This window comes from Somniosus microcephalus, chromosome 26 (genome assembly GCF_052327205.1).
Source record: "Somniosus microcephalus isolate GS21.2 chromosome 26, FLI_Smic_1.0, whole genome shotgun sequence".
In the NCBI taxonomy this organism is placed as follows: domain Eukaryota; kingdom Metazoa; phylum Chordata; class Chondrichthyes; order Squaliformes; family Somniosidae; genus Somniosus; species Somniosus microcephalus.
Window position 1 is genome coordinate 2,992,961 of NC_141012.1, and position 128,987 is coordinate 3,121,947.

The 128,987-nt window shown below is 48.5% G+C and overlaps 4 protein-coding genes across 9 annotated transcripts; all 4 read right to left on the reverse strand.

The window, feature by feature from the left end:
• Positions 1 to 2,186: 2,186 nt before the first annotated feature.
• Positions 2,187 to 21,615, reverse strand: LOC147100219 (hepatic and glial cell adhesion molecule-like). Its single transcript, XM_085967674.1, has 7 exons — positions 21,468 to 21,615; positions 13,514 to 13,825; positions 11,938 to 12,204; positions 10,420 to 10,557; positions 7,299 to 7,346; positions 3,475 to 3,509; positions 2,187 to 3,257 (listed from the first exon to the last, which is right to left on the reverse strand). Exons 1-7 carry the CDS (start codon positions 21,529 to 21,531, stop codon positions 3,132 to 3,134), a joined length of 990 nt encoding a protein of 329 aa, XP_085823800.1. The 5' UTR covers positions 21,532 to 21,615; the 3' UTR covers positions 2,187 to 3,131.
• A 15,485-nt stretch (positions 21,616 to 37,100) lies between these two features.
• ift46 (intraflagellar transport 46 homolog (Chlamydomonas)) lies at positions 37,101 to 56,766 on the reverse strand. Of its 5 annotated transcripts, none has more exons than XM_085967675.1 (12): positions 56,658 to 56,765; positions 54,369 to 54,465; positions 52,490 to 52,584; positions 50,507 to 50,631; positions 48,558 to 48,632; positions 46,580 to 46,673; positions 46,071 to 46,199; positions 43,986 to 44,104; positions 43,089 to 43,155; positions 42,926 to 42,986; positions 38,611 to 38,696; positions 37,101 to 37,321 (listed from the first exon to the last, which is right to left on the reverse strand). In XM_085967675.1, exons 1-12 carry the CDS (start codon positions 56,679 to 56,681, stop codon positions 37,229 to 37,231), a joined length of 1,065 nt encoding a protein of 354 aa, XP_085823801.1. In that variant the 5' UTR covers positions 56,682 to 56,765; the 3' UTR covers positions 37,101 to 37,228. The 5 variants fall into 5 exon arrangements, 4 of the variants coding, with proteins under 4 accessions (XP_085823801.1, XP_085823802.1, XP_085823803.1 ...); XM_085967676.1 differs by lacking the exon at positions 56,658 to 56,765 and adding an exon at positions 56,526 to 56,647; XM_085967677.1 differs by lacking the exon at positions 56,658 to 56,765 and adding an exon at positions 56,547 to 56,631.
• Positions 56,767 to 58,704: 1,938 nt separating this feature from the next.
• On the reverse strand, positions 58,705 to 85,458 carry vps11 (VPS11 core subunit of CORVET and HOPS complexes). The gene is made up of 16 exons (XM_085967679.1): positions 85,274 to 85,458; positions 84,320 to 84,468; positions 83,200 to 83,338; positions 82,592 to 82,755; positions 80,704 to 80,948; positions 78,924 to 79,125; positions 77,857 to 78,008; positions 73,523 to 73,709; positions 70,324 to 70,467; positions 68,347 to 68,544; positions 67,522 to 67,683; positions 65,780 to 65,919; positions 64,151 to 64,353; positions 62,599 to 62,770; positions 61,859 to 62,081; positions 58,705 to 61,508 (listed from the first exon to the last, which is right to left on the reverse strand). Exons 1-16 carry the CDS (start codon positions 85,419 to 85,421, stop codon positions 61,341 to 61,343), a joined length of 2,796 nt encoding a protein of 931 aa, XP_085823805.1. The 5' UTR covers positions 85,422 to 85,458; the 3' UTR covers positions 58,705 to 61,340.
• Positions 85,459 to 92,868: 7,410 nt separating this feature from the next.
• hyou1 (hypoxia up-regulated 1) lies at positions 92,869 to 120,920 on the reverse strand. 2 transcript variants are annotated; one of them, XM_085967681.1, is made up of 24 exons: positions 120,129 to 120,920; positions 117,897 to 117,990; positions 117,725 to 117,803; positions 117,071 to 117,225; positions 116,571 to 116,647; positions 115,260 to 115,441; positions 114,668 to 114,783; positions 112,618 to 112,804; positions 112,039 to 112,173; positions 111,288 to 111,370; positions 109,827 to 109,959; positions 108,937 to 109,121; positions 107,807 to 107,945; positions 106,578 to 106,638; positions 105,215 to 105,297; positions 104,171 to 104,365; positions 103,524 to 103,702; positions 100,405 to 100,492; positions 98,330 to 98,452; positions 97,095 to 97,228; positions 96,453 to 96,537; positions 94,807 to 95,074; positions 93,928 to 94,061; positions 92,869 to 93,286 (listed from the first exon to the last, which is right to left on the reverse strand). In XM_085967681.1, the coding sequence occupies exons 1-23, from the start codon at positions 120,196 to 120,198 to the stop codon at positions 93,928 to 93,930; spliced, it is 2,985 nt and encodes a 994-aa protein (XP_085823807.1). In that variant the 5' UTR covers positions 120,199 to 120,920; the 3' UTR covers positions 92,869 to 93,286. The 2 variants fall into 2 exon arrangements, with proteins under 2 accessions (XP_085823807.1, XP_085823806.1); XM_085967680.1 differs by having other exon boundaries at positions 93,942 to 94,061; positions 120,129 to 120,918.
• Between the last annotated feature and the right edge of the window lie 8,067 nt (positions 120,921 to 128,987).

A 128,987-nucleotide genomic window follows, 5' to 3' on the forward strand; every position in this document is an offset into this window, starting at 1 on the left:
TTCCATTAGTTTACTTTGTTTAGATTTAAGACCCTAGTTTCAGATTTAACGAAGTCACTTTCAAACTCAATATAAAATTCTATCATATTATGGTCACTCTTCCCTAAAGGCCCCTTTACTACAAGATTATTAATTAACCCTTTCTCATTGCACAATACTAGATCTAAAATAGCCTGTTCCCTAGTTGGTTCCTCAACATACTGATCTAGAAAACTATCTTGCTTACATTCCATGAATTGGTCCTCCACACTATTACTGCAAATTTGGTTTGCCCAGTCTATATGTAGATTAAAGTCCCCCATGATTACTGTATTACCCTTGTTACATGCACCTCTAATTTCCTGATTTATATTCTGCCCTACATTACAACTACTGTTTGGGGCCTATAAACAACTCCCACCAATGTTTTCTGCAAAGCCATAAAACAGGCTGACTGGGAATTGAATATTGAATTGAAAAGGAAGAATATAAAAGGATACAGGAAAAGGGCAAGGAAAATGAGACTAGAGTGGAAGTTAGCACTGACATAGGTACGATGGCTGAATGGCCTCCCTCTGTGCTGTGATTTCTATGGTGCTGTGTAGGGTACAATGGTAGATTGTAGTGTATCTGATAGGAACAGGAGGAGCTCATTCAGCCTCTCGAGCCTGTTCCGCCATTCATGGCTGCTCTCCGAACTCCATCCACTCGCCTTGGCTCCATATCCCTTAATACCCTTGGCTAGCAAAAATCTATCGATCTCAGATTTAAAATTATTAAATGAGCTGACATCTACTGCTTTTTGTGAGAGTTCCACACTTTGTGTGAAGAAGTGTTTCCTAACTTCTTTCCTAACTGGCCTGGGTCAAGGAGTGATTTCACATGCTCCGGAGTCCTCCCCTCCCTCAGGAGTCTCTGTAAGTTGGGAAGTCCCTGACAGCGCACACCTTGCATGCACTGCTGGTAAAAGTCGGCCTTTCCTCACTCCGTATACTCACTCCACTCGTGCGTCGTGCTGGAGAGTGCAGCAGCAGGCTGGGCCTGTGTTGATCAGGTAGGCTCTTCAAACCTGTCCCTCAAAAAGCTAGGTGTTGTCATCTCTGGCTGGTCATATTTCTGGAGGTTTCATCACATGACCTCCATCCGCCAACCACCCCGCCCACAACCTCCCTCCATTGGTCGCCCGACATGTCCATCTTTACAGGGCCACGTCCCACAGCCAATTGGGAAGTGAACAGACTCTTCGTTACCTGATTGGATGATTCTTGACTCTCAGTCAAACAGCATTTTTCCCATGTCCAATATTTTTATAATGAATAAATAAAAGTATTGAAAAAAACCCACATTTTTGTTTTAGTGCCCCTATGATTTTTCTCCCAAGTTGCTCACAGCAGATTAAACTTTAATTATTGGAGACTCCAGGGCAATTCTGACGGGTTGGCAACCCTAGAAAAAGGGTCTTTCTCTGTGGAGGAAAGTAGAGCCAGGCTCCATTTAGATTTGTCCCAGTGACCCACTGGACGCAGCCATTTTGTGAACAATAAGTAGGCAGAGTGATTCGTTCTCACTCAGATTGTCATTCCCTTTTAGGCTTTTGGTGAAAAACTGTGAGTTAATTGGCAGCAATCAGTCCAGGTGCGGTAACTGTAGAGGTTAGTGGAGTCTATCACAGGATGTGGTGTCTTATCAATCACCTCCCCAACCAGTAACATCACTGGGGTCGGGCAGTGTTAGGGCACTGCACATCTGTAATACAACACCGAGACTGCAGAGATCGCTGAATGTTTAACATCTTCAGGACATGGCTAGGTTTATACCATGTTCAATTAAGTTTTATTTATATTTTTTACACATCCAGTGGTGAGATCTTTTTTATTAATACATGGGATGTGGGCGTTGCTGGCAAGGCCAGCATTTATTGCCCGTCCCTAATTGCCCTTGAGAAGGTCACCACCGGTGCGCCACCTTCTTGAACCGCTGCAGTCCGTGTGGTGAAGGTACTCCCACAGTGCTGTTAGGGAGGGAGCTCCAGGATTTTGACCCAGCGACGATGAAGGAACGGCGATATATTCCCAAGTCAGGCTGGTGTGTACTGACAGTGGCCCCAGCGATTAACCGGCAAAGTTTACTCAAACATTATCAATATCGCAACTCCTCCTCCCCTTCCCCCCCCCCCCCCATCCCTGCCCCAATAAACCACTGAGTGTTTGAATCAGAGAGAACCCAGCGCCACCCCCACCACCCCCCCGGCCCCTGGGGGAGGGTACAGCGTGCTAAAGGGGGTGGGAGAAAAGGGGCAGGAATCCATTACCTAGAGTACTCTGGGGTTTATGTTCAATCTCTGTCTCTGGCCATGGGCTAGAGATATTCACAGCCCCTTCTCCCTCCCTCTAAATTACGGAAGGTCCTGAGGAACTGATGTGATTCTCATTTCAAACAACTGAAAGATTCGATCTCCCCCCACTGCAGCATCCTGAGGGGTGGGGACAACAGACCAGGATCTCCCCCCACTGCAGCATCCTGAGGGGTGGGGACAACAGACCAGGATCTCCCCCCATTGCAGCATCCTGAGGGGTGGGGACAATAGACCAGGATCTCCCCCCATTGCAGCATCCTGAGGGGCGGGGACAACAGACCAGGATCTCCCCCCACTGCAGCATCCTGAGGGGTGGGGACAACAGACCAGGATCTCCCCCCACTGCAGCATCCTGAGGGGTGGGGACAACAGACCAGGATCTCCCCCCACTGCAGCATCCTGAGGGGTGGGGACAACAGACCAGGATCTCCCCCCCCCCATTGCAGCATCCTGAGGGGTGGGGACAATAGACCAGGATCTCCCCCCACTGCAGCATCCTGAGGGGTGGGGACAATAGACCAGGATCTGCTGCTCCCGGACCAAGTTTCACACAGGTAGCCTCGGCCTGGTTTGAGAGACCTGTGTCTGTGCGGCCAGAGCTCTCCGTACTGTCTCCTGATCCCCTGGATTCCTGCAGTTTCCTGCCCCCACAGCCTGTCTTAAGTTCCAGAAGATGTGTGTGTCTTTTTAAACCTTATTTCAAGCCCTCTGCTGGCCTGTAACTCCTTGCCACTCTGCAGTGCCGTGTATTGGGTTCAAAGATGAGGTAAAGAACGTTCTGCGATTTAAACAGGGCTCACAGTCGGGGCCCAATGGTGGAATATCCAGATTGATCCTCCTCCACCTCTTGATTCGCACTGCTGGGGATGAATTGCAGGTAGGTGTACTGGGCACTGTGCGACCCCTCCCCCGAGTCAGACATCTGAAAAACAGCAGCGGAGAACATCAGTGACTGACCCTGACTGCCCCTCCGATCCCCGAGAACCAACACAGCACCCAGAGATATAAACACTCATTTTAAACACCCAGCGCTGATTTAAACACCCGTTGTGCATTTGATCAGTACACAAACATGTAAATTTATCTCTACGGGAAAGTTTGAAAATTTCTCTCTACAACACTGGTTTATTGCTACTCACGTTAGTTTGGACGTGTTCGTTTAGGATCTCGTCCTCTGCAATGAGAAGGGACGACATTAACTTTCATTCATAAATGGTAAATATTTTGATCACTTAAAACTTCCCATGGAATAAACAATATTACTAAAACACAATACAGGTTTGAGTCTCGCTCCCACCCGGAGTCAAAAAGTATCAGCTGTGGCTCATTGGGTCACACTCTCGCCTCCGGGGCAGAAGGTCGTGGGTTCAAGCCCCACTCCAGAAACTTGAGTACAAAATCCAGGCTGACACTCCCAGTGCTAGTACTGAGGGAGCACCGCACTGTCGGAGGGGCAGTACTGAGGGAGCACCGCACTGTCAGAGGGGCAGTACTGAGGGAGCGCCGCACTGTCGGACGGGCAGTACTGAGGGGGCGCAGTACTGAGGGAGTACCGCACTGTCGGAGGGGCAGTGCTGAGGGAGCGCCGCACTGTCGGACGGGCAGTACTGAGAGGGCGCAGTACTGAGGGAGTACCGCACTGTCAGAGGGGCAGTGCTGAGGGAGCGTTGCACTGTCGGAGGGGCAGTGCTGAGGGAGAACTATACTGTTGGAGGTGCCATCTTTCAGATGAGACGATGGGGGAGGGTGAACAGCCAGAGGTCCTGGTCCATATCGGTACCAACAACATAGGTAGAAAGAGGAATGAGGTTCTGCAGGCAGGTTTTAGGGAGCTAGGAAAGAGATTAAAAAGCAGAACCTCAAAGGTAGTAATATCCGGTGCCACGAGCTAGTGAGTATAGAACTAGGAGGTTAGAGCAGATGAATGCGGTGCAGGAGGGAAGTCTTTAGATTTATGGGACATTAGGACTGGTTCTGGGGGAGGTGGGACCTGTACAGATCGGACGGGTTGCACCTCAACAGAGCCCAATGTCCTCATGCTGGTGCTGTTGGGGAGGGTTTAAACTAATTTGGATGGGGGATGGGTACCAGGATGTAACATTCGAAAGGAGAAACAAGGTACACAAAGGATTGGGAGGGACAGATAGCACTAGAGTAAGAAATAGTACGGTATTAGGTGGGGGTCAGACGAAGACAGAATACAAGAAGGTCTAAGATAGGTTTACAGGGCATGTGTGTAAACGCATGAAGTGTGGTAAATAAGTTTGATGAGCTGCAGATGCAAGTAGACACACGGGAATAGGATTGTGGCGATAACGGAGACCTGGCTCAAAATAAGGCAGGATTGGATTTTAAATATTCCTGGATATAAGGTGTTCAGGAAAGAAAGGGAAGGAAAGAAAGAAGGTGGGGTGGCAGTATTGATTAAGGAGAATGTTACAGTGCTGGAGAGAGAGGATGTCCTGGAGGGGTCAAGGACAGAATCTATTTGGTTAGAGTTAAGAAATAATAGAGGTGCCATTACACTATTAGGTGTATTCTATAGGCCACCAACTAGTGGGAAGGATATGGAGGAGCAAAATTACAGAGAGTTGCAAGAACTATAGAGTAGTGGTAGTGATAATGGGGGACTTCAATTATCCTAATATAGGCTGGGATAGCAATATTGTAAAGGACAAGAGAGGGGGAAGAATTTCTGAATTGTGTTCAGGGGAACTTTCTTGATCAGTATGTTTCTGGCCCAACGAGGAAGGAGGCATTGCTGGATCTGGTTCTGGGGAATGAGGTAGGTCAAGTGGAGCAAGTGTCAGTAGGTGAACATTTAGGGAACAGTGATCATAGTATCATAAAGTTTAGATTAGCTAAGGAAAAGGACAGGGAGCAATCTAGAGTAAAAATACTTAACTGGAGGAAGGCAAATGTCAGTGGGTTGAGAACGGATCTGGCCCGGGTAAATTGGAATCAAAGATTGGCAGACAAAACTGTAATCAAACAATGGGCTGCCTTTAAAGAGAAGATGGTTTGGGTACAGTCGAGGTACATTCTCACAAGGGGAAAGGTAGGGCAAAGGCCAGAGCTCCCTGGATGACGAAAGAGATAGAGAGTAAGATGAAGCAGAAAAAGAGCGCGTATGACAGATGTCAGGTTGAGAATAATAGCGAGAACCAGGCTGAATATAGAAAGTTCAGAGGGAAGTGAAAAAGAAAATAAGAGGGGCAAAGAGAGAGTATGAGAATAGATTGGCAGCTAACATAAAAGGGAATCCAAAAGTCTTCTATCAGCATATAAAAATAGTAAACAGGTAGTAAGGGGAGGGGTGGGGCCGATTAGGAACCAAAAAGGAGACCTACACATGGAGGCAGAGGGTATGGCTGAGGTACTAAATGAGTTCTTTGCATCTGTCTTCACCAAGGAGGAAGATGGTGCCATAGACATAGTGAAGGAGGAGGTAGTGGAGATACTGGATGAGATAAAAATTGATAAAGAGGAGATACTAGAAAGGCTGTCTGTACTTAAAGTAGATAAGTCACCAGGACCGGATGGGATGCATCCTAGGACGCTGAAGGAAGTATTTGTTCCCATTTCTTTGCTCAGCTGCAGTCGAGGGGAGTTGTGTGAATGATGATCCCGTCTGCCGTGAATTGCCCCAGTCACCGGGGCCACCCGGGGTGATCACCCCGCTAATCACCCCGCAAAGCCAAAAATATTCTGATGGGTTACAGTTTTAGGTTGAGCACCATCCTGGAACTGGCACCATTACAGTGAGCTGCAGAGAGTCAGAATCTGATAGGGCAGCAGGAGGTCCGTTTCCAAACCATAGGGTCGACCAGAAACCTTTGGTCAGCTAACTGGCTGGGTTCAGATCAGAGCAGGACCCGAAACGCAGGAAATGCACAGGGAGATAAGAAAAGGTTATCGACAAGAAAAGGCTGTTCAGCCCATCAGAGCTCATCCCTCCAGTACCCAGCCCACGCCAGACACAGACAGACAGAAACATATACAGAGACAGACACACAACATTAAGCTGAATGGAATCAGCTGGTGTCTAACACACCAAATTACTGAAAGTGAGAGAGACACAGGAAGATCACAGTGCCGTACCGAGGAATCCCCCTGCCTCCGGTGACTGTCCTCTGATGCCTCTGGTCTCTACTACATGAAAACAGAAGAAACACCTTATTTTAATAGACTCGAGTGGCCCACAACGATGGTTAATGCAGAGTCTGAGGTCCGTCTACAGCACCCACACTATGGGCTGGATCACGGGGCAGATTGCAGACCCAAGGACAGGCCGGTGAGCAGCTCACGGCCGATCAATCTCCAACTCGTCCCGCCCCCCCCCCCCCTCCTTGCTGGGAAGCTGCCTGGGGTCCCGGTCTGTGTCCCAATGGCCCGCTCAAGGGCAAGGTCCCAATCTCAGCTGTGCGGCTGAGTGCGAATCGCTGGCGGTCTTCTCTCTCACATCCTCACGGTGGGGGGGTGGGATGGAAATGTGCAAAAATATCCCAAACCGTCTGACCCCCCATCCCTGGATACCTGCACAAGATGGGTGAGTCACGATCTCATTGAATGGCGCAACAGATTGGAGGGGTTTAATGGCCTCCTCCTGTTCCTATGTTCCTATCCCCCTGCCAAATCCAGATTTGCCCCTGTAGAGTGAGGGGGGAGGAGCACTGGTACGAGAGAGAAATTGGAGTGCCCCCCTGCATATTCTGAGGCTCCACAAGAATAGCAACCTAACCCAGCAACACCCCCAGACAGGGCATCAGACTGTGCTCCACCCCTACTAACCGATCCTAAAGCGTTCGACACTATACCCAGTACAACTGCACCGACACACTGGGCATATCTGCGCACACTCTGTATCTGCGCACACTCCTGCAGATACTGTCTGAACAAAATGTGCAATTGCACCAACAGCGAAACCACAGCAAAATTCAATAAATAAATGAAAATTCCTTGCCTCTGAGTAGATCTACTTCCCCGCTGAGCTGCTCCCTGAGCATCAGACCTGGGCACAAAAATCAACACCATAAACTGAAAGATACACTCTGATCATCCAGTCCCACAGGGCAGGACACCAGGGGAAGGGCCCAGTCCCACAGGACACCAGGGGATGGGCCCAGTCCCACAGGGCACCAGGGGAAGGGCCCAGTCCCACAGGGCACCAGGGGAAGGGCCCAGTCCCACAGGACACTGGGGGAAGGGCCCAGTCCCACAGGGCACCAGGGGAAGGGCCCAGTCCCACAGGGCACCAGGGGAAGGGCCCAGTCCCACAGGGCACCAGGGGAAGGGCCCAGTCCCACAGGGCACCGGGGGAAGGGCCCAGCCCCACAGGGCAGGACACCAGGGGAAGGGCCCAGTCCCACAGGACAGGACACCAGGGGAAGGGCCCAGTCCCACAGGGCACCAGGGGAAGGGCCCAGTCCCACAGGGCAGGACACCAGGGGAAGGGCCCTGTCCCACAGGGCACCAGGGGAAGGGCCCAGTCCCACAGGGCACCAGGGGAATGGCCCAGTCCCACAGGACACCGGGGGAAGGACCCAGTCCCACAGGGCACCAGGGGAAGGGCCCAGTCCCACAGATCAGGACACCAGGGGAAGGGCCCAGTCCCACAGGGCAGGACACCAGGGGAAGGGCCCAGTCCCACAGGGCAGGGTACCAGGGGAACGGCCCAGTCCCACAGATCAGGACACCAGGGGAAGGGCCCAGTCCCACAGGGCAGGACACCAGGGGAAGGGCCCAGTCCCACAGGGCAGGACACCAGGGGAAGGGCCCAGTCCCACAGGACACCAGGGGAAGGGCCCAGTCCCACAGGGCAGGGTACCAGGGGAACGGCCCAGTCCCACAGGGCAGGGTACCAGGGGAAGGGCCCAGTCCCACAGGGCAGGACACCAGGGGAATGGCCCAGTCCCACAGGGCAGGGCACATGGGGAAGGGCCCAGTCCCACAGGGTTGAATAGATGAGACTCTATCAAATAATTTGTCAAATAGTGGTCAGTTGATGCCATGCTTGAATAGTAAATGCCTATAGCTGGGCAGCCGGACTAATTTCCCCCTCCATGACCAAGTGGTTTTGTGCCAATTGCCACCAGATACCTGCCCCAGTGTGAGTCAATACCTGCCCCAGTGAGAGTCAGTACCTGCCCCAGTGTGAGTCAGTACCAGCCCAGTGTGAGTCAGTACCCACCCCAGTGAGAGTCAGTACCAGCCCAGTGTGACTCTACCTGCCCCAGTGTGAGTCAGTACCCGCCCCAGTGTGAGTCTACCTGCCCCAGTGTGAGTCAGTACCCGCCCCAGTGTGAGTCAGTACCCGCCCCAGTGTGAGTCAGTACCAACCCAGTGTGACTCTACCTGCCCTAGTGTGAGTCAGTACCTGCCCCAGTGTGAGTCAGCGTCTTCAGGAGATGAGTGGGGAAGTTATATAAGATAGACAGCCCTGGAAGGACTGATGTGCCAGTGAAATAAATGAGACTGAGACTGCCTGGTCTCTCTTACCTTTGAGCAACCGCGTGCGTCCTACCTTTGCAAAAAGAAAAACACAATGAGGGATACTGCATGCATGCTCCACAGTACATACCCCTGCCCCCTCACTCTCCTCCACACACCCACCCCCAACGCCCGCCCACCCACACCCACCCCAACGCCCGCCCACCCACCCCCACCCCCAACGCCCGCCCACCCACTCCCACCCCCAACGCCCGCCCACCCACTCCCACCCCCAACGCCCGCCCACCCACCCCCACCCCCAACGCCCGCCCACCCACCCCCACCCCCAACGCCCGCCCACCCACTCCCTCCCACCCCCAATGCCCGCCCACCCACAAGCAGGCAGACAGACAGAAGCAGAGTTACTGACCTATGCTAAATGAGGGAAATTACTATTATACATTTTTATATGATTTAGATATACAGGGTAAACCTGCAATAAACGTTCAGAACCCGTTTTCCTCTCCAGATCCTCAAACTGGCATCACTTATCTGAGCTTTTCCCCTCCTCATCTCCCCTGATTTGGACCCTGTCAGTCAGTGCAGTGTCCTCCTGAAAGGGGCAATAATCTGCACCATGTATGATGGGTGGGAGCGTGTGATCTCATTACAAAAACAACTGGTGCTGCAAACTTCATGTAATCAATTGCAGTCAGCATAGTCAATTTTTTCCATTATAAATTCCTATGTCAACAGCTAGAATGGAAACTGCCTTTGTCAACATGTCACGCTGCAGTTATACCCGACTCCCAGTGAAGGTGCTGCAGTGCTACCACTGGAAAGAGGGTGTAATTACAACGTGACAAGTTTATATAGACAATTTCCATTATAGATATGGACATAGGAATTTATAATGGTAATACATAAAAATAAGGACACAATGTATGAATGGGGACTGAATTATGTCTGTGGGCTCTGGTTCAACTATCCCTGAACCTTGAGCCCCACTTCTCCTTGGCCTCAACTCCCTGTGTGCAACACCACATGAGATCAACTTCATTGGGCCAAATGGCCTCCTTCTGTGCTGTACTACTCTATGATTCTCTGACAAAAGCACGAGTTTTATTTGACCGAGGTACTGATCAGTTTTATGATGTGCTCGTTACTGCCACCAGGCAGCTTTTTCTGTGTTTAATATTTCAGTGATGTATTTCCTGTGATAAGCAGACCCTTCGCCAGATGTGGCCAGTTGTGCAAACAGAAATGAGCAGCTTAACGTTAAGGAATCACTCTGTAGCAGCAGAGAACCTAACTGGCCTTCGAGTCCCCAATTGGAGCAGATGTGGTCCGAGAAATCACCGGTGAGAGACCCCCCTCATTAGCACTTGTTTTGCGTGGGATTTGAATGTATAATGAAGCCCCCGTACATCCTGTGTGGAAACCCGAACCGCCGACAGGTAACCACGTCTGGAAATTATCATGTGGGTGGAGGGACCCCCCACTTAGAGGGTCCGTCCCCTCCCCCAGGAAAGAAACCTCCTGCCTCCCACCTCCCAGTCTCATCACGCCCGCCCATAGCGCTCTGAACCACCTCCTGCAGCCCCGCCTCTCTGGGAGACTCCCACCGACAAGCTCGGGACATTTAACGACCTTACCCCTTTGCCTCCCGTTGTATTTTTTGATTGCGAGGAAAACCACGAGGAATCCAACCGCACAAAGCACGGCTACAGTGATGCTCAGAACCTGTCCCGATCCCAGAGTGGGCGGATTCAAACATTCCCGGAAATGTTCATCTGGGGAAACATGAAATAAACAAAACTACAAACTGCTCCCACTCACAAATCATGGCAATCTTTTTCTTCCTTTTTATAAAAAATAAATTCAGTCTGTTTTTTCCTCCCCTCCTCAAGGTGTTCCGTGCCTTTGTTACCTCTAGACTCGACTATTCCAACACTCTCCTGGCCAGCCTCCCATGTTCTACCCTCCGTAAACTTGAGGTCATCCAAAACTCTGCTGCCCGTGTCCTAACTCGCACCAAGTCCCGTTCACCCATCACCCCTTTGCTCGCTGACCTACATTGGTTCCCGGTCTGGCAATGCCTCAATTTTAAAATTCTCATCCTTGTTTTCAAATCCCTCCATGGCCTTGCCCCTCCCTATCTCAGTAATCTCCTCCAGCCTTACAACCCTCCGAGATCTCTGCGCTCATCCAATTCTGGCCTCTTGCGCATCCCCGACTTCCATCGCTCCACCATTGGCGGCCGTGCCTTCGGCTGCCTGGGCCCCAAGCTCTGGAATTCCCTCCCTAAACCTCTCCGCCTCTCTCTCCTCCTTTAAGATGCCCCTTAAAACCGACCTCTTTGACCAAGCTTTTGGTCACCTGCCCTAATATCTCCTTATGTGGCGCGGTGTCACATTTAGTCTGATTACGCTCCTGTGAAGCGCCTTGGGACGTTTTACTACATTAAATGTGCTATATAAATACAAGTTGTTGTTGTGTTGACTCCCCTTTTGGGATACGGTCCCACAGTAAACAGCTCTCCCTGGGCTTGGACTGGGAAATGTACCCAGTGAAACAGCCTTGAGCTCCATGCAGGTTCAGACACAACACAATGCACTTTCTGTATTCCACAGACAGTTAGAGGATTTTGCCCTGCTCAGCTCAGGGACACAGATGGTAAGCGACCCCAGCGATAATCCCAGCTGAGATTAACTAAGTGCAGGCGATGCATTTAAACACTGACCCGCCAGGGAGATTATACAGTTCACTTGTGAAAAGTGTTTGCCAGAAACTTGAGCACATAATCCAGGTTGACACTCCAGTGCAGTGCTGAGAGAGTGCTGCACTGTCGGAGGTGCCGTCTTTCAATGAGACATTAAACCTCTCAGGTGGACTTAAAAGATCCCACAGCACTATACGAAAAAGAGCAGGGGACTTCTCCCCGGTGTCCCGGAGCCAATATTTATCCCATAATCAACTTCACTAAAATCAGATTATCTGGTCATTATCTCATTGCTGTTTGTGGGAGCTTGCTGTGCGCAAATTGGATGCCGTGTTTCCCACATTACAACAGTGACTACACTTCAAAAGTACTTCATTGGCTGTAAAGCGCTCTGTCCCAAGCTTGTGAAAGGCGCTATAGAAATGCAAATTCTTTCTTTCTTTCTCCTGACCTGTGATCAGCTGTCGAGCCTCGACCCTGTTGACAGGGTTTTGGACGATGCAGATGTAAGCGCCACAGTCTGAGCTGGTCACGTTGGCTGCTCCTAAACTGCGGTGGTTGATTGACAGCCGGAACTGTTGGTCACCCAGGAGGATTTTGTTGTCTTTCATCCAGGAGAATTGGGGGTCGGAGCCATTCTCGACTGTGCAGTTCATGATCAGCGTTGGGTGGGGAGAGTCTTCTGTCTGCACTGTAATCCTGGGCTCTGAAACTGGAACTAAATCAGAGGGATAGTCCGAGTGAGGCGGAGTCCACCAGAACCGTGGAAGTGGAGGCAATGTTAAAGGCACTAACTGGTGCATTACTGAACCACACAGGCCAGGGGGAGCCCACTCCAAAGCTCGTCTGTGCTGATCGCAGCTGCTAGCTGTTGGAGCTATGCAGTTAGCCTCAGTACCCTGGGCCATGGATAAGGACGAAATTAGCAATGGTTCCTTCTCCTAATCCCAAGCGGTGACCCTGATGGTAAGTCACAGGATCGCAGACCAGTGTCTCATCACTGGGTGGGGAATCGCAGACCCCCGTCCCATCACTGGGTGGGGAAATCACAGACCCCCATCCCGTCACTGGGTGGGGAATCACAGACCCTTGTCCCATCACTGGGTGGGGAATCACAGACCCTTGTCCCATCACTGGGTGGGGAATCGCAGACCCCTGTCCCGTCACTGGGTGGGGAATCACAGACCCCCGTCCCGTCACTGGGTGGGGAATCACAGACCCCTGTCCCATCACTGGGTGGGGAATCACAGACTACCATCCCGTCACTGGGTGGGGAATCACAGACTACCATCCCGTCACTGGGTGGGGAATCACAGACTACCATCCCGTCACTGGGTGGGGAATCACAGACCCCTGTCCCATCACTGGGTGGGGAATCACAGACTACCATCCCGTCACTGGGTGGGGAATCACAGACTACCATCCCGTCACTGGGTGGGGAATCACAGACTACCATCCCGTCACTGGGTGGGGAATCACAGACCCCTGTCCCATCACTGGGTGGGGAATCACAGACTACCATCCCGTCACTGGGTGGGGAATCACAGACCCCTGTCCCGTCACTGGGTGGGGAATCACTGACCCCTGTCCCGTCACTGGGTGGGGAATCACAGACCCCTGTCCCGTCACTGGGTGGGGAATCGCAGACCTCTGTCCCGTCACTGGGTGGGGAATCACAGACTACTGTCCCGTCACTGGGTGGTGCAATGTGTTGCAGCTTTACTGAGAGGTGCTCTTGAGCAGGGCAACTCCCCTTTCACCAGCTACGAGGATTCTGAGTGAGAAGGTTTTATAGGTCAAAGTCCACCACATAAAGGGCAAAAAAACTAGCCTGCTCATGGAGGAATCAATGGCTGACTCGGGCTGGATGTTCTGAGGGTGAACATGGGATGCAATGTTGGAGGCAGGGGAGGGGGAGCTTTGACCTGTGTGGTTTTTTAAAATCTGGGAGTGCTAAAAGTTGACGCTAGCTGACCTCCCTCAGTTTTAATGCGCTAAAGTTGTTTACGAAAATGTTAGAAACTAACCCAGCACTGTCAGGTTGATGAATGAATAAAATTCCAGCCCAGAATGAAGTGTGGTGATTATCGTGTAGTGACCCTCATCCTGGAGGCTCAGTTGGTGGATGACGAGTGAGTTGTTTTCTGTGATGTAGGTCACCCGTCCCTCGTACTTGGGAAAGACCTTTGAGTGTGATCTGTTCTGGGATTGGACGATTAACCGGTTCTCTCTCTGCCAGCTAATGGTTTGTACCAGCCTCGAGTCATTCATGTTCTCCTCCATCGCAAGCAGGACAGGTCGATGCAGGAATCCAGTCACTAGCTTTGTATGTGCAGACGCTGAAAGGGAATTATACACACATTAAAATAACGGGAAGCCGTTTTGTTCAGGACCTGGGTGGTGCGATAGGTCCTGACACCAGCCTTTCACCACAGGGAATGTTTTGTTTAGTTGGCTGTCTGACACGTGCAGAAACCCATCCCCATACAGCAGAGTCTACGAACCCGGCTTCTGAGAAATCCGCACCGTACTTTCTGTTTGACCCATATGGAGTGCAGCTTCTTGCCCTACAGAGACCCATCCAGAGAACATCGGTGCAGGTTGGAAACATAAGAATATAAGAAATAGGAGTTGGAGTCGGCCATTCAGCCCCTCGAGCCTGCTCCGTCATTCAATACGATCATGGCTGATCTTCTACCTCATCTCCACTATTCCCATATCCCTCGATTCCCTTAATATCCAAAAATCTATCAATCTCTGTCTTGAACATACTCAACGACTGAGCCTCCACAGCCCTCTGGTATAGTGCATTCCAAAGATTCACCACCCTCTGAGTGAAGAAATTTCTCCTCATCTCAGTCCTAAATGGCCGACCCCTTATTCGGAGACTGTGACCTCTGGTTCTAGACTCCCCAGCCAAGGGGAAACATCCTCCCTGCATCTACCCTGTCAAGTCCAGTAAGAATTTTGAATGTTTCAATGAGATTAAAAAATTTTTTTTTTTTATTCGTTTATGGGATGTGGGCGTTGCTGGCAAGGCCAGCATTTATTGCCCATCCCTAATTGCCCTTGAGAAGGTGGTGGTGAGCCGCCTTCTTGAACTGCTGCAGTGCTGTTAGGTAGGGAGTTCCAGGATTTTGACCCAGCAACGATGAAGGATCGGCGATATACTTCTAAGTCAGGATGGTGTGTGACTTGGAGGGGAACTTGGAGGTGGTGGTGTTCCCATGCACCTGCTGCCCTTGTCCTTCTAGGTGGAAGAGGTCGCTGGTTTGGGAGGTGCTGCCGAAGAAGCCTTGGCGAGTTACTGCAGTGCATCTTGTAGATGGTACACACTGCAGCCGCGGTACGCCGGTGGTGGAGGGAGTGAATGTTTAAGGTGGTGAATGCTGTGCCAATCAAGTGGGCTGCTTTGTCCTGGATGGTGTCGATCTTCTTGAGTGTTGTTGGAGCTGCACTCATCCAGGCAAGTGGAGAGTATTCCATCACACTCCTTACTTGTGCCTTGTAGATGGTGGAAAGGCTTTGGGGAGTCAGGAGGTGAGACACTCGCCGCAGAATACCCAGCCTCTGACCTGCTCTTGTTGCCACAGTATTTATGCAGTTAAGTTTCTGGTCAATGGTGACCCCCCAGGATGTTGATGGTGAGAGATTTGGCGATGGTAATACCGTTGAATGTCAAGGGGAGGTGGTCAGACTCTCGCTTGTTGGAGATAGTCATTGCCTGGCACTTGTGTGGCACAAATGTTACCTGCCACTTATCAGCCCAAGCCTGAACGTCGTCCAGGTCTTGTTGCATGCGGGCATGGACTGCTTCATTATCTGAGGAGTTGTGAATGGCGCTGAACACTGTACAGTCATCAGCGAACATCCCCATTTCTGACCTTATGTTGTAGGGAAGGTCATTGATGAAGCAGCTGAAGATGGTTGGGCCCAGGACACTGCCCTGAGGAACTCCTGCAGCGATGTCCTGGGGCTGTGATGATTGACTTTCAACCACCACAACCATTTTCCTTTGTGCTAGATCTGACTCCAGCCAGTGGAGCATTTTCCCCCCGATTCCCATTGACAGTTTTACTATAGGGCTCCTTGATGCCACACTTGGTCAAATGCTGCCTTGATGTCAAGGGCAGTTACTCTCACCTCACCTCTGGAATTCAGCTCCTTTGTCTATGTTTGGACCAAGGCTGTAATGAGGTCAGGAGCCAAGTGGTCTTGGCGGAACCCAAGCTGGGCATCAGTGAGCAGGTTATTGGTGAGTAAGTGCCACTTGATAGCACTGTCGATGACACCTTCCATCACTTTGCTGATGATTGAGAGCAGACTGATGGGGCAGTAATTGGCCGGGTTGGATTTGTCCTGCTTTTTGTGGACAGGACATACCTGGGCACTTTTCCACATTGTCGGATAGATGCCAGTGTTGTAGCTGTACTGGAACAGCTTGGCTAGAGGTGTGGCTAGTTCTGGAGCACAAGTCTTCAGCACGATAGCCGGGATGTTGTCAGGGCCCACAGCCTTTGCTGTATTCAGTGCCATTTCTTGATATCATGTGGAGTGAATCGAATTGGCTGAAGACTGGCTTCTGTGATGGTGGGGACCTCAGGAGTAGTCCGATATGGATCATCCACTCGGCACTTCTGGCTGAAGATGGTTGCAAACGCTTCAGCCTTGTCTTTTGCACTCACGTCCTGGGCTCCACCATCATTGAGGATGGGGATATTCATGGAGCCTCCTCCTCCCGTTAGTTGTTTAATCGTCCACCACCATTCACGACTGGATGTGGCAGGACTGCAGAGCTTTGATCTGATCCGTTGATTGTGGGATTGCTTAGCCCTGTCTATAGCATGCTGCATCCGCTTTTTAGCATGCATGTAGTCCTGTGTTGCAGCTTCCCCAGGTTGGCACCTCATTTTTAGGTACACCTGGTGCTGCTCCTGGCACGCTCTTCTACACTCCTTATTGAACCAGGGTTGGTCCCCTGGCTTGATGGTAATGGTAGAGTGAGGGATATGCCAGGCCATGAGGTTACAGATTGTGGTGGAATACAATTCTGCTGCTGCTGATGGCCCACAGCACCTCATGGATGCCCAGTTTTGAGCTGCTAGATCTGTTCTGAACCTATCCCATTTAGCACGGTGGTAGTGCGACACAGCACGATGGAGGGTGTCCTCAGTGTGAAGACAGGACTTCATCTGCACAATATGCGGTGGTCCCTGCTACCAATACTGTCATGGACAGATGAGTAGGTTTTCCCCTCGTGTTGGTTCTCTCAGCACCTGTCACAGGCCCAGACATGTCCTTCAGGACTCGGTCAGCTCGGTCAGTAGTGGTGCTACCGAGCCACTCTTGGTGATGGGCATTGAAGTCCCCCACCCAGAGTACATTCTGTGCCCTTGCTACTCTCAGTGCTTCTTCCAAGTGGTGTTCAACATGGAGGAGCACTGATACATCAGCTGAGGGAGGGCGGTAGGTGGTAATCACCAGGAGGTTTCCTTGCCTATGCTTGACCTGAAGCCTTGAGACTTCATGGGGTCCGGAGTCAATGTTGAGGAATCCCAGGGCCACTCCTTCCCGACTGTATACCACTGGGTCTGTCCTGCCGGTGGGATGGTGATGGAGGAGTTTGGGGCATTGGCTGAAAGGTATGATTCTGTGAGTATGATTATGTCAGGCTGTTGCTTGACTAGTCTGTGGGACAGCTCTCCCAATTTTGGCACAAGTCCCCAGATGTTGGTGAGGAGGACTTTGCAGGGTCGACTGGGCTGGGTGTGCCGTTGCCGTGTCTGTAGCCGGTGCCGAGGTCGATGCCGGGTGGTCCGTCCGGTTTCATTCTTATTATTGTTTTTCGTAGCGGTTTGTTACAATTGAGTGGCCTGCTAGGCCATTTCAGAGGGCAGTTAAGAGACAACCACATTGCTGATGGGTCTGGTGTCACATATAGGCCAGACCAGGTAAGAACGGCAGATTTCCTTCCCTAAAGGACATTAGTGAACCAGATGGGTTTTTACAACAATCTGATAGTTTCATGATACTCGTAATTATTCAAGATTTATTTAATTAACTGAATTTAAGTTCCCCAGCTGCCATGGTGGGATTTGAACTCACGTTTCTGAATCATTAGTCCAGGCCTCTGGATTATTAGCCCAGTGACATCACCACTATGCTACCAATCACCTCTCATTCTTCTAAACTCTAGAGAATATAGGTCAAGTCTACTCAATCTCTCCCCACAGTACAATCCCCCATCCCAGGAACCAGTCTGGTGAACCTTTGTTGCACTCCCTCTATGGCAAGTATATCCTTCCTTAGGTAAGGAGACCAAAACTATACACAATACTCCAGGTGTGGTCTCACCAGGGCCCTATATAATTACAGTAAGATGTCTTTACTCTTATACACAAATCCTCCTGTAATACGAACATATATGAATTAGGAGCCGGAGTCGGCCATTCGGCCCCTCGAGCCCGCTCCGCCTTTCAACAAGACCATGGCTGATCTGATTACTCCACATTCCCGCCTACCCCCGATAACCTTTCACCCCTTGCTTATCAAGAATCTATCTACCTCTGCCTTAAAAATATTCAAAGACTCTGCTTCCACCGCCCTCTGAGGAAGAGAGTTCCAAAGACTCACGATCCTCTGTGAGAAAAAATTTCTCCTCATCTCTGTATTAAATGGGCGACCCCTAGTTCTAGATTCTCCCACAAGAGGAAACATCCTCTCCACATCCACCCTGTCCAGACCCCTCAGGATCTTATATGTTTCAATCAAGTCACCTCTTACTCTTCTAAACTCCAGCGGATACAAGCCTAGCCTGTCCAACCTTTCCTCATAAGACGACCCGCCCATTCCAGGTATTAGTCTAGTAAACCTTCTCTGAACTGCTTCCAATGCATTTACATCCTTCCTTAAATAAGGAGACCAATACTGTACCCAGTACTCCAGATGTGGTCTCACCAATGCCCTGTATAACTGTAGCATAACCTCCCTACTTTTGTATTCAATTCCCCTCGCAATAAACAATAACATTCTATTAGCTTTCCTAATTACTTGCTGTACCTGCATACTAACCTTTTGCGATTCATGCACTAGGACACCCAAATCCCTCTGCATCTCAGAGCTCTGCAATCTCTCACCATTTAGATAATATGCTTCCTTTTATATTCTTCCTGCCAAAATGGACAATTTCACATTTTCCCACATTATACTCCATTTGCCAGATCTTTGCCCACTCACTTAACCTATCTGTATCCCTTTGTAGCCTCCTTATGTCCTCTTCACAATTTACTTTCCTACCTATCTTTGTGTCATCAGCAAATTTAGCAACCATACCTTCAGTCCCTTCATCCAAGTCATTTATATAAATTGTAAAAAGTTGAGGCCCCAGCACTGATCCCTGTGGCACACCACTCATTACATGTTGCCAATCAGAAAATGACCCATTTATGCCTACTCTCTGTTTCCTGTTAGCTAGCCAATCTTCTATCCATGCCAATATGTTACCCCCTATGCCATGAGCTTTTATTTTCCGCAATAACCTTTGATATGGCACCTTATCAAATGCCTTCTGGAAATCTAAGTACTGTACTTCCACCGGTTCCCCTTTATCCACAGCACATGTTATTTCCTCAAAGAACTCCGATAAATTGGTTAAACATGATTTCCCTTTCACAAAACCATGTTGACTCTGCCTGATTACTTTGAACTTTTCTAAGTGCCCTGCTATAACGTCTTTAATAATAGCTTCTAACATCTTCCCTATGACAGATGTTAAGCTAACTGGCCTGTAGTTTCCTGCTTTCTGTCTCCCTCCCTTTTTGAATAAAGGAGTTACATTCATTATTTTCCAATCTAATGGAACCTTCCCCGAATCTAGGGAATTTTGGAAAATTAAAACCAACGCATCAACTATCTCACTAGCCACTTCTTTTAAGACCCTAGGATGAAGTCCATCAGGACCCGGGTACTTGTCAGCCCGCAGCTCCAACAATTTGCTCAGTACCACTTCCCTGGTGATTGTAATTTTCTTGAGTTCCTCCCTCCCTTCCATTTCCTGATTTACAGCTATTTCTGGGATGTTACTTGTATCCTCTATAGTGAAGACCGATGCAAAATACCTGTTCAATTCAACTGCCATCTCCTTATTTTCCATTATTAATTCCCCAGACTCACTTTTTATAGGACCAACGCTCACTTTGTTAACTCTTTTCTTTTTAAAATATCTATAGAAACTCTTACTATCTGTTTTTATATTTCTAGCTAGCTTTCTCTCGTACTCTAATTTTTCTCTCCTTATTAATCGTTTAGTCATTCTTTGCTGTTTTTTATATTCTGTCCAATCTTCTGACCTGCCACCCATCTTTGCGCAATTGTATGCTTTTTCTTTAAGTTTGATACTATCTTTAACTTTTTTAGTTAACCACGGATGGTGAGTCCTCCCCTTGGAATTTTTCTTTCTCTTTGGAATGTATATATTCTGTGTATTCTGAAATATCCCCTTAAATGTCTGCCACTGTTGACCTATCCCTTAACCTAATTTGCCAGTTCACTTTAGCTAGCTCTACTTTCATGCCCTCATAATTGCCCTTATTTAAGTTTAAAATACTAGTCTTGGACCCACTCTTCTCTCCCTCAAACTGAATGTAAAATTCAATCATATTATGATCGCTGCTACCTAGGGGCGCCTTCACTATGAGGTCATTAATTAATCCTATCTCGTTGCACAATACCAGGTCAAGTATAGCCTGCTCTCTGGTTGGCTCCATAACGTGCTGTTCTAAAAAAACTATCCCGAAAACATTCTATGAACTCCTCATCTAGGCTACTTTTGCCCGTCTGATTTTTCCAGTCTATATGTAGATCAGGTCCAGGGGATTTATCGGCTTTCAGTCGCATTAATTTCTCCAGTACTAATTTTTTACTAATACTAATTTCTTTCAGTTCCTCATTCTCACTAGACCCAGACACAAAGTATTTATTTAATTTCTCAGCCATTTCCTTATTCCCCATTATAATTTCTCTTGTCTCAGCCTGTAAGAGACCCATGTTTACTTCCGCTAATCTTTCCCTTTTTACATACCTATAGAAGCTTTTACAGTCTGTTTTTACGTCTCAAAAAACCAAAGCATTCAGGACCACAGGGTTACTCCTGGAGTTTACCCAGGGAAAGCTGTAAAGCTCATCATCAGAGCTCTGAAAGCTTCTTGCTGCGTGTCTATTGGATTTTTGTCTATTTGGATTTCTGTTAACCAAAGCTATTCAGGTATATGGAGTTAGGTCACAGATCAGCCATGATCTCAGTGAATGGCGGAACAGGTTCGAGGCGCTAAATGGCCTCCTTCTGATCCTATGTTCCTAAGCGCTTGGGACGTTTTCACACATTAAAGGTGCTATATAAATGCAAGTTGTTGTTGTCCAGCCAGGGCCACCTTGCCCATAACTGACTTGCAGCGTTAGCTGGGGCTGAGTGGGAATCATCGATTCTGACAGCACAGAAGGAGGCTATTTGGCCCATCGTGCCTGTGCTGTCTCTTTGAAAGAGCTATCCAATTATTTCCACTCCCCAGCTCTTTCCCCACAGCCCTGCAAATTTCCCCTTCAAGTATTTATCCAATTCCATTTTGAAAGCTACTATTGAATCTGCTTCCACTGCCCTATCAGGCAGCGCGTTCCAGATCACAACAACTCGCTGCTTATTTTTTTTCTCCTATTCAGCCACTTTGATGTTCCAATTGGCTCTTGACCCCATTTCCACCATGCACATCAACACCCTTCCCTGCTAACTTATTTCACAGCTCGATTATCCTCAGATTTAAACCCTTGGGCAAAAGTGATACACTTTCCAACCTTAAAAGTCTACCTCCTCCACCCCACCCTGTCATTTTTTCCTAGTTATGCCCTGATATCACTGAACAAAACAGAGAATGACTGACTTCCACAAGGCTTTTGAACGCACTGTTGTGAAGTAACATTCACACTTACCTCCCTGCAGCAGTCCAAAGAGCAGGATTACGAATGATGTTAAATATCCTTGTGAACACAGCATGGCTCCGATGATTTCAGAAACACGTCGCAGGAACGTGCCTCCGGTCGACTGCGGAGAATTCCAAATCAAACTGAGCCAACATGCCAGAATGGTACAAAAAAAACACATAAGTTAGCAGCAGTAGTTTATCCCAGAGTAGATATTCTATCACAAATCAGCATAAGAAAAGATTTTTTTCACGGTGCATTACGCTCTTTATTAAACCAGTTTGTGAGTCCACATCGTTTCCGGTCCATATACACCACCAGGAAAGAAATGGAGATGGAAATAAGACTAAACCACAGTGCAGATGATGTCTACCGAGCAGCCCCATAATCAGCAGGATCTCTGCCTACACCAGCAGCCTTTCAAACTCACCTGGGCCAAGGGTAAATCATCGGTTGACATCGCGGACTTTTAATTTATTTTGCTCACCTCCTTTCTGGGTCCCAGGTGTCACACATTGTATCCTGGCCAACAGATCAGGCAGACAAGAGGCTTGCTTACAGGTTCTGCCAGTGACTTTCAATATACCACAAGAACACTCTGCACCTTGGCTCACAGAAGTATGACGGTGAAACTCTAGTCACACATCTCTACATCCTGTCTCAGTGTTTTGATCTTATCAGGTTCACTCTCTGTGCTGTCCGAGGTCCCATCGTGTCGCTTAAAACAGTCACATCTTTTACAAAAATCAGGTATTACACAGTATGAAGTTGTATGATGCATAGAAAGAAAAGAATGTCCAGGACCATGAAAAGGCCATTAGGCTCAGCAAGGCCATCCCTTTTGATAGATCAACCCCACCTACCCACCATATCCCTCAACCCCACCTACCCACCATATCCCTCAACCCCACCTACCCACCATATCCCTCAACCCTCCTACCCACATATCCCTCAACCCCACCTACCCACCATATCCCTCAACCCCACCTACCCACCATATCCCTCAACCCCACCTACCCACCATATCCCTCAACCCCACCTACCCACCATATCCCTCAACCCTCCTACCCACATATCCCTCAACCCACCATATCCCTCAACCCACCTACCTACCATATCCCTCAACCCAACATATCCCTCAGCCCCACCTACCCACCATATCCCTCAACCCACCATATCCCTCAGCCCCACCTACATGCCATATCCCTCAGCCCCACCTACCCACCATATCCCTCAACCCCCCTACCCACCATATCCTTCAACTCCACCTACCCACCATATCCCTCAACCCCACCTACCCACCATATCCCTCAACCCCACCTACCCACCATATCCCTCAATCCCCCTACCCACCATATCCCTCAACCCCACCTACCCACCATATCCCTCAAACTCACCTACCACCTTCTCCCTCGTGTTTCTGAGAGATAAAGTGCAATATACATATACTTTTTAATTATCTCTACTAATTCTTTCTGTGTAAATGGCAGCTTAAAAGTGACTTTCCTGCTCGAGATTGAGAGATGGACAGAGATTGCATTGTGTTGTTTTTCTGGTGCATGGCTGAGATCCTACTTATTGCCTGTGGTTTCTTATCTCTCATCAATAGAAGAGTTCAATGCAAACGCTTTTCATTAGAGCCTGAGCCTTCTCACTATCTGATTGTGCTTAACTTTCTCACACAGTCCTCGCAACTGCTAGCTTTGGGCAATAACTGATTGGCCCATGGAGTTTTTCAGAAGACTTTTTTCTATCCTCATACGTTTTACAAGATCTTCAACCAAGTGGGTATGAAAATGTTTTATACCATACATGAGAAGATTCTGTGCATTAAGACAGTGTTGTCTATCTAATATGTTAGCCACTAGCCACATGTGGCTAATTGCATTTCTGATTAATAAATAAAAAGTGAGTAAGAGACAGAGTTGTGGGGCCTGTGATCTCAACACGCACAATCACACCATGTGTGTGTGAACTTTAACCTTTTTGTGCGTCTGTTGGTAAAAGGGTAAGACAAAAAGCAGAGTGTGTGAGTGCTTCACTTTCTTGGTTTCTTGGTTACTGAATGGTGGTAGATGTTTGTTAAGTAAATATACACGTGTGTGTAAGGCCTCTTCTACTAAAATTAGTGCAACTGGCTCACACGGTGTCACTGTAACACCTGTGGCTAGGGGTCACAGTCTCAGAATAAGGGGTCGGCCATTTAGGACTGAGATGAGGTGAATCTTTGGAATTCTCTGCCCCAGAGGGCTGTGGAGGCTCAGTCGTTGAGTATATTCAAGACAGATCGATAGATTTTTGGACACTAAGGGAATCGAGGGATATGGGGATCGGGCGAGAAAGTGGAGTTGAGGTAGAAGATCAGCCATGATTGTTGTGTCTCCTTGTGTTCTTTATACTATAAATAATACAGACACTTTTAGCTCATTTTAGTTACTGCTTTTACTTAGCTGTATTCTTGCCTTGTTTCTGTGCTGCCGCATGGTGCGGAGTGATACAAGATGTCCGACGCTGTACTGTGCACTGCCCGTGCACAGTGTGCCACATAGCAATATAACTACACCATACCAAAGTAGTTCCATACCAAAGTAGTTCCATTTAACGATGTGATACTATAACAATGTAACATCCCTCTTTCTCAAAAAACGAAAACATGAAATTTAACAATTTAAATTAACAAATATTAACAACTATTATTATCAACTACAAAGAATCGTGAGTTTTTTTTAATTCGCAATATCGCTCAGGTGGTTGGATGTTGTCCCTCCATCTTGTGGATTTGGTGGTGACCATTCCTCTCTGCGGTGTTTTGGTGTGTTCCGCTCTCGTTGTTGTTGCTGTCGCCTTTGGGGTTGGAGTGTGCATGCTCGTGGTTGTTTGATTTGTAGCGCTTGTTTCTGGTGTTGTACTGCTTGTGGTAGCTGGTGTTGTCAATGTTGCTGATGTTGTCTGCTGCTTATCCAGTTCAGGTGAAGGTCTGATGTGGAGTCTGTTCCGTCTGTATTGGTTACCAGGTTCAGTCTCTACGAAGTAGGATCTTGGAGTATCAGCTTTTCCAATGACCTTGGCTGGATTCCAGGTTTTCAACACCGGGTCTTGCACATGCACTGATTGTCCATTCAGCAATTCTGGAAGCGTCTTTGCATGTTTATCATAATGTTTGCTTCCTACGATTTGTGCTTCTGCCAGCTTTTGTCTGAAGTCCTCCTGGTCCTGGGGAGGATGTATTTTTGCTGGGAGTGTAGTCTTAAACTTCCTCCCATTCAGCAATTCCGCAGGTGATTTCATGTCTGCTTTCAGTGGTGTTGATCTGAGTGATAGGAGGGCAAGGTCTTGGTCTTCCCCCATCTCACTACTTTTGATGAGAGTTCTCTTGACAGTCTGGATCTGTCTTTCGATGAACCCGTGTCCCCTTGGGAAATGTGGGGATGAGGTTACTATTTTGAACCCATACTTATCTGCCAGAGCTCTGAATTCACTCGATGTGAACTGGGTTCCATTGTCACAGATTACCTTTTCCGGGATTCCTTGTTCAGCAAACAAGCTCTTTGCAATCCTGGTGGTAGTTGTGGCTCTCAAGTCTTTCAGCCTTTTCACAAAAGGAAACTTGGAATAGTAATCTGCCACTATGAGATACCATTCTTGATTGCACATGAAGAGATCTGCCCCAACAGTGTGCCATGGTCTTGACGATATTTCACTAGGTATCATCTCCTCTTTCTGTTGTGCATTTCTGTACAGCTGATCTGGCTCTCAGCTTGCATTTCTTCATTCCCATGTGGCCTTCATGTATGAGATGGAGAAGTTGTGTCTGCATCGTCTTTGGCATGATGATCCTCGATCCAGCAAGGATAATACCGTCTTCTACTGCAATATCGTCTTTAATCGTCCAGTATTGACGAATTGCCGCCTGTACCTGCTGGATTCTCTCCGGCCACCCCTGTATTACTTGTTGTGTGAGTAGTTGCAACTCCTCATCTTTGCTAGTCTCATCTCTGATTTGACTGAGCTTTGTAGGGGTAACATTCACTAGGTGGTGGATTTTTACTGTTAGGCCCTAAACCTCGTGTTTCTCATATGGTGACAATCGAGACAACGCATCTGCTAGCACCATTTCCTTTCCTAGCTTATATTTAAGGGTGAAGTCATAGCTTTGGATCCTTAGAAGTAGTCTTTGCAGTCTTGCGGGCGCTTTGCACAGATTCTTCTTATAGATCTGTTCTAGTGAACGATGGTCACTCTCTATTGTAAATCGCCTGCCATATAGGTATGTATGGAATTTCTCGCATCCGTACACTACTGCTAGTAGTTCTCTTTCTATGTTGGCGTATCTCGTCTCGGCTGACGTCAAGGCCTTTGATGCAAAAGCTATTGGCTTTCCTTCCTGCACCAGAGCTGCCCCTAGTCCTCTGGTAGAAGCGTCTACTTGCAGAGTGACTGGTTTTCTTCTGTCATAATATGACAGACTTGTTTCTTTGCACAACAGTTCTTTAAGTTGTTTGAAATTCCTTTCGTGTGATTCAGACCACTGGTATTCGGCGTCTTCTTTCAATAGCTCTCTGAGATTTGTTGTATGATATGACATGTGTGGGATGAAAGAACTCATGTATTGGACCAAGCCGAGGTAACTCCTCAGCTCTTTCTTGTCTTTGGGTGGTTTCATTTCAGCAATCGCCGCAACCTTCTCTGGATTTGGCTTGACTCCCTCTGGTGTATAAATCATACCGAAGAATTGGCATTCCTTGACTTTAACTATGCACTTATCTGCATTTAACTTGATGCCAGCCTTCCTGGTACTCTCCATGGCCTCATGTAGGTGCATGTCATGGTCTCTTTCATCTGCTCCATAGATCTGAATATCATCAGCTATTCCTATAGCTCCTTCACAGCCTCTGTATGTCTCGTCTATTTTCTGTTGAAAGATATCTTGACTGACCTTTAGCCCGAATGGTAGCCGCAGGAATTTGTAACGCCCAAATGGTGTGTTGAATGTTGTCAGTGTTGTTGATTCCTCATCCAACTTCACGTTCCAATATCCATTTCTGGCATCTAGTTTTGAGAAAACCTTGGCTCCTGCCAGTGATGGCGTAATCTCCTCTAGCGTTGGGGTGGGATAGTGGTCCCTCTTTATCGCCTGGTTTAGATCTTTGGGGTCCAAACATATTCTGAGACGCCCATTTGGCTTTTCTCGTACCACAATTGAGTTTACCCAGTCTGTGGGTTCAGTGACCTTTACGAGCACTCCCTTTTCTTCCACCTCCTTTAGCTCTCTTTCAAGCTTTGTCTTCAGCTCGATGGGTACTTTTCGTGGAGCATGGATAACGGGCTTTACCTCTGGATTGATGGTAATGTGGTATTGGAAATCTCCGAAACATCCCACTGTATCATCGAAACATTCCGGATACATGTCTATCAAGTCTTTTTTACTCTTGATTTGTGGGCGGTTCTCCAGTGGGGTGTTGCTGTCTATCTTCAGTGGCGTTTCCGTCAGCTCGTGATGCACTGAGATCAATCTCAACTTCTCGCAGCTGTTTAATCCCAGGATCGCTGGCCCCTCAGTGTCGGTGACATAGAACATGCTGTTGATGTTCTTTCTTTTATGTGTCCCTTTGATAAAGGTTATTCTGAGTTGTTTAATCTCACTCCCCCCGTATGCTGTCAGTGTGACATTACTTGCCTTTAAACAACCATTTTTCGGGTAGCCATCTTCTCTCAGGTTTTTGGGAAAGATCTGCTGGTACAGTCTCAATGGGAGAATGTTGCTCTGAGCCCCTGTGTCCAGCTTCATAAGAACATAAGAAATAGGAGCAGGAGTAGGCCAATCGGCCCCTCGAGCCTGCTCCACCATTCAATAAGATCATGGCTGATCTGATCCTAACCTCAAATCTTCTATCACTCTCCATCCCACCCGAACCCATGTGATCTCCCGGGAGAGGCGAAAAACCAGATAAAGACCCAATGGCCAATTTGGGAGAAAAAAATCTGGGAAATTCCTCTCCGACCCATCTAGGCGATCGAAATTCTTCCAGGAGATCACTCTGTCCCTATATTTTCTACAGTACTTACCTTCTGTAAAGGCGATCTCCACCCCAGCCAGGAACAGGAATAAAACCATCTCCTGAAATCTAACACAGAATTAGGACACAGTAGGAGCAGAACAAGGCTACACAGCCCCTGGGCCCACTCCACTACCCACAGGGCCATGACCATTCCAAACCTAGACTCATGTCCAATTTCCTGCCCGCTCCCCGTAACCCTTAATTCCCTTTACTTCTAGGAAACTATCTATTTCTGTTTTAAATTTATTTAATGATGTAGCTTCCACAGCTTTCTGGGGCAGCAAATTCCACAAACCTACCACCCTCTGAGTGAAGAAGTTTCTCCTCATCTCAGTTTTGAATGAGCAGCCCCTTATTTTAAGATTATGCCCCCTAGTTCTAGTTTCACTCATCATTGGGAACATCCTCACCGCATCCACCCGATCAAGCCCCTTCACAATCTTATATGTTTCAATAAGATCGCCTCTCATTCTTCTGAACTCCAATGAGTAGAGTCCCAATCTACTCAACCTCTCCTCATATGACCACCCCCTCATCCCCGGGATTAACCGAGTGAACCTTCTTTGTACTGACTCGAGAGCAAGTATGTCTTTTCTTAAGTATGGACACCAAAACTGTATGCAGTATTCCAGGTGCGGTCTCACCAATACCTTGTACAACTGCAGCAATACCTCCCTGTTTTTATATTCCATCCCCCTAGCAATAAAAGCCAACATTCCATTGGCCTTCTTAATCACTTGCTGCACCTGCATACTAACTTTTTGAGTTTCGTGCACCAGGACCCCCAGATCCCTTTGTACTACAGTACTTTCCAGTTTCTTGCCATTAAGATAATAACTTGCTCTATGATTTTTCCTGCCAAAGTGCATAACCTCACACTTTCCAGTATTGTATTCCATCTGCCAAATCTCTGCCCACTTACTTAGCCTGTCTATGTCCCTTTGCAGGTTTTTTATGTCCTCCTCACTCACTACTTTCCGTCCCATCTTTGCATCATCTGCAAGCTTTGATATGTTACACTCGGTCCCCTCCTCCAAATCGTTAATATAGATTGTAAAGAGTTGGGGACCCAGCACTGACCCCTGCGGAACACCACTAGTTACTGGTTGCCAATCTGAGAACGAACCATTTATCCCAACTCTCTGCTTTCTGTTAGAGAGCCAATCCTCCACCCACGCCAGAATATTACCCCCAATCCTGTGATTTTTTATCTTGAGCAATAATCTTTTGTGTGGCACCTTGTCAAATGCCTTTTGGAAGTCTAAATACACTACGTCCACTGGTTCCCCTTTATCCACCCTGTATGTTACTTCCTCAAAAAACTCAAGCAAATTTGTCAAACATGACTTCCCCTTCATGAAACCATGCTGAGTTTGTCCTATTAAATTATGTTTATCCAAATGTCCCGTTACTGTCTCCTTAATAATGGACTCTAACATTTTACCAACCACAGATGTTAGGCTAACAGGTCTATAGTTTCCAGCCTTCTGCCTACTACCCTTTTTAAATAAGGGTGTTACATTAGCAGTTTTCCAATCTGCCGGGACCTTTGCTGAGTCCAGTGAGTTTTAGAAAATTATTACCAATGCATCCACAATCCCTACCGCTACTTCCCTCAAGACCCTAGGATGCAAGCCATCAGGTCCAGGGGATTTATCCGCCTTGAGTCCCATTATTTTACCAAGTACCACTTCCTTAGTGATTTTAATCATATTTAGTTCCTCCCCCCCCTAGAGCCCCCTGTTTGTCCAGTGTTGGGATATTCTTAGTGTCCTCTACTGTAAAGACTGATACAAAATAATTGTAAGTTGATGGTTTTGGGTCGACCTTTGACCTTTTTTTTTATTTGGATGATGGTGTGCAATTCTCTCCTTGGAGTATTTTCCGCTCTGGACATCTCGTGAAGCTGTATCTTTATGGTTTCGGTGTTTAGTGCATTGTCGTGATCATCATCATCATCCTGCTCATCCATGGCATGGATATTGTGTTTCTTTCTCTGGTTCTGCTGTCCGCCTTTGTTTTTGATGTATGTTCCTTCTTTCTTCGTTCTACACCTCTTTTCCCAGTGGTTTAGTTTGCCGCATGCATTGCAGCTTGTTCCATATGCTGGGCATTTCCTCTTGTCTGTGTAATCATGCGGTCTTCCACAATTTCTGCACGTTTCCCCCGTTGTCATGTGCATGTCTTTGTGTGTTGTACTTTTCTCTCACTGCATCCACTCTGTTGTCCATCTCAGAAGCCGTCCGCATGTCAGCCGTTTGAGAAATCAGCATTTTCATTTGCTGCTTCATGGCTTCATGAGCTCTCGCAGTATCTACAGCCTCTGTTATTCAGAACTTTTCTTTTCCTATCAGGGTTTTTTGTACCTCTACATGCGCTGACCCCCATATTAGCTGGTCCACAAGCCTTTCTTCCATTTCCTTAAATTTACACTTGCTGGCTTCATTTCTCAGCCTTGTCAGGAAATTGTCAGCTGTTTCACCGGGTTCCTGTCTTAGACTCTGGAATTTGTATCTGTGTATACGGTGATTGGATTTAGGCTCTAGATGGTTGCTGAATTTATCAAAAAATGTCGCAGGGTTTTCCTTTTCCTCTTCAGTCAAACTCCAGCTATTATACGAATCTAGACATTTTTCTCCTGTCCACAACAGAATGTAACTAACCTTTTCCTCGTTGGTAGCGCCCTTCAGGAAGCTTTTGAATGTAAGCTTACATTTCTGTTTGAACTTACGGAATGCTTCTACTATATTGTCGGCTTCCCAGTTCATGAGGGGTTGCATTTGCACAGTCGTCATTTTAGTTTCCCATACGATTCACTCTCAAATCACCGCAGACATCGGCACTCACAATCAGCTCATAAAATCACTTTTCGTCTTATTCGTAGTTCGTATAGCACAATTTTGTACTCACTTATACCACTGCCACCATGTTGTGTCTCCTTGTGTTCTTATACTATAAATAATAGACACTTTTAGCTCATTTTAGTTACTGCTTTTACTAGCTGTATTCTTGCCTTGTTTCTGTGCTGCCGCATGGTGAGGAGTGATACAAGATGTCCGACGCTGCACTGTGCACTGCCCGTGCACAGTGTGCCACATAGCAATATAACTACACCATACCAAAGTAGTTCCATACCAAAGTAGTTCCATTTAACAATGTGATACTATAACAATGTAACAATGATCTTATTGAATGGCGGAGCAGGCTTGAGGGGTCGAATGGCCGAGTCCTGCTCTTAATTCTTGTTATGTCCAATATCTCAGCGTTTGATGGCAGAGTCTTCAGCCACTTGCCTCTTGCTCTCTGGAAATCTCTCCCTAAACCTCTGCTCTTCTCTCCATCTTTAAAAATGCTCTCAAAGCCAATATTTCTGACCAGTTTTCAGTCCCACATCCATTATTGCTCACTTGGTGTCCTTTCCTCTCTCGTAGAATCATAGAATGGTTACAGCACAGAAGGAAGCCATTCGGCCTGTGCCGTCTTTCTGCAAGAGCACTTCAGCTAGTCCCACTCCCCTGTCCTTTCCCTGTAGCCCTGCACATTTTTTTCCTTCAGGTACTTATCCAATTCCCTTTTGAAAGCTGTGATTGAATCTGCCTCCACCACCCTCTCAGGCAGTTCATTTCAGATCCTAACCACTTGCTGTGTAAAAAAGTTTTTCCTCATGTCGCCTTTGGTTCTTCTGCCAATCACCTTAAATCTGTGTCTTCTGGTTCTCAATCCTTCCGCCAATGGGAACAGTTTCTCTCTATCTACTCTGTCTAGACCCCGTCTAGACCCCTCATGATTTTGAACACCTTTATCAAATCTCCTCTCAACCTTCTCTGCTCTAAGGAGAACAACCCCAGCTTCTCCAGCCTATCCACGTAACTGAAATCCCTCATCCCTGGAATCATTCTCGTAAATCTTTTCTGCACCCTCTCTAAAGTCTTCGCATCCTTCCTAAAGTGCGGTGCCCAGAATTGGACACATTTATCACAGTCTGAAGCCCTAGAGTAATTGTGTCTTTTATCTCCACGGATGTTGAATGACCCGCCGTGTGTTTCCAGTATTTTTATTGTTGTTTAAAGCTCGGTGTTTGGGATGAGCCGATAAAAGTCAAAACCTGCTTGGATGGAGGTCGGGTTGTTTTTCTGGAAGGAGCAAATCAACTGGGCCGAAAATAACATTCCGACCAATTCACAGAAGTAGGTCCGTAAGTAAGTTAAAATCACGACTGGATTTCAGAGTGGAATCTGAACCCTCGGCTCCGGAGGAGGCTGCACCTGAACGCAGCGTCTTAGACCCACTCGGCCATCCTGACTCCCAGAGTTGCTGCTGATTTCCACACTGAAGTCAAAAGAAAGTTTCACTCACTCCGATTCCTCGATTCGTTTGTCCATTGGTATGGAAGAAGAAAGCCGAAAAATCAGCTTATTCAGAGCAGTGAGTTCTTTGCTGATTGATGAGACCTATTTCTGCTCGAATGAGCGTCCACAGATTGAACAGTAGATAGAATCATAGAATGGTTACAGCACAGAAGGCCATTTGGCCCATCGAGCCCGTGCCAACTCTCTGCAAGAGCACTTCAGCTAGTCCCACACCCCGCCCTTTCCCCATAGCCCTGCACATTTTTTCCCTTCAGGTACTTATCCAATTCCCTTTTGAAAGCCATGATTGAATCTGCCTCCAACACCCTCCACCCTCTTGTTCCTATTTGTTTTCCTTCTCTCTTGGTGCATAAATGCAAGTTGTTGTTTGTTGACCCTGTCCACACAATGTCCATGCACACACACACACGTTCCAGCAAATCACTGGATAGAGGTCAGGAGTGGGAACCCTGGCTGATTTTTCTCCTCCTTAACCCTGCTCAAGTAAATGATACTGCCCCTACCTGCACTCTGACTGAGATCAGCATAGAATAGCGATCAACAGTGGGAACACTCCCGGTTGTGTGGTTGAATTACTCACCGCCTTAAACAGCTGAGCTTTTACTAAAAAAATAGAATACATTTTAAAACAAAACACAAATATATTAAAAAGGTATCATGATCATTGTGTGTTGAATTTTAAACCCTCCAATATAAACCAGTATACTCTAATCCTCTGATTACAGATTACACAGCCTCTGATTACTCCTGGCGCCCTGAAGCAGATCTACGATTCATGTAATCAGTGATTCTTCCTAGAATGCCAGTTTAATTAAATTATCTTTGATTCCTTCTGAATGCCTCTCTGTTTGTTGTTACTTTGCTGTAATCTTAATTACTTTAATAAAGTCACTGATTGCCCAAAGACTCCTGTGTGTGATTTGTCAATGAAGAGGCTGCTGAACCACCTGTTCAGTTAAAGGAATGTTACAATTGGTTATGGTAGTGTAATGGCAATGTTACTGGCTAGTGATCCATGAGACTTGACCGAATAATCTGGAGAATGCGAGTTCAAATCCCACCGTGGCAATCAGAGGCAATAACTACAGGTTTGTGAGGACACAAAGATGTGCAGCTGCAGGGACTGTAGATTGCAGACAGATATGATGGAGATTGAGTCCATGTCTGGATATCTCTTAATATAGATAAATGTAGTGTGATGCATTTGTTTAGGGGCAACACCAAGCACATGCAGGGTTACGTACTCAAGTTCGCTGAGTGGGAGAAGGGTCTGGGGATTATTGTGCATGAGTCATTAAATGACCATGAATAGTGTTGTGAGGTTATTGTGAAAGGGAATCGGGTGTTAGGATGTATTTAGAGGGCAATTAAATAAAGGACAAGAAATACTATCCTTTCTGTGTATAGTCAGGCCTCATCTGGAATACTGTTGCCAGTTTTGGTCCCTCACAGGGTGGGGATATAGAGGCCTTGGAAAACATTTCAGAGGAGGGCCACTAGATTAATATCTAGTTTAAAGGTGATCAGTTATCAGGACATGCTGAGAGCACTGGGGGCTTTTTACTTTTTAAAAAGCATAGGCTGCGATTTTAATTACTGAGTCGGGTTGCGTGGCGGGTTCAGGAGCCGCTTCCGGTGGGATCATCTGTGGATGTCCGATTTTAATTAAATCAGCTTGTTGACTTCATTGGGGTACGCTGGCCGATCTAATGAGTGTGATCGGGTCGGCTAGCCGCCTCTGATGACGTCATCATAGCAGCTGCTTTTAAAGCTCCCATTCAGCCTCAGCCTTTCTCTTCTGCATTCTGATGGTCTGTGAATTTGTGACAACTACAATGAGTTCTTCCAGAGGCAAGGCAGCTCCACGTTTTAATGATGAGTCCCGACATGCTCTTGTCGATGTAAGAGGACGCAGTGAGATTCTCTTCCCTCCGGATGGCCGGAGGAAGCCTCCTCAGCAGACCAAGGCAGCCTGGCTACGCATTGCTCAGGAGGTCAGCGCAAGGTCCATTTGTTCACACACCTGGATCCAGTGCAGGAAACGGTTTAATGATCTTGTGTGAACATCAAAAGTGAGTATCCCATCACACTTACCTTCAATCTGCTTCCCTTCTCATCACCAGCACTCTGTGTTGTAAGCCTGCTCCACCACATACCACCTTACCCTTACTTCCCTTGCACCCTTACCTATCCATCTCTGTCTCTGTACTGAATCACTTCAGCATCCTGCCTATGCATTCCTTAGACTTGCTCTCACTGTTATGCAGTGACAACATCTAACAATGCACAGGGAGCTAGCTTCCTCTTGGCACCTCACTCCATCTTTGTCTCCCTCAAAGCTTCTATGGTAGGGATTCTTCACACTCACTCCATCACAGTGATTGAAACTCCGCTTGTGTCCCTCCTTGCAGGAAAAGATAGCCCACAATAAGAGGGACAGAGCACTGACTGGAGGAGGTACACCAACCCTAGCAACCTCGACAAGTGCTGACGAGGATCTGGAAGTGGGCGATGGAGAGACGGGCACACTAGAGAAAGCTGGTGACATAATAGTTTAATCCCTCTCATTGACATTTAGTGATTGACTGCACTGGCATTTGATGTTCATAGAGAATCGCTTTGTATCATCTGCACAAAAGGATGTGTCTGCTACATCAATATCAGATGTCTAAATCATGCCCTTACACTCCCACAGGACCATCGAGCGCCCCCCCCCCTCCCCAAGATCCAGGACAAAAAGCCAGACAACTCCTCTGGGGAACCTGAAGCCTCTGAGGGAGCAGTGTCATCAGGACTCAGCACACCCAGCGCAGCAACACACACCTCGGTGGGGCCATCGCGAGTTAGAGTAGTGTTGCCACTGGTCTATCACAGTGCGCAAGTGAGCATCAGTAGATGGTGGAGACAGCGACAGCAGTGGAGAGCGCTCGGTGGAGGTCGCAGTAATCTCCTAGCTCTGCTGAGCTGCATACAGACGCTGTGCCTCTGGGGCCATCCAGAATGAGAGCATCTCGGGAAATACAGGAACAAGTGCAGGAATCTCTGGAAGGGTTTGCCTCCAGGGTTAGTGCGAGTGTGGAAAGAATGGAGGAGTCCATCTGTAACATCAGCACTGCCATGGTGGAGGCAATGACGCATGAACGCACTTCCATGGATAGGATGGCAACTTCCATGGAAAGGCTGGCTACCGCCATAGAGGAAATAAGTCGCCAGAGTCAGGAAAACATGGTGACTGTTCAAAATAGATTGTTATCTCTGGAGGAGAGATGGGCAGCTATTGAGCAGAGAGACCAAAACTTCATGGATGTCCTTTTGATAAGGACTGCCAGTGCAGATACGGGTCCGCATGGTCCGCCTGATGGAGCAGCAAGGTGCTCTCCAGCCACTTACCAGCACTGAGGTGCGGCTGACCCATGAGAGGGATGTTGGTGGCAGGCCACAAGGAAGTGTGGGCTCTTCTCCAAGCAATCACACGACCATGCCACTGCGGAGCCCTTGGTCAGAGACCCACTTTGCAGAGCCAACTGAGATGGTCGTTTCAGCCCCTGCACAGGCGCAGGAAGAGCAGACTGTTGAAGAGCCCTCTCAGGCTCCCAAACCCAGAGGACGCCTGCCAAAGGTGTGTAAGCAGGCGCAGCATCCTAGTCAGCAAGGTGCCTCGATATCTGCTGAAGCCACAGAGGTAGCACTACGTAGAAGCACGCGTAAGAGAAAGATTAAGCACAGTCACAAGGGGACTCACATGGGCGACTTGCATTTCTAATGCTGATGGTGAAAGTGATAGGAAATAACCGGGTATAGCAGAGATGATGTATGATGCTGGACAAATGTCGCCTGCAATTAGAGAGCCATATGGTAGCCACCTATGGTTGAAGAGTAAGCTTATGCAGATGTGGCATGGCAGTGTGCATACCCTGCTTGACAAGCAGCAGTGAACTGGAGGGATGCTGCATTGGTCACAAGGCACTCCTCCTCCTCCTCTTCTTTCTCGTCCTCCTCTTCCGAGGAAGATCTGTGCTGAGCCACATGGCTCCTGCTCCTCCGATTATGAGGACCAGGATGTGAGGACATAAATATTTCCCACCCTCTTGCTGTAGATTTCATTTGAGGCAACAAGCTTGCAAGCGCACAGTCGAAGTGGCCTGAAATTATTCCATTCAGGTCACACTGCAGATGGATGTCAGCTTGAACAGTCACAAGGTCAGTAGATGTGCAAAATCTTATCCCAAACCTCCAACAGCAAAGTTGTTGCATTTGAATGTCAGCCATGTTTCAGGAGCGCTTTTAAAGTGCTCCACCAATGACTACAAATCATGTCCTCCAGCAACTCGTCTGCTTGAAGCTGGCCTGTTTCTGACAAGACGGGAACCAGGAATCAGAAGCACGAAAATGGGAAACCACTATCAAAATAGGATTAACAAGGCAGTTAACAGGCTGTCCCACCGGTTCCAGTCGGGACTTTTTGGGAGCGGCTGACCCGACACGCATGAAAATCGGGTGGGGGCGAGTTGGAGGTCTGAAGCAATTTTTTCTGATTTTCGCTGCCAACCCGCCTCCTCGGTGATTAAAATCGAGCCCGTAGACTGAGGAGATTCATTGGAGGTCTTTAAAATAATGAAAGGATTAGACCTGGCCTAATTTGAACGCGATAGGACAGGGAGGACCAGGGGACATGAGTATAAGTTACGTAAGCAGAGAACTAGGTTTAGATGCTAGGAGCTGCTTCTTTTCACAGGGAGTTGGCGAGCTCTGGAACGAGTTGCTGAAATGTGCAGAGAGTGCGGATTCACTGCGAGTGCTCAGAAGGGAGCTGAACGCGTTCCCGAGAACAGCCATGTATCACAGATAGACAGTGGGTGGCTCTCTGGGGAGGGTTTGTCTCCCAGTCAGCTCCTGAAACTTGTTTGATCACCTTCAAGGGTCTGATAAGAATTTCCCAGAGTTTTTTTTCCTAAATTGGAATGTGTGTGGAGGAGGGCTGGAGTTACACAACAGTATAGGATGGGCTCAATGGAACAGTGAGTCTTTTCCTGTCTATTTTAGCATGTTTGTAAGACATTTTTAAAAACGACACCTTGAGGCAGGTGATGGGTGAGCACTCGCTCAACCAAAGTCTGTTGATGCGCCTCACAGTTTGTCTATTCCACCAAAGGTCCTCTAACTCACTTGTCCAGTTGTGATAGATGTGATGTATTAATTAAGTAAAAAACATGCTCAGAATAATATTTATTAGAAAAAATTATACAATAAATAGAAAAATAAAACAACTTAAGATGTGTTTTAAGAATGAAAGGAAGGTTCTGAAGCTTCAGTCAGAGAGTTATGTGCTAAGAGTCGTGGTTCAGTCGAATGTTATCGTGTCCACTTCTGCACTGTGGGATGGAGGCTCCTCACAACTGGTCACCTTGTTCCCTTCTGCCAGTGCTTTGAAATGCTGCAAACAGAAGACGAGAACTGTTGGATGGAGACTGCGAGTGCTTGTAACGACAGGGAAACACCTGCCTCTGACCACTGCCCCCTTCAGGACACATGCATGTCAGAAAAAGTTACATCTTTAACCCAAAGTGAGTGTGTGCGTCACTCCCAATGAGACATTTACCAGGTTGGAACAAGGACGGCCGAGCACGGAGTTTTTGGGGAGCGTTAGGGAGCGAGATGCAGCATCAGAAACCTGTTCAACCACAGAGCTATGTTTATTTTCCAGAATAACTGAGATCACAGTTCAAAGGGGTGAGTCTCATTGGGCACCAGTCACTGTACACGTATTGTCATTTATGCACCGAGGACTTAAGGACCAATTCAGAAAGAAAGAAAGAAAGCGTCTTTCACATCCCCAGAACATCCAAAAGCACTTTACAGCCAATTAAGTACTTCTGAAGTGCTGTCATTGTTGTCATTTATGCACCGAGGACTTAAGGACCAATTCAGAAAGAAAGAAAGAAAGCGTCTTTCACATCCCCAGAACATCCAAAAGCACTTTACAGCCAATTAAGTACTTCTGAAGTGCTGTCATTGTTGTAATGTAGGAAATGTGGCAGGCAATTTGTGCACAGCAAGATCCCACAAACAGCGATGTAATAATAATTTGTTTCAGTGATGTTGATTAAGGGTTCAATATTAGCCAGGATACCAGGGAGAACTCCCCTGCTCTTCTTCAAAATAGTCTCCATGGGATCTTTTACATCCACCTTAGAGGGCAGACGGGGTCTCGGATTACAATCTTATCTTAAAGACGGCACCTCCGACAGTGCAGCATTCCCTCAGTACTGCCCCTCCGACAGTGCAGCGTTCCCTCAGTACTGCCCCTCCGACAGTGCAGCGCTCCCTCAGTACTGCCCCTCCGACAGTGCAGCGCTCCCTCAGTACTGCCCCTCCGACAGTGCAGCACTCCCTCAGTACTGACCCGCCGACAGTGCAGCACGCCCTCATTACTGCCCCTCCGACAGTGCAGTTGGAATTTGTGCTCAAGTCTCTGGAGTGGGACTTGAACCCACAACCTTCTGATGCAGAGGCGAAAGCTGGCACCACTGAGCCACAGCTGGCACCTTCTGTAACTGCCTCCTTTGTAGGATTGTGGGGTTTTGGGTGGCGGGGGAATGAAGGGAGGGCTACATTCTTGGCATCACTCTGCCAGACCTGGATTCGAGTGATGCTGGCTGTGAGGACAAAGAAAGACAAACGGTGAAGCTCTTTGTTTTTAATCATTATCCTGGCGTCTCTTACCTGTGAGTTTTTGAACTCAGAGTAGAGGGTGAAAAGCACATGCAGGGATTGGATGCGGTCCTTGTACACAGGGATATCCAGGATTGCTGTGAAGGAAGGAGAGAAAATAAATATATTTAAAACAACAAATACTTACGGGGTCTTAGTGTCGACAGCCTGGGCTGCAGTCAATCGAATGGGACATTTCCTCGGAGCCTAAGGTAATGATGTCATGAAGCATCTCTGATTAGCTGCGACGGATTCACCTGTTGACGGAGGGGGGGGGAGGGAGGAGAGGGAGGGAGGAGGGGGAGGGGGGGGAGGGAGGAGGGGGAGAGGGAGGGAGGAGGGGGGGAGGGAGGAGGGGGAGAGGGAGGGAGGAGGGGGAGAGGGGGGGAGGGGAGGGAGGAGGGGGGGAAGAGGGGAGGGGAGGGGGGGAAGAGGGGAGGGGAGGGGGGGAAGAGGGGAGGGGAGGGGAGGGGAGGGGAGGGGGGGAAGAGGGGAGGGGAGGGGAGGGGGGGAAGAGGGGAGGGGAGGGGAGGGGGGGAAGAGGGGAGGGGAGGGGAGGGGAGGGGGGGAAGAGGGGGGGGGAAGAGGGGAGGGGAGGGGAGGGGAGGGGAGGGGGGGAAGAGGGGAGGGGAGGGGAGGGGGGGGAAGAGGGGAGGGGAGGGGAGGGGAGGGGAGGGGGGGAAGAGGGGAGGGGAGGGGGGGAAGAGGGGAGGGGAGGGGGGGAAGAGGGGAGGGGAGGGGGGGAAGAGGGGAGGGGAGGGGGGGGGGGAAGAGGGGAGGGAGGGAAGAGGGGAGGGGGGAAGAGGGGAGGGGAGGGGAGGGGAGGGGGGAAGAGGGGAGGGGAGGGGAGGGGAGGGGGGAAGAGGGGAGGGGAGGGAGGGAAGAGGGGAGGGGGGAAGAGGGGAGGGGAGGGGGGAAGAGGGGAGGGAGGGGGGAAGAGGGGAGGGAGGGGGGAAGAGGGGAGGGGAGGGGAGGGGGGAAGAGGGGAGGGGAGGGGAGGGGGGGGGAGGGGAGGGGAGGGGGGGGGAGGGGAGGGGAGGGGAGGGGGGGGAGGGGAGGGGAGGGGGGAAGAGGGGAGGGGGGGGAGGGGAGGGGAGGGGGGAAGAGGGGAGGGAGGGGGAGGGGAAGGGGAGGGAGGGGGAGGGGAGGGGGGAAGAGGGGGAGGGGGGAAGAGGGGAGGGGGGGGAAGAGGAGAGGGGAGGGGGGGGAAGAGGAGAGGGGAGGGGGGGGAAGAGGAGAGGGGAGGGGGGGGAAGAGGAGAGGGGAGGGGGGGGAAGAGGGGAGGGGGGGGAAGAGGGGAGGGGGGGGGAGGAGGGGGGGGAAGAGGGGAGGGGGGGGGAAGAGGGGAGGGGGGGAAGAGGGGAGGGGGGGAAGAGGGGAGGGAGGGGGGGAAGAGGGGAGGGAGGGGGGGAAGAGGGGAGGGAGGGGGGGAAGAGGGGAGGGAGGGGGGGATGAGCGGAGGGAGGGGGGGATGAGCGGAGGGAGGGGGTGAGGAGGGGGGGGGAAGGAGGAGAGCCCCGGCCCCCGGATCTCCCGAGCCCCGGCCCCCGGGTCTCCCGAGCCCCCGGATCTCCCGAGCCCCCGGATCTCCCGAGCCCCGGCCCCCGGATCTCCCGAGCCCCGGCCCCCGGATCTCCCGAGCCCCGGCCCCCGGATCTCCCGAGCCCCCGGATCTCCCGAGCCCCGGCCCCCGGATCTCCCGAGCCCCGGCCCCCGGATCTCCCGAGCCCCGGCCCCCGGATCTCCCGAGCCCCCGGATCTCCCGAGCCCCGGCCCCCGGATCTCCCGAGCCCCGGCCCCCGGATCTCCCGAGCCCCCGGATCTCCCGAGCCCCGGATCTCCCGAGCCCCGCCCCCCGGATCTCCCGAGCCCCGGCCCCCGGATCTCCCGAGCCCCTGGATCTCCCGAGCCCCGGCCCCCGGATCTCCCGAGCCCCCGGATCTCCCGAGCCCCGCCCCCCGGATCTCCCGAGCCCCGCCCCCGGATCTCCCGAGCCCCGCCCCCCGGATCTCCCGAGCCCCGGCCCCCGATCTCCGAGCCCCCGATCTCCGAGCCCCGCCCCGATCTCCGAGCCCCGCCCCGATCTCCGAGCCCCGCCCCTGATCTCCGAGCCCCGCCCCCGATCTCCGAGCCCCGCCCCGATCTCCGAGCCCCGCCCCGATCCCCGCCCCCGATCTCCGAGCCCCGCCCCCGATCTCCGAGCCCCGATCTCCGAGCCCCGCCCCCCAATCTCCCGAGGCTTGATCTCCCGAGCCGCCCCCCACCCCGAGCCCCGATCCCCGATCTGCCGAGCCCTGCCCCCCGCCCGAGCTGGCTTCAAGAGCAGAGAGAGAGACGCCGCCGCGCAACCTACCGCGTGAGGACCGGCCGGACTCAAGTCGCGCGCGCTGACTCCTGCCCCACCCGCCTTTACTAAGATGGTGGCGGTGGCGACGCTCGGCTCAGGCCCGCCCCCTCCAGCCTTCACAAAGATGGCGGTGATCGCGAGCCGCTTGTTCAGCGCGACGGGAGGTGCCTAGCTCGGGCGTGGCTGGGCAACAGAGGCCCAGGCTTACAGGCCTGGAAAAACGGTGAAAGGTAGGAAAATTTTAGATGTTAGAGAAAAGATTTACAAATTAATTAACTTTTTTAAAAAACAATGTGTGTTTTAAAAGCAACTTTTCTTTTGCTGGAAATGTAGATCTGAAAAGAAACACGCAGAAAGTGGGAAAAAGAAATGAACAGTTTGGAATCAAGATGGCGGCCACTCACCTCGGTTCTGAATGATAAGGCCCGCCCACACACGCACCGATTGGTCAACCGTCAGGTCACTGAACTGTAGGATTGGTCAATCATCACGTCGCTCAACTGTAGGATGGCCCGCCCGCACACACAATGAACCCGCCCCCACTCGATGCAAATGAGCAGAATTTTGAACGTTTTTTGCATACCGTCGGCACAATTTTTGTCCGACCGTCGGCACAATTTTTGTCCGAGCAAAAAGTAAATACGCCTACAAGAGTCCCCTAATGATGAGCTTTCTTTTGATAGAACATATGTGTAGGTACGCTTTATAACTTTTGATTGTATAGCCGGACAGAGAGACAGACAGAGAGAGACAGACAGACAGACAGAGCGACAGACAGACAGAGCGACAGACAGACAGAGCGACAGACAGACAGAGCGACAGACAGACAGAGCGACAGACAGACAGAGCGACAGACAGACAGAGCGACAGACAGACAGAGCGACAGACGGACAGAGCGACAGACGGACAGAGGGACAGACGGACAGAGGGACAGACGGACAGAGGGACAGACGGACAGAGGGACAGAGGGACAGAGGGACAGACGGAGAGAGGGACAGACGGAGAGAGGGACAGACGGAGAGAGGGACAGACGGAGAGAGGGACAGACGGAGAGAGGGACAGACGGAGAGAGGGACAGACGGAGAGAGGGACAGACGGAGAGAGGGACAGACGGAGAGAGGGACAGACGGAGAGAGGGACAGACGGAGAGAGGGACAGACGGAGAGAGGGACAGACGGAGAGAGGGACAGACAGAGAGAGAGACAGACAGAGAGAGAGACAGACAGAGAGAGAGACAGACAGAGAGAGAGACAGACAGAGAGAGAGACAGACAGAGAGAGAGACAGACAGAGAGAGAGACAGACAGAGAGACATATCCTTTTATATATATATATATAGATAGATAGAAGATGGGTTTGGGCTCTCAGTATAGCAGGCAGCGCAGTGGGCTGGTGTATAAGATACTGGTTCTTTTCTAAAACTTCCCACAGAAAATTCCGGATCTCGGCAATACTGTAATGGTTGGAACAAAGCAGAAACGTTTTCCTCTGCTCCCCTGTAGGCACTGAATCTTGCTGAGGTACAGTTCCATGGGAACGGTCAGTCCTTCGGTATCTCTCCAAACCGGCTATTCTTCATGTGAGTTGCAGCAGACTATTCAGCCATGAGAGAAGCACCACTGCCACACCTGATCCTGAGCGTGTTCTACACATGTACGCTTTCTACTGGGGGAAATTGGACAGAGATCAGAGGCAGGGACCCTGCTGACCAGTTCCTCTCCCTTGCCCAGAGCTGCTGAGGCTAATTGTAACACCCCGACCACTGTCGTGGCTGAGGAGATGGGTGGACTGAAAGAAGCAGAGGCAAATACGTAAATGGAAGATGTGGCACAGAACACAGCATGTCATCGCCTCAGTCTGATTGTCAGCAGCTCCAAGAGGTGGAAGGGACAGAGCTCCGACACATCCTGTGGTGGCCATTCTGTATCTGTACAGGTTGGTTGAAGTTAACCAATATATCATTCTAACAGCTTGTGCTTACCGCAAATCATGTCAATGTACTGGGGCAGGTCGCAGTGGGCTTCTGCTGTGGGCAGGCTCACCTAGGTTGAAAGGAAGGTACTTAATTTAGCCACAGAGAGATATTTCACACTTGCAAAACCAATAAGAGGTACAAGTTTAAAGCCCTGATCAGACTCGCTCACCTTTCCCAGCAGCTCCTCAAACTCTGGTGGCCACTCTTGCATGAGAGCGTCGATATCAGGCATTGGCCTACGGAGAAGGGAGAACAGAGCACATCAACTCACAGCCAATGTTCCCAGTAAGCTGCACTTAGTTCTGCGCGGCCTGTTTCTTTTAATGTGCGGTCCCTTTAAATTTCTGCGCATGTGCAATATTTACAATGTAAAAGCTGGTGAGCGACCTGCACGGAACCTTGCAGATGACTGCGCGGCCATGCGTGCGCAGCTTAACGAGAACACTGCTCACAGCTACAAGGTGAGGGTTTATCCCCCTCTTCTCCTGAAGGCACCGAGTCTTGCTGGCGTACAGTTCCACAGGTTCTGTCCACCACCTGAAGCATCATCGTGCTTCCTATGCGAGCCTAGCCAGCGGCTATCAACGGGTTATTCGATTCCGCCCCAATCCTGTCCTCACTCAATGTCCATGCACTTTCCAGCAGAACAGTGATCAGGAGCGGGATCCCAGGCTCATTTTCCCCTCCCTAACCCAGAGTGTTGAAGCTAACAGTAGGAGCCTGCTGCTTTGGCTGAAATCACAGACTCAGCACTGAGTGTGGGGAGGGTCAAAACAATGGGGGATCTTTCTGGTCAATGCAGCTCAGCTGCTGGCTGGATAAACACAGCGAGCCATCAGAGGAACTCCTGTAAACTTTCAAGACAGCAGGCAGCACAGAGCGATGGGTTTAGACACCACATCCATGCTGCACAGCATGGCATAATGTCTCCCGTATCACAACTGAGGGGTGGGTAACTGCACAGAATCAGGCTGTTGTTGGGATCTTGAATATTTGATACAATGAACCCAGCAAAAGGGACAGAAAGTGATGGATATCGGTGGGGAGGGGGACAGACGGGACTCACTTGGTGTAGTGAACATTGGCGGGTGGTTTGGAGCGGTGCAGCTCGCTGATGCTGTCCATCCAGTTATCAAGGGCCTTTGGATTCTTTTCTGCATTCTCCAGGCTTTTCACCTTCAATTGCTGTTAGGAAAGAAAGGAACTGTAACTCGACCTTAAAGGCACTTTAAAGCCACTTAAGCCATTACAGGAACCTTGAACTATACACATACCACCTTGGACCTAGACACAGGTACAGTTACAGGACTTTTATTGTTTTCCTCCCCATCTTCTCCAAGTCAGAGTCATAACGGCACAGAAGGAGGCCATTCGGCCCATCGAGTCCGTGCCGGCTCTCTGTAGAGCAATCCAGTCAGTCCCATCCCCCTGCTCTATCCCCGTAGCCCTGCAAGTTTATTTCCCTCAAGTGCCGATCCAGTCTCCCCTTGAAAACATTGAGTGTCTCCGCTTCCACCACTTCCGTCGGCAGCGAGTTCCAGGTCATCACCACTCGTTGCGTAAAAAAGATTTTCCTCACATCCCCCCCTGTATCTCTTGCCCAAAACCTTAAATCTGTGTCCCTGACTTGTACCTCAAATTTAAATTTCCCATCCTCGTGTTCAAATCCCTTCATGGCCTCGCCCCTCCCTATCTCTGTAACCTCCTCCAGTCCTACAACCCTGAACTTTGCACTCCTCCAATTCTGGCCTTTTGTGCATCCCCGATTTTAATCGCTCCACCATTGGTGGCCGTGCTTTTAGCTGCCTAGGCCCTAATCTCTGGAATTCCTCCTTAAACCTCTCCGCCTCTCCTCCTTTAAGATGCTCCACGCTTGGTGTCAAATTTTGTCTGATAACGCTCCTGAGAAGTGCCCTGGGACGTTTTTCTATAAATGCAAGTTGTTGTCGTACAGGGGTGTTGTTTTCCTTCGTATACCTCACCCAAGTGACCACATGCAAGTCTAAACAGTGATGTTGGCAGTCAATTGCATCACAGGGTTGTTTCCTGATATTTACTGAACCGGCCGCAAGACCAAACAAGAGCCGCACGTGCTGCAGTGCCATCACTGCGAATATTCAGCGTACTGACACCAATTCATTAAAGGAAAAATCACATCAAATTTACATTTCTTGTGTGCTGCTTTGAATTTATCCTCTCAAATTGCTCCCACATAAGAACGGGAGGAAGCCATTCATCCCCTCGAGCCTGTTCCGCCTTTCAATTAATTCATGGCTGATCTGTATCTTAACTCCATTTACCCACCTTGGTTCCGTAACCCTTACCTAACAAAAATCGATCAAGCTCAGTTTTGAAATTTTCAATTGACCCCCCAGCCTCAACAAGTTTTTGGTGGAGTGAGACTCCTAGTGAGAGACCTGTAACCACAAGCACTTTACCCTAAAGCTCAAAGCACTCTCTCTATGACACACTTTGTGTCAGCTGTGGCTCAGCACTCTCGCCTCCGAGTTAGAAGGTTGAGGCTTCAAGTTCCACTCCCGAGATTTGAGCACAAAAATATAGGCTGGTACTCCAGTGCAGTACTGAGGGAGCGCTGCACTGTCGGAGGTGCCGTCTTTCGGATGATAAGTTAAATTGAGGCCCCGTCTGCTCTCTCAGGTGGACGTAAAAGATCCCATGATACTTATTTCGAAGAAGAGCAGGGGAGTTATCCTTGGTGTCCTGGCCAATATTTATCCCTCAATCAATATCACTAAAATAGATTATGTGGTCATTATCATGTTGTTTGTGGGAGCTTGCTGTGCGCAAATTAGCTGCTGCATTTCCTACATTACAACAGTGACTACATTTAAAAAAGTACTTCATTGGTTGTAAAGCGATTAGGACGTCCTGAAAGGTGCTACAGAAATGCAAGTCTTTCTTTCTAGACACGAGTCTGCAAGGACAGAATCTAGAATTATGCTGCTGGATATTTTTCACAGTATAAGCAATAGCACTGTAAAAATGTCACCCAATCTGCATTACACTTTACGGAATTCCTAGCGAGAACACTGAGCTGGGGTTTTGGCAGCTGGGTTAATCAATGGTGTTACTACAGCGCTAGCTCCCAGCAGAGGCTGTATTGCCTCTATTAACGCGTTCCCCGTCTCACCGTGATACTGTGCTGCTTTGAATTCTCTGTCAGCCACAGCGACAGTACAGTTGGGTCAGACTGCTTCGCACAAGGTTCATCCAATGGGATCAGGCCCAGGTTGTCAGGCTTCCCATCAGGCCGCGGTACCTACAGGTCACATGGGAAATAACGCAACAAATCAGGGGAAATCATAGCAATAAATGTTCACACCACAATTTGAATCAATCGCCCAATAGTGTGTTGGAGTCATAAACAGTTTAAACCCCTAACATGCCACAGATGAATTGACTTGTCCAGCTGCGGCCAGGCTCCGTGAGCATGTTGATCAGCTAACTAGTTTGTCAACAGCCCTTCCTGCTTTGGTGTGTTTCTATGACGTGTGGAATAGACAAAAACTAATGAGGAGTGCTTTAAGGGAAAAAAATTGGTTAGAATAGATTAAATAACAAAAAAACCCAATTAGGAAAACAAGAATGAAGAAGGGGGAAAACATGTATTGTAATAAAATGAATATTTTCCTTCAGTACCTTCAAAAAGGCGTCGATATCACCCACTGAAGGAATGAAGTCAGGAATGAACGGCTTCAGTTTATGGTCCAGCTCGATGGACTGCGGAGTGTACCTGTCACACACAAGCATACTCAAACTCACAACCACTTCTCAGCACTTGTTCAATAGCATAAGGGGAAGCTAGATAAGTACATGGAATTACATAGAATATACAGCACAGAAACAGGCCATTTGGCCCATCTAGTCTGGGCTGGTGGTTATGCTCCACACGAGTCTCCTCCCATTCCATCTGCCTCATCTCAGTCTTTCAGCATATCTTTCTATTCCCTTTTCTCTCATGTACTCGTCTAGTTTCCTTTTGAAAACATCTAAGCTATTCGCCTCAACCACTCCCTGCGGTAGCGAGTTCCACATTCTAACCACTCTCTGAGGAAAGAAATTTCTCATTTCCCTATTGGATTTATTAGTGATTATCTTATATTTATGGCCCCTAGTTTTGGATTCTTCCAGTGGAAACATTCTCTCCACCTCTACCCTTTTCCAATCCATTGCTAATTTTAAAGACCTCAATATGTCACCTCTAAGCCATCTCTTTTCTAAAGAAAAAAGCTCCAACCTGTTCAATCTTGCCTGATAGCTGTAATCTCTCGGTTCTGGTACCATCCTTGTAAATCTTGTACACGAGGGAGAAATAATTGAAGCATATACTGTTAGGGTGAGATGAAGCAGGATGGGAGGAGGTTCGTGTGGAGCATAAACACCGGCATAGACCAGTTGGGCCAAATGGCCTGTTTCTGTGCTGTATATTCTATGTAATCTTTGATGGTGAGACTCCCTTTCCCTAGTTACTGTTAACTGCAATGGGTGTGTGGGTGACCTGCTCACAGCTCTCAGTCAATGCTGGGAGGGGAGAAAGGAGCCGAGAGTGACTCCCCCTCTTTGTGGTGAAATACCTGCCCTCCACTTGGCACAGGCAAGACAAACAGCTCAGCATGCGGGTAAAAATCACTTTTTAATGGGCTGCTGAGAGGAGCACGCCTTCCGCGAGGTGACTCTCCCAGTGATCTCCATCCCCTCGCCATGAAAAATGCCTGCCTTCTGCTCAGTGCAAGTCAGGAGTACGCTGTACAAGTACACAGCGAGTTAGGAACATGTACAGGTACACAGCGAGTTAGGAATGTATTGTACAGGTACACAGTGAGTTAGGAGCATGCTGTACAGGTACACAGCGAGTTAGGAGCATGCTGTACGGGTACACAGCGAGTTAGGAACGTGTTGTACGGGTACACAGCGAGTTAGGAATGTGTTGTACAGGTACACAGCGAGTTAGGAGCATGCTGTATAGGTACACAGCGAGTTAGGAGCATGCTGTACAGGTACACAGCGAGTTAGGAGCATGCTGTACAGGTACACAGCGAGTTAGGAGCATGCTGTACAGGTACACAGCGAGTTAGGCGCATGCTGTACAGGTACACAGTGAGTTAGGAGCATGCTGTACAGGTACACAGCGAGTTAGGAGCATGCTGTACAGGTACACAGCGAGTTAGGAGCATGCTGTACAGGTACACAGCGAGTTAGGAGCATGCTGTACAGGTACACAGCAAGTTAGGAGCATGTTGTACAGGTACACAGTGAGTTAGGAGCATGCTGTACAGGTACACAGTGAGTTAGGAGCATGCTGTACAGGTACACAGCGAGTTAGGAGCATGCTGTACAGGTACACAGTAAGTCAGCCACTTGCTGCTGACTGCCATTATTAATATCAAGTGCCAACTTGTGGCAGTGGAAATCCACTTTTACATGAATCTCAGGAGCTGTCACCAATTCACCAGCTCCACGTCTGCCTGGCACCTGTTGGGGAACAGAGGTAGGTGGGAGTGTAAATTGGGAGAGATTATCACTGGTATAGAACCACTCTCAAAACTGATGCTAGAATATAAAAGCACCTACTGAGACACAGGTATTCAAATTAAATGAATTATTGGCTGGCTGTTACCGTGTGATATACTGGAAGAGTTCCTTTATCTCATTGGAGGTGGGCAGATGCTCATAATCTGCGGGGTCATATGCACTGAAAGAGAGAGAACATTCTAGGTTATAGACAGCGACTCAGTGCTCTGACATTACACAACTAACCCAGTAAATGGTATCGCAATGAAAGCTCATAACAGTGGGACGAGAGACAGCCAATAAGAACAGGTCTCAGGAAACTCAGGCACCAGAGGAAATAAGTCTTTCCCTAATGACCTTATAAAACCCTTTTAACATTAAAAACCTCCATTAAATCTCCTCTTACGAAAACAGTCGCAGTATCTCCTGTCTCATCCTGTAATTACAGTTTCTTAGCCCTGGCATCAGCCTGATGGTGTGCGAATTCAATCCACCCACTGCAGCATGTGATACAGCGGACACACAGTGGCAAAGATTCTCTATTCAACCCCTGGGTCTTGCTCCTGATGCCCCAGACATTGTGCAGGTAAAGGCACATGGTGGATACGAGGTCTGCTAACCACGTGGTTGGTGCCGATGAACCCAAGGAGATTATTTAGCGCAAAAACCCAAAAACATAGAAGCTGGTGATAAGCCAGACATTTTAAATGGATTAACGCCAGTGTTAAAAGAATGCTGATCAGAAAATCTAGGCATACATGCCGGCAACATAGTGAACGGTGGATAGTTTTCTCTGTATTTCCAGTGAAATTGTAAACGGGCTCAAAAAGAAAAGTCTCACTGGAAATACTGACTGCAGAAAATCACCGGCTGTTTATAGTTTCGCTGATCTGGAAAATCAGCCCCAAAAACCCGTAACCTGCAGCTTCCGGTGCCAGGAGCTCTGCAGCACAGCCATAGTGGTCTCCAGAGTCCCTAATCCCCGACTGCATACAGCAAGCGCGCTCGTGCTAACACGATTTGCTGCTATATGCGGTGCTCGGTAAAACCATAATCGGTTACACCAATGAAATAACTCCTGCAATTGTTAACAGTGCAGACAGCTGATTGAAGCTGACTCTGCCTGAAATCAGCAGAGCATTTAAAAAGTCGGTAAGTACTGAACTGCACAAAATAGTTGGCACGCTTAACACGTTTTAAGTGAAGCCTTTGTAATCAACGCCTATGGTAATGACAAATGGTTAGCGCCATTTGCCCGATACAGGTGGCTGCCCGTGATGAGCATGGACGGTGTCAGTGGTGGCGACTGCACTCCAATTCAGTCACTCCTCAGACTCTTAACTGATGCTTCCTGCAGTTTCAGACACACTCAGTCCTAAAAGGATATGCTGACCCTCATAACATTGGCACTTTTTACCTGGACCCATCATAGATGGAGATGTTAACGCCCTTTTAAATTACAACGATTTATAACGTCCATAAACTCCAACTGGTCTAAAACACAGCTGACCACCACCTATCCCGCACTAAGCCCCCCTCACCCCATCCTTACTGACCCACACTGACTCACTGTCCCCACAACACATCCAGTTTAAAATACTTGCCCTCGTCTTCAAATTCCTCAATGGCTGCACATCTCCCGCACCCTTCAGTCCTCCGACATGGTCTCCTGTGTATCCGCTCCCCTTCACCCCAACATTCGTAGCAGAGCTTTCAGTCACCTTGGCCCTCCTCTGTGGAACTCCCACCCTAAACCCCTCCACCCCTCGCTCCTCCTCCAAACCCATCTTTTTCACCTAGCCTTCGGTCACCTCTCCTAATCCTCTCCCATATCTCAGCATACATTCCTCTTAATAGTTCTCTGTAAAGTGCCCTGAGACATCTTATATGTTAAGTGCAAAGAGTTGTTGTTGAATGACCTGCTTAGATCAACACAGACCAAGGATTTTGCCTGGGGTATTCTGGTCCGTACGGCTCAAGTGGTGCATTTACCCACTGAGCCACCAGGGAGCGATCTTTGGCTTTCAGTTCCATTCATCTTTTGGTCCGACTCACCCTTCTGGTGGTGCTCCGTGCTCATCATCTTCATCAGAATCTGTGTCATCCGAATCTTCATCTTCCTCCTCATCCTCGTTCTCCACAAACCCTTGCTGCATGGGCTTTGACCCTTTCTTTTTCTCCTGTTGAATAAGTGCAAAGACTGCCAATTTCTAAGGAGAAATGACTTCACCGGATCGTGTTTATTCTCGCTAAGGACTCTCGTCCCAAAGACACCCACCTTCGTACTTCCTCCGTGAGCAGAACTCTGGTTCATTTTCCCTCCTCTATAGGTACTGACTCTGGGAGTTCTGTAGGAGTGGCCGTCTCTGGTACCTTGCCCGTGCGACCATTATTTAGTGAGAGCCTGGACCGTGAATGTTACAGCTGAGGCTGATCCTGTCCACACACATTCACAAGAGTCTGTGGATAGTGACCAGGAGCACGAGCCTTGGCTGATTGCCCTTTCTCTCTAACCCAGAGGGTGCCAAGGCCAATTTTAGCAACTTTAGCACAGCCCCATCTTAGACCAGTTAACTCAGTAGGAGGACTAAACCTGGGACCTTGATGGACTGCATTGCTCAGCTTAAGGTCTAAATCAGCTGAACTACTCAGTGATGTCCACAGTCAGTGATAGAGAGACTGCTAGACTCAACTGGCCAGACACTTCTTGTACAGGTGGTTGTGGCAGGCGTGGGTCTGCTACAGTCCTATAAGGTGCCCATCAAGTTCCTGAGGGAGGAGACCACTGCCACAGGAAACTACAATCTCCTGAAATTCACAGGAAACTACAATCTCCTGAAATTCACTCAACTGCCTTATGGAGTTGGAGAGGAATCTCCTCAGTTTTTCCTGAAATTGGCTGCAGATTTACCCCCCCTCCCCCCCGCCAACAGGAGTTGGCATCACTAGCAGCTGTCGAGTGTGGCACACATGGTTGAGATGTCTTGCGTACATGAGCCTGACAGCCTCTTCATATCCTCAATATAAATGGGGGCTGTACCATGTATGGAGAAGGACAGCAAGAGGCTTCATTCATCAGCCAATGTAACTGCCCAGCTTTTCACTGATGGCTGCCAGTGTTGAGATACATGGAGGCTTTGAGCACTAACCCAGGGAGTGAATGATCAACTTAGTCATTACATTACTGCGATCCATCCAATTATGCTGTATGTGTTACTATTGTAACTTACGGAGCGATGACGGGGGTGAAATCTATTGCCTTTGTGGAATTTATGCCTTCTCACGTTCTGCTATCTACAGCCTCACTGTTACAGGACTTCCCACAGACTTCGAGTGCTCAGGGTGTGGCAACTCGCTGCTCCCTGGAGAGTAAAACTCGCACAAGTCTGAAAAAGGTAAGTTCTCCGTCCCAGTTGATGGGAGACATCACGTGGAATCAAGACAACTCCTCCCTGGAAGAAGGTAAAGATGACTGAGCACTGACTGAATGTGGGTCAGGGAACAGTGCATGGATACTGGGTCAGGGAATAGGGATTGTAAGCCATTTGTGCCAGTTCCTACAACAATTCCATTACATGATTTCCCACACACATTTATATATTCCTCTTAACTAAATAAATCTTTCCACTGCATGCTGCTCCCTACATTCTATAGCCTTTTAAAATTGTCATGGTTTTCACCTTATCACCACTTGCAGAATTATCTCGACTTCTCCCACTATTTTCAACCTTGTTGCTGTCCTGGGTTTTGGGCCTTAACCCTTCAACTGGGCTTCTCCATTTTAAAAACATGCTTGCACCCAAATCCAACCCAGTAGCGTTAAGTGTATAAAAGGGAACGTGTATGCACTCACAGGCAGCCTTTCATCTCGTGTCAGGTTAGTGTATAAGAGCAAGGTGTGCACAGATTTGAGTCCAGCCAGGGTGACGTTACCTTGGAGCCACACATTCCTCTTGTGTAGTGTGTAACTGCAGACAGGTGTGCATGGAGAGCCCAGCCTGGGCAGTGGTAATGTGCAAACATGAATGTGTGCGTTACCTCTGTGGATGTTATCTTACTGTTCTCTTCCTCATACTCATCGCTGCTGTTATCTGCCATGATTCTGGTCTGGGAACGGTTTGACCTGGGACCAGCTAAAATCAAACAGAAGGAAATTTCAGAAAATCTTTTGAGTCTTGGTTCCAGTCTTGATGCAAACCAGCACTGGCTGTGAACGAGCAACAACAACAACAACGCGTATTTATATAGCACCTTTAATGTAGTAAAACGTCCCAAGGCGCTGCACAGGAGTATTTTAAGACAACAAATTTGACACCGATCCACATAAGGATAAATTAGGGCAGGTGACCAAAAGCTTGGTCAAAAAGGTAAGTTTTAAGGAGCGTCTTAAAGGAGGAAAAAGAGAGGTAGCGAGGCGGGGAGGTTTAGGCAGGGAATTCCAGAGCTTAGGGTCTAGGCAACAGAAGGCACGGCCACCAAAGGTTGAGTGATTATAATCAGGGATGCTCAAGAGGGCAGAATTAGAGGAGCGCAGATATCTCGGGGGATTGTGCGGCTGAAGGAGGTTACAGAGATAGGGAGGGGCGAGGCCATGGAGGGATTTGAAAACAAGGATGAGAATTTTGAAATCGAGGCGCTGCTTAACCGGGAGCCAATGTAGGTTAGCGAGTACAGGGGTGATGGGTGAACGGGACTTGGTGTGAGTTAGGACACAGGCAGCCGAGTTTTGGATGACCTCAAGTGCAGCAGGTTCATGCAATACATTACATGTGTAAATGGTGCTCTTTATTCCACCGTAGTTCTGATAAAGCAGTCTTAATATTGGTATTTAGGAGACTTAAGAAGGGGATAGATTAATGGTTTCAAACTGCTGCGAGTGCACATCCCATCTGCTGCTACACACCAGTAATTTAATGCCACGCACAACCTGAACAGAATCAAATGCCAGTGATACAAGATCAGTTCAGGCTTTTTCCCTAACCTCAGCAGTACATACCAGTGAGGCAGTGCCACTCTCTCCCCCACCGACCCCTTATCCTGAGACTATGCCCCCCAGTTCTAGACTCTCCAGCCAGGGGAAACAGCCTCTCAGCATCTACCCTGTCAATCCCCCTCAGAATCTTATAGGTTTCAATGAGATCACCTCTCATTCTTCTAAACTCCAGAGAGTATAGGTCCAATCTACTCAATCTCTCCTCATAGGACAACCCTCTCATCCCAGGAATCAACCTAGTGAATCTTTGTTGTACTCCCTCCATTGTAGGCGTCAGGTTCAATCCCCAGTATGTGCAGAGTTAGCAGGACTCAGCTAGGGAGGAGTAAAGGGAGCTATAGCTGGACTCGGTGTCTTTGGGGTAGGGAGGAGAAAAAATATCTGCAATGGTTGCCACTCCTATCGTTAACCAGTGATTCCCATTCAAAGTAAGTATGTGTGCTTGGAGATCGAGTGAGAATGGAATTGGGCTCATGCGCTACCTCCCACGATGAATAGCAGGTCAACACTCGCTCACATATAAAGAACAGCTATATAAAAAACACCAGAGAGCACGATGCTCCTGGAACTGTACCTCCTTCAGGAGTCATTGCCTTCGCAAGAGATGGGGAGAACGGTACAGATTATACCAAAAGACAGCTACAAATGGCTTCAGCCAACATGTATTTTGTTTGTGAGCATCATAAACAGAATAAATCACAGTCAGCGGTGAATATCATTGATACCTGGACTTGTGACTTTGTCTCGACGACTTCTCTCATCAACCTCACCCACTATGGCATTTGTCGTGTTATGTCACGCTAGTCCATGTGTTACTCTGCATTCCAGTCTGTGCATTGCCCATTATGTAACATGTTCCAGCCTGTGTGCCCTCCTCTCTCTATCTCACCCTTGCACCACACGCTTCTCTTCATTTGTACTTACCAGGCTGCCTTGGGGATGGAGTGTAGATGCTCGCTACCTCTTCAGAATCATTCACATCCAGACTTTCATCATATGGCTGGTTAGTAACGAGCTTAGTCTGAAAACAAATTAAAAGGCTCTTTTAATTTAAATGAAATTACTGGTTTCAAAATACTGAAGCAAATCAGTCTTTTGTGCTGCACTGAACCAGACTAGTTCTTGGAATGGGGAGATTGTCCTATGAGGAGAGATTGAGTAGACTAGGCCTATATTCTCTAGGGTTTAGAAGAATGAGAGGTGATCTCATTGAAACATATATCATTCTTACAGGGCTTGACAGGGTCGATGCAGGGAGGATGTTTCCCCTGGCTGGGGAGGCCAGAACCAGGGGTCACAGTCTCAGGATAAGGAGTTGGCCATTTAGGACTGAGATGAGGAGAAATTTCTTCACTCAGGGTGGTGAATCTTTGGAATTCTCTACCCCAGAGGGCTGTGGAGGCTCAGTCATTGAGTATATTCAAGGCAGAGATCGATAGATTTTTGAATATTAAGGGAATCAAAGGATATGGGGATAGTGCAGGAATGTGGAGATGAGGTAGAAGATCAGCCATGATCTTATTGAATGGCGGAGCAGGCTCGAGGGGCCGAATGGCATACTCCTGCTCCTACTTCTTATGTTCTTTATAAAAGAAACATCCTTGGGCTAAAGAATAAAGGGGAAAAAAATCAGCAAGGGTTTCCATCCCTGACCATTATCCAGTACCGCATGCTGGCAAGAGTCTGCAGACATCCGATAAGACATCATCGGGATCAACTGTGATGTCTCCCACAGTTGAATATCCAGCTGACACTCTCAGGCTAGGTTGACACATGAACCTTGGCCACTTGGGTGAGGCACATGTGGCCGGCCAGAACCCGTACCGAGTCAGAGGGAGTCTTCAGGAGGAGGAAATTAAGAGTTGCCAGCATGTATCTATCAGGAGGTTTCCCGCAGTAAGGTTCACCTCAAATGTAAAGCGATGTCAGCCACACAAGTGCCAGGCAATGACTATCTCCAACAAGCGAGAGTCTAACCACCGCCCCTTGACATTCAACGGCATTACCATCACCGAATCCCCCACCATCAACATCCTGGGGGGTCACCATTGACCAGAAACTTAACTGGACCAGCCACATAAATACTGTGGCAACAAGAGCAGGTCAGAGGCTGGGTATTCTGCGGCGAGTGTCTCATCTCCTGACTCCCCAAAGCCTTTCCACCATCTGCAGGGCACAAGTCAGGAGTGTGATGGAATACTCTCCACTTGCCTGGATGAGTGCAGCTCCAACAACACTCAAGAAGATCGACACCATCAAGGCAAAGCAGCCCATTTGATTGGCACCCCATCTACCACCTTAAACATCCATTCTCTCCACCACCGGCGAACCATGGCTGCAGTGTGTACCATCTACAAGATGCACTGCAGCAACTCGCCAAGGCTTCTTTGGCGGCACCTCCCAAACCCGCGATCTCTTCCACCTAGAAGGACAAGGGCAGCAGGCGCATGGGAATACCACCACCTCCAAGTCCCCCTCCAAATCACACACCATCCTGACTTGGAAATATAGCACCGTTCCTTCATCGTCGCTGGGTCAAAATCCTGGAACTCCCTCCCTAATAATACTATGGGAGTACCTTCACCACACGGACTGCAGCAGATCAGGAAGGCGGCTCACCACCACCTTCTCAAGGGCAACTAGAGATAGGCAATAAATGCTGGGCCTTGCCAGCGATGCCCACATCCCAGGAACGAATAAAAAAAATAATCGGCACACCTACCAAGCCTGGCACATCACTGGAAATGATTTATATTCAGGCTGTTATAAAAAGAAACTGATTTACAGGTCACATCTCTCAGAAACGTCCCAAAGCCCCTCACGTAAAATGGATTGCTCTGAAGTGCAGCCCCTGTTGTTGTTGTTGTTGGAGGCAAACACAGCAAGATCCCATTGGCACCAATAAGATAAATGACCAGTTACTGTGTTTTGTTGGTTGAGGGAGGAATGTTGGTCAGGAGGCCGGGAGAGCTCCCTGATCTCCTCGTAGTGAAAGTGAGAGAGGGATCTTGCTGTGTCCCCCAGCAAGGCGCTGCGTAAACCGGCCCTTCTCCCGGCAGGGCAGCTTCCAGACCCGCTAACCTGATCGCGGCCCCGCATTACCCTGGGCTGCGGCACCCGAGGGAGTTCCCGGCCCCTCTCGGCAGGGTGAGAGTCAGGCGGCGCCGGGCAAGGACCGAGCCAGCGCCGCCTAGGCCGCGTTGCTATGGTTACCTTCGCTCCCTCCGAGTCCGCCATTCACCCGGCCGCCAAACACCGCCAGATCCGGGCGCGCCTGCGCACTTCGCGGCTCCAACCGCCGCCAGATCCGGGCGCGCCTGCGCACTTCGCGGCTCTAACCCGCCGCCAGATCCGGGCGCGCCTGCGCGTTCCGTGGCTCAGCCCGCCGCTCACCGAAGAGCCTCAGACAGGGCAGGAGATGGTGTGCCGGCTTCCCACTGTAAACCTCCCGCAGCAGCGCCACCTGTAGAAGCGGAACTTACTTGCAATTGAAACGTTAACTCTGTTTCTCTCTTCACGGATGCTCCCTGGCCTGCTGAGTTTCCAGCATTTTCTGTTGTTATTTCAGATTTCCAGCATCCGCAGTGTTTTGCTATTCCATAGTAGATACCTGGTTTTAGCCACATTTTATCCTATTTATTTTATTGTTTATGGGAGCTTGCTGCATGCAAATTGGCTGCCGAGTATCTTATATTACAACAGTGACTACACAAATGTACTTTATTTGCTGTAAAGCACCTTGGGACCTCCTGAGGTCATGAAAGGTGCTATAGAAATGCAAGTCTTTCGAAGCGTGTTTTTGCAATGTTGCTAGGGATGAGATGGATAGCCTCACTCATCTGTACCAACCTTTGTGATACATCTTGTACAGGGCCTTGGTGAGACCACATCTTGAGTATTGTGTGCAGTTTTGGTCACCTTATCTGAGGAAGGATGTTCTTGCCATGGAAGGAGTGCAGCGAAGATTCACCAGGCTGATACCTGGGATGGCAGGAATGACGTATGAGAGATTGGGTCAATTGGGCTTGTACTCGCCGGAGTTTAGAAGAATGAGAGGGGATCTCATTGAAACTTATAAAATTCTGACAGGACTGGACAGACTAGATGCAGGATGTTCCCGATGGTCGGGGAGTCCAGAACCAGGGGTCACAGTCTAAGGATAAGGAGTAGGCCATTTAGGACAAAAATGAGGAGGAATTTCTTCACCCAGAGAGTGGTGAACCTGTGGAATTCTCTACCACAAAAGGCAGTAGAGGCCAATACATTAAATATATTCAAGAAGGAGTTGGATATATTTCTTAAGGCTAAAGGGATCAAGGGGTATGGGGAGAAAGCAGGGACCGGGTACTGAATTTGGATGATCAGCCATGATCGCATTGAATGGCGGAGCAGGCTCGAGGGGCCGAATAGCCTACTCCTGCTCCTATCTTCTATGTTTCTATGTTATCTCTCTGGCAAAATTTGATACAGTCCTCACCTTGATTCTCCAGAAAAGCCTGTCTCACTCTGTTCCCTTAATGGCTCCATCTCAGTTAAGAATACTTTTATTCGGTCATTTGACTGCTGGAGTGACCTGGAGGTAACCGGGTTCCCAAGTTGTGGGTAAACATGCTCAGGCCAGTCTCTGCTACCCCAACCAAGTGGCCATTTTTTATGTGCACCTCTGCAATGTCAGCAGGCTATTTGACTGGAGGGTTTCACATCTGAGTCTACTCCTGCTCAAACCAGACATCCAAATGTACGCATTTCCAGAGTCAGGTCACTGTGAACATAAGGTTAAATCGAGCACTGCAGATATGATTAGCTAAATCAGAGCTTGGAGATCAAACAGTCCTGGGTCTTTGTAGTCCAGTGCTGCACATCTACCCATCACTCAAACTGGAATGGATTCTTCGATGGACCTCCCTATTTCTGTAACCTCCTCCAGTCCTACAAACCCCCTCAGAGATCTCTGCGCTCCTCCAATTCCGGCCTTATGCACATCCCCGATTTTAATCGCTCCACCATTGGCGGCCGTGCCTTCAGCTGCCGATGCCCTAAGCTCTGGAATTCCCTCCCTAAACCTCTCTACCCTCCTTTAAGACGTTTCTTAAAACCTACCTCTGACCAAGATTTTGGTCACCTGTCCTAATATCTCGTGGCTTGGTGTCAAATTTTGTTTGATAATTGCTGCTGTGAAGCAGCTTGGGACATTTTAATAAATGTAAGTTGTTTTGTTGGATTTATCTAAGCAGACAATAACTTTATCCATGAATAGCAATCCGATTACTGCAATAGACTTTATTTACATTTTCAAATCTTAAAGGTATGTTTTTCAGCTATGCACAGATACAATCTATTAATCATTGGGACATGCAAAAACTAGGCAGAATAGCAGAAAATTCGAGAATGGGAAGTCGACACATAACAAAGAACCAGGGGAGGGGTCATGGCAGGGTGGGCTGGGCAGGTCAAGGTGTGAAGCTAGCCTCCAAAACAAAGAGACACGCGAAGCAGAATCACAAAAGCAATAAACTCCCGATACAGCACCTGCAAAGCCGCACAGGGCACAGTCATTGGGGCTGCACTCTCCTGTCTTCCGACAAGATACAAGACAGCTGTAAACAGGCAGCAGATGGACCGAGGTGGAGAAAAACAATTCTCGGCCCCCCCTTGCACTGCCTAGTGCAGATATGATTAGCTAACTCAGAGCTTGGAGATCAAACAGTCCTGGGTCTTTGTAGTCCAGTGCTGCACATCTACCCATCACTCAAACTGGAGTGGATTCTTCGATGGACCTCCCTATAATCAGGGGAAATCGGACGGGATCTTATCTTGAAGTAAGTGCTGTGGCTCAATTTCAGCTGGTGAAACCAGTGGAGGGAGGGAGGGGATTCAACACCGAGGTGCTGCTGTGAGAATTCAGTCATAATTTGTAGGATTTTCTCAGGTCAACTGCCAGGGAGATGCAAGAGGCAACTCACACCACCAACCAGCAAGGAGCATTTAAGTGGTGACCCTACAGGCATAACCCAACCCAAACTTCAAACTCAGATAATCCAACATCACACAGGATTACAAAAGCAAAATACTGAGGATGCTGGAAATCTGAAATTAACACAGAAAATGCTGGAAAGACTCAGCAGGTCAGGCAGCATCTGTGGCGAGAGAAACAGAGTTAACGTTATAGTTCTGACGAAGGGTCATCGACCTGAACCGTTAACTCTGTTTCTCTCCACAGATGCTGCCCAACCTGCTGAGTGTCTCCAGCATTTTCTGTTTTTAATCGCACATGAATAGATGGTGCAGCTGGGATCTGCCAGGCTTCACCCTGCGTCACATGCACTAGGTTGGGTGGGAGACCCACTGCCTGTTTCAGGGGCGATGTGCCCCTGCGTGCTCTCTGTACGGGGTGCCGCGTACTCTCAAGTGTTTTCAGACAGTGTGGCTGCTGGTCTCAACATTCCCAGTTTGTCCTGGGTGAGGAGGAGGCGGGTTAGCCTCAGAAACCCAACACCTGGCTGCAGGTGGACGGCGGCTTTTAGCCAGTAACACGGCGAGGATTTCGGCACCTGGTTAAACCGCCATTAACTTTACAGCCCACGGCCCTTTGATGCTCAGAACGTCAGCTCACAAAGATCAACAGACATCTTCCGTCTCCCTGCTAGAGGCAAGCATACAAGGTGGTCGTGGCTTGTGAGAGGAGGGAGAGAAAAGGACAGAGGATCTTCCTCCCCATGAGGCCAAACCCAGGACAAATGAAGGAAAGAATATAAAATCCTTTTAACATTACAAAAAAAGCACAACTGGACATCCTTAAACTTTTAGAAAACACAAGCTATTCTTCTTATCTTTTAAACCTTTTATGATTTATTTACTGAGAGCCTTATCCCAACATACAGAACTGGAGGGAGCTCCGTCTCCAGCCAACAGTAACAAGGTACTTGGGGCCTCAGAGAAGTTAAATCCAGCCTCGGTTATAATGCTTATTGACAGCCACGCTCAGTTAGATGTGGCTCTGCTGCACACGGAACCAACACTGGGTGCTCTTGGCCATTTGTACCTGGATTACACTAGAACACAGCTGTGCAGGAGAGCGATGTACATCCTCCACTGTGTAAACCACATAACTGACGTCACTGGACTGCTGACTCAACACTGGTACCGAGGCTGCACACATCCTGAAACTAGAGTCTACATTTAGAAAAAAATCCAGGCTCTGTGACTAGTTCCAATGCGGGACAGTCACAGTCAGGATGAGCAAGGTGTAACTGTACTTTACCTGGCTCAGAAACAGAGTGCAACTACACCAGGTGCAAGCAAACACTCAACACAAGGAGTTCAAAAAGGAAATTGTGAGGGTGTAGGAGAGAGTAGCGCCCAAGAGGGAGAATGGAATCACTTTTCTCCCAGGTCAAATATGGGGCATTTCCCCTTGTTCCATGCTTACTGACCACTGAGCGATGAATTCTACAGGTCTGTGGATTCATGTCCCTCAGAACCCAAGTTAATGACCCCCTGTTGATATCAGGACCGTTCAAGGCCTGTGAAGAGGAGGCGTGAAGTCCCTCCGCCCCACTGTATGGTTAGAAGAGTAAAGCAGTGACACCACAGGCAATTTCACTGCATTCTCCAGCAAGTTTACAGGTCGACCCGCTAGGATTCCCGTGATAGCCACGAGGCCGGACCTCAGGATGTTGCCATGGTGATCGCAGCAAACCAATCAACTCTCACGCAATGTGCACGAGTGCTCGGCGGGGTTACTGATTCGCATCGTGTACACACGCTCCTCGTCACTGCAGCAGTCTCGGTCACCGAGCCAGTCAACTTACTGCAACCTTTATATTACAGCAGGAGTTATACATGAAGAGTTGCTAAAAGAAAGTTTGCTGAAGGTGGAGGCGTTGGGTTCCATCCCTAGGCTGTTCTCTTGGTGTGTATCAACAGGTCCCTCTGAAGTCCAGCGTCAATGCTCGCCCCGGCTGCACGCCCCGGGAGGGGATCCGTGATTAGCGTCAGCTTGTTGAAGACCCCACGGCCAAAGTAATCCGCGATGACCGAGAATCCGTCCTTCGAACACTTCAACTGGGAAGCAAACGTCAGAGTGTTATAGGAGACAGACGCAAAGCATGGGATCAGTAACGCAATAGGATCAGTAAACCCACGAGTGAGGGGACCAGGCTTCGGGTAAAGGCTCCATTCAGTGTACGGTACAGGCCGCAAGGTGCCAGGGTCAATCCCCGGTCCCAGTCGGGCGCTGTATCGAACGCAACAACCCTGGGCCGAGTGAGGGAGGCAGCCAGAGTTCCCACTCCTGATCACTAACCAGTGATTCCTGCACAACTGGATATCGGGCGAGACCAGGATCGGGATCAACTGCAATGGCTCCCATGGTAAAATAGTCTGTTAGCCCTCGCGCGATACATTCCCGTTACCTGGTGCTGGAACTTCTCGTGAAGATCCTGTTTCTGTTCCTGGGCTCGGATCATGTCCATGACTTTCCGGTTTTCAGGCATGCAGGTCGGGCACTCGGAGTCGTGCTCTGCGTAACTCTCGAAGCAGTGCTGGTGGAAGGAGTGGCCACACAGGAAGTGGACAGAGGGCAGCTCCAGGGGACTGTTACACATGCTGCACTTGGGTTTCTGGAAGATCTTAGCACTGTCAACAGATAAACATCAACCTGGTAACTCCCTGCGTTACAAGCAGAGCCCAGCGTACTGCTGATTTCAAGGTATACAGGCAGAAGCTTATATATGCCCTTACATTTAATAGTCTAACATGCGGAGGGAGGGTGAGGGCGAGAGCGAGCAAGAGCGTTCACAGCTGAGGGATGAAACTCCTGTCTCCGCACACAGGCGGTGCTGAGCCAAGGCCAAGCCTCTGCTTCCAGAAGCTGGTCACGGCGAACACCAAGGAACACCACCGCAGCCCTGAGACAGAGTTACACGGCCCCAAAGCATTTGGAATTTTAATGCCCTGAATTTGTGCAAAACACCAACACGATCGAGTTGTCCCAACAGTGTCGGACATTAGTCACGGGCAGACCGTGTCGGAGCCCCTCGACTCCGTTTTTGGCTTGGTTACATGCACCTGTATATCCGACTTAATGAGGCAAAGCAGCAGCTCTGGGCCCTGAGACAGGATCTGATGGTTCGCCCACTTTATGCTCATTTACCTGCTCTTCAATTCCTCAATCTCCTCTCGGATTTTCTTGGTTTCCTCCCGGTACTGTTTGATCCTTCGCTCGTCCTCTGCAATGTGGTCACTCTCCTGCTGCAGCTTGTTAATGAGGTAATCCTTAATGACCGAGAGCGTGGCCGTGGAGTTATGAGCAAGCGTCTGCACAACTGGCGGAAAGAGAGAGGGGTAAGAGGGGTTAGGAAAGTTTCCAATTCATGAACACTTACAACAGAACCTCCACTCATCGGGGAAGCAGAATCTAACAGCTTTTAAAAGGGTAGTGGATAACTATTTGGATTTTTTTTAATTTTTTTTTAAAAGAAGGTATGGGGAAAGGGCAGGGGAATCGGATGAAGTGGAGCCCTCTTTCAGAGAGTCAGCAAAGGTGCAATGGGCCGAGTGGCCTCCTTCAGTGTTGTAAAATTGTACGATTCTGTGAAGATGATTTTCTAACAAGTGATTAACTGTAAACAGGTTCAAGCAGCAATGTGCAGCACCCGGGAACGACGGGCCATGGACTGGACACTCTCCCCCCCTCCCCCCCCCCCCCCGCCCTGGTGGAATTTCATCCTTCATCCTCCCCCACCGTACAATTGCATTCCCCCATTTATTGTCTTGCGATTGTAAAGCACGGAAGACAGTTGCTCTGTCGACACGGTTTTAAAGGAGACTTTACATCGACAGTAAATCTACAGGGCACTGTGAACTAGTGAAGTGAATGGGTATCTGTGTCTGACACTGGCTAGCCCAGTCAGTGAGCAATGTCTGTAGAACGCGATTCAATATTTTTCTGCATTCACTGACTTGAGAGCTTGCTTTCTTTCTGTTGTTGTAACCCAGTGTTGTCCAATACATTAATACATTAACCACTGGCCACATGTGGTCAATTGGAAATCCAGATGTGGCTAATTACAGTTCTGGTTAGTAAATAAAAAGTGAGTAATAGGGACTGTCGTCGATCATGTGGTCTCGATGAGCATATTCACACCGTGCACGCATGTGAACTTTAACCTTTTTGTGCGTTTCTTGATAAAATTATAAGACGAAAAGCAGAGTGCGCGAGTGCTACACTTCCTTGGTTACTGAATGGTGGGAGATGCTTGTTAAGTAAATACACACGTGTGAAGTACATCGACCTGTATTGCAGTTTAGGCGTTTTTGACTAAACTCAGTGCAAACGGCTAAAACCATTTCACCCACAGCTACAGCTGTGGCTTGTCGCTGACTTCTATTGGCTTGTGCTGCTGTGGCCAATACAGGTTTCTGCAGTGACGACACAGTTTGCCTTCGGATAGCCGAGGCTGCCTTTCACTAGGCCGGATGGGGGGGGGAGGACCCTGGGAGTGCGTCAATATTTGTCGCGAGGTCCCCCTCACAGAAAAATATGGAAATGATCATTCAAAATGAATAATCTGACCTACGAAACATGCACAGTTTAATCGGGCCGCTGGGCGAGTCCAGGTTTGCCCATGGACTGCGGCACTGGGTGGGGCCGGCTAGCTAGTTCCTACCACAGGACACGATACGACTTGAGGGCCCCGACTTACCCAGCAAAGGGGGCATGAGGTTGTTCCTGTCGATGTGCCTCAGCACGCTGGTGATGTATTCCTTACAATCCTCCTCCTTCCGCGCAAAGTATCCGAGCGCTTGTTCCCATAGGCAGGCCTCCTGCTCACCGTACCGCTCGCAGGTCTCAATCACCCTGGCATACTCGTCGTGCTGCATGTGGTAGTGCATTATCTGCTGGTACCTGAGCCGGCCGGAGAAAGCACTTAAATGTGGAATAGAGCAGCAACAAACAAAGACAGGGGCACACACACACAGACAGGGACACACACACAGACAGAGACACACACAGAGACAGACAGAGACACAGACAGGGATATACACACACACTGTCCACCCTCACTCCCCTCTTCCAGTCAGCATTCTATTCACAGAAAGACCTATATTTCTACAGCGCCTTCCACGAAGTCAGGATGATCCAAATCGCTTTACAACCAATAAAGTACTTTTGAAGTGTGGTCACTGTTGTAATGTAGGAAATGCAGCAGCCAATTTGCGCACAGCAAGCTCCCACAAACAGCAATGTGACAATGACCAGATAATCTGTTTTACTGATGTCGGTCGAGGATAAATATTGGCCCCAGGACACCGGGGAGAACTCCCCTGCTCTTCTTCGAATAGTGGCCGTGGGATCTTTTACATCCACCTGTAGGGGGCAAACAGGGCCTCGGTTTAATGTCTCATCTGAAAGTCAGCACCTCCGACAGTGCAGCACTCCCTCAGCACTGCACTGGGAATGTCAGCCTAGATTTATGTGCTCAAACCTCTGAAGTGGGACTTGAACTCACCACCTTCTGACTCAGAGGCAAGCGTGCTACCCACTGAGCCACAGCTGACGCATTCTATCCACATCCCAAGACCGTCTGGTCAGCACCACACATGGAATTCCTCCGACCGTGGCCTTTCTCGTGTTCAAATACCTCCATGGTCTCGATCCTTTCCCATCTCTTAACCTCTTCCAGCCCTACAACCATCTGAGATCTTTGCGGTCCACCAAGTCTGACCTCTTGTGTACCCCTTCGCCCCATCACTGGCGGCCGTGCATTCAGCTGTCTAGGCCCTAAGCTCCCCCACTAAACCTCTCCTCCTTTAAGACGCTCCTTAAAACTTAACTCTTTGACCAATAAGTCACTCCTCCTAATATCTCCTTCCTCGGCTCGGTGTCAATTTCTATCTGATTACACTCCTGTGGGGCGTTTTGCGACGTTAAAGATGCTATATAAATGCAAGTAGTTGTTTTATAAACCTCGGTTACTCCACTGAGAATCTCACCAGTTAGGGAATATTTCCAATCTCTTTATCTTACTTTAGAAAGGGATTTTTTTCTCAACAGTGACTGGTGACCCGCAGTCCCTTCCGTGTCCCTCTGTTGCTCGCTTTAAACTTCTGTTCCGAGGCTGCCTGGGTGCAGTGTCTTGCTCCAGTGGCCTCTCAATTTCTTCTTTCCTTATTTGCTATCTCTCTGCTAAAGAAATCTTCACAAATGTCTGCTCCCAGTCAGCCTTTGACCAGCAGTTGTAAAGTATAAAACACTGGAACAGTCAGTGCCTTTGTATCAGATAGGGAGTCAGAGCAATTCAGAAACACAAGTGATCTCATTCTGTACTCACAGTCGCCCCTGCTCGTAGAGGTACAGCACTCCATCTTTGAAATTGTGCATCTGACACAGCACCAAGGCCTTGTCAAAGACAGCCTTAAACAATCCGCTCTTCAACAGGCCCATTGCGTCTTCCTGCAGCTGTTTCTTTGCCTGATTGGGAAGTGTAATGAAATCAGCCATTTAATACGGAGCAGGAGACTGCGTCAAACAGAAGCTCAGGCATCACTACCGACTGTACGCTGACGTCAAGTAGACTAACCCTTCCTCTCCACCCACCATCCCCGGGGCAATCGTAATCATCCACAATCTTCAGTCAGCAAGATTAGAAGTGTTATTGATCAGGGACTGGGCTGGGGTTAGAATCCTGGCTCTCAAATTTCTAAATTTGTGGACGACCCCAAATTGGGGTGGGGCGGTGGGGGGGCGGGGGGAGATAGTCAATACTGAGGAGGACTGCAACAAATTACAAGATGACATTAATAAGCTTGCATATAATTGGCAAATGAATTTCAACATAGGTATTACATTTTGGTAAGAAAAATAAGGAGGTCACATATTACTTGGAAAATCAGAATCTAAATGGGGCAAAGGAGCAAAGGAATCTCGGAGTACAAATACACAAATCATTAAAAGTAGCGACACAGGTTAACAAGGCCATAAAAAAGTAAACAAAGCTGTAGGGAATTGAAAAGTAGAGAAGTTATGCTAAACTTGTATGGAACCTTGGTTAGATCACACTTGGAGTACTGTGAACAGTTCTAGTCGCCATATTACAAAAAGGATATAGAGGCACTGGAGAGGGTGCAGAGATTTACAAGGATGATAACAGAAATGCAAGGCTATACCTATCAAGAAAGCATAAACAGGCTGGGTCTCTTTTCTCTTGAAAAAAGGCTGGGGGGTGACCCAATAGAGGACTTTAAAATTATGAAAGGTTTTGATAGAGTGGATAGAGAGAGAATGTTTCCACTTGTGGGGAGGAGCATAACTAGAGGCCATCAATATAAGATAGTCACCCAGAAATCCAATAGGGAATTCAGGAGAAACTTCTTTACCCAGAGAGTGGTGAGAATGTGGAACTCGCTCCCACAGGGAGTGGTTGAAGCGAATAGTATCGATGTATTTAAGGGGAGGCTGGACAAACATATGAGGGAGAAGGAATAGAGGGTTACGCTGATAGAGTTAGATGATGGCAGTCAGGCAGCATCCGTGGAGAGAGAAAGTTCTGACGATGGGTCATCGACCTGAAACGTTAACTCTGTTTCTCTCTCCACGGATGCTGCCTGACCTGCTGAGTATTTCCAGCATTTTCTGTTGTTATTTCAGATTTCCAGCATCCGTAGTATTTTGCGATTGTGTTGCATGAGGCAGGATGGGAGGAGGCTCGAGTGGAGCATAAACGCCAGCACGGACTGGGTTGGGCCGAATGGCCTGTTTCTGTGCCGTGTATCCTATGTAATCTAGTCCAGAGTGATGGGACAAAAGCCGTCCGGAATCTGTCCCAATAATTTGGGAATCCTGCTCAGAGGCCTCAGGAGAGGTGGTGGGAGAAATGGAACTGCTACAGAGGGGCAGCAAGGGATGTATTGAGGCTGGGGTTAGGTATATTGTTGGAGCAAGAATTAGGAGCATTTTCGTCCCTCTACCCTCGCTGTACTGGGGAGACAAAAGTAGAAGAGTGTCCCATTGCCCAGCAGAAAACTAGGAGAAAACTCATCAGTGCACATCAGGGGAAAGGCAAACAGTTCCAACCTGCGTGTCCTCCTCGTGGGCCCAGTCCTGCAGCCGGAGTTCGAGCAGTGTATCGTACACACCCTGCGGGGAGTTGGCCTGCACCTGGATCATGTGCTCCAGGAACTCCTTCAGCTCCCGTGGGTTGTTGGCAAAGATCGAAATAAACTCCTCAGAATTCGCCTACAACAAAACAGGAAAACACAAGGTGAAACTGTCAGTTATACTAAACCTTAATAAATCACTGGTTAGGAGTATTGTGTCCAATTCTGGGCATCAACTTTAGGGAGGATGTCAAGGCCTTGGAGAGGGTGCAGGGGAGATTGACTAGAATGGTATCAGGGATGAGGGACTTCAGTGATGTGGGGAGACTGGAGAAGCTGGAGTTGTTCTCCTTGGAGCAGAGAAGGTTAAGGGGAGATTTGATAGAGGTTTTCAAAATAATGAGGGGTTTTGATAGAGAGAAACTGTTTCCAGTGGCAGGAGGGTCAGTAACCAGAGGACACGGATTTATGGTAACTGGCAGAAGAACCAGAAGGGACGTGAGGAGAATTTTTTTATTTTTTTATTTTTTTTTAAACGCAGCGAGTTATGACTGGATTGCGCTGCCTGAAAGGGCGGTGGAATCAGATTCAATAGTAACTTTCAAAAGGTAATTAGATAAATACTTGAAAAGGAAACATTTGCAGGGCTGTGGGGAAAGAGCAGGGGGACTGGGACTAATTGGAGAGCTCTTTCAAAGAACCGGCACAGGCACGATGGGCTGAATGGCCTCCTTCTGTGCTGTGTGATTCTATGATAGCGAGAGAGGGTGGGAGGGGACTGTGCCCAGTGCCAGTGCCGTACCTTGTCCTCGTATCTGCTGACAGGCTCTCTCTCTGCCAGGGTCTCTCCGCAGGGTCGGTAGTCCGTGCAGAGGATCTTCAGCAGCTTGGTAGTCTCATCTTTAGCGTGATGCATCAGCGTTTTCCCGTATTTCTTCATGTTCCTCTCTGCCTGGTCGAAGGGCAGCTTCCCGATGTAGTGCAGGGCTTCCTGGTAGTTCTGTGAAGAGAGGAAACAATTCCAACTAGGAGCCAAATCCCCGGCACACAAGCTCAGAGGGGAAAAAAATAAATCAGGATTTTAGAAGAGGAGAACTTTTTATTCCATAGATTGCAGACTTAGATCCAATGAAAGATGGTGAATCAGACGGTATAAATGGGGATGGGAGAATTAGATGTGTTTCTGGAGAGAAGACGAATTGAAGGATAATGTAGGGCGGGTGCATGAAAAGGGACAGACCTTTCACCCTTTCCCTCGTGTGCAATTACAAAGCTTGGTGCTTTTTTTGGGTTCAGTGTGGGAGAGGGGTGATGGAGTGGAGTGCATTACACCTTCAGACACAGTCTAATCTGGAATAAGTCAGGGCCACATTCACTAGCTATTAATTACACACACCGACTCCCGCCAGTTAATCTCCCAGGGGCAGGGACAGTGTTACTGAACCATCCGTCATCAGATCTAACACAGGAAAGCAGGCAAGGCTGGGAATGGAGGGAAACTGCAAGGTAACAGGGTGCACAGCACAGGAGCTGGCACTAAAGGCAGGTCCCAATGGTCTGCGGAAGCTCTGCGGACTGAGTGCCGTTTCCTTCAATGCGTTCCTTTCAGAACTGCAGGGCTGTCACATTTTGAACAGAGGGACAATGACCTGGAAGATCGGAAACTCACAATTGCAATGGAGAAAGGTACACAGAAACAGCCTTAGTTTTGGCATCACAAGTAATACGGAGACACGCAGGACAGAAAGGGCAGCAATTCGGTCTCGGCCAGCACAGAACTCACCAATTTCAGCAGGGACAGTGGTTGGGGGGGGGGGGGGGGGGGGGTAGAAACTAAACCGCCAACCAAGGTTCTGCTCCTGATTGCAGCCTAGTGACCCCTGCTGGAAAATGTGTCGCAAATGTGATGCCCTCCACTGTCAAATAGCCTGTCAACACTCAATGTCCAGCCTCTCTCGGAGGAATAGACACAAGTGAGGCAAGGGAGGGCACCCAGCACCTCTAAAACTCCACCCCAGCCAAACTCAGCACCTTCAGAAGAGGGGAGAAAATTTTAAGCCTCATTACCGGGACAGGGGGCTCTCGTATCAAGCACACGGATTCTGGAGCATGACAGAGAAAGAGTTAACACACCTGGCAGGAACATAGAAACATGGGGAGGCTATTCAGCCCCTCGAGTCTGTTCCGCCATTCAACTGCATCAGGGCTGATTTGTACCTCATCTCCATTTTCCTGCCTTTGCACCATATCCCTTGATGCCCTTACCAACAAAAATCTGTCGATCCCAGTCTCGAAAGCTACAATTAACCCCCAGCATCCACAGCCTTTAGGGGTGGGGGAGAGAGTTGCAGATTTCCACTACCCTTTGTGTGAAGAAGTGCTTCATGATGTTGCTCCTGAACAGCCTGGCTCTAATTTTAAGATTATGCCCCCTTGTTCTGTACTACCACCAGCAACCACCCCCCCCCCCACCACCAGAGAAATAGTTTCTCTCCCTATCAAATCATTTAATCATCTTAAACACCTCAATTAGATCACCCCTTAATCTTCTATACTCAAGGCAATACAAGCCTAGTCTATGCTCCCCCTCCAAGGCCAGTATATCCTTCCTGAGGTGCGGGGCCAGAACTGAATGCAGTGTCCAGATGGGGCCTGACCGAGGCTCTGTACAACTGAAGCATCACTTCCTCCGCTTTGTATTTCAGCCCCTTTGAGATAAGCACACAGTGGTGCGCAGTCACTCTGAGGAAAGAGCAGCTGAACGTTTGGAAAGGTCTACCTTGATATCCTCGAGCTGGATCTTGAGGTACCACTCATGGTGGAAGTGTTTATCGGCCAGGTAGACAGCATGTTTGTAGTAACCCGCCTGGCGCAGGACCTTGATGGCAGTTTCAACGTCAAAATGGACCTCGCTCTCACTGGTCTGGGATGAAAGGGGATAAAGAACAGGTCAACAGGCAAAGGTCAAACCCGATACTGAACTGCTTTCTAATGCCATTTATAGTTTTTAAAAAGACTTGCATTTCTATAGCGCCTTTCACGACCTCGCGATGTCCCAAAGCGCTTTACAGCCAATGAAGTACTTTTTGAAGTGTAGTCACTGTTGTAATGTAGGAAACACGGCAGCCAATTTGCGCACAGCAAGATTCCACAATTAGCAATGAGGTAATGACCAGATAAAACATTTTTTTTAAAGTGGTGTTGGTTGAGAGATAATATTGGCCAGGACACTAGGGAGAACTCCCCTGCTGAAGGAATAACCAATTAGGACCATAAGGGAATCTCTCTGCTCCACGCTCCTGTACCTGGCCTCTAACACCTCTCCAACTGACCCAGGAACCACAGCCACCCTCGCTCAGCACTGAACTTTAAACCACCGACAGCTTTGGGATCTTAAAGCAGCTCGGCTCAAGTTGTCTGTCAGGAGACACGCGTTAGAATCAGTCATGTGACTCCCCAGCTGCCCCGTGCACAATCGATCCGAGCGCGGCCATTTAATGTGATTTAAAAGAATCGTATTTTCCTCACCAGGTGGGAAATCTCTTCTAACAAAATGCTTACTTTTGACAACTCGAATAATCCCAATTCCCATTTATTGGCAAGAACCTGTCGAATTCCTTCTTGAAACCATTAATGTTTCTTCTTCCACCTCCGGTGCCAGTAATCTGTTCCGCAAACATCCCACCCTCTGGGCCCTCGGTACTTCAATTCTGCACATTGGATCCGATCTGTCCCAACCCTTAATAATTCAAACACAATCATCTCCCCTCAGCCTTCTCTTTTCAAGAGAGAAAATACCCACCTTTCCTCAAACGTCATTCCCTTCAATTCTGGGATCAGCTGTGTCGCCCTTCTCTGTACCCCAATAACGGAATATCCTTCCCTGTACCCCAATAACGGAATATCCTTCCCTGTACCCCAATAACGGAATATCCTTCCCTGTACCCCAATAACGGAATATCCTTCCCTGTACCCCAATAACGGAATATCCTTCCCTGTACCCCAATAACGGAATATCCTTCCCTGTACCCCAATAACGGAATATCCTTCCCTGCACCCCAATAACGGAATATCCTTCCCTGCACCCCAATAACGGAATATCCTTCCCTGCACCCCAATAACTGAATATCCTTCCCTGTACCCCAATAACGGAATATCCTTCCCTGCACCCCAATAACTGAATATCCTTCCCTGTACCCCAATAACGGAATATCCTTCCCTGGACCCCAATAACGGAATATCCTTCCCTGTACCCCAATAACGGAATAGCCTTCCCTGTACCCCAATAACTGAATATCCTTCCCTGTACCCCAATAACGGAATATCCTTCCCTGGACCCCAATAACGGAATATCCTTCCCTGTACCCCAATAACGGAATAGCCTTCCCTGTACCCCAATAACGGAATATCCTTCCCTGGACCCCAATAACGGAATATCCTTCCCTGCACCCCAATAACGGAATATCCTTCCCTGCACCCCAATAACGGAATATCCTTCCCTGGACCCCAATAACGGAATATCCTTCCCTGTACCCCAATAACGGAATATTCTTCCCTGTACCCCAATAACAGAATATCCTTCCCTGTACCCCAATAACGGAATATCCTTCCCTGCACCCCAATAACGGAATATCCTTCCCTGCACCCCAATAACGGAATATCCTTCCCTGTACCCCAATAACGGAATATCCTTCCCTGAACCCCAATAACGGAATATCCTTCCCTGCACCCCAATAACGGAATATTCTTCCCTGTACCCCAATAACAGAATATCCTTCCCTGTACCCCAATAACAGAATATCCTTCCCTGTACCCCAATAACGGAATATCCTTCCCTGTACCCCAATAACGGAATATCCTTCCCTGTACCCCAATAACTGAATATCCTTCCCTGAACCCCAATAACTGAATATTCTTCCCTGAACCCCAATAACTGAATATCCTTCCCTGTACCCCAATAACTGAATATCCTTCCCTGTACCCCAATAACTGAATGTCATTCCTTGTACCCCAATAACTGAATATCCTTCCCTGCACCCCAATAACTGAATATCCTTCCCTGCACCCCAATAACTGAATATCCTTCCCTGTACCCCAATAACTGAATATCCTTCCCTGTACCCCAATAACTGAATATCCTTCTCTGTACTCCAATAACTGAATATCCTTTTTAAAACAGGGAGACTAAGACTACACGCAGTGCTCCAGATGTGGTCTCACCATGGCCAAACACTATTTTAAAATGACCTCTCTGGATTTGTATGTTATACCCAACATTCTGTTTGCTTTTTTATCAGCCTGGGAACATTGTGCTGATGGTTTTACTGAATGTCCAACTAAAACCCCAAGCTCTCCCTCCTGCCCTGATATCTCAAGTACTTTCCCATTTAGCACATAATCCACATCAACCTTCCCACTGCCAAATCTCATGCCCTCGTGTTTCCCTGTATTAAACTGTGTTGGCCATTGCTCTGCCCACCGATCGAACTTGTCAATACACGCCTGGTCTTTTAATACTTTCTACTTCCTCCAAGTGGTTTGATTTTAAAGAGTGGCCTCGTCTTGTCCCATCTGCATGTCAGTAAATCCACATTCCGTCCCTGGGAGCTGGCTCCAGTCCAGAGATGATGGTGGGTCTGGCTGCATCTATTGTTGACATTGTAAACACTTGCTCCACGATTAGTGTCCACGGGTCAGAATTGAAGGGTTGGGGGGGGGGGGGGAAACTAGAGATAGACACTATACTGTGACTGAGATAGAGCACATTCCTGGCACTATTCCCTCGCTACCACTGCTCAAACCTTCCCAAACCAAACAAACAAGCACGTTTGCCTCAAGACTCCAGCTCCTCAAATTCTGAGTAAAGTCTCAAGAAGTAAAGGATGGAGGAGTATGTTTCCCCATTGTCACTCAGCCGGCCAGTTCTGGGCTGGAGACAGTCGGTCGGTGCGGAGCAGAGAGAACGAGGTGACGTTTACCTTGATGAACTCCTCGAGTTTGGAGCTGTCCTTCAGTTTGGTGTAACAGTTGAGGAGAAGTGTGGTGTGGTCCTCGTTGGCCAGTGACTGGCGGTGCAAGGCCTGCAGGTACGCCGTTAGATTGTGGATCCGCTGTGCATCCAGAAACTTCCGTATCACATAGGACGGCTCCAGCTTCCCAATAGTGCTGTGGACAGCAGTGAGGAAGAGATTTACTGCAGTGAAGAAAACGCTTACCCACAAACCCAACGGGTTCAGCTCGCACCCTGTGACTGTGTGACATGTTCTCCCCCTGGAGGAGAGAGGCAGAGCTGGGATTGGCCGAGTCTGGGGTCAGGGGGTCAAACTCGAGATTTGGCCGACTTGGCAGTAAGGGGACCGAGCTGGGCACTAAGGAATGCCAACTCACCCAGTCCGAAGGCCAAGCCGGGAACAGCACAAACCGGGAGGCCGAAGACCGGTGACAGAGGTTCCTGGCAGGGAATTGGAGGCAGCCCTCCATTTGGCTGACCACAATGATTGGCAGGACATAAGAACATATGAAATAGGAGCAGGAGGAGGCCATTCAGCCCCTCAAGCCTGCTCCACCATTCAATAAGATCATGGCTGATCTACTACATCATCTCCACTTTCCTGCACTATCCCCATATACCTTAATATTCAAAAATCTATCGATCTATGTCTTGAATATACTCAATGACTGAGCTTCCACAGCCCTCTGAGGTGGAGAATTCCAAAGATTCACCACCCACTGAATGAAGAAATTTCTCCTCATCTCAGTCCTAAATGGCCGACCCCTTATTCTGAGACTGTGACCCCTGGTTCTAGACTCCCCAGCCAAGGGAAACATCCTCCCTGCATCTACCCTTGTCAAGCCCTGTAAGAATTTTGTATGTTTCAATGAGATCACCTTTCATTCTTCCAAACTCTAGAGAATATAGGCCGAGTCTACTCAATCTCTCCTCAAAAGGACAATCCCCCCAGCCCAGGAACCAGTCTGGTGAACCTTCGTTGTACTCCCTCTATGGCGAGTATATCCTTCCTTAGATAAGGAGACCAAAACTGTACACAATACTCCAGGTGTGGTCTCACCAGGGCCCTATATAATTGCAGTAAGACGTCTTTGCTCTTATACTCAAATCCTCTTGTAATAAAGGCCAACATACCATTTTCTTTCCTAATTGATTGCTGTACCTGCATGTTAACTTTCAGTGATTCGTGTACAAGGACATCCAGGTCCCTCTGAACACCAACATTTCCCAATCTCTCACCATTTAAAAAATACTCTGCTTTTCTATTTTTCCTACCAAAGTGGATAACTTCACATTTCTCCACATTATATTCCATTTGCCATGTTCTTGCCCACTCACTTAGCCTGTCTATATCCCCTTGAAGCCTCCTTGCATCCTCCTCACAACTTACATTCCCACCCAGCTTTGTATCATCAGCAAACTTGAATATTACATTTGGTCCCCTCATCCAAATCATTGATGTAGATTGTGAATAGCTGAGGCCCAAGCACTGATCCTTGCGGTACCCCACTAGTTACAGCCTGCCAACCCGAAAGTGACCCGTTTATTCCTACTCTCTGTTTTCTGTCCGTTAACCAATCCTCAATCCATGCTAGTATATTACCCCCAATCCCATGAGCCCTAATTTTGTTTAATAACCTCTTGTGCGGCACCTTATCGAATTACTTCTGAAAATCCAAATACACCACATCCACTGGTTCCCCCTTATCTATTCTGCTAGTTACAACCTCAAAAAACTAAAAGATTTGTCAAACATGATTTCCCTTTCATTAATCCGTGTTGACTCTGCCCAATTCTATTATTATTTTCTAAATGCCCTGTTACCATGTCCTTAATAATAGATTCTAGCATGTTCCCTACTACTGATGTCAGGCTAACTAGTCTGTAGTTCCCCGTTTTCTCTCTCCTCCTTTCTTAAATAGTGGGGTTACATTTGCTACCTTCCAATCTGCGGGAACCGTTCTAGAATCAATGGAATTTTGGAAAATGACAACCAATCTCTATAGCTAACCTCTTTCAAAATCCTAGGATGTAGGCCATCAGGTCCAGGGGATTTATCGACTTTCAGTCCCATTAATTTCACCATAACTTTTTTTGCTAATACTAATTTCTTTCAGTTCCTCATTCTCGCTAAACCCTTGGTTCTCCACTATTTCCGGGAAGTTTTTTGCGTCTTCTTCCGTGAAGACAGACACAAAGTATTTGTTTAAATTCTCTGCCATTTCCTTATTTCCCCATTATAATTTCTCCTGTCTCAGCCTGTAAGGGACCCACATTTACTTTCGCTAATCTTTTCATTTTTACATACCTATAGAAGCTTTTACAGTCTGTTTTTATGTCTCTCGCTAGTTTACTCTCATATTCTATTTTCCCTTTCTTAATCAATTTCTTGCTCCTCCTTTGCTGAATTCTAAAACCCTCCCAATCCTCAGGCTTACTACTCTTTTTGGCAATATTATAAGCCTCTTCCTTTGATCTAATATTATCTTTAACTTCTCTCCTTAGCCACGGTAGGACCACTTTTCCTGTGGGGTTTTTGTGCCTTAAAGGAATATATATTTTTTGTAAATTATGCATTAATTCTTTAAATGCTAGCCATTGCTTCTCTACTGTCATACCTTTTAATGTAGTTTCCCAATCTACCCTAGCCAACTCGCCCCTAATACCTATGTAATTTGCTTTGTTTAATTTTAAAACCCTAGTTTCGGATTTAACGAAATCACTTTCAAACTCAATATAAAATTCTATCATATTATGGTCACTCTTCCCTAAAGGCCCCTTAACTACAAGGTTATTAATTAACCCTTTCTCATTGCACAATACTAGATCTAAAATAGTCTGTTCCCTAGTTGGTTCCTCAACATACTGATCTAGAAAACTATCTTGTATACATTCCATGAATTTGTCCTCCACACTATAACTGCAAATTTGGTTTGCCCAGTCTCTATGTAGATTAAAGTCCCCCATGATTACTGTATTACCTTTGGTACATGCACCTCTAATTTCCTGATTTATACTTTGCCCTACATTACAACTACTGTTTGGGGCCTATAAACAACTCCCACCAATGTTTCCTTGCTCCACCCACCCAAACTGATTCTACTACTTGATTTTCGGAGCTAAGATCCTTTCTCTCTACTGTCTTTATCCCATCCTTTATTATCAGGGCTACCCCTCCTCCTTTTCCATTTTGCCTATCTCTTCTAAAAGTTAACTATCCTGGAATATTTAGTTCCCAACCTTGGCCACATTGCAACCACGTCTCCGCTATTAGATCAAAGCTATTAATTTCTATCTGCGCTATTAATTCATCTATTTTGTTGCGAATGCTTCGCACATTTAGATATAGTGCCTTTAGGTTTGACTTTTTTCTATTTTTCACTGATGCCTTATTACCTTTGTTACTCTCTCTGTCCCTGCCTGACCCACTCTGCTTATTTTAACCCAAAACTCTACTCTGCTCTAGAGGCTTGACATTTCTCTCGCTGCTTTTAAATTTACTCTTTCCGGAATTCTCCCGCCAGGCAGGTTGTGGGAAGGGTCATGACCCCTCACAGGCTCCGCCCCTGCTGTAAAAAAGACTTGCATTTCTATAGCGTCTTTCATGAGCACCAGATAATCTGTTTTAGTGATGTTGGCTGAGGGAGAAATATTGGCCAGGACACCAGGGATAACTCCCCTGCTCTTCTTCGAAAAAGTGCCATAGGATCTTTTACATCCACCCGAGAGCAGATGGGGCCTCGGTTTAACGTCTCATCCGAAAGATGGCACCTCCATCAGTACGGCGCTCCCTCAGTACTGCACTGGAGTGTCGGCCTAGATTTTTGTGCTCAAGTCTCTGGAGTGGGACTTGAACCTTCTGACTCAGAGGCGAGGGTGCTGCCCACTGAGCCACAGCTGACACGCAGCAATTCATGCTGGGGTGCTGTACCAACTGCCCTGCAGCACCTTGCCCAAGGGCTGATCTTCATCGGAGAGATAAGACAGCTCGTGTCAGGAGGCTATTCGCCTGTGGAAGGCAACAAAGCCACGGCCGATTGCGTTCACCAGACGCTCATGCACTTTCCAGCAGGAATCACGAGATAGTGATCCGGATTTCCCTCCGTCTAGCCCAGCGTCCACTTCCAGGAAGTGCTCCCTCATTGAGCCACCAGAAGTGGTGACTAAAGTGAGGACTGCAATTGTGTGTCACTTAAAGTATTTTTTAAGCCTGTTGGAAGCTGTTTTTCTACATCGCGCCCGTGGATCACGAGGCCCTCCGTTAGTGTGCCGGATGGTATCCACGGCAACCCACACACCTACCGGATGTACTGCTGAATGGCACCGTCGTGATCTCCCTTCACGTACAGGTGGTCACCGTACTGTCGGAAGATTTCCGCCAGCCCATCATTATCCAAATGCTGGCTCTTTGCCAGGTTGATCGCCATAACAAACAGGTTCTTCTTAAACAACATCTGTCGAACAGGAAAGATGTCTCATCAACAACTTGCATTTATTGCATGGACACTGGACAATATTTTATTTCAATGCAGCAGGGGGAATCTCTCCTGGTTAGTTACTAACTGTGCAAACTGTAACTGCATGTTTCAACTTCACACATGTTCAGGATCAGCTGAACACTAGAGAGAAACCGGAAGTCAATCTTCAGCAGTCAGAATGCTGCATCTAATACATAACCTCGCCATTATTCTCAATCATATTCAGAATCTACATTTCCATTATGGATTGCCCGAGAAGGCCTTTCTGCCTATTTGATCTGTCTTCTAGAATGCAAACTAACCTTCCCCGCATTAAAGCTTTAACAGGCAGACGGAGCCCCAGTTTAATGCCTCAATCGAAGAACGGCACCTCTGACAGTGCAGCACTCCCTCAGCACTGCATTGGCGTGTCAGCCTAGATTAGGAACACACGTTCTCTGAATTAATGGTCCAACAACAGCCACTACACCACCGCAGTCCTAAGTCAGATGGGATAGCGCTACCCTCGAGCCAAGTTGACATGACTCGTATTGAGCCTCTGTAAAAGATACACGATTAGCCAGCTGCTGCCTCAGGTCTCAGCCTTCCGCTGACCTCCCTTGCATCGCCCCGTCAGCCTTCCGCTGACCTCCCTTGCACCGCCCCGTCAGCCTTCCGCTGACCTCCCTTGCACCGCCCCGTCAGCCTTCCGCTGACCTCCCTTGCACCGCCCCATCAGCCTTCCGCTGACTTCCCTTGCACCGCCCCGTCAGCGTTCCGCTGACCTCCCTTGCACCGCCCCGTCAGCGTTCCGCTGACCTCCCTTGCACCGCCCCGTCAGCCTTCCGCTGACCTCCCTTGCACCGCCCCGTCAGCCTTCCGCTGACCTCCCTTGCACCGTCCAGTCAGTACCTCTAGTTTTGTCTGCGTATCTTTCTCCTGCAGGATGCTGATTTTCCGATTGCTGGTCAGCACATAGAGCGAGCCCCACTCTGCCAGCACATCAACGATGTCATCGAAGGCCGCCGTGTATGCAATGAACTTGTTGTCCAGGTCGTAGATGGTCAGTATCTGCTTCTCCGAGGACTGCCCATTACCGCCAACAAAATCGGTCCTGGGAAAGAAGCACCGAGCATTGAGACAGACAGCGGGGACCTCGCAGCTCAGACCCTCCGCCATCGAGTAAGCAAAACAATTCCACCCAGAAACCAAAACATTTGCAATTTATTTTCTCTGATTGGGGTCACACGCCCAGCACTTGTATAATGAGCTCGTGCCAGAGTGGGGCTTGAACCCACAGCCTCAGGATGTGGCTGTCGCTGGCAAGGCCGGCATTTATTGCCCATCCCTAGTTGCCGAGAAGTTGGTGCCGCACCTTCTTTGAACCGTTTTACATCAGATTGACCTATAACTTTAGAGCGCGGGATCTCCAGCCTAGAACTGGTAAAGGTCTCACCTTAATTTTGGATGTTCAGGGAATTTTTAAAAGCTGAGTCTAGTCAGTGAACAGAACCATAACTCAGCACCACTCAAGAGCGGCCACAAGCTCACTGGGGGGTCGGGGAACAGAAGTCCCTCAGCAACGCAGCAGGAGGGACTCTAATGAGTCGGGGTTTAGTCAGAGCTTTACTCTGTATCTAACACGTGCTGTACCTGCCCTGGGAGTGTTTGATGGGACAGTGTAGAGGGAGCTTTACTCTGTATCTAACCCGTGCTGTACCTGCCCTGGGAGTGTTTGATGGGACAGTGTAGAGGGAGCTTTACTCTGTATCTAACCCGTGCTGGACCTGCCCTGGGAGTGTTTGATGGGACAGTGTAGAGGGAGCTTTACTCTGTATCTAACCTGTGCTGTACCTGCCCTGGGAGTGTTTAATGGGACAGTGTCGAGGGAGCTTTACTCTGTATCTAAACCCGTGCTGTACCTGCCCTGGGAGTGTTTGATGGGACAGTGTAGAGGGAGCTTTACTCTGTATCTAACCCGTGCTGTACCTGCCCTGGGAGTGTTTGATGGGACAGTGTCGAGGGAGCTTTACTCTGTATCTAACCCGTGCTGTACCTGCCCTGGGAGTGTTTGATGGGACAGTGTCGAGGGAGCTTTACTCTGTATTTAACCCGTGCTGTACCTGCCCTGGGAGTGTTTGATGGGACAGTGTAGAGGGAGCTTTACTCTGTATTTAACCCGTGCTGTACCTGCCCTGGGAGTGTTTGATGGGACAGTGTAGAGGGAGCTTTACTCTGTATCTAACCCGTGCTGTACCTGCCCTGGGAGTCTTTGATGGGACAGTGTAGAGGGAGCTTTACTCTGTATCTAACCCGTGCTGTAGCTGCCCTGGGAGTGTTTGATGGGACAGTGTAGAGGGAGCTTTACTCTGTATCTAACCCGTGCTGTACCTGCCCTGGGAGTGTTTGATGGGACAGTGTAGAGGGAGCTTTACTCTGTATCTAACCCGGGCTGTACCTGCCCTGGGAGTGTTTGATGGGACAGTGTCGAGGGAGCTTTACTCCCACGTGAGGGAGATTAATCCTGGATCTGCTGCAATGATATTCCTCACTTGGCTAATCTGGTCACTGGATTACAAACTCTCTAGCAGTCATCCTTCATGAGCTGATTTTTAAAAAAAAATCAATCGGTGACTGACTAAAGCCCATTTATAACCACCCCCTCAGACAGGATACGAAACAACCCTCATACTTTGGGGTCTTCTTTTCCTTCGAGACGATGATCAGGTAGCCGCGGTACCAGTGAACCATCTGCTTCTGGCCATCGAAAGCAAAGCAGGGGCCGCGCTCATCGGGCTGGTACAGATACACGCAGTCATCCCCCGCAACAATCAGCTGGTTGTCTTGCGAGGGGTCGCAGAGGGCGGAACAGTGCAGGCTGCAGCCGTGGTTATCGAGCTCCACCACAGGGAAATCCTTCACTGAAACATTATACGACTGCAAGAGAGTGAACACAGTGAGACCAAGAAAGAACCTGCATTTCTACCGCGTCTTTCAGAACCTCAGTACTTTTGAAGTGTAGTCCCTGTTGTAATGTAGGAAACGTGGCGGCCAATTTGTGCACAGCAAGCTCCCACAAACAGCAATGAGATAATGACCAGATAATGTTTTAGTGATGTTGGTTGAGGGATAAATATTGGCCCCAGAACACCGGGGAGAACTCCCCTGCTCTTCTTCCAATAGTGTCATTGGATCTTTTACGTCCACCTGAGAGGGTAGGACATGACCTTGCTTTAACATCTTAGCCTACTTGACCTCGTCCTCACCAATCTACCTGTCGCAGATGCATCTGTCCATGACAATATTGGTAGCAGTGACCACCGCACAGTCATTGTGGAGACGAAGTCCCGTCTTCACACTGAGGACACCCTCCATTGTGTTGTGTGGCACTACCACCGTGCTAAATGGGATAGATTCAGAACAGATCTAGCAGCTCAAAACTGGGCATCCATGAGGCACTGCAGGCCATCAGCAGCAGCAGAATTGTATTCCACCGCAATCTGTAGTCTCATGACCCGGCATATCCCTCACTCTACCATTACCATCAAGCCAGGGGACCAACCCTGGTTCAATAAGTGTAGAAGAGCATGCCAGGAGCAGCACCAGGCGTACCTAAAAATGAGGTGCCAACCTGGGGAAGCTGCAACACAGGACTACATGCATGCTAAAAAGCGGAAGCAGCATGCTATAGACAGGGCTAAGCGATCCCACAATCAATGGATCAGATCAAAGCTCTGCAGTCCTGCCACATCCAGTCATGAAACAACTAACGGGAGGAGGAGGCTCCATGAATATCCCCATCCTCAATGATGGTGGAGCCCAGCACGTGAGTGCAAAAGACAAAGCTGAAGTGTTTGCAACCATCTTCAGCCACGAGTGTCGAATGGATGATCCATATCGGCCTCCTCCGGAGGTCCCCACCATCACAGAAGCCAATTCGATTCACTCCACGTGATATCAAGAAACGGCTCAGGATAGTCGCTCTCACTCAAGTGACTGGTCTTTGTGAGAGTGCCAGGACAGCGGGGGCTAGGAGGGCATTCGAGAATTTGAAGGCAGCACAGCTGACGCCTGACCCTGAGCCGGCGTGAGCCCGACAGCACCATATGGGCGACTTCCAGCGGGAGTCCCGGGGCAGGGATCAGGAGAAGGAACCCCGGAGGATTATTCGCTCTTTCCTAGTCCGGAGATGCCGAGGCCAGATTTTGCACACAGCTGCTGCCCTAGTTAACTCAGCACAGGACAAAGATCAAACCCGAGTTGGTGTGGCTCAGTTCCACACCAGGCGGTACGTTCATCAACTAATCCACCAGGCAAAGAACTACTTTTCTAGGTCAGTCTTTCTCAAGCCACATGGTTATTGTGACCGAGGGAGCACACAACCCACCGATCCTCAGTCCCGCTATCGGGATGTGATTGAAAATAGTTTCAGTGCAACTTGGCTGCTGAATCCCCCTCCTGTGGGTCGATGGGGAGGAAGAGAAGGCAATCACCAGGTTTGTTTGGCACTTATCGCAGTGCAAACGCATTCCTTTACACCACTCATTTTCACAATGTAAAAAAACACAAATCCCACCCACCTTGACATTCTCCGTAGTAACCACGAAGAGATGGGTCTGTTTCCCGGACTGTTGGAACCCAAGGCCAGTGATGGGGTAGGTCCCCTCTGGTATAACGTCGGTCTTGCTGTGTCTGTCGCGAGTGATGTCCCCCTTCTTCAGGACAATGCTTCCGTCCGTGAATCCTGCGGCGAACAGAGTGGTTGAGGCGAATAGCATAGATACATTTAAGGGGAAGCTAGATAAGTAAATGAGGGAGAAAGGAATAGAAGGATATGCTGATCGGGTGAGATGCAGTAGGATGGGAGGAGGCTCACGTGGAGCATAAACACCAGCACGGACCAGATGGGCCGAATGGCCTCTTTCTGTGTTGTACATTCTGTGTAATTCTATTTAATGGGAAGAAATCCTGACTTTAGAACAGGGAGAGCCACTGACAGATTGTAAACATTTTAAGAGACTGGTCAGGTTTTGCGGTGGGTGTAAATGATGTTTCTGTGAGCAGATGCACCGCCCCGTGAGGCACTGAGCCCCGCAGGACAGTGCGGCCCCAGGTCGTTCCCGGGCCTGTGCTGAGCGAGCTGGCCTCAGCTCAGTAAGCGAGCAGCGGTTCTGGGACTGGCGATTACCGATTGCCATGTAGTTGAGGTTTTCGTGGACGGTGAGGCAAGAGACTTCCGTGGGCTTGTTTCCTGGAATGGCGGAAAATATTCGGGTGCAGAGAGGATTCCCGCTGCCATCCCGCTTCTCCAGATTCCAGACCTTCACCTGGAACATAAAGAAAAAAAAATGCCAAGGATGAGATCTGGGAGCTCCGGGTTTACTGGGAATCCAGCTGTCGATCGACTCCCATCAGCTCAAAATCGGCAGAGCTGCAAAATTCCTGTACCAATCGGAATCGTTCTCAGCGCCAGAACTAAATGCACAAACACCGAGGACCCTCCTGGGGCAGGGCATATGCTCAATATCCGACTGCACCACCTCTGTACCAAGGCTTCCTCCAACTGGCTATTGCTCAGGCTGAGCCAGGCGGTTAACAACTGGCGTGTCCTATTCAACCCTGAGCTGATCCTGTGACTCCATTTCCTCCCCATCACTAAGACGGTCTATCTCCATAACATTAAATGTCTCGTCCCCTGCCTCAGCCCTGCTGCTGAAACCCTTGTCCATCCCGGTGTCATCTCCAGACTCCACTATTACAATGCTCTCGTGGTTGGACTCCCATCCTCCAAAAACTTCAGCTTATCCAGGACTCTGCTATCTCATCCCATCTGCTCACCCATCACCCCTCTCCTCGCTCACTGGTCACTCAACGTCTCCTATTTTAAATTCTCATCCTCGTGTTTAAACCATTAAAAGCCTCACCCCTACTGATCTCTAACCCCCTCCAGCCCTACACTCCTCCCGAACTCTCTCTTCCTCTGAATTCTTCTGCACCCCGCCCCCCACCCCTCTTCATCCCACCATTGGCCATTGTGCCTTCAGCCACCTGGGTCCCACACTTTAGTATTCCCTCCCTAAACCTCTTGACGTTTTAATAACCTCCTTAAAACACATCTCTTTGACCAAGTTTCTGATCACACCCAACATCTTCTTTGGCAGTGTCTATTTTTTCTGATTATGCCTCTGTGAAGCAGAGAGTTTTTCTATGTTAAAGGCATGTTGATCAGTCACTATTAGTCTCGCACAATGAACTGTGGCATTCAATCCCAGCCCTGCCGGCTAATTAACCAGGTTTATGTCACTCACCAGCGGGTTAATCCCCGGTTCATCCTCTCCCACAGAGACCAGGATACTGTGCTGTTTGAGTTGGTACAGGTGTGTAACTCGCAGCTTGTACGCCTGGAATGAGCTGAACTGCAAAGTCCGCGACAGGAACCAGATATTCCCCTCAATATGTGCTCTACCGTTAAGGAACTCAGTCATTATAATCTTAGCAAAACTATCAATTGGCGAGGGGAACAAGTGAGGAGACGAGCTTCACAAAACAGGTCACGTATAATCATCAAAACTAATCTGATCAGTCTGAAAATTAGTTAATCTTTCAAAAAAAATGTATTTGTCTCTGGGATGTGGGCATCACGGGCAGGGCCAGCATTTATTGCCCGTCTCAATTACCCCCGAGAAGGTGGTGGTGAGCCACTTGAACCACTGCAGTCTTTGTAGCAGTTTGGTACAACTGAGTGTCTCACTAGGCCGTTTCAGAGTTAAGAGTCAACCATATTACTGTGGAACTGGAGTCACATCGGCCAGACCGGGTAAGGACGGCAGATTTCCTTCTCTAAAGGAGTGAACCAGCTGGGATTTTAAACGACAATCTAGTAGTTTCACGGTCACAATTACTGATACTAGATTTTTATTCCCGATTTATTTAATTAAACTGAATTTAAATTCCCCAGTGGTGGGATTTGAACTGACATCGGCCGGATTTTTGGTCCAGGCCGCTCCCTCTTGACCAAAGACAGGGAAGCGGCCTTCAGATGTCAGCAGTGATGGAGATCCGGCGGCTTCTGCTCCAAACAAGCTGGAACGTCCAACCCGCCGGAACAAAGTGTGCGTGAGGGGCGGTGAAATTTAACCCCCGGCACATTCCCGGTGGTTGTCACCCGGCCCGGGGGCTGTCACCGAGGCCGAGGCCCGGCCCGGAGTCCGGGGAGCCGCCCTGACTGGGCCCCCAGGCCCCGGGCTCCGAGTGAAGGATATCCCCCAGCACCAGGCTGCCTCTGCCGCTGGTGCAGACGCTGAAGGCCGAATCCCCGGGGCAGCGGAAGACCTGGGCCGGCTCCCCGCGCTCCTTCAGCGGCTCCTTGTCGAAGAAAACGAAGCGGCGCCATTGCAGGAAGGCGGCCATCTTGCGCCGTCACATGACCAGCGCACGTGTCATGTGACTCCCCTTAAAGGGACCGCGCCCCCCGCCTGATTGGCCAAACCCTTCCTCCAAGGCAGCCCCAATGAGCTTGTCTAAGTGGCAGAGAGTGATTTTTTATCATTGATTCCCAGGATGTGGGCATCGCCGGCATTTATTTCCCGTCCTTCGGTGCCCCGCGGAGGTGGTATTGAGCCGCCTTCTGCAGCTGCTGCCGTCCCTGTTGTCGGGGTTTGGTACAACCGAGTGTCTCGCTCGGCCATTTCAGAGGGTAGTTGAGAGTCAACCACGTCTAGGGGAATCGAGGGATATGGAGATCGGACGGGAAAGTGGAGTTGAGGTCGATGATCAGCCATGATCTTATTGAATGGCGGAGCAGGCTCGAGAGGCCGTATGACCTGCTCCTAATTCTTATGTTCTAACCACATTCATGTGGGTCTGGAGTCACATATAGACCAGACCAGGTAAGGACATTAGTGAACCAGACGAGTTTTTACGACAATCCGGTAGTTTCATGCTCACTATTACTGACACTAGCTTTTTATTCCATTAATTGAATTTAAATTCCCGAGCTGCCGTGGTTGATTTGAACTCACATCTCCGGAACATTAGTCCAGGCCTCTGGCTTACTAATCCAGTAACATAACCACTAGGCTACTGTTCCCAAAGAAAAACTTGCATTTCTATAGCGCCTTTCACAACCACCAGATGTCTCAAAGCGCTTTACAGCCAATGAAGTTCTTTTTGAAGTGGAGTCACTGTTGTAATGTAGGAAACGCGGCAGTAAATTTGCGCACAGCAAGCTCCCACAAACAGCAATGTGATAATGACCAGATAATCTGTTTTAGTGATATTGATTGAGGGATAAATATTGGCCAGGACACTGGGGATAACTCCCCTTCTCTTCAAAATAGTGCTATGGGATCTTTTATGTCCACCTGAGAGGACAGTTGGGGCCTTGTTTTAACGTCCCATCCAAAAGACGGCACCTCCAACCGTGCAGCACTCCCCCAGTACTGCACTGGGAGTGTCAGCTTAGATTTTGTGCTCAAGTCTCTGGAGTGGGGATTGAACCCATAACCTTCTGACTCAGAGGTGAGAGTGTTACCCACTGAGCCGCTGGCTGACCAAGAGGGCAGTTAAGAGTCATCTACCTTGGTGTGGGACAGGAGTCACATATACGTCTAGACCGGGTAAGGACGGCAAGTTTCCTTCCCTAAAGGACATTAGTAAACTAGTTGGGTTTTTACAAGAATCCGACAGCTTCATGGTCACTGTTACTGATCCCAGCTTTATATTTCGAGAACTTGTTAAAACTGAATTGAAATTCGCAAACTGAATTTCTGTGTCCCAAATTGAGTTTGAAAATGCCCGAGGAGAAACCAGCTCCCAAGAAGGGCTTCAAGAAAACTGTGAATAAAGCACCAGCAAAGGGTGGCAAGAAGCAGAGAAAGTCGAGGAAGGAGAGTTACTCCATCTGCCCTCGTGGATGGAGATAAAGATCCCCTGTATCATCATAGCTTTCACCGACAAAATATTTTGGTAAACAAGGTAAAATATATATTTTATTTGGTTTTCAGGCTGTGGCCACGAGGAGTTGGTTCTGGGTGTTCGATTGTTTTTGCAGCTAAGTGTTCACTTAAAAGGCATTATGAGGATGTTGCCAGGACTGGAGAATTTTAACTATGAGGAAAGATTGGATAGGCTGGAGTTGTTTTCTTTGGAACAAAGGAGGCTGAGGAGACTTAATAGAGGTGGATAAAATTGTGAGGGGCCTAGATAGAGTGGATAGGAAGGACCTATTCCCCTTAGCAGAGGTCAATAACCAGGGGGCATAGATTTAAAGTCATTGGTAGAAGGATTAGAGGGGAGTTGAGGAGAACTTTTTTCACCCAGAGGGTGGTGGGGGTCTGGAACTCACTGGCTGAAAGGGTGGTAGAGGCAGAAACCCTCATCACATTTAAAATGCACTTGGATATGTTTTTGAAGTGCCGTAACCGACAGGGCTACGGACCAAGAGCTGGAAAGTGGGATTAGGCCGGATAGCACTTTATTAGCCGGCGCGGACACAATGGGCCTTCCCTTCCCTGAAAGACATTGTGTTTTTACGACAGTCTGGCAGTTTGTGTGGTCATATTTTCCCAGCGAGAGCCCACAAATTTTATTGAATTCAATTTCATGACTTACCATGGTAGGATTTGAACTCTCAACCTACAGGTTTCGAATTTTTAAAAATTCATTCCTGGGATGTGAGCATCGCTGGCAAGGCCAGCATTTATTGTCCATCCCTAATTGCTCTCGAGAAGGTGGTGGTGAGCCGCCTTCTTGAACCGCTGCAGTCCGTGTGGTGAAGGTGCTCCCACAGTGCTGTTAGGGAGTTCCAGGATTTAGACCCAGTGACGATGAAGGAACGGCGATATATTTCCAGGTCAGGATGGTGTGTGACTTGGAGGGGAACTTGGAGGTGGTGGTGTTCCCATGCGCCTGTTGCCCTTGTCCTTCTAGGTGGAGAGCTCGCGGGTTTGGGAGGTGCTGCCGAAGAAGCCTTGGCGAGTTGCTGCAGTGCATCTTGCAGATGGTACACACTGCAGCCACGGTACGCCGGTGGTGGAGGGAGTGAATGTTTAAGGTGGTGGATGGGGTGCCAATCAAGCGGGCTGCTCTGTCCTGGATGGTGTCGAGCTTCTTGAGTGTTGTTGGAGCTGCACTCATCCAGGCAAGTGGAGAGTATTCCATCACACTCCTTACTTGTGCCTTGTAGATGGTGGGGAGTCAGGAGGTGAGACACTCGCCGCAGAATACCCAGCCTCAGACCTGCTTTTGTAGCCAGAGTATTGATGTGGCTAGTCCAGTTAAGTTTCTGGTCAATGGTGTCCCCAGGATGTTGATGGTGGGGGAGTTGGTGACGGTAATGCCGTTGAATGTCAAGGGGCGGTGGTTAGATTCTCGTTTGTTGGAGATAGTCATTGCCTGGCACTTGTGTGGCGCGAATGTTACTCGCCATTTATCAGCCCAAGCCTGAACGTCGTCCAAGTGTTGCTGCAAAATGCTCCCCTGAACCTGTCGTTGCTAGCGGCAGGCGGAAAGGCAGGGGGCGCCACTCAATATCCGATCCGGAGCGCTACCGGGGCGTTGCACGCTCGACTAACGTCACGCTCTGTGGGTGCAGGATATCGCGGCGGTAGTGTGTCGCGCCGCTGCAAAATTTCTGGTCAATTTTGCGAGCGGCGCAAACATCGCCGTGCCTGGGCACTAGTTGCTTTGCACCCCATTAGCGCCCTCTTAAGGCGCTAACGGTAGGCAGAAAGCAACCGAATTTCCCCCCAAGCTGTTGTTGTTGACCATAGTGTGCAGACCAAGTGGAACCCAGGCCTCCAGTGTAACTCGCACTAGATGTTAGTGACCCAGGCAGATCTGAAACCATTGCTCTGTACTGCAACGGAGATTTTGAATGCAGTAATGCTGATTGAGCCCATACCACCACCACCCTCCCACCACCCTAAATTGTGGCCACATTCAAAAAACCTCAAAATAATTGCACACACTCCAAGTATTTTACAAAAGCTCTGTATTTAAATTGCTCGGCCTCTCACTGGACAAAATACAATTACAATCAGTGTGTCGGTCATCTTCTGTTGTCCAACGCTTGGTAACGTGGCATAAATGAATAAAGGTCGTCTATGAAATCAGCCTCGTCTTCAATTCATCCAGAGACCCCTGGGCCTCGGGGCGCTTTCAAAATATTGCCAGCAAAAAATGTTAAACCGAAAAGATGTCTCGCTCTGCCCTGTAGCCTCTGCCTCCTAACCGACACAGTCATTAAAACCGTCCCCTGCAGAGGTTTGTTTATGCAATCGTCAGACCCAAAGGTCTGAGCAAACGGTGAGCCGAGAGATCTGGAACAGTTATAAGCAACTCTTGAAAAACACCAGGAAAATGAGTATTTTTATAAAATCAACTAGAATTTTAATAACATGACCCAGGTCAGGCTTCCCAATGGACTGGAGGTGGAATATTCCTGTTAACTTAGTCTGAGTTTACATAAATAATCTAAGTAACCCCTTCTCCAGCTAGGTTGTTTGGCAGTGGGAGTCCTCAACGTTACAACCCCTTCAATAGAGGAACCTGCTACCCTGTGGCGGGAGAAGGTGACCTCCCTGCTCTGCCTGTTTCCCCACCTTGCATGGCAGAGCTGGTTTGGAAAGCAGCAATATTCTCCCCCCCCCCCCCAAACTTCTTAGGACAAACTATTTACATTCACGCGATACGATGCATGAGTCACCAGGACAGCCGCCAGCCTGTACTGCTGCTGGTGGAGCAGAGGGGTTGCACCAGCGATCAAAACTTGGGATCAACTCCAGGCCAGGGACAGAAAGCAAAGACCCAGAATTAGTCAAGAGATAGTTTGATGCTGTAATGGAGGACAGAGAGAAAGAAGACTAGGTTGTTCTTGGACAGGTGACATAGGCGGCCGTGTTTACCTGTCTATCAGATGGAGGCTAATCCACACAGACAAGTCCCTTGCTTGGTCTCAGCCTCCTGGTCAAGCCTATCTTCCATTAGGATTGAGCTATGTTCACATGTACAGGCAGAGAATGAAAAGCAAAAGGTCACATCGGAGCAAGAGCCCATTACTCTGCAATTAGGGGTGCTGTGTGCAACAGCACTGTGTTATAAAACCACTCACTGCCAGGGTGGTAGATGAGGCATTCATTGCCATAAAAAAGATATACAGTTCATCCTTCCTCATTTTAATGAAAATTTAAGAAACCAATTTCACCAACTAGGCAAGCGGTAAATCAAACCCAGAACAGGAGGTTCAAGGAGGCTTTCGCTGCAATACAGAAGCCCATTTAACAGCAGGTACTGATTAGGTATAAGAGTGATTTAGTCATTTTAACTGGGAAAATTCCCAACCAGACAGACTCCTCCACGGCTGAGACACACTGCCTGCAGAAGTAACGCAGCCCCAATACGGCAGACGCATGAGCTAGCATTACCTGGCATGGTCTCAGTGTGGGTACAGGGAGATGGGATACAGGTCTGACAGCATCTTGTGAGAGGGCCAGGAGGACAAGGTGCCACACTGGAAGAACGTGGGACCCAGTAATGGCCCGAGATCAGAGAGCAGTGTGCAGTCTCACTTACGGCACACGTCTTCAGAGCTCAGTTATGACAGATGGCAGAGTGTGCAGTCAGCCACTGACAAATTCAGAAAAATAAAAACATTTTATTGGAGAGGGAACAACACTTCAGATAAACGTAACTTGTAGGGACATGATGGAGTCTTGGTGAATCTGGCTGTTTGAGAGCTTGGACAGAAATGGCCCCTAATTCAGTCTGGACTTGAGACATTGGTCAATGACCATTGACTAGAAACAAGAATAAACCTGGTCCCAATTTCATACCGATTCCCTACGCTCACTTATACCTCACGGCAGCTGCTGGGCTGAGCGCAGTATCAGAAGAAATTTTATTTTATATTTTATTTTTTGAAATTATACATTCAAAAAACCTCCAACAGTAGGGGGAAAATCCCACTCGGAATAATGTAACCTACAACACAAACAGTACTGAGGCACTGACCTTCAGTAAGTTCAAGTACAGTCCAAACCACTGTAGTGATCATCTGTGCATCTGGTGAGATTAGCTCTCGAGCCATCACCTTTGGAAAAGGAGACTGGAGTTGGAGGGTGAAAGTGGAGACAGAGACACCCTGGTATTTTGAGTCGGTCGGACAGGTTTCCCTATAATTAAACTAGAAACCAGTCTCCATTCACTCTCGTCTTCAGCAAACTAGATGCAATTTAAAGGAAAGCACTCCCCTGCAGAATAATAAATAGGTGTTGGACAGGGTTTGACAGCAAGCCAAGGCCCAGTTCAGGTGAATTTTCCCCTCGGGTTTTAATGTCAGTCACAGGTTCAATGCTTGGCCCTGGGAGTGGACACTCAAAAATCAAACTAAACTATTGTCATTAAATACAAACACACACCACAGATTGCAGACCAGAAGCAGCAATTTTATGCACCGCCACCCAGTTGGTTACTGCTATCGGCCGGCATGAGGCAGGAATCCAAGCCGAGAGTAAATTTGGGAGAAATCGAACCCCTCTACAGTCACATTTAATACCCAACGGATGTCGAGTGGTTAACGCCGGCTCAAGATACTAGAGACAGCCAGCTCTGAAATCACACCTCTGGCAGTGGCCTCAGAGCAGCAGCTTCTCAACATCAGAGAGCGAGCAAGTGCCTTCAGGGCTCCACTGTTCTAACACATTTTAAGAAACAAAATTGAAGTGTGCAACAAGCAGAATGGATAATTCGAGGGCCAGTGTGTCACCTATGGAGCAGCACATACACTGGAGAATGTCACAAAGGGCTTCACCATAGAATGAAGCTTAAGCAATGTCAAAATCATCTTGCCATGTAATATTCCTGAACGCATTCCAGCCTGTGATTTCTTGCAGGCAACACGGGGTGCAGTACCCTACAGACCCCGCTGCCCCCCCCCCCCCACACACCCCCAGGCACAGCACAGCCAGAGTTTGCAGGCGTGGTTTTAGCCCACATTTTTAAGCCAAGTTATATATTTTTTTTTAAACTTCATCAAGGACGGGTGTGCCAGTGCACAGAGCTGGACGGGTGGCCCAATGATCGAAGCGCTGGATCGATTCTGAAGCCTGACTGCACCACACAACACAAACTGGAGTTAGAATCAGAGCGTCAGTGGGCATTTTAGGGAAACAGCGGACTCACGACATCAGACAGGATCCGACAGCAAGGGTCAGAGGACAAACACTTGAAGCTGAGTTTGCCCCGAGCCCTTTGCCCAACAAGGCTGCAGTGTGGAGTGTCAGCGAATTCACAGAGTTGCCCACCACCATTCTGGATTAATTTGGTGTTTCTAGTCCGTCCATGTTGCAAGAGTTTCCTCAGGAAGTAGTGCCGCATGACCGCGACTGCTCAGCACCAGAAAAACCCTGCTTCGAACTGAGCTGTCAGTGGATGCTCCCTCTCCCCGCATTTCATTAGGGGAGTCAGGAGAATGTTAGGATGGGGAGCACCACACCTGCTGGTTGGTTATGAAGGCAGGCTTGCAGCAGCCTGGGTCACTAGGCTCCAAACATCAAGCCAGGTATACGAGAGAAAAAAAAAGAGGAAACTTGCTCTACATTCACCTTTACACATTCTGTGCATGTAGCGGATAGCTGTACCGTGAGGCAGGAGGCTCCCCTGTATAATGAGGTGATCTCCCCTCCCCACCATAGCTCACAGACCCTGCCAACTTATTTTTAAAGCTGTGTGCCCAGCTCTGGAATGGGCTCCAGGGCTGTTAATTTTTGATTTAATGGATGCAACTTCCCCCCCCCCCCCCCCCCCCCCCCCGAGCTGACAATTTAAAGCAAAATTAACATACTTCAATTCAGTGCAATAAATTCACTCAACCATTCATTTTAAAAAAACAAGGGAGGGTAGAAGCGACAGGAACAAAAACAAATACACTTGGCTTCCAGTGAGTCAGGAAGTTTTTAAATCCCTTTGAACATCAACATCCTTCCTGCAAACACTGCCTCCTGCTGGTCACTAATGGCGGTTTCAACGGTACCTGGGTTTACAAGTACAACTCTCCAACAAGGTCAGTCACAGGGAAATCCAGTTTTTAAAAAAAAAAAGGAAATGTACACCTCTGCTCCAAATCACATATCCTCGTTCTGTTAAATTATGGCAAAGTGGTCCATTACGTAAAAAGTAATGTCATATAAATAGAGGTGGTGCTGGACCCTGGAGGGGTTACAATTCATCCGGAGGGTGTTTGTCTGGCTTGCTTGCGAGCTTCTTCTCAGCTGTACCTGGAAGAACAACAATCTTTGTTAAATACAGAAACTATTGCAAGGAGCAAAATACAGTGAAACATTGATTTATTTATTTTTTAAACAAAAACGAGGATGCAGAGGAGATTTACCAGAATGGTCCCAGGGATGAGGGACTCCAGTTACGTGGAGAGACTGAGAAAGCTGGGGTCGGTCTCCTTCGAGCAGAAAAGGTTAAGAGGAGATTTGATAGAGATGTTCAAAATTATGAACGGTTTTGATGGAGTAAACAAGAAACTGTTTCCAGTGGCAGGAGGGTCAGTAACCAGAGGACACAGATTTAAGGTGATTGGCAAAAGGGCGACATAAGGAAACTTTTTCTTTAAACACAGCGAGCTGCTGTGATCTGGAATGTGCTGCCTGAAAGGCTGGTGGAAGCAGAGTCAATATAACTTAGCGAATTGAAAAAGAAACATTTGCTGAGCTCTGGGGAAAGAGCAGGGAGTGGGACTAATTGGAGAGCTCGCTCAAAGAGCCGGCACAGGCACAATGGGCCGAATGGCCTCCTTGTAAAGTCATTGCTGCAGAAAACAAGAGCAAAACTTTTTTCCCCACACGAAGGGAAAGTTTCCAGTAGAGGTTTTATTTCCAAAGCCAACCATATGTATAGTCATACGTACTCAGAGCTCCTCACCTTTACTGGCCTCTAACTCTACTGGATCTGATATCTTAGCCTCACCATCCTCGGTGTTGCTTCTCTTAGTTTCGCTTTCTGTAGGTGGAGCCTCTTCGGGTTTCACCTCTTCCTTAGTCTCTGTCGGGAGGAAATATTCCCGTTAGTGATCCATCACTGCCCAACAGGACGTGCAGCCTGTGCAAAAAGAAAACTCCAAGTATACGTAACAAACCGACAGAGCATTATTTTTCGTTCCCTCCTCTCCTGAAGGTGCGGACTCTCACTGGGGTACGGGTTCCCTCCTCTCCTGAAGGTGCGGACTCTCACTGGGGTACGGGTTCCCTCCTCTCATGAAGGTGCGGACTCTCACTGGGGTACGGGTCCCTTCCTCTCCTGAAGGTGCTGACTCACACTGGGGTACGGGCCCCCTCCTCTCCTGAAGGTGCTGACTCTCACTGGGGTACGGGTCCCTTCCTCTCCTGAAGGTGCTGACTCACACTGGGGTACGGGCCCCCTCCTCTCCTGAAGGTGCTGACTCTCACTGGGGTACGGGTCCCCTCCTCTCCTGAAGGTGCTGACTCTCACTGGGGCACGGGCCCCCGCTTCTCCTGAAGGTGCTGACTCTCACTGGGGTACAGGTCCCCTCCTCTCCTGAAGGTGCTGACTCTCACTGGGGTACAGGTCCCCTCCTCTCCTGAATTAATGGGTTTAAACTTCACATATGGCCCTCACCCCACCACCCCCCCCCGCCCATGGTACACACCCATACAAGCCATGGAGACCCCGATCAAGGGCTCGACCCACCAGTCCTGCCAGACACTGCAACTCCTCAGTTACATCCGTGGTAATAGTGCCCCCCTGTCCCACTTTGCAATGAGCTCACCTGTCTCTCCTCCCGTGTCTTTCTCAGGAGGTATAACTCGTTCGCTATCAGCAGCTGTTGCATTCGTGTCCTCCTGGGTCATGTTTTTGGCTTCTTGTGTTGTGTTCTCCTTCCGGGGCTTGGGTTTCGCAAACTTTGCTTTGTTGAGTAGGTATTTGACTTCTCGATCCAGGAGAGTCAGCTTTGCCTCGATGTCCTTGGAGAGCAGGACGGGTTTGTCTGTAGACGGCAGCTTATTCTGCTCCCCCACAGTCGTGTTTTTCCATGTCTGAAACACGAACGAATACATTAAATATAACTTAACCGCAGAATATTCCTGGGTGTCCCGCCTGGACACCCCTGGGTACCCCACTGCCACAGATACCAATTGGTCCCCGATAGCTCACACTGGTGTACGGTTTCAGATACAGACAGTTTTGATATCGCACGCCGGGGTCCAGTTCCAGATACTGGACTCGTGCCTCATTCAGGTGGCCATTCCTCTTGCGTGAACAGACAGCTCATGGTCATGGAGGGCATCAGATAGAGACAGAGTCTGCTCACCCGGTATCCAGAGGCATATTTAGCAGCAGAGGTCACCAAACAAGGAACCAAAAGCCAGGCTGACGTTATTGCTCTTCCTCCCCCCCCCGGGGTCACTGTAGCTCACCCCCTCCCCCCACCATCTTGACTGAGATCAGCCTGCTCAGCAGATCTAGAGATCAGCTCAGTCACACACGGGACAGTAAATTCACTCACTAGGCCATTTGGGAGTGGGGAGGGGAGGGGCAGAGCCCCAAGCAGTGGGTTCAAGCTGTGCAGCTTCCTTAGTTCAACATTCCCTCCTTCACCTCATCCCCCACCAGATGATTTAGCACAAATTAACCCCTCTTACATATGCTAAGAAATAGGAGTCGTCGGCCAAACGGCCCCTCGAGCCTGCTCCACCATTCAAAATGATTATGGCTGATCTTCGACCTCAACTCCACTTTCCCGCCCGATCCCCATATCCTCGATTCCCTTAGTACCCAAAATACTAGCGACCTCAGCCTTGAATCTACTCAACGACTGAGCCTCCACAGCCCTCTGGAGTGGAGAATTCCAAAGATTCACAACCCTCTGAGTGAAGAAATTTCCCCTCATCTCAGTCTTAAATGGCCGACCCCTTATCCTGAGGGGAAACATCCACTCAGCATCTACCCTGTCAAGCCGTCTAAGCATTTTATACATTTCAATGAGATCACCTCTCATTCTTCTAAACTCCAGAGAGTATCGGCCCAATCTACTCAATCTCTCCTCATAGGACAGCCCTCTCATCCTCATTCCCAGGAATCAATCGAGTGAACCTTTGTTACACCCCCTCTAAGGCAAATATATCCTTCCTTAGGTAAGGAGACCCTCAGGACCCCACACGAGGTCAGCTGAAAAATTAGATTCAGACTCCGAGGTCGAGTCAACAATGCCAAGACTGCAGGCAACACCTCCGCAATAAAACATTAGCAATTGAATTAATACCACCCCCCATAAAATCCTTGCTCTCTATCCCTGCCGCTGGATAGGAAAGGATTGAATAAACTATCATAAGGCTTAGTTTGCAAAACTCAAGTCAGCTTTAACCCTGTTTAATAGCGTTGTCCTCAGTGACAGTCTGATTCACTCCTACTTACCGTTGTCTCGGTGATGACCTTTTCCAGTGTGTTTAACTCCACCTCCGTGAAAATCTGCTCAGCTTCTGGAATGAGTCTCGCTCCCCTGAAGTCACAAACACAACAGACAGTAAGAAACGCGGCGAGGAACCTTCCCATCTCCCCGTCCATGAGAGTAGGTCCTGGCAACCATGGTTACTTCCAAGCTTTAAACATTTTGATTCTAGAGTTTATCCCGGGAGTAGCTGAGCAGGGAGGTCCCCGGTACAATCCTTGGTCTGTGCCAAGTGAGCCAGGGCACGACAATCGACCTCAGCACCACTGGGGTGGGAATAAATAAACCAGGGACCCTGCTGATCTGGTGGCCCCTACGTGGACGACAAGTGAAAACAGAATTGGACTGAAGTACAATTGATCTCCGCCTCAGACTTAATAGTCCACCGACATAGACCATTTGGGAGTCAGGTTCGAAGGGTACCAGTGCCGATAGAATCATCCCCCAGTGCCAATCACTGCCAGTGCCCATGGAATCATCCCCCAGTGCCAATCACGGCCAGTGCCCATGGAACCACACTCCAGTGCCAATCACGGCCTTAAGGAGCAGAGAAATGATTTATAAAACTCCTCCCAGGATGAATTTCTCAGCTCCACCGGGATACTTACTCGAGGAAGATGGCGGAGTGATTGAGCATACTGTTCAGTGCAGCCAGACGATCCGGCCACTTCCTCCTCTCTTCTACTTTGAAGAAGAGCTCCTTGCACAGCTTCCGTAGCTCAGAGAGCTTCGTTTTCAGTTCCTAAACACACAAAAGTACATCTCACTGGCTTTGCTTGGTACATCCCACCAACATGCAACAGAATGTACACAATACGGAATGTATCGCAGTGTTTGGCTCCTGTAGCAAGGCTACAGTGGAGGTGTTACATAAGAATAGGAGCAGGAATAGGCCACTTGGCCCCTCGAGCCCGCTCCGCCATTCAATAAGATCATGGCTGATCTCGGGCTCAAAGCCACTTCCCTGCCCGCTCCCCATAACCCTTCACTCCCTTATCTTGCAAAAATCTGTCGATCTCCACTTTAAATGTATTTAATGACCCAGCCTCCACAGCTCTCTGGGGCAGAGAATTCCACAGATTTACGACCCTCTGAGAGAAGAAATTCCTCCTCATCTCAGTTCTGAAAGGGTGACCCTTTATTCTGAAACTATGCCCGAGTTCTAGATTTCCCCACGAGGGGAAACACCCTCTGCATCTACCTTGTCGAGCCCCCTCAGTATCTTCTTCTTCTCTTCTTCTTAGGCAGTCCCTCGGGACCGAGGATGACTTGCTTCCACATTAAAAATGAATTCTCAGGTGACTGATGAGTCCAATGCGGGACCTACAGTCTCTGTCACAGGTGGGGCAGACGGTGGGTGGGGTGCTTGGGTTGACATGCGTTCCTTGCACTGGGCTTCCGCTTGCTCCCGGCGAAGAGACTCGAGGTGTTCGGCGCCTTCCCGGATCTTATATGTTTCAATAAGATCACCCCTCATTCTCCTAAACTCCAATGAGTATATGCCCAGCCTGCTCAACCTTTCCGCATAAATCAACCCCCTCATCTCTGGAATTAACCGAGTGAATCGTCTCTGAACTGCCTCCAATGCAGTTAAACTTAACAAGGTCACACCTGGAACCCAGCATCAGCGATATTGCCACCCTGCCAGAATAAGCAAGACACCAAACAACTCACTCCCTGGTATCTGTTTTGTATAAAGCGCTGGATTAGATTCCAGGCTCATACTCACCCAATCTATTGTTTTCCATACAGTGCATACCGATGATGTATGATCTGCTGCTGGACCAGTTATCTCCCCCAAGTGCTAGAATACAAACAGCAGCCAAATAAAACAAGTTCAAACCTTGGTGGTGGCAGCATATCCATCCTCGTCCAACCAGTTGGAGACCTCGCTGAGTTTAGCGGAGATCTGGTCCCGTTCATCTTGTGTCGAGACTGCCTGATACTCATCCTGGTGCAGCTTGTCCTGGGGAACAGCAGCGAAGGTTAGCAACTGCAGGCTTAGAAAGTAAATCCAGACACAGAATAACCTAAACCTCAAAGAAAAAAAAAAAGGGGTAGCCTCCGAATACTTTCCCTCCGCAGAATGTACCTGGCCTCTGCTCAAACGTCAGAGCTAGCTTGGAACTCCTCAGTGCGGGGACGGAGGCATGAAGCAGCACAGGTACGCTGACCACCTGTTAAACCCGCTGCGTCAGGCACACCCCCCTCCCAAAATACCATTCCCATCACACCTCAAGCAGACATTTATCTTCAGCCAGCAGATTAAAATAGAAAGACAGACTTGTAATTAAAAAGCACCTTTCACAACCTCAGGACGTCCCAAAGCGCTTCACAGCCAATGAAGTACTTTTGAAGTGTAGTCACTGTTGTAATGTAGGAAATGCAGCAGGCATTTTGCACAGAGCAAGCTCCCACAAACAGCAATAAGATAACAACCAGATAATCTGTTTATTTTTTATGTTAATTGAGGGATAAATATTGGCCCCAGGACACCGGGGAGAACTCCCCTGCTCTTCTTCGCAATAGTGCCATGGAATCTTTTACATCCACCCGAGGGGGCAGACAGGGTCTCGGTTTAAAGTCTCATCTGAAAGACGGCACCTGTGACAGTGCAGCAGTGGAGTGTCAGCCTAGATTTTTGTTTGTGCTCTAGTCTCTGAAGTGGGACTTGACCCCACAACCTCTGACTCCGAGGCAAGAGCGTGCTACCCACGGAGCCACAGCTGACAAATAAATAACGTTACTTTAACAATGGGAATTATACAGTTCCCTACCTCATAACGAAGCTCACAGCAACAAATTGCCTTTAATGACTTAATACTAAAATACAGATTAGCACTACCCTACATAAAGTCAAACAAAGGGTTACAAGGTCAAATAAAGGTTAGTTACCACTCTGGAATTCACTGCAGTCACGTCTCGAGTCTGTTCTAACAATATGGTGGCTATGTGCACCTTGTATAGAGAACTAGTTTACAAGAATCTAACTGCCGTCCTTACACAATAGTGACCACGGGATGTCAGTTAACATGGCGGCTGAATTATGTTAAATATATAGTTATCAATTTTCTCTTTTCCAGCACGCCCTTAAATTACACATCCTCTTTCCATACAACATGGTCTAACTGTTACAAGGACATGTGTTATCATAAATACAGAGACATTACTCAAAATATCGGTTATTTAAAAAAGGTTCACATTGAGACACGGTATCAAGACATTTGTTCGTACTCTAGCCTTAACACTTTCAACCAGACTGCCTCTCAAGATTGCTGATAACTACACTCCGTAGCCCAGCATCAAACATCTTTAAAGCACCTATAGAAAGCAGAAAGCATAACACACCCATTAGCAACCCACACCTCTACAATTTTAAAACAAGTTCCAACCCACGTACAACCAGCAGGGAAAATACTCTTGCAGAAGAAATTACTCTTTTAAGGGATCAGATTGCAATGCTGAAGTTCACTGGATCCCTGTGAAATGCTCTGGAACACAAAGGCTTTGACAGCGGTCACTGCACAAGACCAGGTGTAACTGTGGCCCCAGAGACTCATGGCCCCAGTCTCGCAATACAACTGCACCAACCTCACTGTGCGTTGGCACTGAGGTCTATAGCAGGAGAGAACAGCATAACTCTCAACCATCCCAATGTGCTTCACACAAATCACACTCCAGTGCCGTCCCTGTTGCGTAGATCTTGCGCTTGGCAGCAGAGTTACTGTACCGAGTTACAGAGTACACCTTCCAACAAAGCTAATAAAACAGCCCATCCCCAAAACTGCGGAGTTCATCAGGAGTTGAGATTCAATGCCCCGCACCGCTTGCCGTCAGAGGTCGGTCCTGGTGGGTATCTTGGACACTTCACATGACCATCAGTAATTGGTCAGGATTACGAGTGACGGGATAGCTTACCTGTGTTTCAAAGATGAAAGCCTCCAATGAATTGGCCACTTTTTCACGCTCATGTTTTTGGAGGTCCCGATCTGTAAGGTCCTGAAGCCTAGATGGAAACACAGGAGCAGTGAGGGACTGCAAAAGGAAAAGGAATCAGGAAGTGTCAAAATGGCTGAAGCTTGCACTGGGTTGGGGGTCTACTGGTGCAGTATCTGTAACTGTGGCTAGGGCTGGACTCCCCTCAAATGATGACAGGTTACAGCAAGTCCCACTAAAACCCCAGCCTCTGGTGCAGCACCTCTCCCATCATGGAATCTAATTGTATTCCGAGTAATTCCAGTGTTTAGAATCATAGAATGGTTACAGCACAGAAGGCGGCCCACTCCCCCGCAGCCCTGCAAATTTCTTTCCTTCAGATACTTATCCAATTCCCTTTTGAAAGCCACGATTGAGTCTGCCTCCACCACCCTTTCCGGCAGTGCATTCCCGATCCTAACCACTCGCTGTGTAACATCGCCTTTGGTTCTTTTGCCAATCACCTTAAACCTGTGTCCTCTGGTTCTCGATCCTTCTGCCAATGGGAACAGTTTCTCTCTACCTACTGTCCAGGCCCCTCATGATTTTGAACACCTCTATCAAATCTCCTCTCAATCTTCTCCGCTCCAAGGAGAACAACCCCAGCTTCTCCAGTCTAGCAACGTAATTGAAGTCCCTCATTCTCGTAAATCTTTTCTGCACTTTCTCAAAGGCCTTCACATCCTAAAGTGCGGTGCCCAGAATTGGACACAGTACTCCAGTTGGGGCCGAACCAGTGTTTTATACAGGTGGTTCATAATTTCCACACTTTTGTACTCTATGCCTCTATTCATGAAGCCCAGGATCCTGTAAGCCTATTTAACTGCTTTCTCAACCTGCCCTGCCACCTTCAACGATTTGTGCACATATACCCCCAGGTCTCTCTGCTCGTGCACCCACTTTAGGATCGTACTATTTAGTTTATATGTCCTCTCCTCATTCCTTCTACCAAAACATATCACTTCACACTTCTGCATTAAATTTCACCTGCCACATGTCCGCCCATTTCACCAGCCTGTCTATGTCTTCCTGAAGTCTATCACTCTCCTCACTGTTCGCTATACTTCTAAGTTTTGTGCCATCTGCAAATTTTGAAATTGTGCCCTGTACACCCAAGTCCAAGTCATTAATATATATCAAGAAAAGCAGTGGTACTAGAACCGACCCCTGGGGAACACCACAGTATACCTTCCTCCAGTCCGAAAAACAACCGTTCACCACTACTCTTTGTTTCCCGTCACCTAGCCAATTCCGTATCCATGTTGCCACTGTCCCTTTTATTCCATGGGCTTCAACTTTGCGGACAAGCCTATTATGCAGTACTCGAACACCTTTTGGAAATCCATTTACACCACGTCAACTGCATTACCCTCATCAACCCTCTCTGTTACCTCATCAAAGAACACAATCAAGTTAATTAAACATGATTTGCCTTTAACAAATCCGTGCGGCTTTCTTTAATTAATCCACACCTATCCAAGTGACTGTTAATTTTGTCCGATTACTGTTTCTAAAAGCTTCCCCATTACCGATGTTAACAATGGTGTAACATTTGCAATTCTCCAGTCCTCTGGCACCACCCTCGTATCCAAGGAGGATTGGAATATTATGGCCAGTATCTCCGTGATTTCCTCCCTCAACATCCTAGGATGCATCTGCTCCTGGTGATTTATCTACTTTAAGTACAGCCAGCCTTTCTGATACCTGCTCTTTATCAATTTTTATCCTATCAAGTGTCTCCACTACCTCCTCCTTCACTGTGTCTATGGCAGCATCAACAACGCGTATTTATATAGCACCTTTAACGTAGTAAAACGTCCCAAGGTGCTTCACAGGAGTATTAAGACAACAAATTTGACACCGAGCCACATAAGGAGAAATTAGGGCAGGTGACCAAAAGCTTGGTCAAAGAGGTAGGTTTTAAGGAGCGTCTTAAAGGTGGAAAGAGAGGTAGAGAGGTGGAGGGGTTTAGGCAGGGAATTCCAGAGCTTAGGGCCTAGGCAGCTGAAGGCATGGCTGCCAATGGTGGAGTGATTATAATTAGGGATGCTCAAGAGGCCAGAATTAGAGGAGCGCCGATATCTCGGGGGGGGGGGGGGGGGGGGGGGGATTGTGGTGCTGAAGGAGGTTACAGAGATAGAGAGGCGCGAGGCCATGGAGGGATTTGAAAACAAGGATGAGAATTTTGAAATCGAGGCATTGCTTAACCGGGAGCCAATGTAGGTCAGCGAGCACAGGGGTGATGGGTGAACGGGACTTGGTGCGAGTTAGGACACGGGCAGCAGAGTTTTGATCACCTCAAGTTTATATTGGGTAGAATGTGAAGCATCTTCTTCCTTGGTGAAGACAGATGCAAAGTACTCGTTTAGTACCTCAATCATACCTCTGCCTCCATACATAAGTCTCCTTTTTGGTCCCTAATCAGCCCCACCCTCCTCTTACTACCCTTTTACTATTTATATGCCTATAGCAGACTTTTGGATTACCTTTTATGTTGGCTGCCATTCTATTCTCATACCCTCTCTTTGCTCATCTTACTTTTTCACTTCTCCTCTGACCTTTCTATATATAGCCTGATTCTCAGGTGTATTTGCAACCTGACATCTGTCATACACACTCTTTTTCTGCTTCATCACATTCTCTATCTGTTTCGTCATCTAGGGAGCCCTGACTTTAGTTGCCCTGCCTTTCCCCCTAGTGGGAATGTACCTCAACTGTACCTGAACTATTTCCTCTTTAAAAGCAGCCCATTGTTCCATTAGAGTTTTGCCTGCCAATCTTTAATTCCAGTTTACCCGGGCCAGATCCGTTCTCATCCCAATGAAATTGGCCTTCCCCCAGTTAAACATTTTTATTCGAGATTGCTCCCTGTCCTTTTCCATAGCTAATCTAAACCTTATGACACTTGTCTTTCCATTACCCGGCTGGGAAAAGTATTGAAAACATGCGTCACTCAGTAAAGTCTGTACGGTTGTAAATTATGTTTCCGCTAATCTTCATGTTTTCTCTGCCTCACTCGGAGGCGGAGGGGATTTCAGAGCCGTTTAACGAGCTGCCCTTACTTTTTTTGTGATTGGCTCATTTCCTCTTGCGACAGATCTGGCAGGTCCTGGATTTCCAATTCGACAGTCACCTCCTCACTAATTTTCACCTTCTTGGGTCCCTTTGGCTTCTTAACCTCCTCCGTTTTATTCATTTCTGGATCTTTCGCCTCCTCCTTCCCATTCTCGACTTTCTTATCCTGCACAAAAACAAAGTAAAACCCAAATCAGCGACACATTTACAGCAAAACACCAACTCCAGAGCTAACACTGCAAGTACATTTCAAAACCCAGTCAACAGGAATTAACTCCCAGCACTCATTAAATAAAGAGCATCTAAGCCTAGGCAACACACAGGCACTGCAGTTGGTTTCAGCATCGCCGGGCTGGGTGGTGAGGTTAAGAGACAGCCTGCTCCCATCCAGCTGCTCTGCCGAAAAATTCACATCTGGACAAACGAGAATAGGCTCGGGCTTGGCTGCGATGCCTCCCATGAATAGCCTGCCGAGACACTCTGCCTCAGCTCACACGTGTAGAATGGCTGTTTGGGGGAGGTACCCGAGGGCACTCTGCACCCACGCATCCCAACAATGACCTGGCGTCTACAGGAAAGCTAATCACAGAAACAATATTCGCCTCGCAGGTCACCCAGCGGAGCGTCCCCATACCGGAGTTTCAGGCTTCTCAGATTTGGCCTGGTCCTCTCCTGCTTCAGCCTGGTCTGCTTTCTCTCCGTCGGATTCAGCCTTGCCTTGCTGCTCGGGCTTGCCGTTCTCCTGCTCAGTGGGAGTTTCTCTCTCTTTCGGGGTCTCTGGTTCTTCCTGATCGTCCTTCTCACTTTTACTCGGGGACTCCTCTTCATCCTGCCAACAATGGGAAAAATAAAAGAATTTCAGCAGCAGCAAGACATTCTTCCAGCTTCCACCGACAGTCAAGAGGGGGGGGGGTCACCTGGACTGCTCATCTTCCAGTGACTGTCCACCACTCAGTAACCAGCTGGTTGAATACACGGGGCTGAACTCTGCAGACAGAGCATTCAAACAGAAACACAGACACTGTCCCGTCTCAACAGGGACTGCTGGCCAGCGAATGACTTACAGCAGCATGCAGCCACCTCACCTTCCCTCCTGTGCCATAAACACCGTGTCCTCCTGAAGAAATTGCACCATTCGGACCAACATCATGTGTCACAGCAGCGTGTGCGTGTTCCACAACACAGCGTGCAATAATACAGGAAAGGCCAAAACATGGGGCTTATCCGATGACTGGATGACGAGATCAAGGCACCACTTTCCTGACTGCGCAGAAAGGTACCTGGTTACCGTGCAGCCTTAATGCAATCATTTATTTTGCCATCTTTCTCTCCACCTACAGACACCAAGTCTTACTGATGTACAGGTCCACGGATACCAGTAATGCTCCAGTGCCTTCATGTGCGAGCCTTGACAGTGAGCGTCAGCGGGCCATCACAGCCAGCGTTGATACAGCCCTAACTCCACGTCCACACTGTCCAGCAGAGGTCACTGGATAGTGATCAGGGGATGCTGATTTTTTTTGTCACATCCTTTCTTAGCCTCGAACCACTTCTCAGCTGAGACCAGATGGAAGCACAGACCGGAAATCAAACTAGAGCTCTTCTGGTCTGTATGACTGTGTCTTTACCCACCAGGAGAGCTACACAAGGTTGGAGACCAGAGCGGGAGTACACGTACCTGCACAGATTCAGTCAAGTTCTCCTTGCCATCTGTTTCGGAGCTCCCACCTCCAAATAAACTAGAAATGGTGTTCCCAAGCTCTGCAGAGGAGATCAGACTATGAGAAACTGCAAAACACTGCACCGGAAACAAGGCCTTTACCCAATAGCAGGTTAAGTTAATTTTTTTTAAAAACAAAGCTCTTTACAAATAAACTGCAACACGTGCACCCTGCCACACCCTCCCTGTGACTCCCTGCTGCGGTACAGTTCCACAGGCCCCGGCTGCCCTCTGGGTCCCTCACACAAGTGGCCGTGGACAGCGAGTACTGGCAGGCCTTTCAACCTTGGAGCACAGAACAGCCAAACCCAACCTGGGCCTGGCCGAATGCCCACAATCACCAGCGGAGGACACTGGAACCCAAAGCACGACCCCTGGCCGAGATTCTCACCCTAGTTTAGGAACATCACCTCATTGGAGACGAGCTAAACCTGTACATATCAAGGATCAAACCTGCAATCCCCTGGTGTTCATGGTTCAACCACTCACTGAATAACTGAGCTGTTGGGAGGAAACACAATAAAGAGGGAGAGCAGAACCAAGCCTGAAGGTTCCAGGTTAGTCGTGGGCAAGTTCTTCTTCAACATAGTAAGTGGAGACTGCTTTGTTCTCAGGATGTGGGCAATGACGGCAAAGCCACATTTATTCCCATGTCTAGTCGGCCTGATTGGTGATAAGTCCTCTTCAAACTTCATAGCAATGGTTTGTTTACAGAGCTGAGAGGCTTGCTAGGCTACTTCAGACAGCACAAAGAATCTAGCATGTAGTGTGGGACTGAGACACGTGTAAGCCAGACTGGGCAAGGACGGCAGGCTCCCTTCCCTGAAGGGCATTGGTGAACTGGTTGGATTTTTACAACAAGCCGGCAACTCCGCGGTCAATTTTCTGGTGCCGGCCACAAATGACCTGATTCACTACACGCTGTGGGATTTAAACCCTGGGTTGCTATTTCTGCACCATAACCAAATATATATGGCATAACCACACCAACAAATGGTGCTTTTAAAAAGAGCTGAGGGTACCATTAGAGTGACACATTGGGAATCAAGCTCTGCAGAGTGACAGGAAGCAGGCCTACGGCCACAACAGCCCCACAGTGTGCGGGTAACAGGGAGTCGGACTGCTCACAATCAGAGTCCAGCAGAAATCTGGAGAAAACCTCCAGCCACCGCAGAAAGAAAACGATGTTTCCAAAAATTAAAAAAATTCAACTTTTCAGATTATAAAACAGGAGCCTTCGTTCAGCAGCGCACCATCCGAAGTAGACGGTAACCTACTCACCGGTCAGGAGTGTCGCTGATACTAAAGCCACAATACTCACTGGTCAGGGTCGACTCTTCCTCAGGTTCACCATCCTGCACCTTCTCAAACACAGCTTCCACCTACACCACAAGGAGGCAACAAAATTCAAACAAAGGTCAATCTGACGGGATTTATTTTCTTTTAAATGGTGTAAGCGAGTGCTCTGCAATACGTTCACCGCCAGCCACATGTAGCCAATTGCACTTCTGATTAAATAGAAAGTGAGTAATCGACACTGTCGTTACGCCTGCAACCTCAATACTCATTCATAGTGTGTGTGTGTGAACATTAACCTTATTATACATTGGTTGGTAAAATGGCAAAAATTAAAAGCAGAGTGTGCGAGTGTTGATTCGATGGTTGCAAGTGCTTCACTTCCTTGGTTACTGAATGGCAGTAGAGGTGTGTTAAGTAAATATACACATGGAGACCATTTACCTGAATTGAGTGTATGCAAGGCATTTACTATTAAATTGGTGCATGTGGCTACAACAGTGTCATTGTAGCCTCACCTGTGGCTGGTCAGCAACTTCTACTGGACAATGCTGACAGAAGTGAAAGAAACATCCCAAGTTGGGTAATCCCAGCTGGGCAATAAGGACACAGCAACGTCCTCAGGATCCCAGCCAGGGAGCAAAAAAATAAAATCAGATGGCCTGGGTTGCTGCTCCTGACCGCTTCCCAGCAACTCAGGCTAGGAAGTGCGTGTGTTTGGGTATCGGCGAGAGGATCGTGCTTGACTGTGATGCCGAGTGATACTGGGCGAGCGCAGCAGGTGAAGAATGGTCACTTTGGGAGATAGTGGAGAGCAACCAGCAGCAGCAGCTCTCCCCCAGCGAGGGGCAGACCCTTCTGGATAGGCAGGGGGAAAACGGGGTGGGGAAAGAGAAGAAAAGGTGCTGACCACTTTATCTCAGAAGCCAAACAGGGAACTTAACTGCGGTTGCACTTGTTAATTGTTGTATTTGCTAATTGACGATTTTTAGCCATACCTCTGTAGTTACCTGGAAAATTGCTAGAGATGGTTTGCCAGACTTTCACAGGCAACTACACAGAATGTAACTGATTCACCCGAGTTATCACTTTTTCTCCGAGTCTTACACCCCGACCACGCCCCGGATCAGCTGACTGCATAATCCAGGAGATGGACAGGAATTGTGGGTTAATCCACTGCAGAGGCCACCCTCCCCGCTTGGGTGGGTGAAAGAGGGAGATGCAATAGCTGAACAGAAGCTCAGGCACACTCACTCTGTCCAGTGCTAGTATTCCACTTTCATCCATGTTAAAATGGGCCTTAATGCCTCTAGACTCGATATCCGAATGCTTCTGGAAGCTCGAACCAACTCCACTTAATCGAACCGTGGTCAAGTTCAAAGATCCAAAGATACTGGAGGGAAAAGAGAGTTAGAGGTCAATACAAGCATGATTATCCACAGCTCAGTTTGTGCATTGCTGGATAACTGCATCATGGGTGAAACCAGCCACACATTCAGGATGCTTGGCAAACATCTCACTGCAAACTACGGGAAGAGTTTGTATTTAGAAGAATGCAAACAGCAACGCCGCACTCGGGATTAAATCTGGTCCCAAATTTCCCTACGCAGAAACTCAACATAAGCTGCTTTTTCACACGTCTCCTGGCAGCATAGGCAGAGAATGGGAACAGGTCACCTGCAGGACATGTTACCCTCATCTCAGTACAGCCCAAGACTACAAGTTGCTCTTAGTGTGAAACATCATACGTCTCAGCAACGAGTGTTTACAAAGCGGCAGCTTGGATCAGCACCTCAGTACAGCACTGGGAGGCACCGCCCTTCAGGCGAGATATTAAACCAAGGTCCATTCTATCAATTTCAGTGGATGTAAAGATCCTATGGCACGGCCAAAAGCGGAGCAGAAAATTCTCATGGTTGAGGGAGAAATATTGAGCAGAGCACCAACAGCACGAGAAACACAGCAGTCATTCATCGCTTCGCTTTTGGGATCCTGCTGGCTGCAAAATAACTGCCACAATTTGCCTACATAACCAACTGGAACTCATTATATTTGAAGTACGATGTACTCAAGGTATGTGAGGCACTTGAGAAATATTTGACAGAACCAGAAAGGAGATTATGGAATATTTCTTTAGTTAGAATGTGGAGTTTTCTGTGGATGTTGAAGCAGAAACCACTCTTAAAAAATAATCAGGTAGTTGCTTGAATACTGGGAATGTTGAAGGGTAGGGGAGGAAGCGGGAGAGTGGGATTAGACCAAGTGGTTCGATTGTCCGAACGTTGCTGTGCTGGCACATTCTGTGAGAAGACATTGTACAACTCAAAGTCAAGCACTGCCATTGACCAGCCATCCGCTGACTCCTCCCCTCCCAGTCCCAGTACCTGAGGCCATTCTCACTGAGGAAGCTCATATCCCCATAATTCACAAAGAACTCAAAGTCATCGGTGTAGCGGTTGAAGGTGATGACTTTGCGCTGGGGATACGGGGACATTCTCTGGAACAGCACACGCTTGTTGTGTTTAATGCTTTTCACACCATCCTCTTCAATCGACCTTGTAAATTCAACCTACCAAGGCAGAACACACAAAACATTAAGCAAGCAAGCAGAAGCTGCTGGCGAGTAAGAGTACACTGCTGGGCCGTGGGACCCCAGTCCAGCCCTTCGACAGATGCTGTTGCAAAGCAAATTCCTGTATCTTTGTTTTCTGAAATATCGGGGAGACAAGATTTCTCCACTACTCTGGTGGGATGGGGCTGGGAAGCAAAGCAGCGAACCCATTTACCCTATCAATGCCTCTGCAGCATAGTCTACTTATTTCCTTCCAATTGTCTGCTTTTCCCTTGTTGGGATACAGATCCACAGACACCAGGACACTCCAGTATCTCTCCCAAATGGCCCTTCATAGAGTTAGCTCTGCATAGCCATAAGCACTGGCACGATGGGCTGAATGGCCACTTCCTGTGCTGTGATTTCTATCTGCAACCCAGACACTAAGTATCAAGATGTTTTACCACAGATGCTATCACAGCCACTTCCTGTGCTCACTATGTCCACATGTGCACTTTGCAGCAGGTGGCACTGGACAGAGATCAGGAGCAGGAACCCTGCCTGACTTTTCCCCTCGATGGCCCAGACCAATTATAACCCCCCAGTACTGTGCGAGTCGAGATGAGCTAACAGACAGCTTCCAGTCTGAAGGGTAATCCTCAGCGACTGGGTGTTTGGCACATGCTCCTGTGGAAGCGCACACAGCCACAGTATAAACTTTACCTGAATGGGGTACAGGGCTGCATCACGGATGAGGAAGGGTTTGACTTTGAAGGCTTTGCTGAGAGCAGCAGCCTGATACACGGCTCCCATCGATGCTGCCTCATCAGCATTTATATTCTTTCCCAACTCCTTCCTGCAAAAAGGAAATAAATCCAGTTAACCGAGAAAGACAAGAGAAAACGGAAGAGCCGGCAGTGAACATTCTGCACCGATGGTAAAAGTTTACAGCAACATCCACCTCCTCCAGTTTCCTTTTGAAATAAACAATGTGCAGGCCTTATGTGGCTCAGTGTCAAATTTTTTGTCTTATAATACTCCTGTGCAGTGCCTTGGGATGTTTTACTATGTTAAAGGTGCTATATAAATACAAGTTGTTGTTGTTGAATTCCAGCTATCCATTGGGAGAAGCATTCCCTTTGAAGGTTTACCCCCTTACTTTGGTCTCCCCAAGCCATGCATCATCCCTATCCCAATCTCTAGGGAGTATTCAGCACTTCCCACAGTAACACCACGAAGATCAGGAAGTTTTCATGTGTAGGACGGTAGGTATGAGTCCTCGACCCGGCATCACGATGGGGCTGCAATGCAATACTCGGCTGTTATAAGGGGAGGAGATTAAGAGGTGATCTAATGGGGGTGTTGAAGGTGATTAAAAAGTTGACAGTTTTTCTCTATCTATCCTATTTCCTCTAGTGGGGAGTTTGGAAAAAAGCACAATCTTAATTATAACCAGGCCAGTTAGGAGTGAAATCAGGAAACACTTTTTCATTCAACAGGTAATGGGAATCTGGAACGCTCTCCCCCAAAAGGCTGTGGATGCTGGGGTCAATTGAAATGTTTAAGACTGAGATTGATGGGTATTTGTATGGTAAGGGTATCAAGGGATATGGAACCAAGGCGGGTAGATGGATTTAAAATACAGATCAGCCATGGTCTAACTGAATGGTGGAACAGGCTCGAGGGGCTGAATGGCCTCCTCCTGCCCCTATGTTCCTTTAGGCAGCCTGTTTTAAGCAACCCTCCTCGCTCTTCATTTTGCGGGAGACAGAGCCAACAGCACGGGATCCTTCAAAACCAACTTAAAACGCATTTCAAAAGGGAAAACAAGGTCCCTGTTTGGAGACTAATCTTTCTTGGGCCTCATGACACCTCATCGGATTGACCACAATCACACATTCACTTCCTGCTGATATACCTGCCGGAAAGCAACCCGAGGTGAGTCACACCCTGTGTCAGCTCACCGTTTCAGCATAAACCTGTGAGCTTCACAACGGTTTGCAACTCTAATTCTATAATGAGTGACAAACACGGATATATCAATTACAGAGAACAGTATCTAGCAGGACCCCTTAATCGAGGGGTCCAAGTTACTCATATATACAGTGAAGGATAACCCAGGAGTGAGGTCAAGGCTGGAATCTGAGACAACACCGGATCAAATAACAGGAAAACAGAACTTACTTTCCAACAGCTTTCAGCAGGGCCTCCTGCACTTTGGGAACTCGTGTTGCTCCTCCCACCAGGATCACATGGTCAATTTCTTCCTACAAGAGAAAGGGTCCTTTCAGAAAATGAAACCCCAAAATTTCAGCTGCCTCTAAAATCCAGCTGACTTTTTTTTTAATTCATTCACAGAATGTGGGCGTCGCTGGCAAGGCCAGCATTTATTGCCCATCCCTAATTGGCCTCGAGAAGGTGGCGCTGAGCTGCCGCCTTGAACCGCTGCAGTCCGTGTGGTGAAGGTGCTCCCACCCACAGTGCTGTTAGGCAGGGAGTTCCAGGATTTTGACCCTGTGTCGATATATTTCCAAGTCAGGATGGTGTGTGACTTGGAGGGGAAATTGGAGGTGGTGGTGTTCCCATGTGCCTGCTACCCTTGTCCTTCTAGGTGGAAGGGGTCGCGGGTTTGGGAGGTGCTGTCGAAGAAGCCTTGGCGAATTGATGCTTTCCGATAACCAAGCAAACCTACATCACCCTGGTTAGAAGCAGCGTTTCAAATAGTCTCGGCATTGACACAGCAGAACGGCTCAAACCCCTGCGCTTGTTCTGGTGATACAGGGCGTGTGGCTGTTGTGATAATTACACAGCCAGAAAGCAGGTCATCACTGCAGCAAATACAAACTTAGTAAAATTAAATTACAACCCCAACCAAATAACGCACAAACTCACCATAAAGCCCCTTGGGCCACCCCAGCTTAGTGGAAGCACTCACCATTTTCAGCTCGGCCACTTTCAAGGCCTGATGTACAGGGTCTGCAACTCTCATGAACAGATCACTGCACAGTTCCTCAAACTCCTGCCTCGTTACTTTGGCCTTGAAGTCAATGTCGTCGAGAAGCCCCTCAATCTGCACAGGAAACACAAGGACAAGATTGATTAAATTTGGTAACCAGAGGAGGACACAGATTTAACGTGATTGGCAAAAGAGCCACAGGGGAGATGAGGAGAAGTGTTTTCTTCTCCGCAGCGAGTTATAATGATCTGGAATGCACTGCCTGAAAGGATGGTGGAACCAGTTTCAAAAGGGAATTGGATAAATACTTGAAAAGGGAGAAAATAGCAGCACTATGGAGAAAGAGCAGGGATTGGGACTAATTGGATAGCTCTTTCAAACAGGCACAATGGACAAATAGCCTTCTTCGGTGGCAAGATTCTACACTATTTCCCGTAAAGGCTACAATCATAAGGTGCATAAATTAATGGATCCATGTAATTATGTCCCTTGGATGCAGATTAACGTGGGAAAGCTGCCCTGTATTCCAGAGGCAGAAAAGCTACCGATGTTATTTACCTGTGCTGTATGATCTAGATTCGCGCTCAGTACTGTTTTCAAACGGTTTGCTTCTTTCCACAGCTTGGCCATTGCTCGTGGGTGCTGGCGGACGTCTTTGGGTGTCTTCTTTTGTGCATTGAAGAGTTTTGCCAGGTGATCCCGCAGACGAAGCTCCATCTCAAGCCCACCCAGGTTCCGATCAAAGCTGAGGGGGACAGGGAAAGGAGGAAAATACATTTACAAATCCCAACTTCCGCTGATAGCCGTGGCTCAGTGGGTAGAACTCTTGCCTCCGAGTCAGGAGGTCGTGGGTTCAAGCCCACTCCTAAGCACAAAAATCTAGGCTGACACTCCCAGTGCAGTGCTGAGGGAGTGCTGCACTGTCGGAGGGGCCGTCTTTCAGATGAGATGTTAAACCAAGGTCCCTTTTGTCCTCTCAGATGGACGTAAAAGACCCCATGGCACTATTCGAAGAGGAGCAGGGGAGTTCGCCCCAGTGTCCTGGTCAATATTTATCCCTCAATCAACATCACCAGAAAATCTAGTTATTTATTACACTGCTGTTTCTGGGATCTTGCTGTGCGCAAATTGTCTGCCCTGTTTCCTACATTACAACAGTGGCTACACGTCAAAAAGTACTTCATTGGCTGTAAAGCATTTGGGACGTCCGAGGTCGTGAAAGGAGCTACAGAAACGCAAGTCTTTCTTTTCAAACATGCAAGGCCAACAATAAATCAGCTCCTGTACGGATGTCTCAGGGTCCGAGAGAGTAAATTCCAATTATTTGTTTGCTGCACACTATCTCACAGAAAGCCATATTTTGTCATTACTTTTACTGGAACTAGGTGCCTAAGTTACCCCCTGACCTCTCAACTCGAACCGTCTAGCGCAGGGTGGTGGGGGGGGGCGGAGATGAGAGTCCCTTGCTCAGAGTTGGGCCCGGAGTGGTACAGTCCATTCTCCCGTGGAGTTGCATTCGCAGCCACAGACTAGACACCCAAACTAAGCACAGACAGCTACTCAATATAGGAAAGAATGTGGCAGCGTTCCACTTCTTACCTGACTCATTACACCAACCAAGGAAACGTTTGGAAAACTGGGGCACTTTTCACTGGGATAGAGGTTAAAGGGATCTGAGGCTTTCAAAATTAATAAAGGCTGTTCCTCCTGGCTAGCATAATTAGTAAAAGGGGGAAATTTTGGAGATTGTCACCAACAGAATGGAAGGGGAAGATAGAAGCAATGTTTTTATAAAGAGGGTTATTAGAACATGGAATGCTTTACCACAAGTGGTTATTGAGGGAGAGACTAGAACAGCATTAAAAAGGGTATATAAAATGTACAAAGGGAAAACGGATTCGAGTGGACAACTCCGGTTGAATAGCTAGCACCCAACTCAATGACCTCCTTCGGAGTTGTAATTTCTGTGATTCTATGACCATATTTGAGATGGTAAAATTATTTTACTTTTAGAAATTGTAACACCAAATTGAGCACTAACTATTAGATAGCACTGAAATACCAATGCAGATTCTAGTATGCACCGAGAGACAGCCACTCGGGGCTTTCTGTGGGTCAGAGCAGTAAGGTACAGCAGGCATTCAGACCCAGACAGTACCGATTGGTTCCCCCCCCCCCACCGCCGCCCAAGATTTATCTCTTTCCCCCCCCCCCACCCCATCAAAATAGAAAGCAAATGCATACAGATATCCAATTCAAGAATGATTTCATCCCATTTTTCCCTCAAGGAAATGAGTCGAGCTGGGCTCTGCAGGCTCCAGTTGCTCAGATAACAGAAGTTACGTTGCTGCCGCCTTTCCGACAGTCCTGTGGTAACCAGAGGGAATAACTGGTCATCAGGCTGCACCTCCTCGCCTCCGCTCATCAGCTTCCCAAAGCCCAGATCTTCACTTAACTAATTTTTCCCGGAATAACCATTTATTTTTGACTATCCTGTCCTCCCCCTCTCGACACGAAGGCTGAATTCAGTCTAGACTCCATGTGTGCAGCACCCAGGAAAATTAAAATCGTTTACTGTGGCGGCCTTGAACAGAGAATAGAAACTTACCCGATCCCTTGGATCTGGAGCTGGGGCTGCGTTCCCCAATCCTTTGTCTTCGTCGTCATGTAGGTAACGATGGTGGCGGTGGTGCTGCTCGAACCCATATCGTAAAACATCACATTCTGAAATAAAGCACCAGTTATCAAGGAGAGCGGGCAGCTGGTCACAGTGCAGAGCAACAGCAATACATTGCATTCTGAAATAATCCAAATTGCTAAGCTCCCCATAATCCTAACCCCCTTAACCTTCTCCAATAGTCTGCCTGTGTGGTATCTTGTCAAAAGCGTTCCGAAAGTCCATGAAAAACAGAACCACTGCATTTCCCCCACCCACCGTATCCATCACCTCCTCAAAATAATTCTATCTGGTTTGTCAGGCACGACCTTCCTTTCTAAAATCAGTATTGGCTGCTTCCAATTATTTTCTCTCCATCACTGACCAGCCAGCCTGTAATGACCCGGGCTCGCTCGCTCTCTGGGTATTACATTGGCCTTTTCCCAGTCCTCCGGCTCAATTGCTCAATAGAACCTTGAAATACAATTTCTATTTGAACCCGGGGTTCACGAAACCCGTGCGTGTCAGTGATGCGACATTCTACCTGGGCCGTCGCGTTAATGTCCTTCCTCCGGAACACGCCATAGTTCAGGGCCACAGCCGTGTTATCATTGATGAGTTGAAGGACCTTGAGGCCCACCATCTGAGCAGCCTGCAGGACTGCCCGCCTCTCTGCCTGATTAAAATACACTGGCACTGTGATCACTAGGTCCTTAATGGGCTGCTCTGCAGGACAAGGGTAGAACAGAACACAGGATATCAGCAATTACAAAAAAATATTAGTCAGAAAAATCTCATCACCTGAATCACTGGATAAACATCACGTTAACATCTTGCTTTATATGTACATAATGTGGGACTCCCAATTAGTTTAAGGCAACCCATGTTATTTGCCTCAATAAAGGTTTTGTTAGGATTACTTCAGAGCTCATCTAACAACGGGTCCTGAATGATTGAAATAAGGTGCATGAGCAGTGCTGTACCAGGAGTCGGATCCAAATCTAATAGACAGTCCTGCGTACATATCAAATGAGTGCGTCAGTCCTGTGCACATATCAAATGAGTGCGTCAGTCCTGTGCACTACATAAATGAGTGCGTCAGTCCTGTGCACTACATAAATGAGTGCGTCAGTCCTGTGCACTACATAAATGAGTGCGTCAGTCCTGTGCACTACATAAATGAGTGCGTCAGTCCTGTGCACTACATAAATGAGTGCGTCAGTCCTGTGCACTACATAAATGAGTGCGTCAGTCCTGTGCACTACATAAATGAGTGCGTCAGTCCTGTGCACTACATAAATGAGTGCGTCAGTCCTGTGCACTACATAAATGAGTGCGTCAGTCCTGTGCACTACATAAATGAGTGTGTCAGTCCTGTGCACTACATAAATGAGTGTGTCAAAGAGTAAAATTGCAACTTTCTTTGTTAGATGTGTCAGGGTTAGGCAACTTCTAATAGCCAATCGCACAGTGACAAAGCACAGAGTGGAATGCTCGACAAAAGTTAATTTCCACAATCTGCCAGGAAGTGCATTGAAAGCCAAGCAATTTACACTCCAAAAGGTTTCAACTGCAATGGCATACAAAACATAACTGGGGATTGAACCACAAGTATAATAACTCAGGGATAACAAATAGCCAGGCTCCCTGCTCCTGGATCACTATCCAGTAACTCTTGCTGTATGTCAGTTGCAACAGTCTATGGTTAAATACCCTGCAGCACTCGCTGCCTGGGACCATTTAGATGAGCAATGGGAGAGCTGCTACAATCAGTGGAATTATAACAAAGCATCAACTCACACTTTAAGCAGAGGAAAGAATGTGTTTAATCTTAGTTGAGGGAAATTGGACCAACCTGCAAAATCCTGAGCCAAGGATCTCGAGTAATTCAGTACCATCCCCAGGATCTCCTCAGGGGAATAATACAATTCACTAGAAAGAAAATCAAATGTTCATTCAAGTTAAACGTTTAGTGAGGACAGGACGGTGCAGAGTTCAAACTAGCACAGGCAGAAAGAAATGAAGGATTTTCTCTCAGCCTCAATCTAGCTTTTTCACGATGCAACTCTCAGTACGAAGTTCCTGATAATTGATCGGAACCAGTGAGTGAGCGGATCAGCAGCAGAAACAGCAGCACCAGCTGTCAGAAACTGCTGAGAGCACTTAGAGAGGTAGAAAAACTGCCCGTGGAACTGCAGCCCAGCAGCAGGAGGGCAAAAAACAAACAAAAGATAATCTGTTTCAGATTGAGATACAGGCGAAGCGTGCTGCACGTTAATTTATTTCAAGTGTCTCTTTAAACAAGGGCAATACACCGAGGAGATCCCCACCAGCGAGTGCAGAGTGAATACTCACTCCGACAGTTTGAAGAGAACAGTTCCTCGCTGCTCAGCTGCCACCAGCTGATGTTCGGGGAAACGCTTCCTGTACAGCTCTGCCTGCGGGTTTTCCAACTGCTTCCCCAGCAGGCCCTGCAGAAAGCGGACCACCACCTTCGGGTTCTTCGCCGACTGTGAAGTGCAACCAAAAGGCAGCTTAGAGAATTCAAAACATTCGCACCCCAAAAAATGACACAAATCAGCACCACAGGCTGCTGCGTGTTCGGGCACGGGGGCCACACACGGCACAGCCACCTCTTTAAATGACTTCAAAAATACTTCATTGGCTGTGAAGCACTTTGGGGCGTCCCGAGGACAGGAAAGACACTATATAAATGCAAGTCTTTTTATTAACTACCACAATACTATTAGCCTGCTCACACTCATTATCTGAACTTGCACATGAAGAATGGCCACTAAGGGAGGTATTAAGAGAGTGACCATCAGCGATGGAACTGCACCCCCATCACATTCTGTAATCTGGGGGCAGCAGGAGGAATAAAGTGCTTGAAGGAAACACTCAAATTGTTCTGTAAATGTATATTTAGGTAGATTTCTGCCGTGTCCAGCCAGTCACTCTGTCCCGTTCCTTCACTTTGGGCAATTCCTAACCGAGAAACTAAAGTCTCACCATCGCTACTGCACTGTCCCCGAAGAGTCGTTCATTTTCTTTTAAACAAACAGCGACTGGAGTTTTCCTTCTCGACTCCCTGCAACAACCAGGAAAAAACACAAGCTCAGTACAAACAAACCCCAAATCAGAAGCAGGGGTCCGACTGCTAAATTAGGTCAGGTGCACGTACTTGTTTAATACGATCTCCATGGGCACACCTGGTTTCACAATGGCAATCTTCATCCATTCACTGCCCAAGTCAATTGACATCACCGCTACCGAATCTGTACAAGAGGAGCAAATGAAAGCAGTCACAGACCCAGAGCTGGTAATAGAGGGAAAGGCAGAGGAGGAAAAGGATTTATATTGTTGGAACTCATGTTGGTTCATTGAGTATCTAGTGATGCGCAATTAAATCCTCTCCCAAAGATTGGCCATCGCCTTGAAAATCATGTGACCAAGATTAAAAGTACTGAGCGTGCTCAACATGTAGCGGATGTGCCACACAGATCGAAAGTGTGTCTGGTGTTTGCTGAGCTAGTCAACGGCAGTCAGGTAGAGGTATGGACACAACTGGGCTCATAGCCCCAGGGTTAGGGAGGACTTGAGAAAAAAAACTCAGTGTTTCTGCTCCTTATCTATGACCTCTGCATGCGAGGGTAGTCAACCAACCCGCTGTCCAGGCTCTCCTGAATAATGGGCCTTTGCACCTGCATGTGTGGAACTCTTCTGCTGGGGAGAACGGAAAAATAAAATTGACGCGACTGTCATGAACAGGGGCTACATAGGCAGCCCACTTTATCCTTCTAACCCTTGCACGCAGTATTCCGCTCACTCCAACACCTTACAACTGAAGCCATTCAAAGCACCGTTTCTCTTCCAGCTGTTCACAGTAACTTCCATATGTGGATCTTGGCCTCTACTACTGAAAGCGGTATTTAAAAAAAAAAATTAATAACCTGCTGTGCAGCAAGTCATGTTAACAATTACCCTTATTTTGCAGCAATCTATATACTGTACTGGATTAACAGTAGGAGCACGGTGGCATAGTGGTTAGCACTGTTGCCTCACAGCGCCAGGGACCCGGGTTCGAATCCAGCCTCGGGTGACTGTCTGTGTGGAGTTTGCACATTCTCCCCGTGTTTGCGTGGGTTTCCTCCGGGTACTCCGGTTTCCTCCCACAGTCCAAAGATGTGCGGGTTAGGTTGATTGGCTATGATAAATCGACCCTTAGTGTTAGGGGGATTAAATACGTGGGGTTACGGGGATAGGGTTGGATATGTGTTGGTGTAGGGGTTACGGGGATCGGGTGGGATATGTGTCGGTGCAGGCTCGATGGGCCGAAATGGCCTCTATCTGCACTGTGGGGTTTCTGTGATTTCTGTGAGTAGTGTCCACCACAACCCCAGTGCCTGACACTGGCAGAATATTAAACTTGAGCGCGGGGATTTTACAGCGGAAACTACCAGAACTTGTATCGAACCTTGGTTAGACCACACTCAGAGTACTGTGTACAGTTCTGGTCGCCGTATTATTAAAAGGATATAGAGGCACTGAAAAGTGTGCAAAAAAGATTAACAAGGATGATACCAGAAATGCGAGGGTATACCTATCAGGAAAGGATGAAAAAAGGCAGCTGAGGGGTGAGCTAATAGAGGTCTTTAAAATTATGAAAGGTTTTGATAGAGTGGATAGAGAGAGAATGTTTCCACTTGTGGGGAAGAGCAAAACTAGAGGCCATCAATATAAGATAGTCACCAAGAAATCTAATCGGGAATTCAGAAGAAACTTCTTTACCCAGAGTGGGGAGAATGTGGAACTCGCTACCACAGGGAGTGGTTGAAGCGAATAGTATAGATGTATTTAAGGGGAAGCATATGAAGGAGAAGGGAGAGGGTTATACTGATAGATTTAGAAGGAGGACGAGGGGAGGCTCATGTGGGGCATAAACACCGGCATGGACTGGTTGGGCCGAATGCTGTAAGTTCGATGTAGTTCATTCCCCCCGCTGCCCACGTGATTTCTAACTAAAATAAATTAAGATAAAACAATATTAGTGTATTACAATAATAAAACTTTCAACCAATGACAGCAGCGAATCACATACTTAGGATGGAGCCAATAACACCAGCAAACCCACGTCCCAATCTCACCCAACCAAGCAGCAGGTGCACAGCCAGGTCTACCCGACACACATGCTTCAGGGCAGATTGATACAAATGAGGGCAAAAAAACACCCACTGCAAGAGACTGTACCCTCAACAGCACTTTGCAGTAAAACACCGGTCTGCAATTGGGCTCCATAAGTTTTATTTCCTCAGTGACACCACAAAATGTTCAACAACAAAAAATTACAGGGGAGATTAAGAACAGGTGGTAATAATTTCTTGTTGGAGTGACTTTAAATCCAAGTCTGACATACCTGTGTGCAAGGCCAAGTGCGAGTGTGAAGCACAATAAAACCAGATCGACAGCCCCATCTTTCTGTCCATTTGTAACAGTTCACCTGCAGGAGGGAAAGCAAGGGTCAGACGCTCACACCATCTGCAAGTTTCCTTAAACGTTTCAATTGATATCTCTTCTGCTCATGCAGAAGCTTTTCATGTTCCATAACGGATAGTTGTGCGAGATAAACTCTATATATAAAAGTTGGGCAGCTCTGATCTCAGACACAATACACCGACAGCCATGGGGCAATTTATAAACTGTGGCACATTTGCTCAAAGCACTTTGGGCACAGGTACCAACACTGCCACGGGGTCACGGGATACACACACTAGTTGCAGATATAGAGTGCACACACCCTCAGGAATTTCTTTCTCCTGCTCCACCTCCACTGAATTTGACTTGCCTTTGGCAGCTGCTGTCTTATCCATTCACAATCTCCTGTGCACACATTCAGATCGTTCCTATACAGCTGTCCGTTTACTTTTCCCTCGCCTCTCCCTTTCTCTCCCAGGACCCAGGCATCTGGATTGCCTCCGAGGCATCTCACTAGAGTTGCTCCTCTGGTGGGTACAGACTACACATGGCTTCCTGAAGCAGGGATTAGGAACCTACTTTGATGAGAACCCAAAACAGTTCTAACTGGAGCAAAATGATCCACACTCAAGATTTATTATTCACTGAAGCACCTGCAGGGTATAGCTTGGATGAACATCACCCACCCTACTTCCTCAACACAATAAATTAGCTCCACCCAAAGCAATCCTGATGTAGACACTCAGCAATTCTGCTACCAGTTCGGTGTGAAACCAAAACGGATCACAGAATCACAGAAACCCCACAGTGCAGATAGAGGCCATTTCGGCCATCGAGCCTGCACCGACACATATCCCACCCGATCCCCGTAACCCCTACACCAACACATATCCCACCCTATCCCTGTAAACCCCACGTATTTAATCCCCCTAACACTAAGGGTTAATTTATCATAGCCAATCAACCTAACCCGCACATCTTTGGACTGTGGGAGGAAACCGGAGCACCCGGAGGAAACCACGCAAACACGGGGAGAATGTGCAAACTCCACACAGGACAGTCACCCGAGGCCGGATTCGAACCCGGGTCCCTGGCGCTGTGAGGGCAACAGTGCTAACCACTATGCCATCACTCAGACCTCTGCTTGGCAGGCAATGCGCTAGTTCAACTATTTTAAAGAGTTCTCTATCCAGAGAACAACATAACCTGCCACCGTTTGTAGTGTATGTTTTTTTTTTGTAATTCCTATTTTGAGGGTAGCCTTTTCTCTCTTCAAATCCAGAATTTGGAAAATGCTCAGCAATGCAAATCAAAGCTAAAGCACTTGGTGAAGGAGAGAGGGGGGGGGGGGGGGGGGGGGGGGAGAAAGAGAGGGGGGGGGGCCAGGCACGGCAAGGGTGGGGAAAGAGAGGGGGGTGGGAAGAGTCAGGCACGGCAGGCGGGGGCGGCGGGGAAGAAAAAGAGAGCTAGGCACGGTGCAGAGGTGGTTGGGTGGAAAGGAGAGCAGGGAGAGGAAAAGAGAGAGCGCTAGCACTGGGGGGGGGGGGGGGGGGGGGGGAGAAAGAGCAAGCTATCATCCACAAGAAATCAGTCATTTGACTTCACTTGTTTCTTTGCCCCCAGCACTTCACCTCCCAAAGCACTGGCCTGTCATGTCGCAAGAAGCCTCCCACTGCTGGTTAAACTTTTCAGCTGCTCTGCTGATATCTCAGGATGCGCCAAGCCAATGAATAAAATCTACAAAATATATGCAAATCATAATTGACGGTTAAAGCATCACTGTTACCTTTGCATGGGGGCAACAGCCTGATAAACAGGTCGACAGGGATAATGAAATACTCAAACAGCTTGTCCCTTTTTATGACACTATAAAGGGAAGCCATAAACAGGTAGCGGATAAGGTCATGCAACTGATGATGTTGGCCATGACTCAGTGGCTGGCACTCTTGCTCCAGAGGCTCGAGCACATAATCTGGGCTGACGCTCCATGTGCCATGCTGAGGGAGTGCTGCACTGTCGGAGGTGCCGATAAACCGAAGCCCTGTCTGCTCTCTCGGGTGGATGTGAAAGCTCCCTTGGTGCTATTGGGAAGAGCAAGAGAGTTCTCCCAGCTCCCAGGAACTTTAACAAGAAGCAGACGCACACTCTTCCAATTTACCACAACCTTAAGGGCAACACCAGAGGCTCCTGCTCCCTCATGAGAAGGGGAGAATGGCAAAGCTCTTTTCTGAATCGGTTCCTGAAGGCCGCTTCATACAGACAGCGATAGACATTCAAACGGAAGAGAAAGCACGGAACACATCAACCTCGAGCCAAGCTGCAAACCCCATCCATCACCCAAGGGGGCTTCCTTCCCCCCACTCACTTCCCGCTCCCCCACACACACTCTCCCCGCACACACTCCCCTTCCCGATCAACAGCACAATGAATTCCCCCACCCAGTCCCGGCTCCAGGCACAGACCATCCCCATCCGCTCTCTCCCTCCAACCAGCTGGAGCTTCGGCCTCCTTTGAGCCCAGCGGACCGGGGCCGAGGAGCCGCTCCTGCCGGCGGGGGAACGGGCTCAGGGCCCCGGCCTGAGGGAGGTTGCTGTCCGCGCGCAGCGCCGGGCCTCAGGCCCCGGATGACAGACTCTCACCGCGGCTGGCGCCGGCCGCCTCTCTCTCACTCACTGGCTCGGGGCCTCGGGCCGCGCGCTCCCTCCCCCCGGCCCCGGGCTCCGCCCCCGCTCGAACGCGGCGAGCTCCCATTGGCCCGCGCCGCCGCCGATCTACTCAGACCCTGTGCTCCCATTGGCCACGTCCAAGGGGCGGGGCCATCGTATAATCAAAGCGATCCGGTCCGCCGCCCGCTCATTGGTCCACGTCTCGGCTGCCAACGAGAGACTGCAGGTTGCAAGAAACAACCTTCTTTGGCCAGGAGTCCTCCCCCCGCACAACTGACCCTTTCTCCCGCTTGCAGAATTCCCATTCTACCTGGACCCCTCCCCCTGGCCTCTTACCCTCTCTAGATCTTTTCATCGCTAACTGCCGCCGTGACATCGGCCGTCTCCATTTCTCTGCTCCCCTCACTCACTCCAACCTACCTCCCTCTGAACTTGCAGCACTCCATTCTCTTAGATCCAACCCTGACATTGTCATTAAACCCGCTGACAAGGGTGGTGCTGTTGTTGTTTGGCGTACTGACCTCTACCTAGCGGAAGCTGAACGCCAACTCTCCGACACCTGCTCTACCTCCACCTGGACCATGACCCCACTACCGAACATCAAACCACCGTTTCCAAGACTGTCACTGACCTCATCTCCTCTGGAGATCTTCCCCCGCTGCCACCAACCTCATAGTTCCCCAATCCCGCACAGCCCGCTTCTACCTCCTTCCCAAGATCCACAAACAGGACTGCCCTGGTAGACCCATCGTTTCAGCCTGTTCTTGCCCTACGGAACTTATCTCTTCCTATCTTGACTCTATCTTTTCTCCCCTTGTCCAGTCTCTTCCCACCTACATCCGCGACTCTTCGGACGCCCTCCGCCACTTTAACAGTTTCCAGTTTCCTGGCCCCAACCGCTTCCTTTTCACCATGGACGTACAATCCCTCTACACCTCCATCCCCCACCTGGATGGCCTGAGGGCACTCCGCTTCTTCCTCGAACAGAGGCCCGACCAGTCCCCATCCACCACGACCCTCCTCCGCCTGGCTGAACTTGTTCTCACATTGAACAACTTCTCCTTTAACTCCACTCATTTCCTCCAAATCAAAGGTGTTGCATGGGTACCCGCATGGGTCCTAGCTATGCCTGCCTTTTCGTGGGCTATGTGGAACAATCTTTATTCCAGTCCTACTCGGGTCCCCTCCCTCACCTCTTTTTCCGATACATTGATGACTGTATCGGTGCCGTTTCCTGCTCTCGCCCCGAACTTGACAATTTCATTCACTTTGCCTCCAATTTCCACCCTTCCCTCACCTTCACATGGTCCATCTCTGACTCTTCCCTTCCCTTCCTCGACTTCTCCGTCTCCATCTCTGGGGATAGGTTATCGACCAATATTTACTACAAGCCCACTGACTCCCACAGCTACCTGGACTACACTTCCTCCCACCCCGCTTCCTGTAAGGACTCTATTCCATTCTCCCAGTTTCTCCGCCTCCGCCGTATCTGCTCCGACGATGCCACCTTCCACACCAGTGCTTCAGACATGTCTTCCTTTTTCCGCAACCGAGGATTCCCCTCTACCGTGGTTGACACCGCCCTCGACCGTGTCAGTTCTATCTCCCGCACCTCTGCCCTCACCCCTGCCCCTCCCTCCCGGAACCACGATAGGGTTCCCCTTGTCCTCACCTTTCACCCCACCAGCCTCCACATTCAACGGATCATCCTCCGGCATTTCCGCTACCTCCAAAGTGATCCCACCACCAAACGTATCTTCCCCTCCCCTCCCAGCATTCTGTAGGGACCGCTCCCTCCGAGACACCCTAGTCCACTCCTCTATCACTCCCAACAGCCCTTCCCCTTCGCCTGGCACCTTCCCGTGCAAGCGGAGGAGATGTAACACCTGCCCCTATACCTCCCCCCCTCCCCACTGTCCAGGGCCCCAAACACCCCTTCCAGGTGAAACAGCGATTTACTTGTACTTCTCGCAATCTAGTATACTGTATTCGCTGCTCACGATGCGGTCTCCTCTACATTGGGGAGACCAAACGCAGATTGGGTGACCGCTTTGCGGAACACCTCCGTTCAGTCCGTAAGGGTGACCCCGAGCTTCCGGTCGCCTGTCATTTCAATTCAGCGCTCCATTCCCACTCGGACCTCACCGTCCTTGGCCTCTTGTACTGTTCCACGGAAGCTCAACGTAAACTCGAGGAACAGCACCTCATCTTCCGATTAGGCACTCTGCAGCCTTCCGGTCTCAATATCGAGTTCAACAATTTCAGATCATAACCTCGGCCCCCATTTCATTTTCACTTATATTTTTCCACTCCTTTCCCCCCCCCCCCCCCTTTCCTTTTGTTTCTCTCTCACACCTGGCAGCTATCTTTTGCCCTGCCAGCACACTTTACACCTAATCACAGCCTATTACCATCTCGTCTAGCTTCTAATCTCTTTTACTTCTTTTGGTTCTTTCATTCTTTTGTCCGATCGCAGCCCTGCCTTCGATCTAGTTCCTTTTCTCTCCAGTTTTGAAGAAGGGTCAAACCCGAAACGTCAACTCAAATTTCTCTCCACGGATGTTGCCTGACTTGCTGAGTTTTTCCAGCATTTTCTGTTGTTATTTCGGATTTCCAACATCTGCAGTATTTTGCTATCGTACCTTTGCTGGAGGCCGGCAATGGGATGAGTGGCGGGGTGGGGGAAGGTTGGAGGGAGGAGTGAGCTGGCGATTCAGTCAGCCCGGCCCGGGGGCTCAGCACTGACTGCACACAGGCTGTGGTTCCTCAAATTATACAGTCAAGCAGCACAGGCGGCCGCCATTTGGCCCATTGTGTTGGGCTGGCTCTTTGAGCGAGCTCTGCCATTAGTCCCACTCCCCTTCCCCATGGCTCTGCAATTCTTTCCCCTTCCAATTTATCCAGTATTTATCCAATTCCCTTTTGAAAGTTACTATTGATTCTGCATCCACCGCCCTTTCAGGGAGCGCGTTCCAGATCCAGATGCCAGTACAGACAGGATGGGTCTAATGGCCTTTCCTTGCCGTAAATTTCAAGTCTATGCTGCCAATGTAAAAAAAATGTTTCCTCTCGTTCTTTTGCCAATCACCTTAAATCTGTGTTATGTGGTTACCGACCCTCCTGCCACTATAAAAACCGTTTCTCCTTAATGATTTTGATCACCTGTCAAATCTTCAATGAAAATTCAATGGAGAATTTAATTATGACAGGGTGCTGCACTGTGGGAAGTGCAGGTGCGCTATTATCACAAAATCTCCATCTGCCCTGGCAGGTGGATGTAAACGTTCCCATGTACTATTTGTTACGGATGATTTGGGATCAACTGTGTAGTTGATCAATCCGATAACTGTCTTATATAAATAACAAAGCGGCCTCAGAAACAATAAATAAACTGGTTTTTCCTTCTTTTGAAGACACACCTGAAAGATTAACTGGTCTGTTCTCTCGCCAGAGGCTACTGGACCTGACGTGTTTTCTGTTTTCGTTTCATGTTTTCTGCAGTCTTTTGCTTTTTTTTTTTATTTAAATTTTTTCCTCCTTTTCTCCCGTCCATGATCTGCTTCCTGAAGGTGTAGAGCATCATTCCAGTACCTCATCATAGAATAGTTACAGGACAGAAGGTGGCCATTCAGCCCGTCCTGGCTCTCTGCAAGAGCACTTCAGCTAGTCCCACTCCCCGCCCTTTCCCCGGAGCTCTGCAACTTTCTTTCCATCAGATACTTATCCAACTCCCTTTTGAAAGCCGTGATTGAGTCTGCCTCCACCACCCTTTCAGGCAGTGCATTCCAGATCCTAACCACTCGCTGCGTAAAAAAGTTTTTCCTCATGTTGTCTTTGGCAAAAGAACCAAACACCTTAAATCTGTGTCCGCTGGTTCTCGACCCTTCTGCCAATGGGAACAGTGTCTCTCTATCTACTCTGTCCAGACCCCTCATGATTTTGAACACCTATCAAATCTCCTCTCACTCTTCTCTGCTCTAAGGAGAACACCACCAGCTTCTCTAGTCTATCCACATAACTGAAGTCCCTCATTCCTGGAATCATTCTCATACATCTTTTCTGCACCCTCTCTAAGGCGTGGACACAAATTTTGGGCCAAACCAGTGTTTTATACAGGTTCATCATAATTTCCAGATGTTTGTACTCTATACTTCTATTTATGAAGCCCAGGATCCCGTAAGCCTTTTTAACTACCACCTGCCCTGCCACCATCAACGATTTGTGCTCATATACCCCCAGGTCTCTGTTCATGCACCCCCTTTAGAATTGTACCCTTTAGTTTATATTGCCTCTCCTCATTTCTTTTTCCCCAAAATGTATCACGTCTCACTTTTCTGCATTCAATTTCATCTGCCACGTGTCCGCCCATTTCACCAGCCTACGTCTTCCTGAAGTTTATCACTCTCCTCCTCACTGTTCACTATACTTCCAAGTTTTGTCTCATCTGCAAATTTTGAAATTGTGCCCTGTACACCCACATCCAAGTCATTAATATATATCAAGAAAAGCAGTGGTACTAGAACCGACCCCTGGGGAACACCACAGTATACCTTCCTCCAGTCCAATAAACAACCTTTCACTACTGCTTCCTGTCACTAAGCCAATTTCGTATCCATGCCGTCACTGTCCCCTTTATTCCATGCTGGCAAGCCTATTATGTGGTACTCGAACGCCTTTTGGAAATCCATGTACACCAAGTCAACTGCATTACCCTCATCCATCCTCTTTGTTACCTCAAAGAACTCAATCAAGTTAGTTAGTTAAACACGAATTGCCTTTAACAAATCCGTGCTGGCTTTCCTTAATTAATCCACCCCTATCCAAGTGACTGTTAATTTTGTCCGATTGCTGTTTCTAAAAGCTTCCCCACTACCGAGGTTAAACTGACTGGCCTGTAGTTGCTGGGTTTATCTTTATACCCTTTTTTGAACAATGGTGTAACATTTGCAATTCTCCAGTCCTCTGGCACCACCCCGTATCGAAGGAGGATTGGAATATTATGCCCAGTACCGCCGCGATTTCCTCCCTCAGCATCCTAGGATGCATCCCATCCGCTCCTGGTGATTTATCTACTTTTAAGTACAGCCAGCCTTTCTAATATCTCCTCTCCTCTATCAATTTGTATCCTATCAAGTATCTCCACTACCTCCTCCTTTACTATGTCTGATGCAAAGTAATCGTTTAGTACCTCAGCCATATCCTCTGCCTCCATGCATAGGTCTCCTTTTTGGTCCCTAAATCAGCCCCACCCCTCCTCTTATTTCCCTTTTACTATTTATATGCCTGTAGAAGACTTTTGGATTACCTTTTATGTTGGCTGCCATTTTATTCTCATACCTTCTCTTTGCCCCTCTTATTTTCTTTTACACTTCTCCTCTGACCTTTCTATATATATATATATAGCCTGATTCTCAGATTGTTTTTGCAACCTGACATCTATCATACGCACTCTTTTACTGTTTCATCATATTCTCTATCTCGTTCATCATTCAGGGAGACCTGACTTTAGTTGCCGTGCCTTTCCCCCTAGTGGGCATGTACCTCAACTGTACTCAAACTATTTCCTCTTTAGAGGCAGCTCATTGTTCCATTACAGTTTTGCCTGCCAATCATTGATTCCAGTTTACCTGGGCTAGATCCATTCTCATCCCACTGAAATTGGCCTTCCCCCCCCCCAATTAAACATTTTTACTCTAGATTGCTCCCTGTCCTTTTCCATAACTAATCTAAACCTTATGATATTATGATCACTGTTCCCTAAATGTTCACCTACTGACACTTGTTCCACTTGACCTACCTCATTCCCCAGAAACAGATCCAGCAATGCCTCCTCCCTCGTCGGGCCGGAAACATACTGATCAAGCAAGTTCTCCTGAACACACTTCAGAAATTCTTCCCCTTCTCTGCCCTTAACACTATTACGATCCCAGTCTATATTAGGATAGTTGAAAACCCCCATTATTACTACTCTATAGTTCTTACACCTCTAATTTCCCTCCAAATTTGCTCCTCCATATCTTACCCACTATTTGGTGGTCTATAGAATACACCTAGTAGTGTAATGGCACCTCTATTATTTCTTAACTCTAGCCATATAGATTCTGTCCTTGACCCCTCCAGGATATCTTCCCTTT

Bases quoted from the DNA above. Each gene is read 5' to 3' on its own strand.
- LOC147100219 (XM_085967674.1), bottom strand. From the start codon at position 21,531: ATGCTGTGTTCACAAGGATATTTAACATCATTCGTAATCCTGCTCTTT. The intron at 7,347-10,419 runs GTAAGGTCGTTA...TTTTGTGCCCAG, and splicing joins ATACAACGGGAGGCAAAGGG to GTCTGATGCTCAGGGAGCAG. The intron at 3,510-7,298 runs GCAAGGAATTTT...TTCTCATTGCAG, and splicing joins GGAAGTAGATCTACTCAGAG to AGGACGAGATCCTAAACGAA.
- hyou1 (XM_085967680.1), bottom strand. From the start codon at position 120,198: ATGGACAGAAAGATGGGGCTGTCGATCTGGTTTTATTGTGCTTCACAC. The intron at 115,442-116,570 runs GTTGGTCCAATT...CTTGTCCTGCAG, and splicing joins CTTGGCTCAGGATTTTGCAG to AGCAGCCCATTAAGGACCTA. The intron at 104,366-105,214 runs GTACGTGTACTC...CATTGTTGGCAG, and splicing joins ACTTGACTGAATCTGTGCAG to GATGAAGAGGAGTCCCCGAG.
- ift46 (XM_085967675.1), bottom strand. From the start codon at position 56,681: ATGGCGGACTCGGAGGGAGCGAAG. The intron at 46,200-46,579 runs GTACTGAAGGAA...TGTGACCTGTAG, and splicing joins ATATCGACGCCTTTTTGAAG to GTACCGCGGCCTGATGGGAA. The intron at 43,156-43,985 runs GTGAGTCCCGTC...CCTTCTCCGTAG, and splicing joins GCCAATGTTCACTACACCAA to GCCAATGCCTGATATCGACG.
- vps11 (XM_085967679.1), bottom strand. From the start codon at position 85,421: ATGGCCGCCTTCCTGCAATGGCGCCGCTTCGTTTTCTTCGACAAGGAG. The intron at 78,009-78,923 runs GTACTGACTGGA...CCTGTTCGACAG, and splicing joins ATACGCAGACAAAACTAGAG to ATGTTGTTTAAGAAGAACCT. The intron at 62,082-62,598 runs GTAAATGAGCAT...ATCTGTTGACAG, and splicing joins ATTGAGGAATTGAAGAGCAG to TGCTAAGATCTTCCAGAAAC.